We start from the raw sequence: 102,162 nt of genomic DNA, 5'->3' as shown, positions 1-102,162 counted from the left end.
CATCCCTAAGGCCAGACCGGGTTGCAAGATGGATGGTGAAAAAGGAGTGTTGGTGGTCAGCTTCTTGTTGTTGTTGCTGCTGTTGTTATGTAAGACACTCTTTTGAGGGCACATGTTTGAACACAGCACCAGCCTGCTGACACACACACACACACACACACACACACACTGTAATAGCTGGTAACACTTGACTGTGGTGCCAGTATGAAACACCAGAGTCAAGTTGAAGATGGTGCGCAGGAATCGATGGAATGTCCATTTGCCCTCTGATACCTTTTGCTGCTAACCAAGCACTGTGTGTCGGGTCGGATTCAGTCTTCTTCTGTTACTCAAACTTGCAACATTTTGCCTTTTCTACCACCTTCTGACAGGCCGGGCTTTATCTTGCAATTGCCCTTCTCCTCCCCCTCTCTCCCTCCGACTCCCTGTCTCTTCTGTCACTTCCCAGCAGCTGTGGCAGCGCTGTTATGCAACACAAAGCTTGTCTTGGCCAGGTGTGGCCTGCTGCTGTTGGAGGGATGACTGTGACTGTGACAGTGACGATCACTGTGACAGGGCTCACCTTATCACTGTTCACCTTTACACACCATTCACACCCCATGGCTTCATTAGCATAGCATGACTCACCCAAAAACAGCAAGGAGGTGACAGCTATCTGATGCCCTTTTGCTGTTTAAGCAGGTGAATTCTCAAATTATAGCTAAAACTCTGTGTACTGTCTCCTCTTTTTTACAGTCTATTATTGCTCTGTGTCATGTTGACTCTAAAAAGATAATCTCAACACTGAAGGACCTTGCATAGTGACTTACTAGGTTTCTAAAGTGGCATTTCATCGTTGCTATGTTGTCATAACATGACTGAAGGCATGACCCCAAGGATGCCTACGGTGCTCTTCTTTTACCTCTGACACTAACCAATGTCACCCTGCTGAGAAGTTACAAGACATTTAAATATTGCTGTACTTGACAGACAGGGAAAATAGCATTTACTGTAACTGTAACATTAGACATACAGGGCATGAATAGTCAGTGGAAAGGAATGGCAGTCATAGACAGCTATAGATTTAATATCATAATTTGGCACAGATTTAGCAGATTGCATATTTTTTTCATAACTACATGTGAAACTAATGAAAAACACATTTAAGATGTGTGATTGATCTCATCATTAGGATAATTTATGTTGTGTGTGTGTGATATCTGATCTCTGTTATCTGATGATATCAGTACCTGATGTGGATGAATGAGTCAGAGTCAGGGACCGGTAGTAACATCACACCAACAGACAACTGTCAGAGGTTAGTGTGTGTGTGTGTGTGTGTGTGTGTGTGTGTGTGTGTGTGTGTGTGTGTGTGTGTGTGTGTGTGTGTGTGTGTGTGTGTGCGCGTGTGTGCGTGTGTGTGTGTGTGCGTGTGTGTGTGTGTGTGTGTGTGTGTGTGTGTGTGTGTGTGTGTGTGTGTGCGCGCGCGCGCGCGCACGTGCGTGTGTTTCTTAGTCTGTAACCTGAGTTGATTATGGCTTGTGTGGCGCTCTGTCACCGGGGTAATGAATCACTGGGGATGGAGGAGCTCTCACTTGTACTGAGGCAGCGCACTGTAATGGCATTTAATGAGGGGGTTTGATGTTGTCACAAGGCACAGCTGTTGTATAAACTCCTTCTCAACTGTGTTATGATTTTAAAGTCAGCAAGCTACTCCATAAAGTTCTCTAGCTTTTCACCTTTTATCTTCAAGTGACAGATGTGTTGTGATTCTGATGCATACATATTTAACCTACTGCCTGAAATATCCTTTGTGTATGGAAAACAGCTGCATCATTGCAGTCTTTCCACATCAAACTGCTTCGTGTACATCAAGACCAAAACCTTATTAAGATTCCTAAACCTGTGTGTGTTTATATAGACTCCATGAGTGTCTCCATGATACTTTCCATTCTGACACCACGATCCCAGCTGAAGTGGAAAGTGCTGAGTGATTACAGAGAAGACTGGGCATACAATTTGAGAATCAGGGGGTTTTCAGCCCAATTACCCTTAACCCCTCCTCAGAGTTTGGACTTCCAGTTCTCAGCAACTGGGACACGGAGCACTTGGTGTCAAATGTCATTGCACACTGATTGTAGGGTGACAACATGGATCAGGAATAGCAACAGAACATCTATAAAAGTCGTGGACAGACCAGAGCCCAGACAGAGACAGCACAAAGAGAGACAGAGAGCCAGGAGATACAGCCAGCTGAAGCATCACTATCCCCTTGAACAAACAGCCTAATCACAGACACAACACCAGACCTTAAGACTGATCAACAAGACCCATTGGAGGCGATAAATTCAAGACAGATCTTCCTACAGCAGAGATGATGCCAGTCAATACCGTCCTGGAGAAGAGTAATGGTGTGGTGGTGGGAGCTGAGCTGACCTGCAGCCTATGGGAGGAGAACAAGGCTCACAGGGAGAGCTACAGCGCTGACTGGCATAGTGTCAGTCTCAAGACTCAACCTCAGGACAGGTGAGAGCTCACAGACCAACCAAAAAAACATTCTGCTGTCTCGCCTTAATGTGGTATGTGTCACCCCTGAATGAGAGGGGGAAAAGTTTCTATTTCTACTAATAATATTCTGGCTGTGATTTAAAATCTCCCTTACCATCATCAGATATGGATTGAGATCTACTTGACAATTCTTGAAGAACTGTTCTCATATTGGAGGGCAGTTATAGTCTAATTAAGTAGGTAAATCACAGTGAGTGCTCCCACAGTTTCTAACTTCAACTTTTCTCTGATGCCCGCAGGCAGACGATGAACATGAATGACGACTCTCGTAGGGAGACTCTTTCCCGGCAGTGGCAGGCCCGTCCGCTGAAACAGATCTGCCCCTCTGGTGTCTTCAGAGTGGGCACTGTGGAAAGAGGGGTGAGGGAGCACCAGCTGCTGCCAAAGAGAAAAACCCTCCCCTTGCCAATCTTCACTCCCGCAGAGTTGGGTGTCAGGCTTGGACGTGGAGCCCCACACTCCGAGGAGGACCTGTATACCTTCCCCACCCCAGACGGAGTCTGTCCCAGTAAGAGGACCGTGGACGAGATCACAAGAGACCTCCCCCCAGTCAAGCCAACCCTCATGGAGTTCTTCAAAGCACCCAGAGACCTGGGTCGCTCCATGTCTCAAGAGGCCCAGAGAGGGTGAAAAACAAAAAGAGAAAGAGGGGATGTTAGGGAGGGACAAGATGGGTGACAATTGGGAAGGAATATGCATTGAACTGTGTGTGTCAGGAAAGCGCATGACAAGATATATATAGATTTATCTCATTCATTCATGACATTCATCCAAAACTGTAAATCTTTAGCACTATCTGTGTTTCTTGACAAGCACAGCACCAATCATTGTTGGCATTTGGTGGTCAGTGGTACTAGAAATGGTTAGGTTAAGGCACTGTGATGAAGAGGCAGGGTGTGTGTTCTCAGCTGTGCCATGGGCTGATCCCTGCCTGTGCTGGCCAGCTGGCCTCACCATATCACCGATCTCTCAGTGGAATCACTGCGACCCAATTATTCCTTAACAATGCTGCATACAACTTTTTGTTTCCTTTATTTTGCATTGAAAAGTGTGAATATCCTTGTAAGGTAAATCAAAAGTGTTCTTGGAGATCAGATTAATGGATTATACTTGTAATAGGTGGTGAGGGGATTGCTTGCTCTTGGGGGAATTACTGGAATTGTTGGGTCTTTATAAATTATAGAGTGTGGTCTAGATCCACTCTATCTGTAAAGTGTCTTGAGATAACTAAATAGATAAAATTGAATTGAATTGAATAACAGAAAGTGACAGATGGAAAATGATATGCAAAAGGAAAGAGGGAGAGTCAGAGGGGAAGAGGAGGGGTGAGGGGTCTGGGTATGCAACTCCCAGGCCTCTACAGGTCCTTGACAATATCTGTGAAGAGTACAGAATGCTCCGGTGTGATCACACACTGCAGCTGTACATATGTGTGTGTGCCAGCTGACACCTCTAATTAGGAGGAAAACTAATAACACACTGTGTATTAAGTGATCTGTCTTGTTAGTTGATATGTGGACAGATACAGATTAGTTAAGAATGCCTATTTTCTGAATTAATTTGAAATGTGTGCAATCATGTTGAAATGTTTTTCCTAGATATTTATATTTTTACTAATAAAAGCTGAGCTGCTCTTCACTCATTGTGTTTTCTTTTAAATGGAAAATGAACATATTCTCATTACATTTAATGGTGAATGGAAAAGGCTTTGTAGCATGGTAAGGGTTTGGTGAATCAAATGATGCTTTAAAAGTAAAGACATAATGTAAAGCTGAGTTACCTGGTTTACAAGGATTCTGACCAGGCAGTAAGAGCTGAGCTAGGCTGTAAGGACAGTGGTATAACTCTAATAACACTATCTTGCAGCTTTAGGCAGTTTCATCACTGTATAAAGTGTAATAGATTGGATTAGACTTTATTGATACCTGGGAGAAAATGGCATACAACAAAGAAAATGGGATAAATATAATTACAGCAAAAGGGGTTATAACCTAAACAATGATATGATGTGATAATAAATCCAAACATGAATGGAAAAAAAATTATGTGAATAAGCAGTAAAACATACAAAAAAAACTATAAAAACATTGAAAGGAACAGATCAATATGGAAATGCATTTCAGGAGGCACCATGATGGCAGACATGCTGAAATAAATAGCTGGGAATCTGTCACCCATAATTTGGACACATGTATACTGTGACAGTGTCCTCCACCCTCTGAACAATCCCCACTTCACCACTTTACAGCCTTATTCATCTTTCATGTCCCACCACCTGTGTTTGTTTCCAACACAGAGCGCACTGTTCCTCTGTTGGTGTGCGGAGCTTTATTGGATGCACTGCACCACCTCAGTTCATTTACTCTCTAAATCTACAATAATATGCTCAATCCAATTATTACTTCTGCCATTTGCTGCCCTTCTCTAATCTCATTCCCCTTCTGAAAATATTTGTCTCTTTATCCCCTTCTGACTTACTGTCCCTCTCTCTCTATCATGTTACTTTCCCTTGTGTCTGTTAGGCAATGTGCGGTGGTTTGATATTAATAGCTGGGTAAACATTGGCATTACCCTGGAGACAGTGTAGAGACAGCCGTATTGGCACATCCTTCCCATTTGAGCTCTTAATCCTAGTCTTTTATCAGAGATTTGGTTGTGCTGCCTTCACCCCCTATCTTTAAAATTACCCTCCCACACTGTTGATAAAACCCTGTGCTCCCCACCCTGCACTGTCACAGTACAATCCACTTTTCAAACTCCAAATGAACCTCCGAACCCTGAAACTATTTTCAGTGGATGCCAAGAAATGTGCGAATTGAGATGCTGTGTGTTGTCACAGGCAAATCTCGTAAATTGACATTGAAAATTCTTTCCTATGCCTCAGCTGTCTCAGCTACGTGGTGCTAGTTGTATTATCCCATTTGGCAAAGTTAACTTAACTGCTACTGCAAGCAAGTTAATGCAACCCTTAATAACTGACTCACACTGTACATGAACTCAACTTTACCTGAGTTTGAACCACAAAACATAGCTGTTTTTCTTATTTAAACATGTCAAAATTATTGCATTTAATTTGATTTGATTTGATTTTCTTTCTTTTATTGTTGTCACCTGTAGGGATTGAGTAGTGCCTCCTCCTAAGTACTCATCACAGTGTATTTAAAGAAAAGGTCACATAGTGTTTCACAGCAATAGACTGTATGTGTTGTCACCAGTCTATGGTTGTCACACTCTTGCTATGTCATCCAGTTGTATGTAATGGCCTACATCAGCAATATTGCATGCAGAGTCACTGTGAATACTTGTCAATACCGGTATAAATCTTGCTTGTGGTCTATTTGCCATCCCACTTAACATCTGTTGCTGCTCCCTATTGGATAATTTGGGCAATGCAGGGTAGAAAAAGTAAAGGCATAAACATGCCATTAACATAGCACAGTATTATATTTATTTGCCTGTTTAATCCATTGTAAATGAACATAAATGCATTTAATTGTAATAAGCAAAAAAATGTGAAATGTGAAGTGTGAAATCAATCATGATCTTTGAGTGAAGATGAATACATTCAAGATTGTTTTTTCCCCATAGAACCCATACAAAAACATAATTGGTGAGTGAATAGTAATCACTCTATCTTTTTCTCTGCTTCTGCCTCCACAGCACTGTTGTTCTCTATGAAAAAATAAATAAAACATTACACACATCTAAAGCATCTGATGAACTCATCTTTCAAGCCATTCATAATCAACAGCACCATAATCATTAGCAGCATCCCAAATCAGTACCCTTCTCATCACAATTACTGTGAAGCCTGCTGTTGGCACCTCTCTTGTCACCCTGCTTCGAAGGGCCCTGTGACATCACAGGAGCAGACCGTGTTAATTGGCTATTGGCTGGGTGTTGCTGTGTGGTTGGTTATAGCTGCTGCAGGCGTAACATCGGCTCCTACCGACCAAGGAGGAGCAGACCTGATCACACAAAACACAAAAATATAAATGAATGTTAAATCTCCTGAATGTTTTATTTACCTAGTATAATGGGCAATGATAACAAGGCCAAAGCCCAATGATCAATGATATACAGTAAATAAAGTAATAGTTTTTCCTTTCATATACAGATTTGATAATGGATGGTAGATGTATTCTGGAGATTCGGGAGGGGAACAAGCTGAGAGAGAATAGAAAATTAAATTCTTCTCTCAACTTAAGATATGGCAAGACAAATAGACTATCTCTAAAAGTGGACCTTCTACCTGAAACAATCATCCTGGAAGCTCATCTGATGTAAAATGTACATAGAAATGTCATTAAAATGCTGTATATGCCTATCAGGTTTTGCTTAATCTTTGCACTTTAGGCTATTAAGATGATCAAATCTACAACATAACACACTGATTCACTTAAAGTAAGATCCTTCCACACCTGCAGTAATGAACACCCAGTGTCTTCAAAGCATGTAAGTTTGAGCCATTTCAGGAATGATTTTAATGGAAGAATACACAGGTTGAATCTACCTCACACAGTGGAGCCTCTGTAGAGAAAATGTCCCTTCTTTTTTAATCAAAACCTCATAGACTTGCTCTGTCTGTCAAAATTACATTCTGGTGCCTGCTATAAAAAAAATGTCTCAGCCTATTATTATACAGTATATGGATTTGATACAAACACATCAATAGTTTGATTTGATACAGGAATGAAATCTGATTAGTTAGGATTATCCTTTCTGTTTCAGAATGATGAATGTGCATTTGACTTTTTATTTATTCTGACATTCTATAATTCTGGATTAATGCATGACATAAACATCCTCGGTTGCTGCTGCTATGTATCTATTAATCATTATTATACAATTTAATGTCAGTGGCTGATAGTTTTTAAAATGGTGTTTATGTGCTTGGCTACATCAAAGGGCTCAACAGGCGTAACAGCATGGATGTATTAAGAGAACAACAGCTCATGTCAAGTGCCTCGAGTGTGGGAAAACAACAATGCGCATGCCCAAGTGCGGCTGATTGCCTGTTGCCCCATGCAATTTGATTGGCTATTTGCCAAGCACCGTTGTCGTCATTGGCTAGTTAATAGTTGGGTTGGGAATCGTTTCTTTTAGTAATTTAGTAACAATGTGGATTATCTTATACAGAACACATTTTAAAGTCTGCCTTTTGAATTTGTTTTAGATCAAACACCTTGGTGCCCACCAGCTGCGGGGTGAGTTATTGTTATCAACCAAATCGCTGGTGAAAATACTTGACGTGGAGTACTTCTCCAGGAAAAATGGCTAACTGCTAATATTAAGCTAGCTTGTCAGAGAAATTTTGCTTCCGGTGTGTGTAGCTCGGAGGGGATGGTACCTCGTCAAGACCAGTTTTTCGTTCAGGATCTCAACCTGTTTCTGAGAGGATTACCAACCTAGAAAGCAGCAGGACACATACTGTATAACAGAAAGTTGAGGAGAACAGGTATGTGCTCACCTATGCTAAATGTGAAATAGCCTCTTAACTTATGTCAAATGTATAAATTGTGTAATTTTCTGGTTTTGCATCTGTCCAAAATAGTTGTTGCCCAAGCATTTTTCCCACCTAAAACGCCACTGGCCATCAGTAATGAGTTGCCACATGAAATGTAATGGACATGCAGGGGTTCTGATCACCTGTCTCTGTGTGGAGGAGAAGAGGGGGGCTTGATGGGGTCTTGGTAGACCAGTGTGGCCTGAGGCAGGAACCACGCAGGGTAGGATATGCAAGGCATAGACTGGTAATAGTGGTGGTGTATCTCTGGGTCAGCCTCGTTCTCTTGAATTATAACCAGATCTCTGGGAGCCTGACATAGTGATGGAGAAAAAAGCCCAGCTTTATTTTTGAGTGAAAGACTAAGATCATTACTAAGTTGTCACTGCTTAAGTTTTAGTTCACTGACACTGTCTTTACTGTAATAAATGAAAAGAAAGAAAACCTTGTTTTGTTACTTATTTTAAAAAAACTTAAGGAATGACAACAAGGTGGATTCTAAATTCCAATTTAAAAATGTCAGCTGAAATGAAAATAGATAAAACTTTTTTACCCGACATTACACCCAGACAGCCCACAAAGTATGTGTAACTTAATGTTGATGTCTTAAAACATGATTTCACATTTGAGTTTCAAGACATCAAAGGTGCACTGGGAGGAAACTTTGGGACGCTGCATAAAATCACATATTGTTTGTACATCTGTGAGTGGAAGAATTTGATTTTGTGTTAAAGCTAAGTAGAATTCATTGAACTTGTTCCTACATTTTATTATATCAAGATAAAGGTGATATACTCAAACTCAGTTTCATATCACAAGTTATGACCGATGTTTTTTAAAAGTCAAACCCCTAAGTTTTTTTACCCTGATCCTTGTCTGGTACCCACCGCAGGGCCCGGCAGAGGGCTGGAGTATCCAAACGAGCTGAGTGCCGACATGGTCATGTTATTCATGATGACCTGGTGCATCTGGGCATTCTGGATCATCATCAGCTCTACAAGGTCTGCATATTGAAAATATTACACACACACACACACACACACACACACACACACACACACACACACACACACACACACACACACACACACACAGCACAATCAGCACTATCTGACGGTCCTCCGATTGTCTCATCTATTGTATCAGCCTGCTATCCTGTCCTCTTTCCTCGAGGCGACCAGGTCATTAATCCACAATGTGTCAAACCGAGGTGGTGAATGTGAGTTTTCTCACCTTGTCACTCAATATTTGTTTGACTTACCTCGCAAAATTATTTTACTGTTTCCCAGAAATACAAATACATTTTCTGACCAAGATTCAGAAAAGTCTGTAAGTTATCATAATTCCACTGTCACTTAAAAACTTGTTTTATATATGTGGCTGTGTAAGTTTTAAGAAATATTTGTCACCCTGATAAATTATTAAATTGTTTCCAGGCAATATGAATTTGATCTCTGGGCACCAGTCGTTTGTTAGCTCAGTGATGCAACATTCAGTAACTCGACAAACTGTGATATTTCACAGAAGAAATACACAAAATGATTTTTCTGAAGTAAAACTATTAACTATTAATAGTAAAACTAGACATACTGCACAGTACAAGTCCTGCATTCAAATGTTTACTTCAAGTTAAAAAAGAGGCAGTATCAGCACAATGTACTTCAATTTACCTAATGTCTGTTCAAGGTGGAGCATTCAACTCTAATATGATGCTAGATAGTTTCATCATAATTTAATTGTGATATTTTGTAAGTAAAATCGAAATCTGCCTTTGTCTGTCAGGTAAATGTAGTAGTATGTACTACTAGTAGTAGTAATGTTTTCCTATGAAGTAGATATACACAGTAAGCCACTAGTATACAGTTGGGTTGCATACTCTGTAAGATATTTCGGGGTACAATGGTTCTGGAGAAAGCTGCAAGCAACAATACCAGACTAGAGGTCAAGCAATAGGCCTGTTCCAAACAGGCCCGTTTTAAATGAGCACTGCAGTAGTATTAATAAATTCAGAAGGGTGGCAGCTAATTGGCAGTCAATTAATGTTAAAGGTAGAATAGTAACCATTATATCAGCCAGCAAGTGTGTTTGTAATAAAGAAGAATGTACCATCTCTAATACTTAAGACCTTGCGGATCAATACTTCACACCCAAGAGAAATTTGGTGATTGGTAAGGCCATTTTTAGTGCACACAAGTTTAAACTGAACATATAAAACCATCTCCATTCCACTTTTCCAATCACTGAAAGTTCAGGATTTAAGAGGGATATTGATGAAATCTGGTAACCGCTCATCAAAATACATGATTTTTGTGTTGGTTTTTTTTTAACAAATGTAACCGAAATGCAAAGTTGCTTCATGCAGCTATGTGCCGAACCACAAGTTTGGCTTTAAATGAATTCAGTTTATGTTATAGCACATGATTGTTTTATAACCAGAGTCAACTCAAAGTGAAACAGAAGCGGGGTTTAGGCAGCCATTATACCTGTTATAACCCAAAATCCATATTTTAACCTTTGAATCTCTAAACTAAATGCCACTGACTTACAAAACTTTATTTTAAATAGTTGAATTATCTCTTTAAAAGTTGTAAACCGGGCTGACTAACACCTGATGCAGCACTTGGATATGAATTTAACACACACTCTCACATACAAACTCACATTTTATGTAATTGTCCAAGCTCTAGAGTAGACCATAAATAATATATCTGAGTGCTTGCTATCAAGCTAGTAATGTGACAGATAGGCAAGAACAGCAGTGAGTGTGAAATCCTGAGACTTAGTTTGTGTCTGATGACAGTCTGTCGTACCCTCCTTGACGTGACCACCAGGTTTAATAGAAGGAGCAGAGCCAGGAGGCATCATGGTCGCTGGGAGCTGCTGCAAGATAGTGGTGGGCTGGTTAGGAGCCTGGGAAGGAGATATAAGACTGTAATGAGGCTCTCTGCCTGGAGGCACAGAGTCTGAGAATAAACTATATTATATATAACCTCTATACTCGGGGTGAAGCTCTACTCCACAGTAAGGAAAAAGAACAAAGGATTATCTTCCCATATGCAAACAATATTAAAAACATCACTTCTTGTAATACTAGAAACAATTGTATTATGACATAAAGCTCAGTGATTGGTTTTGTGTTTGAGCTAAACCGAGAGCAGCAGGTTAGTCGTTGCTAAGATTACAAGCTTTAGCTGACAGCCTAATGACCTCATAGAACAGAATGAGTTAAAATAATGCACACTTACAGAAAATGTATGAAAAGGATCATACGGCTCAAAGTGTGGATAAATATGTTCTGTCCACGCCATATGTGAGGGCTTCAGCTGATATTATGCTCAGTATGTAATTCTAACCTGTTTGCTGAGATGCAGAGGCACACAGTAGTGGGTTGCCAAGGTGCCAAAACACAAGCGACAGTCTGCATATGCACACACACACACACACACACACACACACACACACACACACACACACACACACACACACACTCTCTCACACTACCTCCGTCTGTGATCTACATTGACCTACAGTTTGTAGTACAGGCTGTTTAATTAATCTCATTTCTGAAGCTTAAAGCAGAGCAGCTGGTAACTCAAAGATCCAAAACTATTGTCTATAAAAGTATCCACCCACTCAGGACTTTTTTTTTTATGTTTTACTGTTTTTCAACGGTGAATCACAGTGGATGTAATTTTTTTTTTTTATACACTAATTAAACAAGAGAGAGAAAAATATCTGCAATTTAAATTAATTTAAAACTTAGGTAGGTGTTCTAGATACTAATAGTCTGAAATGAGGTAATGTATGAGTCATCAAGTAATCAACAAACAATTGAAAAGTAATAACAATTATGATGCTAATTAGAAGTTGTTTTTTTCTAATTAAGAGATTTTTGTGAGTGATTTTTAATCTGCATGCTGGCATTTTTCTAAGTATAGCCTTTGTATTTCCCCTGCACTAAAATGTAGTGTGCAACTGGGACACTGAGGCATCTTTATATTGCTTTTCATTTAGGTTAAACTTTAAAATTATATAAAGGAGACATTTTCTATCTGTCTATCTAAGTATGTGAACACAGACAGAGAGGGTGCTGAGAACATTATGGCATGTGGTTTAGTTACGTGATACAATATTTATATGCTGCGTATAATAGCTACAATATTAAAACAGGTGATAACATAGACTACATCCTTAATCAACAACCTAGAGATTAAACGGATATGTTTGGATTAGAAAAATAACATGGACATCTTAAATGAGCAACACTTAAATTGTACCCCCCTATTTACCATTTACAATTTATTATCAGGACAACAACAGTTACTACTAGATTTCTAGCACATAATTGTTGTAAGGTTTGTAAGAAGGAGATATAAGTTTATGTTGTGGTCTATATATGTGTGTTTGTATTTGTTGAAACAATTTTTCCTCCTATAGACAACCCATTACTAGTGTATAGTTAATGAATGCTTGATGACACAGCATACATACCAATAACATACACTTTGTGCTGATTCATTTGTTTTGATGAAATCCCTATACCAGGTGATGCATACATATACCTACAACGATTAGTGCATGCATATAATCAATTAATACATGTTTAATTTACACACTATCACTGTGTAACTGTAATAAGCAATTACAAGGACATCTGTCATTTTAGATATTCATACTCTACAAACAATTTCAGGGTTTTTCCTGCATAGAGAAATGTTTGGCACCCCCCCCCAAAGAGGTTTTACAAAATCACCAGCAAAAAAAAAAAAAGGTAAAAACTGAGAATAAAAATAGCAATTCAAATCCTCTCTAAATGTGTTTAAGAGTTATTTATCAAACAACAGTTGAACAAGCAGAGCATGAACTTGAATAGGAGGGTCAGGCTGTACTAACTGAGGTTTATTTACTCAGGCATAATATACATTTTTGTTTATTAAATGGGCAGAAATAACAGGTAAATGCATACATTTCTGTCAATACGGTAGGCGGACCGAAAATCTCTTACTGCCGTGCGTAGTCTCTCCCTAAAAGACCCATTCTGTGCCAGGAAAAACCCTGAATTTAAACCATTTGGCCGTTTCTTGTTTTTTTATTTTATTAAATTGTGATAGTAGACAGACCAGAAAGGGGGGAGAGAGCGAAGGGATGACAGCAAACCGAACCAGGGCTGCTGCAAAGGACTCAGCTTTAAAATAAAGGTTTACTCTAAGAGGTCTTTCACACCTGCCTTATTTAGTTTGGTTGAATCGCACTAGAGTTCGCTTTACTCTTTGGTGTGGTTCGTTTGGGCAGGTGTAAGGGCGTTTTCACAACGACAGCCTTTAGTTCGGTTGAATCGAACCAGAGTTTGTTTGCCCCGCTGGTGCGGTTCGTTTGGGCAGGTGAGAACGCGGCAATCAAACTCTGGTGCGTGCCAAAAGCGGACCAAACAAGCGTACCGAGACCTGCTTGAAGAGGTGGTCTCGGTACGCTTTCAATCGAATTCTGGAGCAGTTTGTTTGTGATGAGAACGTGATCCGTACTCGAACCGCACCAACTATATGTACTCTGCAAGTCTGAGCTAATGTCTCTGTAGTCAGGTGTGTTTAGCAATCTGCGATGCAGCAGAGCAGCAAACTGTAGCAGCTTGCAGTGTTTCTATCACAGAAATAGACTGCGGAGTTGGAGACAGACATCGTCAGAGCAGAGTGAAGTCTCGGTGACCAGAGCAAACGCTCGCAAAACCATGTCTGATTATTTAAATGAAATGAGCTGGTTTGACGGTGGAGATGAACGAAATATTCACTAGTCTAGAACACAGGACCTTCTTCCTGTATTTACTTTCTTGCTCCCACCCCAGACACATCTGACCAATAAGCAGAGTGAACGTTCTTGCGTGGTTTGTAATGACGCATCTTGGTAAGCTTGGATTTTTCCAGATGTGAAACGAAACCTAACCAAGGACATATCGCTCCAAGTTTACAAACTCATCAACTGATTTGTACCAAAGCAAACAAACTATAGGTGTGTGCCCTGATTGTAATAGTTGAGTGTGATAAAGTTGTTTTGAATTGCCCCCAGTCTTCCCACAGGTGATTTTCTGGTATTACTATTTAAAAATAACAATGATGTGGCCACTGGTGTGTGTTTAGAATGCAACCAACAATCCCCAACAAAAATAGACGGTTAGAGCCTAAGAGTTTCACTATGGCAGACGACACTAATTAGCACACAGTTTACATTCACTGTACCAATCTGCCTTCCAACTCTCCTTCCCTCCTCAACCCTCCCCACTCACTGTCAGTGGCAGGGGCCTCTACACCCCCGTCGCATCTACAGCTCTGTAATTAAAACGCTGTAATCTGGGGGGATCATCTCTATTTTTAAAAGCCCCCCTGTCATTGTGTGGGTAAAGTGACACAATGGGAAGCATCAAGCGGTGAAAGAGGAGGAGAAGGAGGAGAAGGAGGAAGGGGGGAGATAAGAACAACCGCAGCAGCAGGTGATAACAACTCTGAGAGATGAGGAAACTAATAAACTATGTTTTATTGGCAGAGTGGCCTAAAGATAATTCTCATCCTGTTATCCAGTGCAGCCCACGCCCATCAACAGATGTTTTTTTACAAGTGCTTTACAAATGCTACCACAGAAATTCAATCCACATCTTGTGAATGTTCAAGATGTTAAATTGCAAATAAAATCATCCCTGGACAAAAAAAGTAAGTAAGGCTGGGCAAAACTTCAGTATCAGAAATGATTATCTTTCACTGGGATCATATTGTGATGATATATCATATGCTGTCATTTTGTAGAATTCTGGAAATTGTTGATGTATTTAATCGATGTGATGTTGACGTGACACTAATTTTAACTACGTAATATACTGTTGGGTAGCTTAATCAATACGTTATATTAAATTGATTTTGAAATTGAATTTTATGTAAAATCCTAATCTGAAAGTTAACTTACTTACTGTAGCTACCAAATAAATGTAGTAGAGTAGAAGTATAAAATTGCATGAAATGAAAATACTAGTACAATTACCTAAAAAATGTGCTTAAGTACAGTACTTGAGTAAATGTAATGTGCTACATACCACCACTGCCATACTGCGACACATAATAATATTAATAATTATAATAACTTTATTTGTATAGCACATTTCATACATAGAATCCAGCTCAAAGTACTTCACAGTATGGCATTAAAAACAAAAAACAACAGAGAAAAGATAACATACACAAGATAAATAATTTCATAAGAATAGAATAAAAGATAAGACAATAAAATAAGGCAGAGATATAAAAGTAGTAAAAGATAAAAGTGAACTACATTAACTAAATGCCAGCCTGAATAATTAGGTCTTCAGTTATATTGATTTAAACCATACCAGCCCTGAAATGAAGTAAAGTAAGGAAGGTCATGATATAAGCTCACTCTGAATATTGAGGTTAGTATTAGTATATATCAGGAACCATATATGCATATGACATATGTCAAATATGAATGAGACCCTGCAGCTTTCTGACACTTAGACAGCCCACTTAGACTGGGCTGCTGAGGTATGATTAAATTACACTCACTCGCTCACACACACACACACACACGGAAATGGTCATCCTCAGTGTTGGTTAAAGGGTTAGCTCATTGCATTAGTGATCATTTATTCATCATACCCAAGGGGTGAAGATGGAAAGCCATGCATTAAGATGCCTAGCAGTTCTCTCCGCATCAAAACTAACCGCATTAACCATATTAGCCGGGAGTTCTGCTGAAGGCATTAAAAACAAATGGCATGGCATCACTGTTGCTTAGAACTTCTTCAAATGTTTTTTTCTATTAGAACGCTGGTGTTGGAGTTGTTGCCACTGTCAGTCGGGGGGGATGGTGACAGTAAGATGGCAGTTAAAGCTGTTATCATTAGTCCATAAGTCTGACTCACTTTCACCCCCCATGCCCCTCACCCCCTGCGGCATCAGCTCAAGAACATGGCCATTACCTTTCCCCGTTCCTATGGCAACACCACCCTGCAGCCCTTACAGTATGTGTTGGTAGAAATGTGTGTATGTGTGTTAACAATCACTTGTTTGTGTGTGTGCATGGGCATGGAGCGAGGATTGTTTAGATAGTGTCAGCGAAGAGTACAATCGATATACGTTAAAGGTTTAATGTCATCCTCTACCTCTCGCCTCGTCTGTTTCTGATAAATGTTCACTGCTCACAGCCTCAAGAAAGACACCATTCAACTGTCTTCAATTGTCTAGTGGTGATATGATGCAGTCCAGTGAATGTTTGTGGGTTTGTAATAAGTTAACAGTTGTGTTGTAATTCTTTTTAAATGATCCCTGTGGAGTGATTAATACATCTCTAAATTGGAACAACTGGACAGTTAGAAAGGCTCCATACCTTCTCATCAGGGGCCATCCAATGTCACCCCAACCCTTTTAGGAAAGCAGAAGTTTGGAGCCATCTCGGTAGCAATGACATAATGACAAACAGGAGGAGATAAAAAAAAGAGATGATATCTAGCGACGACGACAGCAAAAGAGTGACATTAGCCGAAATAGAGTGAAGGACAGGGCATAGAGCGTGGATGTTATTCTGTCTTTGGCGATCCACTGTCTGGGATGTAGGATTGAGGTAGAAAGAGAGCCAGAAAAGCACTGTGAGATAAGGCTTTGAATATACCTCCTCTCACTCTCTTCTTTTTCTCTTCTCCCTAAGGATGGAGGGCTGACTGACAGACGCTCCCCGCCACCACCTCCTCCTTCCCTGGCTGTGGGCAAGCTTTGTATAGTGCCTACCACGAACTTGAGCCAATTAACACGTCTCTATGCACACTCTGAGTTTATTAATACATAATAAACTAGTTAGAAACAGACACCAATTATCTTTAAATGTAAGTGGTTGGGGGAGGTGTGTCGTAGGCAGTGGGAAGGGTTTGTAATGATGCTGCAGAACGGTACATCAGTTTATGGTCAATGCAAGGGATTTTTAGTCAAAATCAATGGGATGAGACATCCACCATCCCCTTGAGAGGATGCAGCCCTCAAGGGGAGCCGATGTGATCGTCTCCATCTAAGGCAGCCAAGCTGGTGTCATTGTGTCTCAACTCCCTCTCTCCAGTGCTCCTCTCTGAATGCTGACTTAATCGCACACAACCTGTGCCAAGCTCCCTTTTTCTGTTTTGATCTGACATCCCCAGTGCCAAGCTGTCTCCTCGCTCTGACTGGGTCTCTGTGTGTATCCAGATGCAGCATTGACCTGGACGTGATCCCTAATTAAATACAGAAACAGAGATGAAAGATGGTTTAGTGCAACGTATGACTCGCCATTCCTCATCAGAATTAGATTTAACCTTACTGCCGAAGGCCTGCACAGACTATGAGCCTTTGTGCTATTATGCTCCATCTAAAACTTTCCTTCGTGTCAGAGGCTCATTAGATAATTCAATTTAGAATAGTGTATGATTTCCTCAATTAAATCATAAACTATCTGTAACAGTGAGTCACACACTGATGTACCGTTCTGCCTCTTTTTCTCTCAATGCAGAAAAGCTGCAGAGCAGAATCGGACTGTACTGCAAAAGATCACACCACCACTGACTTTCTCTTAGTTTTTTTAATTTTAGTGCAGTTCCTGTGACATAAACCTGTGAATACAAAGTATTTATTTGCATATTGTTTGTAATGACTCATACAAAATGGAGTACCACCTTTTTAGTGTAAAACCGCTACCTCCTTCAGATTACGGTTGTAATTAATATTATGCTTTTTAAAAAGCACACAGATACAGTAAGTGTCCACATTTGTTAAGAATTCAGTAAGAAGGAGGAAAATTAATTACTTTTAAATATAGAGCTTTTGGTGTTGTCTGTTTTCACTGGCAAATTCATTGTATGTACCAGAGCCACATTTCTACGTAATTTATTTCTAAAAACAACAAGAAGGTGACGGTGATGATACCCTAGTTATCACCATCTTGTGTTTCTTAATTATCTCTTACTTCATCCATTATTACATGGCAAACGACATGCTTGTATGAATTCAACTGCTGGTTCATAGTTCATAGAAAATATTGAGAGTACAGACAGATAAAAGGCATCAGGAGTGAAAGAGACAGAGCTGCTGGAGTGAGATCACACTGACATACTGCCAGACGAAATTCAGGACTGGGCGGGTAAAAAAGCACAGTGACAAGTCACATTACCTAAAAAACTGAACAATACCTTGGGGTTAGAGCTGACAGCACGATATTATTATGAAATCAACAACAGTCACATTGGTAAATGATGCTCACATTCACACTGAGAGCAGCATACTGTAGAAACACATTGGTGAGTGTGAAATGATGTAGGTGTATAATTTTGTCGATGGTTCGAAATGCGTTAATTGAGTAAAGTGTTTATGTGTGTGTGTGTATGTGCATATGTGTACGTTTGTTGCCAGTTTCATAGTGATGTGGGTAATGGAAAGAATGAGGCAATTTTGTTTGTTCATTTGCCTGCACATAATAGATTTATTTAAAATTTCATGAGTTTGAATGCAAGGACTGTTTGTTCCCTGCTGAATTGGATGCGGCACAATTTGCCTGGGGTGATGTGGAGAAAAGGTCTGTGTGTGTGTGTGTGTGTGTGTGTGTGTGTGTGTGTGTGTGTGTGTGTGTGTGTGTGGACGACTGTGGATTTGCAGTACTTTTAGTGTTTTTTGGAAATCTGTTTCAAGGGGCTCAAGCCAGTGAGGGTTCTCACAGCAACTATAAAAATGAAAAGAATTGCTTTAAGAAAATAATCACATTTTAGCGAACATTGTGTGTTCAAGGAAAATGAACGAAAAATACATGCTATAATTTGAGTGTAGATGCCATATGTGACTCCCTTTGAAATGATTGCCAAGTCATACCACTTTAGTGTGTGTGTGTGTGTGTGTGTGTGTGTGTGTGTGTGTGCACGCATGCGTTCGTGTCCGTGTGTACCAAAGGGAGGGAGAGAAAAGAGTGTTTACATCCACTCACCTGTGTAAGACATGAGATAAGGTTTCCGTTCCTCAACTTCATTGCATGTATTGTTATTGCTTCCTCCTTTGAATACAACACATCCCATTAGAAACATTGAATGGAGCCGAGAAAGGCCACATCATCCTTGTGGGACCTGCGTTGGCATGGAGAACAGATCTTTTGTGTATCTTGCCCTCTAATCAAAAATACTGAGGGATTTAAAAATGGCTTTCACACACAGTGTCGCCTAGTTGACAAATCTGTATCGTTGACTGATTTTCCTGGTAAAAAAGCAAAGCACAACAAGAGACCTTCACAATGATATATAAGGTATTGTCACTCAAAGACAAGCTTTTTGGAAGAGCTATCTCTATTACATTTGAGTGCTGAATGCCATTGCCGGTTTAATCACCATTATTTCTGTCATGATTTCATGGCCACTGCACGGTTCATTATTTTCTGTGCGGCTCTGTTGTAAAAGGTCAGTGATGACGCTTCGTGACAAGCAAAAGTACTTTGAAACTCACCAAACCTGCACAACTGCAGACAGTTGATTGGGGTGAAGGGTTAACATGTAAACGTGTTGTTCCTGCACTGCCACTGGAACATTATCCTATTAATATCCTCCTCTTGCACTTATTATAATTAACTACATCTCAACCTTGTCCAGCAGTCCAACTTGTGGGCCCATAACTGTATATAACATATACCATGTTTATTGCAGATCATTTCATTTGTGAAGAGAAGCACCATAGCGAGCACCATCCTTGTGTCCACAACAGATTGTGGACATGGATGGTGCTACATGCTAACTCTTTAGCATATGCTCAGTGGTAGTGGGCGACTCACATTGCCTCCGAAGTGAGAGAGAGAGAGAGAGAGAGAGAGAGAGAGAGAGAGAGCGAGAGAGAAATAACTTTTAAGTGGATCTCAGGCAAGATGGTGAGTCATTTTAACTGACATTCAGCCAAGTCAAGAGAAAAGACTTTTGTGTAAGAAAGTGACAAGACACCGAAGAATCAGTTGTCAATTGCAACATTCAGTGCTAGTGCTAATAGTTGTGTTTGTTTTGTGCAGTATTAAGTGAGGGTGTTTTACATATCAGCTTGTTAAAGACTAGATATCAAAACTAGATTTGTTTTGTATTACTGTAGTCACTGAGTATGCTGGGTGCAAGCTGCTATGTTTCTATGCTTGCAGTCTTGCTGAAATGTCAGTGAGTGATGTATCCTATTGCAGTCATTTTCAGTCGATACATACATGGTCCGTGGTATTGGCTGCTACAAGTAGTTAACACTTATCATAATTGAAGAAATATGCCAACAGTAGAGTTGTTATTTCTGTAAGTCATCTTACAAAATGTTATACAGTAGCTGTGTCCATCTCGTCCATGCTTTTTCTGGGTGTTTTCCTGTTGCTCTTTTTCTGGTTTTGGCACAGAAAAATGACGTTCCCATTCTGATATTTCGACGTTCCTGCCTACAAAGCTCTGATGGACTCACTGGGTTTTCCAACCTGGGAAACAGGCCTCAATGAGCACAACACCAGATCTATTTGAATAGGTGAAAAAGACTTTTGAGCCACCTGACAACAGCAAAACAATAAACATGTATAAACCCTGCAATGTTCCAGGACCCCAGTGGGCCCTCTGAATCATTCAGCTCGCCCAACTGTACCCCCTACTCACCCTGTGGGGGTTGCGTTAAGGCAATGCCTGACTTACTGTGCAATATGTTTTTAATCTGAGTTTCCGTGTAACAAGTTAATAACTGTATGAAGGACTGCATGCTTCTTTGTGTCCAACAAGTATTTATGGTAACAATACCAATTTTTGTTTTCTTTTTCCTGAGGATTACAGGCTTACGAAAGCAAAGGTGAGGCTTACAAAGAACTACCATAAATTGTCTTAATAGCAGTTCTGTTCACCAAAATAATTTAATTTATTGCAGTAGATAATTTAGCCTGACCCCTTAACCTCCTCTCTGTAAACAATCTGTTTATATGCAAGTGAAATCACAGGCCTACTGTTTATACAAATGCTTATAGTGTCCTTACATTGATCTTTGTAAGTGTAAAAAAATATTTTTTGCTTTCATATTAATTGCTCTCTGCCGTGCTCCGAAAACTTAAAAGCAACAATAATGCACTTAACACACAGGTTGTAGTAGTAACAAGTCCGTGCTAGGCCAAGTCCCGCCGTACCTAAGCTCACTGGTCACAATAGCCCTACCCCCACGCAACCTCCGCTCAAGCAGTTACATCTCCTTGGTCACCCCAAAAGTGCACACCTTCTTTGGCCGCCACTCCTTCCAGTTCTCAGCTGCAAACGACTGGAATGAGCTACAAAAACCCCTGAAACTCAAAACCCTTATCCCACTAACTGCCTTTAAAGCACGTCTGACCAAGCTCCTGTCCGATCACTGCATGTGCTAATTGTTCATCATTCATGTATTATTTTTATACACCCTATCCCACTGTCTCTGACAAGCCCCATTGCACATTTGCACATATCCGTTTACGCGCTTTTGCACCTTGCTCATATCTGTTTACGCGCTTCTGCACCTTGCACCTGCCCTGGCACCTTGCACCAGCCCTGGCATGCAAAACTGTATTTCTCCCCACCACTGTTGCAACACCTTGTTGTCATACTTTGCTATTCAGACCACAACCTGCACTAACTATATATTGACTCTTTACTACATCTCAGCATTTAAATATTTCTGTCTATGTATATGTATATGTATATGTATATTGTGCTACGATTGTTCAACATCACTAAGCAGTCCACACTTTGCACATACTGTACATTGACTCTCTCACATTTAATATTCATATAGACCGTCTTTTCATGTATACTGTGTTATTCGTGTTTCTACTTCACTACCTTCTACCTCACTACCTAGACAAATAACTGTATATTGACTCTTTACTACATTCAGCATTTTTGACAGACTGTCCATGTTTACTGTGTTATTACTGATCCACATCACTAACTAGATTACATATTGCACTAACTGTATATTGACTTCACTACTTCTCAGCACTCATATAGACTATCTATTTATATATACTGCGTTATAACTGATCACTGGACCCACAACACCATCTTGACCATAATTTACATAGCATCTGTATTCTGACTCTTTACTACTTCTCAGCAATGTTATAGATTGTCTATTTCATGTATATTATGTTATCACCACACCACTTTCGCATAGCTATCGACTTACTTACACCTCACTTTGTGCCGGCTAGAACTGCCTACTTAATCTGTACCCTTGTAGCCTATTGTATTCTGTTTTCTTGTTGAATGTGAAACTATATGTTGTCTTGTACGCTTCTGCTTTTTTTGGCCAGGTCGCCGTTGCAAATAAGAACCTGTTCTCAGTGGCTTACCTGGTTAAATAAAGGTTAAAAAACAAACATGTAAACATATTTAAAAAACATAGTATTTTTCATACGCATGCATGATGTGTTTTGTCTGAAATTGTTTGTAAAGTTCTCAGCTATTAAAGTCTAATTATCTAAGGAGTTTTATTAATTAATGTTGTTTTTCTGAGAAACTTGTTGTTGAGTTAGGAATTTGCTGGTCTGTTGCACATCAGTGTCCGATGTGTGCATGGTGAATAGGCACATGTGTGGATGCATGGGTGTGTTTGTAAGGATTCATCTACCCCAGCTCTCCTAACAAGTACTGAAATAATAATGAGAACTTTGGTTGCTTTTGAGTAGGGCACAAGAGACAAGGATGAGAGTATGCAGATAGAAATAGAAATAGAACCAAAATGCTGAGCTGGATACAATAGTAACCTGCAGTAATATCTAACACCTACAATGACACTTTCTGTGTAATAGAAATAGTAAAAAGTTTTTTTTTTCTTGAGAAAGAAAAGAGGTGTGTGCAATGTGTAGACACTCAGCGGCACAAAGAATAATGATATCACACCTCATGGATGTCGCTGTATGTCCTCTTTGTGTGAAATCCTTCTAATGCTGCATAACCTGCATATACTGTAGGTTCGCTCACTGCTATATTAATTCACATGTATGCTCTCTTTTGCACACTCGCTGATGGCACAAAAGAAGAACATTAGCTCTGGATGCCATACTTAAACTCTTAAGATGCAGTGGGGGTTGCTGGGAAGTTAAGTGGTCAAGGTGAGCCTGGATGTTCCTTATTTGCTGGTCACTCTTCAGAGAGATCAGATTAAATTCCATGAAGCCAATATGAGCTCGGCCTGTTGTCTACAAGATGGATAACTCAACCTGGCCTCTCATCGCCTTTCTATATGAAGCTGCAATAAATGCCACGCTCCTTCTACTTAGTATTAGGTATTAAGTGTGATGTGCCGCTTCACCTTACTGCTTCAAATGTTGTCTTTATTTTCAGCTAGAACTAGTTAAAATATCCTTTTCTGTGTAACTCCTTTAATATTAATAAATATGATCCTATTACATTTAAAAGTGCACCTACTAGTGAGTTAATGTATTCACTTAATGCTTTCATCTTGTGCCTATAATATCACATCTGATTAGATGTGAAGGGAGAGGTGGATCAGAGAACATTTCACAAGTCTGATTTGATTTGAGTTTGAAATTAAAATGTAAAATAGTACATGTTTCTTTAGAGATTGGTATGGTACTGATTCAGTTCTGAGTTGAAAGACAAGACACACTATTGGAAGAAAACAATTTCATTTCAGTGTTGACATGATATGTTTCATGAACAGATTGCAACGCTTTATATGGTAATGTCAATGTTTTAATTGCATGCTGCAAAGTTTTTATTTGGTACAAAATAATTCATGCAGCATCAGTGATTTCAAAAGTGCAAAACAGGTCCAAAAATCACTTTACAGATCAATAAGCGAGCATGCCAAACAGGACCAGAACCACTCCATAAAGCTAGGACGGAGTTTTTTGAAAAACGTGCAAGATTTCAGTATTTAGAGTGTATTTACCAAACGAGACCAAGAAAAATACTTTGTATAGAGAATACCCACATGTCCATCACGTCCATATAGCACACTGGAAGACGTGGAACTATAAGAATTCACAATCATGCTTTTTGACAGTTTTAAAACTATTCATGAACAATCATTTCAAATTTACAAAAAAAAAGAAAAACTAACTAAACAAAAAATGAGGTAACAGCTTGTAAACATGTTTGTCACTTTGTTCAGTTTGGCAACATTAAATTCACTCAAAAGATTCAACAGATCGGCCCACGTGTAAACAATTTCCCGTGTTTTACGCACAAACTTTACGCACGAACATTGGTCACTAGACTACTTTCCTGTAGTCGTTTTTTCGGAAGGAAATGTAAAGTTTTTGCATATCTTTCCTCACTAATAAACAGATGGGGCGTCTTTGAGTAGTACATGCAGATACAGATCTTGACCTGCGGCAGGAAACGCGCACCAGATCCTCACACCGGATCTCCGCTGCAGTTTTCCACAGTACCTGCTCTCCGTGCTCTACCTGAGCCCGATCATGACCGTCTCCACGTCTTTAGAGGGTCTCCGGTCCTTTACCAGGAAGTTAATCATGCTCTCCGATTTGATCATCAGGTTGCACCCGAGGAAAAATATGCCGAACACTACGGTAAGCGACAACACGCATAGCACCGCGATTTGCACCACACGCATGACGAAGAGTTTGCGCTCGTCTTGCACCAGCACCAGGGACCCTCCACCGTCGCCGGTCACCACGTTGTCGGTTCCATTGCCGGAATATGTCGCCAAAGTCCCGGCGAGGGTCTGACTGCCGTTAAACAGCGCGCCCTGGGTCACGTCGAACAAGGAGAAGTTCATGTTTCCTTGCGGGTTATCAGCAAAAAGACTCCACTAGGCAGGCACACACACAGTCTCACCACAAAACCTAGACTCCAAGTAAAACTTAGCGTCATGTGACTGTTCAGACAAAAATAAGAGGAAGAAACACAAAAATAATACGCTTGTAAAGTCCAGCTCTACAGGAAAACAACGAGTTTTGCCACAGCCTCAGTGCGTAATGACCTCATCCACATCACCGCAGTCAAACAGCGTCGCATCAGGTGCAGCCAAAAGTAAGTTTCAACTCAAAGTCTACGTTTCTCTGACTTTAAGTGAGTCTTCTTAGACAGTGCGCAAGGTGCAAAACGTATTTCCTCCGTTGTAATAAGAGACAGTCTGTTTGCGCCTGTGTTCGCCTGCGAGCGCTTCTTCTGTGCCAAGTCTGTGGTGCGTTTTAAAGTGATGATGAGTTCCCCGTTGACCAAACCACCACTCCTCACCAGGGGAGGTATTAAGAGGTCCTCCGATTATTCGCTGCTGCTCTGATGTGCAAAAAAAGAGAAAGAAAGAAAACTTTATTTGAACAAGTCTTAATCTGTAATTCAGTCTACCTTTTATTTGATCTTCCTCCTATTATCTTGTGAATAACTGCTACTGACGTAAATTATATCTATTTCTAATGCAAAATAAGAATTTAACATTAGATGCACATTTTACTCTCCCAGATTTCTTTTTATTTATTTATCTCCAGTAGTGTAGTAAGTTTTTTTGGGAATCATGTGCATTCTTGTTTCCTAAAAAATATCCTCCAACAGGTGAATGTATTTCAAACAAGTGATATATTGTGTTAGTCTCTTAATTCAAGAAAATTTGCTTTTAAAGAACAAGTTTAAACGTGGATATTTTTAAGTGTGCCCCGGTAGCACTCATTTATGCACATCAATAATGCCTGAAAGCCTCACCAAATTCAGACATACATTAACTTTGAATCAGTCAAATCAAAAAAGTGTTTGAAAATCATTTTAAAACATGAAAGCCTTCAGTTCAATTAGAATCCAAATGAGTTGCAGATTAACATCTGCTTCTTTGAGAGGTATTTATGTGGAATTTAATGTCTGTTGCTGAGGGAAATGTCACTGTTACGTAGAGAGAGATAGACCAATATAGGCACAGCCAGCTATAACTAAGAAATGAAGACATGAATTAATAATCTATGATTGAACCATGGTAAATATTTATCAGAAATATTGGCTCCTCTGCTTTCGCTGTCTCTGCTTTTTCCTTTCAGGCAGCAGCTGTAATTAAAACCATTGAGAAGCAGACGGCTCTCTGTTTTTATTGGATGTGTTATTCAAACATCACTTTGTCTTTCAGGTGTTGTGTGTAACCAGGGGCGATTCTAGGATCAGACCTTTAGGGGGGCTCAGCCCCTAATGAGAATGTGACACGGATACAGTGCCTTGCAAAAGTGTTAACCCCCCCTGCTAAATCAGTAATTTCATTAACCGATACTCTCTGAGCTGGCTACTGAACAACAACGTCAGCTAACGTTTTTAACTAAACCTGAGACTTCATAAATCACAGTAATAACGACCAATTTGACACAATGTTCTAACATTCATCAATTTTAGTTGCTTTCGTTTTACTTTGGGTTTTAATCTGCGACTTGAAATTACCAACTTCTTCTCTGGGGACTGCCAACGTTAAACTTCACAACAGCACTCCTGCTCTCCCTCTGACAGATTAGATAGAGACTCAGCCAAAGGCGGGAGTCTGGCACAACCACCTCTGATTGGCCGACACTACGTTTCTGTTAACCCTTTCCTTGACTGGGTTACAGGTGCGTAGCATCGGCGACAGCGACACAGGATATTAAACCTGTTTCAAGCCCTTTGAATCTGTACTTTTTTGTCCTTTGTCACTAACAGACAAGTTCACAAACTCTCACTTGAAGCACCAAAATTGATTTGGGGGGACTGAGATTCAATTTAGGGGGCTTGAGCCCCCCTAAAAAGGGTCTAAAATGTAAAAAACGTGTGTAACTATTGCAGCTGCCTAGGACACCATTACCAAAGTGGAGTTGAAACCCCTGCAACCTGATCTGTAAAGAAATATGAGCCTTGGGTAAGCATGTTCCAGATGCAAATATACTATACAAAAGTTTCAAATCATTATTGATCCTGATTACAATAACATTCTCTCAGAAGTATTCTCTCCCTCATCCCCCACCTCTTTCTGCATGCAGAATGTGAGGTTTTATTTTATGAGGTCTGTACTGTATTGACAGGCTGCATTTGTTATTGGTTTAACAGTCTATATTACCCAATACTATCTCTGCATTTTTCTAAATTATCAGACTAAAAAGAAATGGCAATGAGTTTGGGATGCTCAAAAAGTAGTTCTCTCTCTTTAGGTCAGCACTTAATTAATGTCCTACCTGTAATTAAAAAAGAACTCCAGTGATTGTATTACTAGATAACTTATACATGTTTGAGCTGATTTCTACCCATACATGAAACTTGTTTAAAAATTCTGACTTGTTTGCAAGATTCTCCCTTTTTCTGATGAGTATAATCTGTGTTGATACTACACATCAACACAGATTGTTACTGGATGGATGGATACTTGCCCAGTAAGTTTGAAAATAATCTGACACAGCTAGTCTGTGCTTTAAAATTTCAAACATTACAAATTTATGAAAATATCTCATCAGATTTTAATGGAAATGTAACTGCTGCAAGGGGGAAGGGCCCTAAAATCACTGAAATGAGGTACTATAACCAAGTTAGAAACTATTTAACTATCTTGGCACCAATTTTAATATGTATTATCCAATTACATCGGCAAAGGATAACAGCTGCTATATAAATAAAGTATGTAATTATATTGTACATAAACACTCTCAACTGTTCTTTAAAAGATACAGAAGAGAAACTGCATTCTCCTATTTTATCTTAATACCTCACTTTTACTTATATTGATGTGAAATTGCACTGATGAACTTCAACTTTTAACTGTATTTTTGCTTGTTTTAACTGTAAGGTGTCCTTGAGTGCTATGAAAGGCGCCAATAAATAAAATGTATTATTATTATTATTATTATTATTATTATTATTATTATTATTAACAGGTTGATAAAAAGCTGCCTCAAATATTTTGAAACGAGTCCCCAAGACTTGTCTGCAGAGCCTGTCAAATTAATCTGCTGTTTGTCTAAAAACAAAGAATATGAAATTCAATTTGGGATGCTCCTGACGTCTAGGTAAGCAGCTTTCAGCTACCAACTGACAAGCTTGTGTACAAACAATGATTAGCTCCATCCACAAATACCTTCCATAAGCCTTGAGGTGGTTTACTTACAGATCATTCATTAATGGCTGATAACAGAAGAATAAGGAGCGTTTTTTTGTGTATAATACGATCAAGTAATCTCATTAGCCTGAGGATTTGGTTGCTGCAAATTAATTGGCAGCATGTAAATCAATCCTGCACAATTTGATTCTGTTCTATTATTCATTGCAGTGTGATTATGGAAAGTAGCTTGTACTTACACTTCATCTCTCTGTCAATATACAAATCCTCTCACTACAGTTAAAACCTAACAATACCTTTAATGAAACTTTAATGAACATGCTACTCCTTTCAATTTATTACCAAATCTTTTGAAAATTTGCCACATCATTATTAAATGTATTTTTGAAGAAGTTTTTCCCCTTTTAGAAGCTTCATAAATGGAAGAACCTGTGGCTGATTTACATCTTCAGACTCTTTGGAGTATCAGGCTGAGGATTTGCTGTGAATGCGGCACATTTCATTGATACACCAGTCACAGAAAGAGATATTTAAATAACCGGTGATTATTGTTGGTATAACTGTATATGAAGATATATTCATATGAGGATGCATATAGACATGGATGTGAGTGTCTGACTTGTTCCTAAGCAACAGTAGACCTGTGAGCCCAGTGACAGATGGTTGGTGAAGTTATTTTGGTTTGGAGGAGAAGGAGAGGGAGGCAGCGATGAGGTGCCTGGATGGAGGAGGGGGGAAACGTTTCCACTTAACATGGGGGATTTGGCAGCCTAGCAACACAAACTAAGTGAAGACATCCCTAGCAACAAGGAGGTGGTGTTTGACCCCACCCACGTCCCCTCTGCTCTTTACCCCTACGTCCTTTTTGTGCGTGGTGCTGCCACAGGGCTGACATGACCAAGGACTCAAAGTGGACACACCCTTTCAAGCCCCTCCACCCCGGAGGGAGCAGACTTTCCTCACAACTTCCCTCTTTTCAATTAACAGATTCCTCCTAAGATGCCCCTTTATTAGCTGATCAAAGCACGCACAGAACTGCAAGGAAGCTGCCGTGTCCCTGTGTGTGTGTGTGTGTGTATGTGTGTGTGTGTGTGTTGGAGAGTGCGTGTGCGTGCGTGATGTTATATGCCAGGAAACACCAAGGCGAGTAAAGTGTAGGTTAACAAAAGTGCGTATATGGATGGACCAAGTATCACAAATAGCAGGGAAAGTGTTAGAAGCCATGTTTTGATCTTAAGGTGCTTGTCACCTTTGGGACTCCTAATCACACAGAGAGAAATACAGTCATTAATTACACACTGATACAGATTGCAGGGACACATTGCCACAGCAGAGTGGTGCCCCACATCAACCCCACTAAACAAGCATCATTAAAGTTATTGGAGTTGATGCTTTGATTTGTAGGGGGATATTCGACTAAGTGTGTGTGTGTGTGTGTGTGTGTGTGTGGGTGGGTGGGTGTGTGTGCACCTACTGCAGCCGTCCATTTGAATGGTGAAAGTCTTTTGTTGAGAAACAGATTACAGATTTCACCAATCTGATTGAAGAAAATCCTTTCCAGTACAGACATCTCATGCACTCCACCAGCCGCCACCCATTAACCTCATTTCCATTTAGACACATCTCAGTAATGCAGGCTATGCTGCTCTGTCCCTTCTTTCCCTTTATTTGTCACATTCTGTCTCCTTTGTTCCTTCAACTTCTTTCATTCCAGGTGTCTCGCTTATATTAAACAGCAGGCTACATTAGACTTCCCACAGTTCTGAAGTCTGGATGCACTTAAAACAACAACAGAAATATGCTCCTTCCTTCTCTCCATCCCTCATGTATCCTCAGTTATTTCTTTCTCTCTTTATTTTTACTTTCTCCAAATAAACACTGTCATCCCCTGAGAGGGAAATGTAAGCTGCAGATCCGGAGGGGCTAGAGGAGGTGAAGGCAGATTCGATAGCAAGGCATCACAACACAAATACACATTGTCCCACGTCAGCGACTCCGGGGCACATTTCATAAGCCTGCCAACCCTTCACCTGAGTGAGAAAAAAGTCATGTCCCCCCACTTGACCCTCCCACCCGCCAGTTAAATGCAGCGAAGCAGGAAAGCGTTAGCCGGTTGCGGGTAACCAAACACTGATTTTGTCTGAGAATGATTGCGTTTTAATATTGACTCTCTGAGACTCAGTGAAAAGCTTAAAGGGCACCAGATAGATCTGCAACACAGGTCAGGACCCTTCCATCCCTTTTTCCTCCTCTAGCCCACATCCTCGCTTCTTGTTCAGTCTTAATTGGCTGCCATCTGACCCAGTGTCTAGCTTTTTACTCAGGGCAACTGGCGCTATGCTCTTCCAAAAATGCCATTCATCTGTGGGGGTGATTGCCACAGAAGGCTTTGGAGCCAATAGATCCAAATCAGTCAATACTGGAGAGGGGGTTTGATTGATCCCAGTGTATTACCTGCACCATCCACCCACACTGAGAGCTTAATGCCAGCAGAACAGTTGACTATTATAGCTTTTCTACTTATTTCTCTATTTTTGTCATTTCTTCTCGTGGCAATTCTTGGACACGGGTGGCAGTAACTTAGCAACAAGCTGGTGAATAACAGCAAGGCACCGGGATAAAAATTCAATAAATGGACAAGTGCAGACATAAGAAGCATTGTCTGCTTCTGCAAGCCCCCCACACACACACACACACACACACACACACACACACACATACATACACACATACATACATACATACATACAACACCACACTTCCCAAAGTTAATTTCAGTCGGGCAATCTTAGCTTTTATCTCAGTTTTTGCCTCATTTTCTTTTTCTTTCTTGTTTTAAAAGCTGACAAATCTCCACATGCTCCATTATTTAGTGGAATGGGAAGAGGTTTCCTGTGGCGGGCTCTTATCAGTTCATAAATTTAGTGAGGAGGAGGACAGAGAGCTTGGCTTGACTGTTTCTATGGAAGGCATATTACATAGCAGTTGCTTGGGGCAATATCATTCTCTTTAGCCCCCCAAAAAAATCAAGAAAGGACTACTTGAACTATTCTTTTATATATTATTTTTCCCACTATCTTTCTACCACAGCTACACAACTTGGTGTTGGCTGTTTCAAGACGTTGTGTGGATTCATTCATTTAGATATACACGCTTATTAACTGTTATATGCTGTGCTTTTTTCAATCCAGTAGAGGGCAGGGCTTTAACAGGATATAAGTCACTTTAAACTGTGTTTTTTTAAATAATATATGTATCCTGAGAGGAGCACTGTGGTAGTGATTTCAAATAAACTGTATCTGTAATACGTAAGTACATGCAAAGCAACAAATCACTAACTGCGCTGAGTCCTGACAAACACCTCTGCACAGTATGCAGGTGTCCAAAATGCTGCTGATATGTATTGGTATATCAAATATGTCAAATGACCCTCCAGAAAACACAATGAGGATTAGCATAGCATAGCATATTAGTTTTTAGTAACTTATTTAAACCTTGTGTAGTGTTCATATTTTTTGTTACACAGCCAATGTTCCCGGGTCTGGTGGACCCACCACATTATAAGGCTTTTAAATCAATACAGCCATGACAATTTATGTAAAAATACTTAACAGATGTTTACTTTAGCTCAATTAACAATGATATATACATCATTTATGGTTCATATTTGCCATTTACCCCTGTGAGATCACATTTATGATCATATGATAATTTTCGTGTTTTGTGAGAAAACAAGGAAATTCAATTATAAAAAAGGTAAAAAAAAAAAATAGAAACAAGATTGTTATTGTTATATCATAATTGGTGCTTATTTCTTAGAACTTAATCAGAACAGATGAAAGTGTTTGAAATGTAACAATTTTGTAACTTTGTGTGGGAATAGCAGGTGCAGAAAGACAACATTCCCACACACAGACACCTAAACTCAGACACGCACACATACAGACGCACAGACACACACAGAGATGCACAGACACATAGACACACACAGAGATGCACAGACACATAGACACACACACACACACACACACACACAGCAGGCCCAGTTAGGAGGAGGACACAGTTAAGTTTCATAGCACCTACAATTATTACACAATTATTACACTCGGGTCCAGTAGACCCGAACACCTCATATGTAATAGTTATGTGTAGCGGGGGTGTACCATGTGCAGTCATTGAAAATAAGTTATTTTGTATGTTCTTCACAGAAAATGAGCCAAGGCCAATGAGTTTGAGTTAGAAGAAATAATAAATAGCATAACTTTTCTTTTAGCAAACATTGAAAACACCATAGAACACCATACAAGGGTTAAACAGTCTATGGTTCACACTTAAAATAAAACATGCCCATTAGTGTTGATGGCAACTATTTATTCCAAAATGGAAAAGGGGGGCGTTCACAGCTGTAAAAAGGTGAAAACGTATGAATGCAGGGGTGCAAATGGTCCAGTATTTAAAGAAACACTATAATTAAATAATTTATTAATTAGTTAATTTGTAGGCTATATTTTTTTTTTATTGTGACATTGTGTTCAACAGTTTTAGTTTGATTGATTTCACTTATATTTTTTCATTAAAATAAAACAAAAACTTAAATAGGCTACATGAATTTCTTGTAAACGAATGCCAAAGTAAAGGACTTCCAACCAAGTTGCCCACATACTGTACTTAAAGTGTTATTACTGAAACACACTGGTGTATGTTTTGATATTCAGAGTGATTTGTTCAAAATAATTTGTTAGTTTTTTGTCTTTGTTTTAAGGTTTTTTCGCCAAACCTACCCATCTGATTTTTTTTCTTTTCTTCTTTTTGTAGCTTTTAGGAGTTGCAGAGACATCTGTCCAGGTGTTTCTTGAGACAAGGTATAAACCCAACCATATTGGCTGTGTGTAAAGTGAATGTACTGTTACCGTATGCAAAAGTGAAGCAGGCTTTTGGTGTTATTTTCCTCCTCGAGTTATCAAATGTTAGTGAACCATTAAGAAACGAGTGTCAACATGCCGTTCCCATATAGGCTACATGTAGCCCACTGAGAGTTTGATGTATGAGGCAACGCTATGACCCAATATGCGTTGTCGAGAATGAGGAAAGGCGTTTGAGTTGCGAAGTGAACAAGCCCACAGGGAACACACACGGCTCATGTCAAGTCGGCTCCGTTACTCTCCAGCCATGGGAACTTTATCAGACCGTCCAGTGATCCTGTTTCTCCTTATGTTGTCAGCATCAAAGGTTTTCGGTAAGTTTATATTACTTGAGCTGCTTTTTAAAAAGTTCACCTGCTTAGGCGACCTGGGGGGTGTTTCCGCCCGACTTGTAGCTCATCTTTGAAGGTACCACCTACTGTTAATATTTATTTTGTTCTGATGATTTTTCAAAAAATGTTCTCAAACGGAACATAGAGTAATTCACTGTTCGCTGACTTGAATGGAGCGACGCTGTTTGTAATTTGCGCTGCTCTGTTGGAGCTTTCGCCACCTCTCCTTATAAGGGAGTGAAAATGTGTTTCCCAAAGCGAGGGGACCAGGGCTCCCCGGGCCTCCTCAGAAAAAAAGAATCAAGGATCATTTCATTATCAACAAATAATAGGGAATGTGTAGGCTGTACATTATAGGCTATATGTGTGTTTGTTTGGGGTTTTACTTTTTCTCAATTAACTCAAAAACGAAATAAATAAAATATTATGACTATGTAGACTTTATAGTATACTACACTATCAGACTTATTTGGAGCTTAAGTAGTGTAACTGAAAAACCATATCCTACTGTGTGCTTATTCTTATTCTTATTGTGTGTGTACTTTAGGGGCCCTTGACCATGCCAGGTAATTTGGGAGTTGATATGATTTCAGGCAGTTATTCAAGAGTCCAATGAAGTCCATTTATTCTTCTGTCAGATCTCAAATATAACACTTTCTACACAGGTAGATTCACCTTGGCAACTGTGCTTCTGTGTTATCTCCAGTGAGCCACACCCACATGCCATGCTAGATAACAAATAGAAAAGTGTTTGGTATTAGGCCTATCTGTTGACCTATATAGAATGAAAAGGTAGGTGTCATTAGCTAACATGGTCAAATGACCAGGACAAGGATTAGCCTCATTAACATTATGGGTAAACTGCACCGAGACTTGACCATCCAGCTCGCTCGGTACTCGAGTGACTTGTGATGGACGGTATCTGCATTTGTGGTTGAACAGAGCTGCATGTCACTGCTGATTAAAACGTGTGGTCAGTAGTTATCTATGTCACTCTGCTTCAAAAGTAAGTGAAAGGAAATGCATTTTGTGCTGTGGTGGAATTTAACTATTACTCAAGAACTGTGCCTAAAGTGGTATTTCGAGGAACTTGTACTTGAGTATTTCCATTTTTCTGCTACTTTCTTATTCTTCTTTTACTGTACTTATTTACAGATTCCGATTAATAATACAAAATATAATCAGACTAAATTATGATGTATTATGGATAAAGATACGACTTTATACCTGTGGTGTATATAGTAAAAAAAAAAAAAAATAGCCCCACCTTTACCAGCTACAACATTAAAGTAATGTACATCAACAATTTGCCTATTATCAATTATATAATAAACATTATTCTGAATTGGGTACATTCTGTATAAAGAGTACTTTTACTTTTTGTAACAATATTTCTACGTTGTGGTACTGCTACTTTTACTTTAGTAAAACATCTGACTACTTCTTCCACCACTGATTTTGTGTTACATTTCTGTTTGTGTGATTATCAAAGGTTCCAACATCTGCACATCACAAGGAGTCACCACTTGTCAACGGTGCTTGGCTGTTCACCCTACCTGTGCGTGGTGCTCTCAGGAGGTAAAAACACCAGACGCACACATACACACAGTGTCTAGTCGCTCCTCCCATTCATTGCTCAGTGCAACAAGTTGGAACAGAAACCTCATTTGCCAACAGCATTCTTCTTGTTGTCATCCTGGTTGTTCTTTAACATGCTTATTACAGTACATTGTAGCCTCTGAACTGTTACAATTAAAAATAAGAGGAACATGGGTGTTGTCCTCAGGGCTACATGGGAGATACATAAGAACTTATGGATTTTCTTTAATGCAATGGTACTTTATTCAGGAGTATGGGAAGGGGGGATCCAGCACATCCCGCTGCGACCTGAAGCAGAATCTGCTGAATGGAGGGTGCAGTAGTACGGCTGTGGAGTTTCCCTCCAGCACCCTGAGTATTCAGGAGAACAAACCGCTCAGCGACAAGGCCTTGGGTACTGCTGACGATGTCACACAGATAAAGCCTCAGAAAATCCATATGGCACTAAGGCCAGGTACTTTTACACCCAACAAGACATCACCTTTACGACTAGTTGCTAACAACCATGACCAGATATACGCATTGGACACCAGACACCAAGGAACATTATTATTATTGTTGTGCATGCACTAAAAGCCTGATGCACCAGAGCTTGCACATCTTTAACATACTGATTCTGTATTTTATTATTATCTAATATTTAATAATTTTCACTTTAAAGACAAGAAAAGATTCAGGGACCCACAATTTATCTCATGCAATCAACCCTCTGCTCTTTCCCTCTCAGGAGATACCAAGCATTTCACCGTGTCAGTGAAACAGGTGGAGGATTACCCAGTGGACCTCTACTATCTGATGGATCTTTCATTTTCAATGAAGGATGACTTGGCTCGCCTTCGCACCTTGGGCAGTGAGCTTGCAGTGGCCATGGGCCGCACCACAAGCAACCTACGCATGGGGTTTGGAGCCTTTGTGGACAAGACCACCTCCCCTTACATGTACATGTATCCTCCAGAGGCAGTCAAAAACCCTTGCTTTGGGTAAGTTATTGTTGATGCTACATTTAAGGAGGAGAAAGAGTTGAAATGGAGATTTTCAAATATTCTGAGAAAGTCTGTCCAGTTCCCCTTCACTGATTTCCTATCACCCATTCACCTATTCAATACAAATAGAATTCACGACACATGCCTGGCTCAATTTGGGTTCAAGCATGTCCTGTCACTGACAGAGAAGGTGGCTCGCTTCACCGAGGAGGTTGGGAAACAGCAGGTGTCTAGAAATAGAGATGCTCCAGAGGGTGGATTTGATGCTGTCATGCAGGCTGTGGTGTGCAAGGTATGAAAATGTCATTACATACACATGCTTGCAGATCGTGTGCATACATACATACAGTATTAGTTTTTCTTTTACTTGTCATCTTTATTTCTGATTTCATCATCATCAGGACAAGATTGGCTGGCGTCCAGATGCCTCGCACCTTTTGGTATTCACCACTGATGCCAAAACTCACACCGCCCTGGATGGACGTATAGCTGGAATTGTCCAGCCCAATGATGGACAGTGTTACCTTGATAATGACAATGTTTACAACAAATCCACTGTGCTGGTAAAGGCATAAATTAAAGTACATCAATAATTCACTTTGGTTTTTAATAGTTTGTGGAGTTGTTGGACAGAAGCTGCTTCCACTGAAGACAATTTGCTTCCTGTGTCTTTCAGGACTATCCCTCCTTGGCACTCATGACAGACAAAATGTCTGAAAACAACATAAATCTAATTTTTGCTGTGACCAGCTATGTGGTGCCGCTTTACCAGGTAACTGCACTGCTTGTGCAGCATGAATTTGTTTAAGTTATGAAAAACACAAAAACTGTGACATCATCTTGCTGTCATGCCTGTCATTCCAGGAGTACAGTCAGCTCATTCCAGGCACAACTGTGGGAACTCTGTCCGATGACTCTGGGAATGTTATTCAGCTCATTGAGAATGCTTATGCGGTAAGAATTTCCCAAATGTAGGACAATATGTATGTAACATCTGTAAAGTGATATAATTTAACTGTTTAACCTCATAAATTGGTGTTGAGCAGAAAATTCGCTCTAAAGTGGAGCTGGAACTACTGGGAGTCCCAGAAGAGTTGAATCTCTCCTTCAACGCCACTTGCCTAAATGGAGAGGTCATCCCTGGACTTAAGTCTTGCTCTGGCCTCAAGATTGGAGACACAGTACGTATCTGTTGAGATGCTATGCACATCTGATATCTACACACACAGATTGTCACAGAGACATTTCCGCCTTTTCAGGTGTCATTCAATGTGGAGGCTCAGTTGCGTGGCTGCCCCAAAGAGAAGAGCCGCACTTTTACAATCAAACCTCGAGGCTTCAAGGATTCCCTGGAAGTCACGATGGACTTTGCCTGTGGCTGCGAGTGTGAGGCGAAGGCCGAAGCCAACAGTCCCGTCTGTAGCAACGGCAACGGGACCCACGAGTGCGGTGTGTGTCAGTGTCACCAGGGTCGTCTGGGCCCACGCTGCGAGTGCTCAGTGGAGGACTACAGTCCATCTGATGATGCCAACTGCATCCCAAAGCCAGAGGGGCCAATCTGCAGTGGGAGAGGAGACTGTTTGTGCGGACAGTGCTCCTGCCATGCAAATGAGTTCGGTCAGGTGTGGGGCAAATACTGCGAATGTGACGACTTCAACTGCTTGCGCTTCAAAGGGTCGCTGTGCGCCGGTGAGTAGATACACGTCTTTCTGTTATGATCAGTGTCAGTCCTCTTTGCAGCTTTGCCAACACCAATATGACATTTTGCTAAAAAAAAAAAAAAAATGAAGGAAGCGCTTAATGGATCTGACAGTGATGTTAAACAAAACAGGTGCTCCTGATGCACGGGTAGGGAAAAAAGTGGAATGAATTTCCCAAACATTCTAAGCACTTTGCTTCATCAAGGTACAAAAGTAAAAAACATTATTTAAAACAAGACCAACACGTGTTGACCGCACGCCAATCTTCCTCATGGTCAAACAATCACACAATCACAAGTGACAAGGGAATTAAGTACAAGCTTCAATCATACATATGATAATTTTAATAGCCTCATCCAGCTCCCTCATTAGACCTGTACTCAGTACTCAATGAATATACAATATGTCATAGATAAAAGTAATGAAAACATATATACAAGTAAATTATCTTGATACCACACCATTTTGCTCTTACTCTTTGAAACATTTAGAGCAAAAGCACTGGCCTTAAAGGGTTCAATTCATACAAATTACATATATATTCTTAATTACCTCTGTGGTATCTAGCCATGCAGATAGTTTTGTGAACACGAGGGCCATGCTGGTGTTAGCATTTAGCTCAAACCACAGCAACCCTGTGAGAACCAAAAACTTAACAGCATTTCCCTTCCAATATATGAAGTGGTGTCAGAAATCTCAAAACCTGGCCACATACAACTTAAAATATCTGCATGTTTTTTTGTACTTGGGGTGAAGCAACCCTTAGCAGGAAAGATAAAGTTGCCCATCCCTTCCTTTTAACTCTTCTCTGAAGCCCAGTCTGACCTTAATGGGAATTACTCTGGTTGTTTCCAGTTGCTCTCAGTCTGTAAACACATCTTAGTCAGTTTACATAGTTTTCTGATACTTCACTTGACAAATACAAAATCCACAGTCTTTTCAAAACTAATGTTTAATTATTATTATTAGTCTTTGTTTGCTTGTAAAGGACATGTAAATAATTGTAAATTTAGTTGCCAAGCATAAACAGTAATGCTTACAAATGATCAATCCTCTGTTAGGTCTGTAAACTTGATGTGTGTACTGAGTTTGATTCATGTTGTTACCTCTAACAGCAGTGCGACATGATGTGCTTTCACTCCCTATTACAAGTTATAACAGCTCAGTGCACAGTTACTCAATCACAGTGATAAAACTTTAATAGGCTTTGTCCTTGGGTAATTTAATGTAACCGCAGTTTGGGCCTTTGATTGTAAGGAGGACGCTGAGCAATAGCAGAATAGGAAACTGCTCTTTTATCTTTATGTACATTAAGCAGAAGTCAGGATATCTCAGCCTCTGCTGTATTGATTTTGATCATTCTTTTTTAAATCTCTCTTGTGATACCACCAATGGAAGTGCAATACTTAATCGTTGAAGTGCAATTTTACCTTAAATTCACAACTTAAAAGTTCCATACAGTTCTACAGTAATGGACTCTGGTTTCCAGTGAACAGAACTGAAAGTACAACATTCAGGATATGGGTATAATTTGACATGAAAATCCCAAATGGTTAATATATACTTTACTATACCAGCCTTATTACTTCAAGGTTAAGTTTCAACATCCAAAACTAAACAAAACATACTGTGGGCCAATTGTGAGTGCACCATGACCTAAGGAGAAGATGGAGGGCCACCCATGTATATGTTGGCAAGCTGGAATTTTTCCAGAATATGATATTTATATCAACAAGGAGGAGTTTGGAGTCTTTCTCAAAGAAGGTTGTTTTTCTGAGAAACAGGTATTAAGGCATTTAGTGATGACACCCAGGGCTTGGGCGCAGACACTCACCCAAATTGCCCACAGACACACAAAGCCATGTCTGGTGTAAGACAGTCCACAAAGCTTAATTTTGGACCGCATAGTTGTTGTGTCTCAGTAGAGTCATGGCATTGTTGTCTTTAAAGAGCGAGCGTCCCTCTGCCCCAGCTCAATTGAAGCTCTATCTCTGTGATATTCCCTGTGGCTGTGTATTTCCTCCTCTGCTGAGGGGCTGTGGGACCGGTGCAGGGCCAGAGAGCAGGAGTCAGCAAGCACAGCCCCAGGCCATAAATATGAGGGAAGAGAGGACAGGAAAGTTTGCATTCCTTTGCTCGCAATTTGCCCAACCTCCTTTCTCTCCATTATGTCTCTATCCCCATTGCACTTGATTCAGTTTCCTCTCTTCTTCAAAGTGTGTAATGCTCTGTTTAACTGTTCGGTCTTTATCCCTGTTTTGTCCTTTTAGCATGTTAACATTCTCTAAAGCCCAGGCATGTGATTAATGGGCAGGATTACTGTGCAGTCTCACAGAGAGAAGGATGATGTAAACCTATAAACTCCCTTTTATGTGTGAATCAACTTTACAATTAATAAGAACAAGAAAAGTTTAAGTGCAATATGCTGCAAAAATATCCATAGTTACAATAACAATGTAGTCTTGACATAAATATCAGATTTTTCTTGTTTAAAAAGTGTTCCAACAGTTTTGAGCTGTTATCTTGTTGACAGAGTAAGAAAGATGACTCAACCATTGTTGCTAAGCGTTATGTGTGAGACTGTTAACCATTAACCAATGACCATGCCTGATCCCATCACAGCTATAACACTATCTTAAAGAGAAGCTGTAGTATTCAGGGTGGAGACTGGGGAATTGTACACTTGAGTTTACAACAGCAGATGATTTGTTTTAAATTCTGGAATTTGGGACCCTTGGACCCTCTGTGATATTTCATGACCAGTTACTCAGTTACTCCCCTAGTCTGAACCAGCAAGGCTGTGACTCACTCACTTTGCCCTTAGTCATCCAGTGCCAAAACATGTTTGGTTTCCTGCAAAGAACACTGTCGTCTCTGGGGCTCTGCCTTTGTCTCGTAATCTCTCTGTCTTCTTGTAATCCAGGGAAAAAAGCTCGCCTCCAGATTCTGTCAGCAAATGTAACACTGTAACTATGTTCCCCGAATGACCTGGCTTTGGTGCTTTCTACACTTCCGTAGAGTCTGAGGCTGTGTGTGTGTCTGTCTGTCTGTCTGTCTGTCTGTCTGCCTGAAGTTGGTCATTTGTGAAAGAGCATTTCCTGCCTTTGTCAGAAGAGGGATGATTAAGAGATATGTGTAATGGCTCTTGCTGAGTCATATTACATTTTAGAACATTAAGTTACCAAGTTATTTAGTTATTTAGCATTGGTCTAAAGTAAAGTAACAATGTAAAGACAAACAGAGCTGCACACAAAGCTTAGTAAGTAAACGTTTGCATTACCTACTTAAAATACCATCAATTTATGACTACTGCTGTCAGATGTTGATCATTGTTTTAAAATGCAAGCTAATCAATTGATTGATTGATTGATTGATTGATTGATTGATTGATTGATTGATTGATTGATTGATTGATTGATTGATTGATTGATTGATTAATAAACCTACGGTGGCCGACAGGGGCAGACGCCCTGCAGCTTAAGAAAACACACGCAAATAGACAAAACACAAGCAAATTAAGAAAACAACTTCATTAATTTGACAACAAATGTGCAGCATTCAGCAAACGCACTGCAAATACACACAACACAACCAAATACATAAACGCGCTGCAAATAAAAAACGATGCAAAAAGAAAAGCACGCAAACCCCGAAAAAAGAAGCGATGCAAAAAGAAAAACAACTTCATTAATTTTACAACACATGCAGCATTCAGCAAACGCGCTGCAAATACAACAACACAACCAGTATTCATATTGTGGAGCAATTCGCTCTTGAAATACAAAAAACAGACAGGATTTATAGTCCCTCCCTGTTTAGTAAACCAGCCAATTTACCGTGGGATTTATCAAACTGAATAAATCCCGTTCGCACATATAAACACAAAACTTGCCAACGTGTTGTAACTAAGACATCTGCTGAAAAAGTAATTGTATTCATTAGTATGATTGCCGTTCTGTTTAGTTCACAAACATCCAACACACCAAAGTACAAAGACATAGCGGACCAGACGTGAGCTTTTATTTTGAAAAGCCGAAGCACGGGGATGGCACCAGCCGGGAGGGCATGAGCATAGACTGTATATTAATAATATATTATGTTATTAATAATAATAATAATAATATGAATTTAATATCGGTTAATAACGGTCGAAAATCCAGCTGTTCCACTAGCTGCTCCCTCTAGAGGTCTAGAGAACTTAAGTTGTGTAATCTGGATGCAGCGGTTTTTTTGTTGCATTTGTTTTCTGGGTTGGTGTGCTTTTCTTTTTGCATCGTTTCATATTTGCAGCGCGTTTATGTATTTGGTTGTGTTGTGTGTATTTGCAGTGCGTTTATGTATTTGGTTGTGTTGTTGTATTTGCAGCACGTTTATGTATTTGGTTGTGTTGTGTGTATTTGCAGCGCGTTTGCTGAATGCTGCATGTGTTGTCAAATTAATGAAGTTTTTCTTTTTGCATCGCTTCTTTTTTCGGGGTTTGCGTGCTTTTCTTTTTGCATCGTTTTTTATTTGCAGTGCGTTTATGTATTTGGTTGTGTTGTGTGTATTTGCAGCGCGTTTGCTGAATGCTGCACATATGTTGTCAAATGAATGAAGTTGTTTTCTTAATTTGCTTGTGTTTTGTCTATTTGCGTGTGTTTTCTTAACTTGCAGGGCGTCTGCCCCTGTCAGCCACCGTAATAAACAGTTAATTAATGAATCAAGTTAAGATAACCATCTAATGACAAAAGAAGCAACATTCTAATTTTAAAAGTAACACATAACAGATAGTACACAACGCATCAGTAACACATTACACTTAACACTAGTGAGTACATTGTTGCAGAATCAAAATACATCCACAGGTACACTTGCCCAGGCATGCAACATGTTTTAAAAATACACAGGATAATAGGCAACAAAGGACAACCCCCCAACACACACTCACTGATTCATTTAGCAATTGTGTAATTTGTATTTCATAGTTTTGTTTGCCCAACCCCACCCATGTGATTATGGTCCTTGAAAAACATATTTCAGTTAATATGCATTGTATTATTAGATGTATTATTTTAATTGTACAAAAATGATTTTAATTGATAGAATATATTTTAAAGGACCAGTGTGTAGGATTTAGGGGGATATATTTGCAGAAATGTAATATAGTATTGATAATTATTTTTCAGTAGTGTATAATCACCTGAAACTTAGAATCGTATTTTCGTTAAAATGAGCGGGAGTGGGCCCTCTTCCATGGAGCCCTGCATGTTGCACTGACATGTTTTTACGGTAGCCCAGAATGGACAAACCGAACACCAGCTCTAGAGAGGGCCTTTCGTGTTTTTATGTTTCCTGACAGGCCACCGTAGGTTCTACTACATGCTTGGAAAGGAAGGGGTATTCAGTTGGTTGTAATCTGTAACCTCACTGCTAGATGCCACTAAATCCAACACACTGCTCCTTTAAATGACTATTATAGCATTAACCTCATCATCCTTTTTTATTTAATCAGATCATGGGAAGTGCAGCTGTGGCCTCTGCCAGTGTGACGCAGGCTGGAAAGGAGAAAACTGTAACTGCACCACACGCATAGACACCTGCATGTCCAGCATCGGCATGTTGTGCAGCGGCCGGGGTAACTGTGAGTGTGGGGTTTGTCAGTGTACTCAGCCTGGCGCCTACGGAGAGACCTGTGAGAAATGCCCTATGTGTCCTGATTCCTGCACTATAAAAAAGTAATTATATTTCTTACTTCTTACCGAAGAAGAGAGATAAAGGAATGGATAAAATAACAGAAAAAATGCATGCAAACAGACTGTTAACTGCGTAACTTTTGAAGTAACCCATACTCAATTAGATGGAGTCCCACCTCCTAGAACGTTCATGTTTTAGACAGCACAAACCTTTTAAAGTCTTAGCAGTCGCGAGGCTAAAACATTTTTTTGTTCTGTGGTTGGAACTAGAGGAAAGATCATGGGGTTTATTTCCCTGGGACCATGAATGTTCTCAGCAAATCACATGCAGTCTACCATGAAATTAGTTTTGATCTGAACATTTTGATCTGAGGGTGGCCCACGAGGAAAAATCATGGAGTGTCCAAAATGGAAATGGTTCATCCTTTGGGAACCACAAATATGTACGCCATAAGAAAGAAATCTTGTGGGTTTACTGTACAAGTGAAACTTTTGGCCTCGTCATGGCACTAAAACAATTAAAGATAGGGTCATCAAAAACAACAGGGAACCATGAATATCCGTAGATAAATGTATGCAACTTATGGAAAAAACAATTGTTGGTCAAGGAAAGTTGGTGGTAAGAGGTCACCAAATTATTAGAAGTCATCCTCTGAAGATGTATACCAAATTTCATGACAAATTGGCCGGTAGTTAATTATAATTATAATACTAATTGTATTTTTGGGCACTTTTCAGGACACCCAAGGTTGCTTACAGTGCCTTAAAAACAGTAACCATACAGGTAAAACATACAGGTAAAAACAGTGAAATATGAAAAGATACCAGCACAGACAATCACAAAACAGGAAACATAAAAAAACTTTGTGGGGCTAACTGATATATCTGGCTCTGGACCTCAGGCACTGCTGATACTAAATCTTCAGCAAGAATTTGAGGCTAACGACGTTGGCTGATAGCACTCTGCAGTGCAACATCTTTCCATCATGATATTCCCACATTCCAAGATGATAACAAACCACTCCCACTCACATTTTCTAACAAATTCAGGTGTGGTTTCATGTACAGCAGAGAAAGAAAAAACTCTTTTCGTGGCCCAACAGGCAGCAGATATCAACACTTTGCAGATGTATCTTGATGTAGCTATACTCTTAGGTGGTACTGGTAGTTTGTCCATACCTTGCATATCAAGTTGAACCATGCACTGCTATTAAAGAGCATCACAAGTTTTAACACTGTGTACTGTATAAAGGTAACCGAATGGGACTCTGCTTACAGGGAGTGTGTTGAGTGTCAGCACTTCAAGAGAGGACAGTACACCGATGACAACAGCTGCAGTAGAATCTGCAAAGATGAGATTAAAGTAGTGGATGAACTGGGTGAGAACTCTTCTCTAACCTCCTCACTACATACTGTGGTCTTAATCTGTTGTGGTAATGCCTACTCTTGATTTCCTCCTGCTGATCATATGGAAGTAGTTGGAGGCTTCATACTTGCATTGTAGTCAAAAACATAATGCACTGATAAATACTCAATGTTTTTAAAGATCTCTTATCACTTTTAATGACCCTGTTTTCTTCTTCTTTTTCTCATCTTTCCTACAGTTTTCCATGATAGACTTGCAGTGAATTGCTCATACAAAGATGAGAATGACTGTGTGGTATACTTCCAGTATTACGAAGATGAAAGTGGCAAATCCATTCTGTTCGTGGTAAAAGAGCCAGGTACTGTTAGAGTTTGTGTGCATGTATGAAAGGTTAAAATTCTTAGAGAACTGAGCATTAAAGCTTAGATCGGGCCCAAAATATCAAGCCCGACCCTACCCGAGCCCGTGCACGTTGTGTCCGAGCCCGGCCCGACACATTAACTGTAATTATGAGCCCGAGCCTGATTTAAACCTGACAATTTTTTAATATGTGGACCGTTATAACTGACGTTCTCAACTACAATTCCTTTTACCTGTGGGAAACAGATCAAGGCAGCAAGATAATCAAAGCCCTGGAACCATATAGGAGACTTTCTTGTCTCAATCACCTAATTAATACTGTCCTTCGCCACGGTCTGCATGCCGACGCACTGGCCGACAACGCGCGGGATATAGGAGAGACCATATCTGCTGCTAAAGGACTCGTGAGATATCTGAAACAATCTGGCCTGGTTGCGCAATTATCAAAGACAGTGTTACAGATGGGGAAAACACAATTTAGCGCAGTTTACCTCACACTCAAGTCAGTGCAGGACATATACCCAGAGCTACGGGAGAAGCTAGAGAGGCATAGCTTTCTCCCCACCCAATTAGGCTAATAAAGTAATGATTAAAAAACACAAAAGACTCGGGCTTGGGCAGAGAATCTAAACTCTACTGAGCATTATAATGCAGGTGCGTTGTGAGGACAGAAGAGATTTCAGCCTGTGTCTGGCAGGCTGCAGCAAAAGGGGCACAGTGTGTGCGGTATCCGGTAACTTGTCATTTTCTAAAAAAAGAGAGTCATCTGCTTCATCAGCGCGTTAACCACAGCTACACTTTGCCGCACCACAGAAACACAAACATGTTGTGATGATGTACTGAACCATTGTAAAATGGAGTGTTTGACACTGGACTGCAGTAGTTGCTCAGCTTCATGAGTAGGCTCCACTGCTTAACAAACATCATGGAAACCAGGAGGAAATGAGCTCTTTTTCTCCCTCTGCCTCCCTTCCTGTCTCTCATCTCTCAGAGTGTCCTCAGGGTCCAGACATCTTAGTGGTGCTCTTGGCAGTGGCCGGAGCCATCCTGCTACTGGGCCTTGTTGGCCTGCTCATCTGGAAGCTGCTGGTCACCATCCACGACCGCAGAGAGTTCGCCAAGTTTGAGGAGGAGAGAGCCAAAGCCAAATGGGATACGGTGAGATAATAATATAACTAAAACACTAACCGCATCCAACAACAGCTTCTCATCAATGCTGCTAATACAGTAACAGAATTTGGCTGCCTTCTAAAGGGGAAAGTCTTAACATTACTTCATAAAGTTGGATCTGTTTGGGACTGAATTAAACAGCATTTCCTCTGTTTTCATTTCCCAGGCTAACAATCCTTTGTATAAAGGAGCCACCAGCACCTTCACCAATGTAGCATACCGAGGCAAATAACGACTAAATGCTATGAGTAAAACTCAGGGGCCAGCCACAGAGATGGAATGTAGTAGCAGAGAAATGGATGGAAAGAAGGGCTACACTGTAGCTGAAAAGTAGTTAATGCTGTCAATAATGATTACAATGGTGTAATAATTGTACATATTGTAAAAAAAAATCTGTTTTCACACTATGTCACATGGTTTTCTCTAAGTACTCTACATGCAGTCAGATAGGAGTTCATTAACATAAACAACTATACTGTCCGTTTACAGTAAGGGTGTTGCACCGAAATCTGTGATGAGTCGAGATCTGTGTCCCTCCTTCTAAAATGCGTAACACCCCCTCCGTAGTTAGGGTTAGGGATAAGGGTTTGGTTCAGGTTTAGGTAGGGGAACACAGATCTTGACGGGTCAAAGCTTTCAGTGCCACAAGGGGAACTGCTGCTGAAAGTGGTCTTTTTACCAATTCTTCTACCACTTCAGGTTCTACCACTGCAATATTAGTTGTTTACATTTGTTTTAGTATGACTTTTTAGTTTGGCTCACATTTTGAAATTGAAATAGGAATAACCATTGCCTAATAGTAATAAGTAGGTATAGAAAATACATGAATGAATGGTCTTTTTGAAGCCCTCTTCAGTGTCTTTTCTATATCTCCTTAACTGCAGCCTCTAGGCTGACTTGGTTTACAGTGATGTGTGTGGTCTAGATTGTTATTGAAATGCATATCAGCAATGGTAACTTTATAAATGCTTTGACATGTTTATTTATCCCTGCACCATCACCTGTTTTTGCGTCGGTTGGGCTTTTGTATTATGGCAAAAAGAATCTTGCCATAGCTGAATTGTAAAATATTTCAATTTTCTACTGACTAGCACTGTGTTACACTGAAATGCCAAGCTCTTCTTTTGTGTATGAGCAGATTTTATTGCACATCCAATGTGATTGGCCATAATGCAGTGTAATTGCTGATAATGAACAAATTTACTCTTGCATAACCTCAATATGGGAGAAAATAGCACAATGTGAGGTGTATTTCAGTTGTCTTAGGAGATGGCTTGCACGCCTGTTGCATAGTTGTCTGTTTCTGTGCACCGTTTTTAAAGATGCATGGGGTTTCGCTGTAGTTACACAAAGGGAATGTTAAATATTAAAAAATATACCTGACTTTGACTGATTTTAGCCTTTAAGATCAGACTTACAAGCAATAAGTTGCTAAAATTTCTGAAATAGAAAAAGTTATTTAACTCTTTCTGTATTCCTCTACTCTATTCTGTATGTTGGTTGACAGTACATTTTGGTGGAACATTACAATAAATATCACTGATGGCCTGTGTGATTTCAGTGAGAAGCTGAATGTTTCATTCTGCCTCCCAGCTTTGTTCAGACACACAGCAAGCTATTTCACAAACACTCTGAGATAAACTCTGAAAATGACTAAATGAAAACATTGAAAATCATTAAATTAAGCAGAGAGAGATGTATAAATCCTAAGAGGTTTTGAATTAATGTTTTCTTTGAGTCATAAATGTCAGAAGTATATTAAAGAAAGAATGATTCGTTAGCTAGGTTTTTCCATTCAATTCAAGCAAGTTCACTGTGATGTGGGTGTTATACTAATCAAATGAATGTCAGTCGGCAGAGGCGAGAATTTCCTTTGACCACATTCCTTCACTTATCTTCTGTATCAAGCCATAACATATTTCCTGTTGCATGGCCCATGTAGTCTTTAGTTTTTAGTGTTCTTGTGCACTTCTCTGGTGTTCAATCCGATATATGTTGTCACAAACTTAGCATTTCCTTCACTACCCACAACATAACTCTGTCACGGCATCCTGTTCACACCAGCCTGATGAGTCCACTTGATGTGTGCTGCACCCAGCCATTTTTATACAGTTTGTTGTTACTTAAGTTCACCATGGAAATAAAAGGTACATTCATCACTACTGTCTAAATTAATTTTCCTATTAGCCGACATTAAGTCACAACTATGTAGAATGTGTTACTGGTACTGCTTAGGGTACAGCAAGTATGCCCATATTCTAGTATTTTCTAAATGTGTATAATTTGTTATGGATAATATCAAAGTGCATCTTGGGGAAATTACCATACACGGGAAATGCCTCCGTACAGTTACGTTAGGTTTCGCTGTTTATGTTGTAATATAACATGTTTAACCAATGGTATGTAGCATATCTGCTGTCTTATCCAGAATCCTAGTACAAATGAAGAGTGTGTCTATCTGCAGTAACAGGAGGGTGTATTTATAAATCGTATAGCTCAGTCCAGATGTTGACTACCTCCTGACTTTAAACTCAACACAACAACCAGGTCAACTAAGCATTGTCCTTAATCTAGTAAATAACCTTTTAGGGTTTTTCTTGCAGCCCATGCAAATGTTATAGTATAATAATATAAAGATATGTGCATAAAAATGTAGAAAAGTCTCATGTTCAAAGTATCACTAAATCTCTACCGCAAGCCTACAGATAGTAAGTAGTTGCTGTAGGATCTCTGTAAAAACTTCCAGAGTGCAAGAAAATGGCTAATATACAAGGGTGGAACCTGTTTATTTGGGAATCAGACAACTGATACATGTATGAGGTCACAAAAATCAATCCACAAGTGTACGATGATTTCATTTGTTTTACATCTGTGCACAAATTACGTTTGATAGGACTGGGGGAAAGTCAGGTGTATTCTCATACGTGGGGCTCAGACTGACACCAGTGGACCATAGCAATGATAATCTTGGCAAATGTCTCCCTCTAGTGTATAAACACGGCATTGCTCAAATGCTGCAGCACACCTGTGGAGGTGCAGCCTGAAAGTCTTGTGTAAATCATTTAATTGTCAAGCAGCCTGTAGTACAGTGTACAGAGCTAGATGATAGTGTGACTGTGACTTTTCAGTTGAGTTGTTATGGTCGTCCATCGACATTTGGATATGGAAGCGTGTCTCCTTCATGTGCTCCAAACAACATCGCTAATATGTAGGTCGCAACTAATTATGCCTATTGGTAGCCTATACTGTCTATGCCGATGCAGTCTGTACTTCGGCCAGTGATAATGAAATGTACCATTTTGTACTGTGGCAACGAAGGAGTATGTACATGTTCTACAAAAATTCTAGAGGTAAAGATAATGGGGAAATATGCCTTAGAGTTATACGCGACCTGTTTTACAGGTGAAAACATGTCAATAGCAAATATTTAGATCCCAAAACAACATCATAATTACAGAACCATACTCTCTACCTTTTAAAAATGCATTGCAACTTTTGTTGTCAGAAAATCTCGACATACTAAGTTGCATTTACATTACTGGTCTTTTTTGCAATATGTCCGATAATCCGTGAACGCAGCACTATTAGATGCACGGCCCCTCTTCCGTTGCGTCAGTTCGAACATGGCGGCGCCCCATGTCGTGGTCGGTGTGGATGGAGACAGCAGCGAAACAGGGCTTGTTCTGTCAGATTCAACCACCGGAGATGTGAAGAGACCTCAGTTCGGGACACGTTTCCTCACAGACCCACGGCAGGTCTTCCAGCACAACGCATGGTGGGTCATTTGTTCCAGAAACCCAAAAAGGGCAGGCAGATGTTTGGTGTGAGTCTCTGTCAGAGCAATATGGTCAGTGCCAGTGTCCTCTGGCTGAGGTGTTATCACTACTTAGCTACTTTAGTAGTACATTAGTTTTATGGATGGTGTTTTGCTGAATTGACTGTAACGTTATCTAACAATAAGCAAATGTAAAAGCTATTATTTAGTAACGTTAGCTATGGCATTCTGTTTGTTGTTTTGATAGAGGGGTTATAATTTATCCTGGGGTCATCTCCTCTGATTATATTGTCCATTAAATAAAATATATTTTAATTCCAATAATCAAATGTGGATAAAATGATGACATTACTAGTATTACTCCATTCTGTTGTCTAAGTGAACAATATAACATTACCTGAAGTTCCCTACTCTTTATCCCCATTAACTGTTTTTGGTTAATTTATTTTGTACTGTTTTTTTATTTTTTGGCAGGTTTTTCCTTTTTTCATATTGAGAGTCTAAAAATATTGGGTGTTGCATGCTATGCAGATTGTAAAGACCTTTTATAGGGCTATATAAAACCACATCACATCACCCACACTGGATAATAGTGCTCTGTTGCCTACAGGGACAATGTGGAGTGGACTGAAGAACAAGAAGCATCTGCTAAGAAGAAAGTCTCAGAAAACAATCAGCCACTACCTGCAGAGAAACAAGGTAGTGTTGCAGTTGTCGAGACTCATTGCTCATACACATGACTGGCATCAAGGATCAGTAACAGAACTATAAACGATTCTAATGTTGTATATTTATTTATTTTCATTTCATTTGAGTTTTATCTGATCAATGTGTAAAAGGATACAGAAATTGTTGTCGTTGATTTGTAATCGTAATTATGACTTACTCTTGCTCTTACTCCCCTGCCTTACCTTTTTTTTTGGCAGAGGAATACGACAGCCGGGCAAATGAGTTCTGGAATGGTTTTTACACAATCCACGAGAATCGTTTCTTCAAAGACCGTCACTGGCTCTTCACAGAGTTCCCAGAGTTGGCCCCACAGTGTAGCCTCAACCATGAGTCCCATCTCGAGGTCTCTGGCACAGATGACAGTCGGCAGGATTCTCTGGATCAAGAACAAAGAAGGGAAGTTGCAGCTTTGTCTCACACTGATGGTGACATCCCTGGCTCCTCTGCCTCATATCGCATTCTAGAGGTGAGAGATTAATTTGAAAGCAAGTTAGCTAAACTTGAACCATACAGATTTAATGACAAAGCCAAATGTCTGCTGTTATACACCTCTGTTTTCAGTTCTGTTGTCTTGTCTGTTAGTAAGTGGTCTAAAAAAGAATGGCAACAGATCTTAGTGGAAATTGGTGCAAAGAATTGCCTAAAATTGCAAAATTTCTAATTAACTACTGCACTTACTTAAATGGATAAAAAAAATATGGCACATGCCCCATGATTGTCTACCACTGTGTTTATGAATTTGATGCAAATCTAGTTCCAGATACAGATAAAACCTTTGTAGTAGAAAAGTCAGCGGCCTCACTCAATACATCATCTTTTTCTGTTTACTAAAGAGCAAAAAGTGAAATATGTTTAGCCATCCAGCTTTCATCATCTCACTGATGGGGGATGGATGGCCAAAAACATTTTATGCGAAATTTATTTTGTATTGTGCATAAGCAGCCTCCTCACATGGATCACATTGTGGTATCTCTTATTGTTATGCCAAATAAACACTTCTAAACATTTTCTATTAAAATAAATGTGTGCAGAAATGCATTTTCTAGTAACTATCAATCTTTTTGACAGTATTCATTCTCTTGAAACAAACATTGCTACTGTAGGTGTTGGTGTGTGACATTGGGTGAAATTGGAGTAAACAATTGGTGTTTATTGGACAGGTTGGCTGCGGTGTAGGCAATACAGTTTTTCCAATACTGAAGACCAACAAGTAAGTGAAGGCATTAGCATGTCGTTTCAAACCATGTTTGACAAATACTGTTCTCTGGTACTGTCTTATGATGTGCACATATAACTGCAGCTTTGCTCTTTGCAGTGACCCGGGACTCTTTGTTTACTGCTGTGATTTCTCCAGCACTGCTGTGGAGTTAGTCAAGGTGAGGTGAGATTCCTGAAAAGATGATGTGTTGATAGATGTATTCATCTCTAGGGTTGTGGGCTAACGGATGAATTAACATTGCTTTCTTGTCTTCAGACTAATCCAGAGTACGACCCTGGGCGCTGCTTCGCCTTTGTTCATGACTTGAGTGATGTGGGAGCCAATTACCCCATCCCAGATGGAACCCTTGATGTTATAGTGCTAATCTTTGTGTTATCAGCATTGCATCCCAACAAGTATGTATCTTTCTCTGTCTTTCTTCTCCTCTTCTTTTTGAAGAGTGTGTGTGTCATTGAATATAGCACTGTTTGTCTTAATGTTTCACCCTGTCTCAGGATGCAGGCGTCCATCAGTAGATTAGCACGGCTGCTGAAGCCTGGGGGAGTGATGCTGCTCAGGGACTATGGACGCTATGATATGGCACAGCTTCGCTTCAAGAAAGGTCAGTCAGGCTGAAGTCCAGCGAAGCGCCAGTCCAAATAGCTGTTCAGAACGTCCAGATCCAGAAAGCTTAATTTTTCAAGATCTATGATTAGTGGTTATCCTTGAAAATGTGTTTCACAAAATGTGTTTTTCTGGTAGCACCGTTTCAGAATTGACTGCTGCATTAAGTCACACCAAAGCAACTTTCTGCGTTTGGTCATTTTAAATGACAGTCAAAGTATGCTATGGACCACACTTAATGTAGATAGTAACAATAAGTCTGGCTGCACAAGACCTGTCTGACTTGGGGTCCATATGCAATACTTCTAATGGTACACTACAGATTAAAACAGCACTGCATTAATGAATAAGTGTTATTTAATGTTTGCAATTTGTTGTAGAATAATAGGTACTGTCTGTGCATCCCTTTTAATTCTTTTAGGAAGGTGTCTGTCCGAAAACTTTTATGTCCGAGGTGATGGAACAAGAGTGTATTTCTTTACTCAAGGTAAAATTCAAGACATATTAATACAGATTTACTGAGATTATTTTGCTGAATTGTTCTTTATTATACATATATGAAAATATTTCTGTGCTTCTTTGTATTTTAGATGAGCTCCATGGGATGTTCACTGAGGCAGGATTTGAGAAAGTGCAGAACCTCGTGGACAGAAGGCTCCAGGTGAATAGAGGCAAACAGCTCACCATGTACAGGGTGTGGATCCAGTGCAAGTACCGCAAGGCTCTAGCCACTTGAGACCCAGGGCTGAGACAGGGGAGAGAACCCGCCTGGTTTGACCTTTACCTGAACCACTGAAACTAGGAGATCAAATCAAGGCCTTTTTCTGAGGATGTATGGAATTGAGAAGCCCCATTGCATTGTGATAAAGGGATGCAACTGGATAGGTAAATGCTGTAATGGCCTTACACTATCTCAGCTGCCATAATGTTGATGGACTTGTTTTATGGCTAGAGTTCCATATGGTGCTGAAATTCTACCTACAAGAGTGATGATTTCTCATTTTGTGCTGATGAGTTCAGTAATCTGAGAAAGGACTGGTTACCCATGTTTAAGTGTTTCTATTCTGCCAGATGCAGTTTTTAATGAGCTGATGTTTTGGAATAAATTGCATGATTTTAAAAATAACTTAACGATCTTTTTGTACATGCAAAATCAATAAAAATCGAAAACTGTAAATCTTTTTTACATCTGTATTAAAGTTGCTTTCAAACGTGTTTTGTTAAAGGAATCACATACTTAATGATATTGGTCCATACTGCTTACTTTCCATCACAGTCTCTTGAATGGTTAAACACCTATGATTGAATAGCTACTTTAGGGGGAAAAACCCCAATAATCTGGCAATTCACTGATATTATATAAATTCAATGTGTGGGCGTGAACATCATGGGAATGGAAACTTTCTGATAAGTGATAAGTGATTTTGGTGGTTGCCTGGGTGGGCGTTGTAAATTGTATTGTGTACAGAGGGATTTGCCATTGGTCCAGAGAAGAGATTTGGGGCAGGCGTGGACTGAACGAAGGTGAAATACTTAAACAATCTCACGAGAAAATATGAGATTTTACTGATTATTGTTTACATTGTGAAAACATGAGAACCGAACCGAATCGATCCGGATTCAACTGAAACGCCTGCAACAGCACAACTTCCGAAACAGATTGGTTTCTTCCCTGCGGCGAGGAAGACGACTGGAGCCGAACTTTGTTTTGATCGAGCTGAAAGCCAGGACCCGAAATTGATCTCACCACCGGGAGAGAAAATATAGGGGTAACTTAAGCTAGTTTTAAAGACATAATTTATACCTGGTGAAAAACGCACAATCTCGAGGGTCGCCATTGTGTGGAAGGAGATACCCGACATAGGCACGGTATGGTCCTCGGCGAGAGGGATGTGATGGGGATCCCCGCCTAAGGAGCACAGCAAGGCGGGTTTGGGTTACCCGGAGTTGTCGAGGCCTCCGAGGGGAATCCACCGTCGTCTACCTTGAGCTACGCCGCACACTCCCGTGTCTCGATCGTTAATTGTCAGCACGCGAGAGACGCGGCTGTGGATGCGGCCTAGCCTGGGAGGGTCTGTCGAGCACCGGGGAAACAACGGGAACGTTTTCAGGGTTAATCACAGACCCTCCGAAGGACGCAGAAAATATTGAATTGCAGTAAGTATCTCGTTAGGTGGTCGTCATATATCTGGACAGGTCTCTTGTTACAGTGATTCCAGGCGTCGTGGCACCAGAAGCACCTGACAACACAGAACCGAGAGGATGCTTCTTTTTGACAGACGAGTTAACGTTAGCATGTTGGCTACCTAACGCTAGCTATCTTAGAGTGTGTTTGTAAAATAATGTAACTATTGCGGACAGTAGTTGTAATGGGTTGAGTCGTTATCTAGCTAATCAGACAAATGTAATTGGGCCAACATTAATTACAATTTGCCTTGTTTGGGTACATTAACGTTACTTTACAAAATCAAATCTAATGTCACTAGCTAGCTAACGTTAGCTCTTAGATTGTAATGCTAGCTAAGTGATGCCCAACCTCGGTATGCTTGTTAGCTCATTTATCCAATGTTAGCCAGCTACCTCGCTGATAATGTTTCAAATCGTTGTTAGCTGAGCCAGCAAACTCAATCCCGAGTTGAGTTACACACGAATAAGGACTAACGTTAGTAACGTTATGTATCCCTAGCTAAATCGACACAAGTGCTGTAACGTTAGGTTAATGTACACTATTCATTTAATGTGTGTAGCTACGTTAATGCAAGCTATAGCTATATAACAATAAAGACCTAGTTAGCAATCAGTGTTGGGCGTATGACGTTAACTTAAACGTTAACATATGCATAGGCTAGCAAGCTGGGCACTTATTGTCTATTGTTGCGATTTCCATTTCTGAGAGTATACTTGACAGTCCCTCCATTAGTGACCGTTCATAACTCCAGCGCTATCTAACTTCGGCCTAAAGTGCCAGGGTGTTATCACATGATGCTATACGTTTGCAGGCAATGGCTCTACACATCTGGCCCTAGTCTTTGATGCATATTAGGTATCCATTATTGGCTATATTTCTGTGCATTTTAGCGCTGTGAGTGTTTATGTTGCATTACTGGTGCTTGCTGTACAAACATGATAGTCATTAACATTATTGTCAGGCTTATTGATGACTCAGAACAGGAATTTTCCACATCCATATAGCTAAAAACAGCTATGACTCATCACAACTAATGCCTTTTGAAACACTGATCGTCACTCACGCTTGACTATACCAGACCCCACAATGCCTTCCTTAATCTGTGCTCTTGTCTCTGCAGCCATGATGGAAGAACTGCATAGCCTGGACCCCCGACGACAGGAGCTGTTGGAGGCTCGCTTCACTGGGGTCGGTGTGGCTAAGGTTTGTGTTACAGCAGATGTCTCTGCAGGTGGAGCATGAGATCTCTTCTCCTGTCAAAGTGCTCATAATCACAGATTTTCTTGATTACACATTTTTGTGAATCCCTTCCTTTCTTTGTCTCACTCTGCCTCAGTATCATTCTGCTGTTTGGCCTGGACAAGCTTGGCCCCACTCCTTTTCTTTGTCTGTCTCTGGAGAAGGTTGAGCTGTGTCTGTGTTTTTTTTGGCTAGTATGATATGGCATCTCTTCCTGGCTCATGATGTAGAGGCTGCATATGCAAGTTGTGATGCCTGCCAAAAAGGCCACAGACAGGACAGGGGTGGTAGGGGGAGGAGGCAGAGGAGGAATGTAGTTCTTGACCAGGTGTGAGTGGAGGCAGCATTTTAGCTTTTTACCCTCTTGCTTGCTACATGGATGGAGCCGTCTTTGTGGAAGGTGATCTTGGAACAGTTAGGTAGCGAGAGTCGGTGCCAGGAGTGGGCCCTGTGCCAGCCATAGGCAGAGCTGAGACAGAGCATGGCATGGCTGCTGCCGCAGAGAAAATGGCGGCTCTCGCTAAGGCATCATGCCACAGCCACCCTGTAGGACAAGAGATGCAATGTGTGTAGGGGGGTATTGAGAAAGAAGTGTGTCAACAAATGGCTATGAAGAAATGCGGGTTGGTGGTCTAAAAGCCCTTCAATGTCACAGAGCAGAGCCAAGTTTTTTCTTGACCTTGGAACAGCCCTGTGGCACTGCTGCGCTCTCTGTTATCACTGAGTTGGTATTAAAGAAAGGGAAATTGTTATCCTTTGAGGACAATGCACACCTTTTGGTAATGGAACAGAGATAGCCTACTAACATTTTTGGAAAGTGCCTTTCCTTTTGAACAGGTCTGATCAAACAACCAGTATATGTGGCAGGGGTGAAAACAAGCTGTCATTATTAAATCAAGCAAAGCATCTTACACTGGCTTTCTCCAGCGAGTGAGAGAGAAGAAACAAACGGTTAAGACCATGGTGAACAGCAGAAAAATGGATGACATTATCTAAAGGTGACAGACAGAGGGAGGAATACATCCCCAGCAGCATGCCTAATGTTCAGCCATTTTAGGAGGGTTCAGTGAGAGAGCTCTGGTGTGCTCTGAATGACTAAGTATCTCTCCCTGATTGGACAGTGCCTGCAGAATTTTTATGTGATTCATTTGACTGACAGGCATCACCTAGGGAACCACATTAGGGCTGATGGAGGTCTAGATTCAGTGTCAAGTTAATGGTGACAGCAGCCAAACCTCTGCATCCCTTCTTTCTGTTTAACCCATTTTACTCTGTTTTCTAACTGTGTGCACTCTCTCTCTCACAAGTTTATGCATACACAATAAGTGCATGTGCACACATTAAAAAACAAAACACTTCTACGAATGTATTCTTGCATGTTTTATGCTTCTTTGTATTTAATTGCTCCTTGTACTTTACTTGTATGTATTTTTACCTCATTTTAACAGGGCTCGGGTCAGAACCAAAATGAGTCATCTAATCAGAGTCTATGCAGTGTAGGCTCGCTCAGTGACAAAGAGCTAGAGGTTAGTCTCTGTTACAAATGAACAGGATATTTTTTATGCCAACCATCTCTCTGTGTTGCCCTATTATACATGCATTTGATTCACACTACTTTCCTGACAGACTCCTGAGAAAAAAGGGAGTGAGCAGAGAGTGAGAAAACGTAAAGCAGAACATTTTGACAGCAGCCAAGGTAAGATTGTTCCACTGCTATGATCCTCTCATTGTGTATCCCAAATATCAGCCTCTCTGTCTGAAATCCCTATGTCTCTCTTCTAGGCAAAGCAGGTGCAAGGGGACATAAAATTAGTGATTATTTTGAGGTGAGTGGCAGAAAAGTTTGAGTGTGTATGCAGCAAAGCTCATGGCCTCTAACAATGCTTCAGTATTAACTTTTCATACTTACTTTCTAACCGCTTTTTTTTTAATTCCATCTTGGTCTTTCCATTGAACTGCTTTCTTCTGTCTTTGCTTGTCTGTCAGTTTGCGGGAGGTAGCGGTCCTGGTACCAGCCCTGCCAGGGGAATTCCACCAGTGGTCCGCTCTTCCCCACAACACTCCCTCTCCAACCCCCCTGTCACGGTGAGCATGTTTGCTCTATGATCTGTCTCATTCTTTTCTTTTCTTTTAACATTTTCCTGCCATTCTCTCTTCCACGCTTGTTATTAGCATCAATAGGTCAAGTGGTTTATAGATTAGAAGAATCTGATGTGGTTTATAAACACGGTTTGGCCAATAATTACAGATTCAAACACACTTCGAATTTAACCTGTTGCACACATCTTTTGGTGTTTGTTATATTTTTTCTTATCATGACTTGCAGCTGCAGGTCTCGATGAATTCTTTTAATGTGATAAAGTTCACACATTAAGACACCCTCTGTCTGTGTAAGGTTTTTATTGGATGAATGTTTCTGCCTCCCAGGTGCAGCAGGGAAGCCCCTCCTCTGTAAACTCGGCCAACACAGAGCACTCAACGTGTTCACTGAAGCCTGCCTCTCTTCACATGCTCCACAAAGCCACACAGGTACTTGAAATGCCACTGGCTGTTTATCTAATTTAACTGTTATTATAATTCAAAAGGCCATTGTTATGTAAGTGGTACATATAAACCAATACATTTGCAACTGGAAACCAGTAAGCAACTGGAAGAGTTTGTTAAATGGGACTACTTGTATTACATTGATCCACCATTAACATAAACACTGTTTTTGTGCTCACTGTACCCTGTAGTCTGACCTTACTATAGAGAAACTAACAGCAATGGAGAACAACAAGAACTCTGACCTGGAGAAGAAGGAGGGCCGAATAGACGATTTGCTGCGGGTACTAATCTCATTACATTTCATCCCTGCTACTCTGCTTGCCATTGTCTATGGTTTTGAGAATATATGGTCTCTGTCTGGGTTTTTCACTCAAGGCATGTCAGAGCTGAAACATTCCTTCTGTCTGTACATGTATATTTTTTTTACCTGAACTTTTTCCTGCTCGTTCTGTTTCAGGCAAACTGTGATCTGAGGAGACAGATTGATGAACAGCAGAGGATGCTGGAACGATACAAGGAACGCTTAAATAAGTGTGTGACTATGTCCAAGAAGCTGCTGATTGAAAAAGTATGTTCCTCTAATAGCACCATGACTTATTTTAAACTATTAGTTTCCAATGAGTGGGTCATTGTGGGTTTTTGACGTGAGCTAGTTTTAGAAGCTCTTATTTAAAGGCAGGGTTGGTAACTATTTCCAATATACATTTTTTTATATATTGTTTGAAATGGTCTTTATACCCAAACAGCAATAAATAACTTATGGGCTCTGAAAATGGAGCAAAAAAGATCTTTCATTTGTTGCTGTAATCCTGTGAAAACGTCCACCAATCGCTGCCTCGGGGTCCGCTTTGAAAGAACCAATGAAATGCCTCCTTGCCCCGCTGCGCGTACTCTACCCCTCCAGTGTATGAGCCTAAGCTCAATACGTGTTGTCACCGCAGTGCTAACAGTTGTCAGGCTTGTTGTAAACATGCAGTATGATAATATTAGGTGTTTGCTTAGTGGTGAATGAGACATAAAGTAAAATTGCGGTCCTTTCTGCGCTCTGCTCTGAAGCAGCGGTGCTCGTGCACGTCTGCGTGTGGGTCGTAGCCTGATGGCAGGGGGAGGGGTTAGACGGAGCCCCGAGGAGATGCTACTTTCAAATCTTGCTAGCTTTTCAACATTACCAACCCTGCCTTGTATGCCACGTGGAATCAACAGTACTGGTTTGATGCCTGTATTTCTCTGCCCTTCCTCCAGTCCAAACAGGAGAAGATGGCGTGCCGGGACAAAAGCATGCAGGACAGGCTTCGACTGGGTCACTTCACCACAGTGAGGCATGGAGCGTCTTTCACTGAGCAGTGGACGGATGGATATGCCTTCCAAAACCTTATCAAGTGAGGACTTTTTTATGTTTCGTCTTTAAGATCCTCCTTTCACACTTCTCTATTATTATTTTAACTATTAAGCTGCTAGTTAGAGAGGCAAAATCACACTAACATACTTCAATAGTTGTGGTATTAGTATGAAATGAACAACCCAAGTCAGTTTTGGTATTATGTAGATATCACTGTAAGTTAAAATTGTAGTTTTTGCAACATAAACTACATCTTGTGGCATTGTATGCAGAATAATTTGCATTATACATAAAATGTTTCATGTCTGAAAACATTGTTGAAGCCGTTGTTTCAAATGATCTAATATAAGCACATCCTACATAGAAAGGGCAGTATCGTGACCAGGGCCAGAACACTTACAGTAGATCATACACAAACTGATAAATGCATAAGGTATACATGTCATTGCAATGTGTCATCTGTTTTCAGACAACAAGAAAGAATCAATTCCCAGCGAGAGGAAATTGAAAGACAGAGGAAGCTGCTGGCCAAACGCAAACCGCCCTCCATGGCCCAGACTCCACCTCCAAGTCTGGAGCAAAACAAACGCAAAAGCAAAACCAATGGAACAGAAAGTGAAGCGTACGATGCTTTTGTTTTTCATTTATCTTCTCTTTCATACCAGCTGTTTTTCCCCTGCTCGCATATTCAAAGTGGCACTGAGGTTTGTTCTGTGTCCTTGTAGGTTATCACAGGCAGAGTACCACGAGCAAGAGGAAATCTTTAAACTAAGATTAGGCCACCTTAAGAAGGTAATGCCTGATGTATTTTTGTTTTCTGTTGTTTCTTTGTTTTGTTAGCTGCACAGGTTTAGATATAAGTTTGTTGTCCTTTTGCAGGAGGAGGCAGAGATCCAGGCGGAGCTGGAGAGGTTGGAGCGGGTGCGGAACCTGCACATTCGCGAGCTGAAAAGGATCCACAATGAGGATAATTCTCAGTACGATTTCTTCTTTCCTAGTTTGTCTGTAATGATGTGTCCTATGCTCTGTTTAATTACATGACTTGGATTGCTTCTCACCCTGTGTAGATTCAAAGATCACCCTACGCTAAATGACAGATACCTGCTACTCTATTTACTTGGACGGGGAGGTTTCAGTGAAGTTTACAAGGTGAGAGAAACTTCATCTTTCCCTGTTAGGCAGAACCACTGCTTTTTGATAATAGTTTATACACTATAAATACATTCCAGTTTCTGTTATTGAATTAATGTAGTGAATACCTTTGCCAATACATCCTGTATATTAGACAGAGAAAAGGCAGTATTAGTACTCAGTATTTACAGTTCTACCAGCTTAAAAATTGGGTAATAAACACATGCACAATTCGATACAATCTTGTACAACAGCCTTGCAACAACTACCAGTGTTCTGCTGTTTAAGAGAGTGTGAGTTGACTTAAGTCTGTGGTCATCTTTGATGTCATAGACTGTGGTGTAACACTGGTGAAAACTAACTTGCTCATATATTCAAAGTGATACTTTAGAAAATATTTAAGGATGCATGTTTCATTGCTTTACACTAAAGCCTGGCTCAGACTTCAAGAGTTTTGGGCCGATTTATCCCCAATACACCCCACCCGTAAGCAGCGGAGAAATAATATTTGATATCATTAATAATTATAATATATATAATAGTTAATAATCTGGCCCAGATTACCTGGTAATGTGAGCCGTGTACAGATCCAATCTTAAACCTCCCGAACTGGTTATCTGTATGATTGGTTAAATGGTTAAACTCCCCTCCAGTTCTCGCTGAAGAGTCAAGAACAGACAACCCGTGTTGACCGCGTCTTCCCAACCACTTTTTAATCCCTGCTACAGAAAGTCGGCGCCCCGCGTCAGTCACCATTTTGTTTACGTCTGCTTCCCCGTGAGATCACGTTAGAGAGATCACTTGAGGTGGTGCCTTGCTCCCTCTGGCACGATAATCTTAATAATATCCTGTAGTATGACTACAGGATATTATTAAGATTATCATATCTCATAGATGCACCATTATTTTCAAATCTTGTAGTGTGTGTTTAAGATTGGGGAAAAGAATATCTGTGGAGATTCTCATGTGCGTGTTGCAACCGGATTTCAAAATCGGTTAGGATTTTAAAACTCCTGTAGTCTGAGCCCAGCTTAAGTTGTTGTGTCAGAATGTGAGACTTTTTCTGCCGTCATCACTGTAAAAATGATGATGCAAGAGTTTCACTGCAGTTAAAACAAGTAAAGCCAAATGTACTTCCTAACTAATATGAGACATTTATTTTCCAGGCCTTTGATTTAACGGAGCAAAGGTATGTTGCGGTCAAAATCCACCAGTTAAACAAGAACTGGAGGGATGAGAAGAAGGAAAATTATCACAAGTGAGTGCTGTTCAATTTTTAATGCAATACTGTAATATATTTTGAATGGCTATGATTTATGTTCTGTTCATCATTTATTAACACATCGGATTCACTGTGTGTAATATATCCACATTTCAAGTGATTGGTGCAAATGTTAGAAATGCTCTTTGTTTCAGACACGCGTGCAGGGAATATAGAATCCATAAAGAGCTGGACCACCCACGAATAGTTAAACTCTACGACTACTTTTCGCTTGACACTGACTCGTAAGTCATTTCCTCATAAACAAATGTGTGCCTTCCAAAATATGGACTCATGTTCATGCAGATTGTGTTCAGTTTGAGCCAATAAGTAGAGCCTTAACTGTGTTTTGTTTGGACTATCCTGCTGAGGTGGATAAATGCTTTTCCCTTATTTTGGAGCAGGTTCTGCACAGTCCTGGAGTACTGCGAAGGCAATGATTTGGACTTCTACCTGAAGCAGCACAAACTTATGTCAGAGAAAGAGGGCCGCTCCATCATCATGCAGATTGTTAACGCCCTGAAGTACCTCAATGAGATCAGACCGCCCATTATCCACTACGACCTCAAACCTGGTGGGTCTCCACACCATAGTGGCTCTTAAACGCTAAGAGCTTGCATGGTCTAGTTTCAGTTTTCTTTGCACAGTTCTACTTCAAATTAAACATTCAGTTAAATGAACCACTTAAACCACTGCAGCTTCAGTAGTGATGATAGGGAGACATTGTCCAGCATTGGGAATTTACAAGCGTCTTAATAGGCGGACACACAATACAATTGTTAGGCAGATTATAGTTGTGATTTGTCTTGATAGGTGATTTGGCCTTCAATCCAGTTGCTGGCCATTATTCCATTAAGATTGATTTGATAATTTTTTTTTTAAATTTGAAATCATTCAGTGTGTTTACATGCACAGGGTATGGTCTTACCCCAGTTAAGTGAGTTTAAAGGTCTAAAGCTTGTGTTGTTGTTGTTTTTGGCTTCTACTGCTCTCTTTCTGGGTCAAAAGGGGCATTTATAACCTATGGAGCATGAGCAGATGCATAACCTGAACTACCCCTGTTAAGGTGTATACGTGCAAGAATACCCCGGTTACTAAAGGAGTTAGCTAGGTCTGTTAACCGGCGTATGAGAACTCCGATTTCAGCCAGGGTAAGGTGTTTACATGGCGTTTGAGAAACCAGGCCATTGCCTTAACCCAATACAACCAGGTTTTAAACTGGATGTTAACGCACTTATTGTGCATTCAACAGAACTGAATCATCCAGAGTATAGTTTTTATTTTCATCTCAAAATGTGAATATAAATCCGAACTATGTAGGCTTTTTCTTTCATGGCTGTAAATCATCTCCTCACCTTGCTCAGGTAACATCCTCCTGGTGAACGGCACTGCCTGCGGAGAGATCAAGATCACAGACTTTGGCCTGTCGAAGATCATGGACGATGACAGCTACAACTCAGTGGATGGGATGGAGCTGACGTCACAGGGAGCAGGGACATACTGGTGAGATTTACACTGGAAGAAGATGCCACTCTGCCGCGGGGGGGGGGCCACCATCTGTGATATAATAAATTGTGTTGTGTACTACGGAGCGTTAGTCCTCAAGGGTCAACTTTATGTTCGGTTGTCAGGGCTGAAATATTTCTCAATGCCTGACTGCTTTCCCACAGCACAGTGCGTTAGTCATAATTTTGCTGTGTGAAGGCATTTTATGCTGTAGAAGGAAACAACAAAATGGCGGAATCTAAAGTGTGCAGTATGAGTGTTTTTAGATGCAAAATCAGAGTTGGAAGCTTGCTACAACATTTGTAGAAGAATCATACAAAGAAATATGACAGGGTGTGCTTGAGCAATAAACATTGTTAGGAGCAATAAAGACGTGTGAGAAAATCCATCCAGAATACAGGGCAGCAGAGGTTATAATGCCTTTTAATCCCAGTAGTTGTAATGTTACTGAGGTGTATCTTGGTATATGGATGTACAAAGCTCCAGCGTCTATTTAGTTGAATGCTTGTTTTCATTTTTATCATGCTGCCAGAGGCCTGCACTACGAAGCAAGATCAACAAGCCCTGGATTTCTTTGTTACCTGGCTTCACTAACCCTAACAACTGCGGTCCCGCCTAAGCTGTGTCACGATGGTGGTTAACAACTAGTTCAATCAACCCAGGGTTTTCCAATCTAGAGACGCGCACGTTCACATCAAAGAGGCGGTGTTTGCACAGGAAGGAAAGCTGGCAACAAAATAGCCGACGCTGTTATGCTTTATGCTTATCAATATCACTTTCCCATCAGTCAGGCACAAGATCTGGCCATAATTACACTTGTGCTTTCCATAAACTGCCGTTGCTTTAGCCTATTATTTAATTTGCAACCCTGGCAGTGGTAAGCGATCGTGAGAGCGAATAAAAAATATAAAAATATAATTCAAACCGTTGTGCGCATTGGCAACACACGGCTCAAGAAGCCGACAAAGATACGTAATTCCCTCCGCTGAAAATCTATATATTTCATAAAGATACCCATCAGAGAATGTTAACGGGGTTGTCGGTCTCTAAATGTTTTTAACTTTTCTGAGCGCACCTCTCTCTCTCCGGTGACGCCGTTATCAGTCGAGTATTGATTGGTCAGCAGACGGTGCTTTTACTCCGGTTGATCTCTAATCTCCAACATAACCTGCTCCAGAGCAGGTTAGGTGTCAGCATAAGTTACCACAGCGATTTAACCCGGTAACAAGTGATCCACCGTCGTGATACACAAAACCCTGGGTTGAACCTGAAGTTTCCTCGTTAACGGCAAATCCTGCTTCGTAGTACAGGCCTCTGGTGTACGAATGCTCACACAAAGGTCACTTAAGCAAGATGCCCACCACACGAACAAATCCACTCACAGAGCCTGGTTCTCATTAGGATCACCCTGTGCACATTGTTTGTTGTTGATGTTACTACTACATATGTGGGGACAGAGAGCTGAGATCATGTTGAAAAAAGATTCTTAGTCTTTTGTCATGACTACAAAATGATATTTGAAACTGGACAGTTAAATTGTATCTGTTGAAAATGATTAATATGAACATAGCTCCCCTTTTCTCTTTTTTAGGTACCTTCCCCCAGAATGCTTTGTGGTTGGGAAGGAACCACCCAAAATCTCCAACAAGGTGGATGTGTGGTCTGTGGGAGTCATTTTCTACCAGTGTTTGTATGGCCGCAAGGTAGGAGACACGCTGAAGAAAATACGTTGCAACAAGACATCTAAGCTATTAAGTCAGTTATAAAGTCGGATAAAAATGTCCCTTGGTTACATGAATTTAATGTTTTATTGTATGTAAAAAGATTTTTAGACAAAAGCAGATTAAGTAACATTTTATTATGGGCAGTGTACTGAACATCAACACACTTAAATGATTCCTATTCACTTGATTTTAGTTCATGTTTTGGTTTGTTTCAATAACACTTGGTTCATTCTCTTTGCTCTTTAGCCCTTCGGCCACAACCAGTCCCAGCAGGACATCCTGCAGGAGAACACCATACTGAAGGCAACAGATGTGCAGTTTCCACCTAAACCAGTAGTCACACCTGAAGCTAAGGTACTGTTTCTGCTCTCTCAACTCACTGCTTTTGTTTTCTCTATTTAGTGTTTGCATCATGTCTTTGCACTTCAACCCCCCACAATACCCTCCTCGTATTCTCTCTTTATACCATAACTCACGTTCACATACATAGTTTTAGTTTTTTTTTTTTTTTTGGTGTATATAATTGGGAAATTCTTATGTTTTTACCAAAACATTGCAAAGGCTGATATCTGCGCTCAAGAGTTTTTATTTTTCTCAGTCATTCCAATGTCACTTTGTCTTTCTCCAGGCCTTTATAAGACGCTGTCTAGTCTACCGTAAGGAGGACCGCATCGATGTGCACCAGCTGGCCAGTGACCCCTTCCTCATGCCCCACATCCGCAAGTCGGTGGCCTCCTCGGGCACCTCGGGCATGGCCGTGGCCTCCACATCCAGCTCCTCCAACAGCAGCGCGTCAAACTGAGCCCACACCCCTTGACTGATTGACTGACAGAACCATTTGAGTGGGGTGGGGTGGGGACGACGCCTTATTGTGTCCTCCCACCCGACAGCATCCCACCTTGCCATGACGAGAAAGAGAAACGGGTCAGATGAGGGCAAGGGGTGGGTGAGAAGTCATGGACGGGTTGGGAAGGGAGACCAACGTCCAATCGTCCATCTCATGTCCACCCATCCCAGCCTAGCTATCCTCCTTTCTCCAAAGGTTGGCATTGTTCTGGGGGTCAAAGCCCTGGACGACTCCCGCAGTAAGGGGCGTGGTTTGGCACTGTGTTGGTGAAAAGTGGGGTTCAGTGATTGGGATTTTTCTTTTCTGCTTAAAAAAGAGAAATTAAAAAGAAGGATAGAACTGCTTCAGCTTGGCCAGATGGAAAAGACTGTGGAAGGCCTCATACCCATACGCACTCACACACACCCATGCATGAGCCATTCTGGTCCGAGGTAGTCTGAACTCCCCAAGCTCAAACATTTTGTTTGTTCTCATCTCCCTGAACTTAACTGAAAGAACCAGTCTGGCCTGTTATTGTATTGAACCCTAAATATCTATGGCACTATGTCACCAAACCCGCTGTTCTGGGATCCCCTGCCCCGCTTAAATTCCAGACCAGATAGTTTGTGACGAGGAGGCACAGAAGCTACTAGGCCCTTACCCTCTCCCATCTCCTCGTCAAACTCCTGTGACCAAAGCTTATAACTTCCAGCTGGTGGCAGTGTTCCACCTCTGTTTTTATAATGAATGGTTTTAGAGTTGTGTTATATGGAGTGGAAGCTGTTGAGAAACAACCCATTTTACATTTTTTTAAAGACTTTTCAATTTAACCAGTTTTATGACGAAAACTGTTGTTTTTCAAGTTGCCTTTTAATTAGAACTGTTATTGCTTTCATTGACCCCCTACCATAAACACATATTTATTTAGGTATGTTTGAATTTATTTTTGGCCAATGAAATGCAAGGGGCTGGTTTGCCTAATAGTACTGTTGGGGGTGATTGGGCCTTAGCAGAGAGTTGCATAAACCATTAAATACTATTGGTTAAAATGTGTTTGTTGTTCTGGGCTTCTGTTTGACTGCCGTAACCATCACCGCTTTCTTTGAAGGAAAAACTTCTATTAACAACACAGCTGACGCTGTAGTCATGAGTATTATCTCTGTTCTTGGGTTTTGTGTTGTGCTTTTCTAAGTAAAATTGGCTTTACAGAATATAATTCAAATATGTTTAGATAATACTTACATCCAGCCTCACCTAGCTAGTGTTGGGTCATATTCTTCGTATTCAGTTATAATTAATTAAGTTATATTTTCTGATTAGTGAGTAAATGGAACAAATAACTCATCAATTGCCAGAAAACGGACTGTAAACTTGGACCGTAATCCCACATTGACAATGTTGATTTAGTATGAGCTGACTTTATGGTTTAATACAAATGTTAGTGTAGTGCAGCAGTCAAATTAGTAGAGTATGATAAATGCTGTCTCATTCATAAATCCAGTACTGGTCTGGAGGCACTGTGCTTCTGTCAGAAGGTGAAGGACAACATTAATACAAACACCATTTTAAAAGCCAATATTCAGTGGGTTCTCATTTGTCATCTGTCTCTGTGGTGGCATGTTGAATGATAATAGACACAATAAGACATTCTGCACAAATGTGCATGCATGTGAAACTCCATAAGTAGCTCTCTCTCAACACATACTGTACATGTTTATGGATTGGGATACATCAGCTTTGGGCAGTCCAACCATCCATTTATCCTTCCATTTTCTCCACTTATCTTGGGCTGGGTTGCTGTGGCAGTAGGCTAAGCAAGGCAGATGACCCTCTCCCCAGCAACCTTTTCCAGCTTCTCCTGGGGGATCCTGAGGTGTTCCCAGGCCACATGAGATATTTAATATCTCTAGCATGTTCTGGGTCTCCCCAGGGTCTACTACCAAAGGAAGGCGACCAGAAGGCATCCTGATCAGACGCCCGAACCACCTCAACTTACACATGAGCACATCTACTACGAGCTCCCTCCGGACGTCTGAGCTCCTTAACCTATCTCTAAGGCTGAGCCCAGCCACCCTACGGAGGAAACTAATTTCAGCTGTTTGCAATCTAATTTATAAGTCACTACCCAAAGCTCACGACCATAGATGATGGTTGGAACATACGTAGATCGACTACTAGATTGAAAGCTTTGCCTTCCGGCTCAGCTCCCTCTTCACCACAATGGTCCGGTACGGTGCCTGTATCACTGCTGATGCCGCACCAATCTGCCTGTTGACAGCTCCAAGCTCTCAAGCTCCATTTTACCCTCACCTGTGAACAAGACCCCCAGGATACTTGAACTTCTTCACTTGGGGCAGCAACTCACTCCAAACTAAAAGTAAGCAATCCACTGTTTTCCAGCAGAATCATGGCCCCATACTTGGAGGAACTGACTATCACCCCAATCTCAACTAATTAAACCAAACCACCCCAGTGCGTTTTGAATGTTACGGCCTGATGAAGCTAACAGAGCCACATCATCTGCAAAGAGCAGAGAAGCAATTCCATGTTCCCCAAACAGTACACTCTCCTTCCCCAGATGGCTTTAAGATCCTGTCAATGAAAATCGCAAACAGAATCAGTGACAAGGGACAACCATGGTGGAGCCCAGCATCCACTGAAAATGTGTTTAACTTCCTGCCGAGAATATAGACAGAGCTCTCATTACAGTTACATGAGGAACCGTTGGCCGTTACCCTTCCACTACACCAGTGCGTAGTACCCCCCCCCCCCCCCCGAATCTGAGGTCAGATTGTCGGACTTCAGATTCAGCACCCTGTCATAAGCTTGACCAACTGCCACTTTGCTTGTTTGCAAGCCATGATGTCGCTCTCTTTCTCATGGGTGGGCCAAATTCTCTGGGTGGGCAAAGCAGAGAAAGGGGAGGTAACCTTCCTCCTTATGACCTCATAAGGAGGAGATTCCAGATCAGCCCATCTGAATCAAAACCTCAAAGTGAAATTTTCATGCCATGGGACCTTTTAACTAGTAAATCCTATATAGTGTTTTGTGCAAAAGAGCCAAAACTGTAAAAGTAAATAAAACAAATAATGATGTAAAGGAGGGATATAGGAATTTCTCAAATAATTAAATATTTTCTAAAAAATGTATATTTCATTTTAGCACCATTATCATCATTTATTTTACTTTTTCCTCACAGCTACGATTAATAAATAGCTTTTAAAATGTTAATTTCAGAACTTTTATGAGATGAAATTGTTTTTTATTTACTGTCACCAGTTCTTTGTACTTGGTTGCTATTGGGGATCCCCTCACAGGCGCCTGGAGGTCCCCGGACCTCATGTTGGGAACCGCACACACACGTTGTTGACGCTGCTCCATTCATTTCACTGTGATCTGACTGAGAGGCAGACGGAGCTCTAGCGGTCAAACTCGCCACCAACTCTGCATCATCCGTAGGCTACTCAAAGTAAAACACTGGGGCAGTTGCTGCTCCTGCTTCGCTTTTTTCTGCTGTGTGTTTTTCGCAGCGTGTGTGTTGTAGTTGTGAGCATGCAAAGCAACGGCCATCACCGAAACAAGGAATCAAGGAAAACATGGACAAATCGGCAACTTACATTTTACAAATGCACTTTATATTTATTCATCTTTAGTCTGGAACTGAAGAGGAGCGTTACGGGTGAGAAAATATCAACTTTCGCTTAATTTCATTGATGTAAAAGTCGAGAAAACGGGCCGACGTTTAACCTAGTGTGCATGCTTTTGTTTTGACAACGACTTCCAGTTCGAAAAGGCATTAGAAAGGAGATACTGAGAGATCATTTCTGCGTATTCAGGATTCGGTGCCTCGGTATGCCACGAACCAAAAGTCCGAGCAGTGAGTGGAACCAGATGTGGAGAAAAACAGGGGGAGGAGGGGGGGTGCTGCCTTAGTGTCTCTATTGTGATGTCTATTTGTGTATTACGTTTATTTAAAGCTGCAAAGCAACGCACTTTTTAACTGTGGTGTTCTATTTTTGTGCCGGATTGGGTTTTTTAGGCTACATTGTAAAACTGACGTGGGGTGACGCTTCATTTGGCACCCTGCGGGCAGATGTGACCTTTACATCCTGTTACAGGCTGCAATTAACACATTCAGTCCAGGCCTGCACAGCTATTAGACCTTAACATGTTATGGGATGCTGTGAAGGCTAAACCCACCTAAACAATGTATTCCAGTAAATATTAAATTAGAAGTTTATAGAATGTTTTATTGTTTTTTTGACCACATAATTGTTTTTCCAGAGTTTTTGCTTGTCAACTGGAAATAAGAGTTAGGCAGCTACCATAAAGAAAATGATTAACCACACATGTACCACTTTTAGTTTGATCTTAAAGTTAGTTTAAGATTGTGAGATTGTGTAGGTTTACATTCCCACTCTTATCCCTAAGAATATACTGCACAATCTAAATAATCTGGAGCTCTTTTGATGAGTAATTTTTTGGGCATTTTTGCCTTTATTGGATAGGAAGGCTGAGATATGAAAGGAGAGAGAGTGAAAGACATGCAGGAAAACCTGCAAGATTGGATTTGAACCCTAGACCTTCTGCGTCAAGGAATAAACCTCTGCATATGTGCGCCTGCTCTACCAACTGAGCTAACCGGCAACTAGTTTCTTTATTTTAAAATGACTTGCACCCATCTGCCATCAAATTGCCTTGTTGCCAAACTATAGAATCCCTTTTAAATGTTTTTTTGGACCAAATTAATTAGCTGCAAACTGATCTAAGTTTAAATATAATGATTGTTGATTTGTTTAATGAAATTATGTCTCTTTGGATTTGTTATGTGCTCAGCATGTTGTCATGAACTTTCATGCACTATGTAACGTCATGAGAAATGAGAGTTTAGTGCTGTACGGTACCATGTATTGTCACCACAACACAACAGGAAAGAAAAAGGAAGGGAAGTGATACTAGATGATTTATAGGAAATTAGGATTTGTGTCCCCTGATTCATGACTGGCAGAACTGCAATACAACAGAGTTTATTTGGGCATGAAAAGTTCAGACCAATATGGTGTGGGATTTCAAAGTAAGTTTCCCATGATTTATCATATGTGGAGACTCAGCTCCAGCTCTCTGGTGGTCTCTGGTGCCAAGCTTTAGAGCGAAGATCTTCATGATCTCACACAAAATACCCATCAACGTTCATCTTAACACTGTTCCCCTTTAACTATTATTGTATATAACTCTTATCAAACTATAATTTAGCAGTTAAACCTAAACTGTGACAAGTTGTTATCCCCCTTATACCGTGCAGAAGTGTGAGGACTGATGAAAAGTTTCAACAGTTTGCATGTATTCACACTGGTTTATAAATTTGATAAACACTTTCCAGTTAGCTCTGTTTCTGAGTGTGGCTGAGAGATGCCCCCCCCCCTTTCTCCTCTCCCCTGTCCCATGCTTCTTGGATGAGGTTAAACCTATCCACAGTTTGGGTTGCTTCAGAGGCCAGACCACCATAAAACACCAAAGAAACAAACACAGCAGGCTGGAATTTCCTGCCTATTTGTTGGTTGCCATTTTATCACACTGGCCAGTAAAGGCCTGTTCTTCTAATCTCAGACATCTGTCAAAATACGGAAAGGTTTATACGGGAAAAGCCTTCTGCTCGAACATCAATCTAAATCTTTAGATTAGACATAAGTATGTAAAATAAATGAATGGTAAAAGTAGGCCACTTAGTTTAAATTATTTTGCAACCGCAATGAGTCACACAATGGAGAAGTTTGTTGAAATTATCTCTCAAGCCGAGACTCGCTGTTGATTCGTCACCCAGGTTTGCAAGTACTGTCCTCAAACCTAGTCCAACAGATGACCATAGTGCGGAGGTGGAGGTTCTGGGAATATCTGCCTCTCTTGGCGAGTGTCCTTGGCCGTGAGTTTCAGCTTCTCTTCAGCAGGAAACTGTCTCCAGCATTGAAAAAAAAGGAGTGACAAGGCAAAGAAGAGGATGAGATCACAGCAGGAGAGCTGTTGTGGCTTAGCTTTCACAGGGCTCAATGGCTTAAAGTTAATCTGGAATTCTGCACTCTCTCTGATTGCCCAGGAGTTTTCTCACATCAAACATCCAGTTGTGTCGCCTCCAGACTGGAATTAAAACTTCTTTTGAATTTGCTTCTTTCTGTCTGGAACTTCAGCTTCAGGTTGTCTAGTGGTTCAAAAGCTTTTGCCAGGAACTTCTCATGCAGTCATCATATTAATCCTGATCTTATATTCACATACTGAAGTGAATTCAACACTCACTGTAATGCTGATTTTTACTGGGCTGGTTCCAGTGTGAAAATCTTCTTACAGGCTCCATTGGAGGTGGCACTGTGGTCCATTATAAAACATGGCTTTAATCCCCATTTTGAAAATGGCATAAGACTGAGTTATTTGCATATATGCCTCGTCTCATTAAGAAGTCAGCATTGTGTAACTCCAGCTATTCAAGTCTTCATAAGGGTTTTACTTGCAAAGAGAAGTGTAACTAAATCCTGAGCTAAGATTATAGATCAACATGTTATTGTGTGTTGTGGTAGACACCCCACTGTAATTGCAGAGCAGAGTTGAATTACAGCAGAGATCGGAGGACATGTCTGTCAGAGAGATAGATAGATGTGAACTATCCTGAGGGTTTAATGCAAAATATGATTTTTAGAGCTGTAACAATTGGTCAGTGGACAGAAAATTAATCAAACTATTTTGTTAATCGATTCATTGTTTAAGTCATTTTTTAAGCAAAGAAATATCAACAGTTCTATCTTCACAAATGTGAATATTTACAGTACAGTTTTACTTTTTCCTTCTATGATATTAAACTAAGTATCTAACTATGTATCTTTTTTGGATTGTTGAATGGACAAAACAATTTAAATACGATTACGAATACGAAAAACGATTAATCAATTCATCAACAAAATAATCAGCAGAAAAGGATCAGACAGATGTCGCTGATGTTTTTGCCTTTTAACACTTCCACTTTCAATGGAGATTGCCGTTATTTTCCACAGCTCTTTGCTGTCTGTTTTTTTTTTTTTTTACATTTGATCCTGCTCTGGATTATGTTACATTAATAGAAGTGACGAGAATAACAGCCTCATGGAAAGATAATCTTGCACCAAAAGCAACTGAGTGTTTGGATACAATAGAAGTTCTGAGAAGATTTAAGTTTTTTTTGTGTCCCTGTCAGGGAACACTTGCTCTGATTTGAATCTTTCATGATTAAAACCATGAACGGCAGTACACAAACCTAGCAGCTGGGTGTTACTGTAAGAGGGATAGCTTTATAAAAAGAACAGGGTGGTGATTATATCTGATTACACTGTACAGAGCACTTTCAAACTTAAGCTGAACCACTGTGCCTCTACTGCGCTCCATTACTGTGTTTGCTACCGACCAAATGAGCTAACACTGCTTCTGAGAAACTCAACCACAGAGGCTGAGAGCAAAAAGAGGGTGTGTCTTTCGTCTACCCCAGATTACAGGGAGTTTTATGGGGCTCTTGATGAGACTCCATTGTCTCTGTGTCTATAAAAGCAGCACAGGAGATTTGGAGGGTTTTAGCTTTTAGGTAGGAAACGAGAAATTGCCGCTCATTGAGCGGAGTGAAGTATCCACATAGGAAAGTTGTGTTTTTTAAACCAAATGCCCAGTGATCTTTTCCCACCTTCCCCACTTCTTGGCCTCTCACAGGAGCCTGCCGAGTAGGAATGCTGAGGGTCTCACTTTTTTTCTCCAAATCTCAGATCTGAGAAAAGAGATTTATGTGTATTTTGTGGATATTTTCTTTCAAATCATTTTAGCAGGACCGTAATTTAGAATCACTCCTACACTCCAGAGTTGTTGTTTTTTTCTACCACCTTCACACGGACTCACAACCACACACCATTCTGTTCACAATCCTGGCTTCTAGGTTACCAATCCCTAAATCCTTCAAGAAAAAAAAAAGAATGACGGAAAACCACATATATTTTTGAGAAAGGGTGTTGGGTTTTTGTCCTGAAATTCCAGTCACTGAGGCTGGCATCCAGCCACTGCTCTGAATATGTTAAGTTCAACATTTTTTTTCCCCCAGTTACAGATAGGGTTAGGATCAGTTTTCTGCTTACATTTTTATTTATTTTTGATACTTTTGTACAAGTGTATATGAGAATACTGCAAAGCTCTGTTTGTTAACACCTTGCAGGCGGCTATTAGCTCCTCAAAGAATCACACTGAGGTGATGCCAATAAAGGCATCAGTGTACAGCCGTGAGCTGTCTGCTGAATGAAAACAGCTACCCATTTCACTCCTGAGTATCATTACAGTTTCATCAATTTAATCAAATTCAGACCTGTGAAAACATTCAGTTATTTGGGTCGAATGTATCAGTCACCCGCCAGATTCTCACGATAAAGACCTTTTCCCCCAAAACCACCAAATGCTGCTTTCTCCATAGTCAGACCCAACATAAATAGACACCAAGTGAACAAAGTGAGAGGCAATTTCAGGTCAAGCCTTAGGAATGGGGTGATTTCTAGACACCTGGTGGGTGCATGTTAAAATACTTCCTAACCTTGCATTAAAAATGTGCACAACCATTTTATTACAGTTTATTGCATTACATTTCTGCAATTACGTCCTGCTGAGAGCTCTTTCATATAATTTGTTCACAGGATTTTAAGGTTATTACAGGGTTAATATTATTATTACTATTAATACCACTGAAGTGTATTACGCAGGACATCAGAGGCCACAACTCAAACTAGTTCTCACCCAGCACTGCATCCATTAATGGAGATATTGATCCAGCTGCTGACCCGTTCTTTTGCCACATTAGCTGCTAACATGGAATCCTGTTTTCATCAGCATTATCGACTGATGCAATTGTTTTCCTCTGTTTGGACAGCGCCGCTGGACTCTGACGAGTTTGCTTTCTTCCATGAGGGCGCCCAGGGGTGCCTGGGGGTGCGGGATCACTCCCTCGTCTTGTCAACCTCCTGTGAGGAAGACAACCAGCGCTGGAAGTGGGTGACCCGGGGTCGCCTGTTCAACCTGGGCTCGTCGCTGTGCCTGGGCGTAACCACTGGTAACGTCACCTCTAGACGGGACGGGTCTCCTCTGGGTGTGTACACCTGTGACCGCGAGCCACCCAGAATACGCTGGACCTGGAACTGTGGCCAGGTGTTGGACAACCTCAACAACTACCTTCCCTCACCCTCGTTTTGGAACTCCTCCTCAACCTCCCCTCCTTCAAAGCTCAAATGGACACTGCATGGTGGTGTGCAGGACCTGTGCTCTAAAACGTATCGTGGTAAGCATGCTTTTAATCAAACCAGATCAGATTTGCATCGCAAGGAGTCTTCAGATTGGTGGTCAGTCTTTACCTGTGTGTTTGACCCAAAAGGTTTTACTAATTATAATAAGAATTTATTGATCCCCAGGGGGGAAATTAAATTTGTTTCACTCTGTTGTTAGAACACACTACACACAGGCCTGAAATACACACACTTGCTCAGGACTTATACATGCACCGAGCAGTTGGGGGTTCGTTCGATGCCTTGCTCAAGAACACCTTGGCAGTGCCCAGGACAAAGCTACTGCCACCCTACTAACTAACTACACTTCCAGATTCCCTTTAAAATACTTTCATTTTAAAAAAAATCATAGAAACATAGAATACTATATAGACAATAGAATAGACACTTTACACAACCTGCTTAGCTAATTAAGTCTGTATGTTATTTAATGTGATAATTACTTATTTAAATTTGAAAAAAATAATAATATAGGAACAACATTAAGTTAAGTAAGGAACAATAAAAATAAATAAGATGAAAAATAAAAAAAATAAAAGTAATGATAATAACAATAGATAAAGTAATTCATCAGATCCATTAAATATAAGAAATGAGATCCCAAATATTGACACAGTGACCCAGTGAGCTGCTCCTTTGCTGCATGTTGTGCGGCCTCAGTGCGGAAGATAGACTTACTGTTGTGAATGCCACATCTGTATCTGATCAAATGGATATAACAAAATGTTGCTTTTAGGGCATCTTTGAGGACAAGTGGCTGATACCAAGGAAAACATTGCTAGTGTTTGTAAACTCCAGTAAACACACAGAGTTTTCCTTGCCCTCAAGTATATTTATGTATAGTTTTCAGTTCAGATTAAATCTAACCATGGTGGTTGACAGATAAGCCTCATTTCCGCTGTCAATGCCATTCTTACCAATATCAAATGTCACGGTTGTTCATTGACAAACTATACTGTGAGGCTCAGTCAGCCGTACAAGTCTACAGTTAACAGGCTCTGCTTGACTGCAATAAAAACCAGATCTGCCATAAACGCAAGATCAGAAAATCTCCCTTTACTTCCTCCTTTATCCCTCCTCTTTCAGTCTCTTTAGCTTTTTTGTGGCAAGGGAATTGGGCGCGTGGACATTTTCAACTTTTAAGTGCCGAGCTTTAAAAGTTTCTTTGTGAAGTCAACTCACTGCTGGAGAGAAATGCCTCTGACATTAGTAAGCGATGGAGAGACTCCGCTGCAGCCAACCTACCAGCCAGCTGGCCAGCGGTGGAGCAGGGAGGGAAGTCAGAGAGGGAGCTTCAGAAATCATTCCTTCCTCGTTTAACATGTCTGCCCTACTTTCCATTGGCCTAACTTGTTCTGGTAACACTGCAGATCCAGCCTCTCCCTCTCTCTGTTGCCCTTTTCCTCACACCATACTTTACTTCTAGAGAGCAGAACGGCAACCTCAGAGTATTTTGTCGAACTGTGAAACTATAAATACAGATACAGTTTATAAGGGAAACTAGCCTGGTTCACAAATTGCGTGTGCACTTTTAAAGATCTTGCTTTGAGGCATAAATATTTGATGAAATGACATGAAAATGAAAACTGTTTATTCTGTTTTTAAATATAGTTCATAATATCGCTTTTCCTGTTTGTTTGCTCTTCCTTCTGCTGACCACTATTTGACTTCACTGTTTTAACTGTAACATCACCCTCTGTTTTTCACAATGTGTTTGATTATACAAGTCACTGGGAAAACAGATGAGGTATTTCAGTTCAGCACCGTTCCCAGCCATAACTTCAGGCAACACAAGCATGGCCCGGTTCTCCTGCCGCATGCAGGGATTCAAAGACTCTCCTCTCTTTGCTCCTCAGAGATCTACACAATCCAGGGGAACTCTCATGGCCGCCCCTGCTATCTGCCCTTCCAGTATGACAACCAGTGGTTCCACAACTGCACCAGTATCGGGCGTGAGGACGGTCACCTCTGGTGTGCCACCACCTTTGACTACGGCAAAGACGAACGTTGGGGCTTCTGTCCTGTAAAGAGTGAGTTATCACTTTGCACAAATGATTAATTGCAGAAGCTCAGCAAACTTTACCACAATTTCCTCTCACCCAACTGTTTACTTTACTGTTATTTCCTCCTGTCTAACTAACGTCTTATCTCCCTTCCTTCACTGTCAGCCAGTGGCTGTGAAACATTCTGGGATACTGACCCGCTGACAGAGAGCTGTTACCAGTTTAACTTCCAGGCTACGCTGTCATGGAGCGAGGCTCGGATCAGTTGCCAGCAGCAGGGAGCAGATTTGCTAAGCATCACCAAGCTACATGAACAGACATACATCAATGGTAAATACTTTTATGTTCAAAGACATCCACTCATGTTATAGCTACTTGTTTGAAATATACATTGATATTGTTTAGGGTAGACACAAAGCTACTATATTGGAAATACAATACACAATACACCATCAAATAAAACCTCAGAAATATGCAGCAACCACACATTAATCAACACAGTTAGACAATGAATCATTGATTTACGTCCTGGCATACAAAAAAATAAGCGAACGTCTAATTACAGTCTAAGATAATTTGGAATTTAAGGATTTCTGGGTTTTTTTATCTGTAGGGGTGCAATTCCACCGTTTGCACCCCTGATCAAATCAGCAGTGAGGAAAATAATCTTGATTTCTTAATACATTTCTAATTTCTAATATGAGCAATCACCATATTACTTTTTAAAAGGAGACTGTGTTATCATGTCTGCTGATCAAGCCTTTCTTTCTTAGTTTGCCTGTGAAAAACATTTAAAAAAAGCATAATATTTACTCATATTTTCTGTGCACGTTCACTCTCCCAACAGGAATAATTGATTTTTGGGATGTTATGACCCTGTTGCCAATATTAGTCAATTATTAGATAATAATTCTGTCATCTGCCCAATACAGTGTTGACATTTAAAACCAGGGCCGCTCACACGGGGGGAACACCGGGTCAGTTGGGCCCTCTAACCTTTAAATAATCTGCAGGTGGGGCCTTTGGACATCATCTTGTCCTGGGCATGAGCAAGACACACAGCAGCCCTGGTTAAAATCATGGCTAACTTTTATTGTGTCTTCTTTCCCAAAAGTACACAGAGAAAACACAGGGTTTTTTGTCATATTTCATAACATTTGAGAAAGGTATTTTTCCGCTGTTTTAGGTTTACTGACAGGCTACAGTGCTGCTCTGTGGATTGGCCTCAATGACCTGGACATTAATGGAGGCTGGCAATGGGCCGACTCGTCACCGCTCAAATATCTCAACTGGGAGTCAGGTTAGACTGTAAAAACAACTCACCCTTTTCTTGTTTTTTTTTTTTAAGCTTGAAGTATCTGTGGTCTTTTTTTAAACATCCATTTCCCACAGAAGGCTGAATGAGCATGCTTGCTCATTTTGAGCACACACTGCTCTGAGTGTAAATACACTCTTTGTGGCCTTCCAGTGCATTTGCAGTCTTTTGCTGTCGAGTATTTTGGGGTTAAGTGGTGAATAAAGGTACCTTGGCATTAGTGATGTTTTAAAGTGAGTTTCTTTTTTTTAACTCTCGTCCTCCAGAGCAGCCAAACCATGCTGAGGAGGAGAACTGCGCTGTGATCAGAACATCGGGTCGTTGGGAAAACCGAGATTGTTCTGTTGCTCTGCCGTATGTCTGTAAGAAGAGGCCCAATGCCACCCTGGACCCCTTCACTACTGGTCAGTGTACAGACATCTGAATTAGTACATTGAAGTGAAATATAGTAGAAACAGTCCTGCCACAGTGCCAAAGTCCAGCATTTGATGGGTTTTTATATTTTTTTCTCCCACAGACTCGTGGGCAGATGATGAGAAATATGAGTGTGATGTGGGCTGGCAGGCCTTCCAGGCTGGCTGCTACAAGCTAACTTCAGATAAGATTGACTGGGATACAGCTCAGAAAACCTGTCAGAGGATGGAGGCCAACCTGGTCAGCATCCACACCCTACCTGAGCTCGAGTTCATCATACGCAACCTGAAGAAAGGTGTTTTGTCCTTTTTTTTATTGTACTGCACCTTTTCCTCTAAACTGTATTGCTGTTGGAAGCCAGAAATTAAATGGAATTATCTTAAATCAGAGTTCAATCTCTATACCACAGGATACCCACTAGTAGTACACTTTAAGGAATATAATAAACACAAAAATAACCTGTTCCAGACAGAGGAAGTGAGGGAATTTGCTATTTTTCTGTATAACTATAGAAGAATAAAAAACATCACGCTCAATCAAGGAAAAAAGAAAGAACAGGATTACACTGTGTGTAACTAATGAGGAAGTCCAAAAGGTTCACAGAGTTCACACACTCAAGTCTATCAAAATGCTCTGTACATTTTTTTTTTTTTTCAATTTCTATTTTAAGCACAGTGGAGCAAAATGTCTCAGCTATGCCTTCTTCAGTATGCTTTCTGGTGGATTTGGATATATATTTCTGTGTAAAAAAAATAAAAGAAAAGCAATAGCAAATATTTCAGTTAAGATAAGTAAAATATCGACGATCAATGATATTTTCCAGCTGTTTATCCTACATCGTATGCCCATATCTCCAGAGCAAGCTCAAATGTAGTGGAAACCAGGCAGCTCACTCCTTTTCCTGAGCTGAAAAACAGGCATGAAGTGAGGAATCAAATTTTTAGGTCATGGAATTGCTCCAGTGTAGTTAATGAACCTCATGGAAAAGTTTATCAGTTTTATAATATGGTCATAGTTGGAACCCTAATCCTATTTTGAACCCTGTTTCTGTGTTTCCTAATTGTCTTCCTAACCTTAATGTCTGTCTGTGTCCTCTGTCCAGTGGTGGATTGTAACTAAGTACATTTACTCAAGTACTGTACTTAAGTACAATTTTGAGGTACTTGTACTTTACTTGACTATTTCCATTTTATGCTACTTTATACTTTATACTCCACTACATTTCTGAGTGAAATATTACTATTATTAATAGTACCTTTTAGTCCTTTTAGTCATGCTTCAATGCTAATGCTAATATTTTTTTACTTTTAGTAACATCTTGCATGACTTTTACTTACTTACTTACAGAGTATTTTAACACAACATATTGTTGCTACTTTAACTTAAGTAAGAGATCTGAATACTTCTTCCACTACTTCCTCCGTCAGAGATTGACCAGCTATGGATCGGGCTCCATGACACTGATATGCAAATGGACTTCCAATGGACTGACCACACACCCGTCATCTTCACTTACTGGCACCCCTTTGAACCCAACAACTTCCGCAACACCCAAGAAGATTGCGTCTCCATTTGGGGAGCTGTAAGTGACCCCCTTCACCCTCACACTGACCCCCAAATGTCTGGGGCCTTAATCACCTCAAAGTAATGGACTCTCACTGTCAGCGAGTCTCCTCTGTTTGTATATATTTAACAGCTGTTTTCTCTCTTTCTGTTTGTGTCTTGCTTACATGTGCAGGAGGGCCGCTGGGATGACAGCCCTTGTAATCTGACTCTGACCTCCATCTGTAAGAAACCGGGAACAAAGAGTGATGGGAAGCCACAGCACCAAGACTGCAAACAAGTATTACTCATTTTCTCGCTTTGCTTTCAGTGCTAGATACTTCATTTTCTCATTGACGCGTCTGTTTGTGCTTTAGATTTTGCTTTAGATTTTTTTCCCAGTTCTGGAGTAGATACAATTTAGTTTTTGTTTTTTTTTCTTCCTTATATCTTTCAGTTTTACACCACAACGATTTTATTCAGATCCCCTGCAGCATTTCTGTGCTCTTATTCCAGCTGCTGACAGTATGTAGTGAGCATAATTATTATTCTAAGTATTTCAGCTGTTCCTTTACCTTTGACCCCTTTTCCCAGAACTCTCCTTCATCTCTCACCCTTTCACTGGTCCACTGATCCCCTAGTCCACACCCAGTCTGTAACTGTAATATAAATCACTCCCCTAAGACAACCCACACCCCAGACAAAGGGAACGCTGGACACTTGGCTTAACACATACTGTACTTTTCCATGGCCCAATAAAACAAAACAAAATACATTATATTTTTATGGTATTCAAATTAGGAAATGTTGTTTGTGTCTTCATTTAACAAGTGTGTTCAGTACATACAACAGAAATGCACTATCACGCCCACTACTTGTATCTACATGGTGAACCAAACCCCATCTGGAGGATCCATCTACATCTGTCTCTGATTTCCCAGTCCATAATTCTCTCCAGACTTTAGGCCTCTCATACCTTTCTTCTCTCTACCTGACCACTGCTGCTGATGGTCACTGTCTAAGTGGACAGTATAGTTTATTCAATCCATGTTTGACATACGGGATAATCTTAGTGAGAAAATTAATCTTAGTGTGCGTTTGTGTGTCTTTGTGCCCTTCAGCAATGTTACGTTTTTGCTAAGCGTTGATTTATGATGTAAATGATCTGACGTTGAGAGTCGTGCTGTTTCTCAGCTGTTACATTCAACAAAGATCTTTGTATGGATTGTTTGGTGTAATGAATCTTTACCCTTCTCCCTGGGGCATCGAGGCAGCGAGGCATCATGGGTGGTAATGTGACAGGGGTCATTTGGCATGGCACACGCTGCAGGGCCCTGTGGCGGTTCAGTTCGTCTCAGGCAGATGAGCCACTTCACACATGTGAAACAACAATGACAGACCGCTTCAGCAACATTACACCACATGATCCCCGAACCAATACCCCATCCAGCGCTTGGCTCATTACTCAAATAATGTAATGGATTGCTCATCACTGTAATGCCGTCATTGTACTTACTCACTGAAGTATCGCTTTTCTGCTTTATACTTCCAAAGATAGTGATTTTATTACCAGGATAACTCAGTTGCTTCATGTGTGAATAAACAGAGAGATGAGACAACACTGATCTCTAATGTCAGAGGTGGCCTGGGGCGTAAGCAGCTGCTTAGGGCCCCTCAGTCACCATGGGACCTCTGCAATAATTGAAAATTGGAATAAAAAATAGGGAGTGCTGCACTGGGTCAAAAAAAAAAAAAAAACATGCCGTTGGTGATGTTGAAGTAAAAAACCAGGTGCTCTTCACGGATAGGGCAAGTAATAGAGTAAGAATAAAAAAAAACAAGGACCAGATTACTTTAAAGGAAGTCCATGGTATTTGTTGTCAGTTTTAAAAAGTATCCGAGGCACAACCAATGTGTTTTGCCTCAAAGGATCTTCATCAGGGAAAAAGTTAGAAATGAGCTCTTTCGTTTGTGTTCATTTTTGTGTGATTATTTAACCATTTAAAGCCACAGTACGAATTTTGCCTAATAACACCCCAGATGTCTTCCAGGATTGGAATTATAGCTAATAACACATTCTAGAGGAACAACAGCAACAAAATCAGCAAGTGTATACAGTGACTAATCGATATTTGTTATAATGACAAAATATTAAATGACAATGTAAAAAACAATGTGAAAGAGGATGCTTGTAGTGATAAACCTATAGAAAATGATCACCTGAATCTGCAGCTCCCCTCGGCTTTACAGAGCTTTATAGTGAGTTTCAGCTTTGTTTATCTGTCTAGGTTTTGGGTCACTCTCACCGTTCTCATAGCGTCAATTTCGGCCACAGGTGGCAGCTGAAAAAGCTCGAAAAACCCAACAAGATTAGCTGGTGAACATAGTGGAGCATTTAGCAGCTAAAGAATCAGATATTTCCCTCAGGAGTTGGTAGAGACCTACAACAGAGCTAGAGAGAATATTGGACGTTTATCTGCTGCTCAGAAACATAACTCCAAATGAATGATAATGTTGCTAGGTAACTACTGAATGTAAATAGTTTGCTAACAGGCTGCCATGTCGTTGTTGTTGTTGTTGTTGTTGTTGTTGTTGTTGTTGTTGTTGTTTGGGAGGGATGATTGTGTGTGATAATGGAAATATGGGTGAAATCAGGTGTGGTGTTTCATAACATAACTACATAACAGTCTATTCTGGTTGAAATACGTCCCAATACTGTTACATGGTATTCAGAAGATGCAATAAGTCAACACTGATCTTGTGACTGTAAGACAGGGAAAGGAAGGATAGGAATGAGTGTTTAAGAGACGTGAGTTTGAACAGATCAAACCTCCAGCAGCTGTCATCTTTGAGGTTTTTGTCTTTATAACAACGTGGTTGTGCAAAAAGCCCGAGGTTTGGCTTAGTTCCACAACTGTATACGAATTGTCTCTCTCTATTATTCTGCAAAACCTCACCCCTTGTGACCTTCTGCGTGTTGGCTGCGCTCTGCATCTGTACACGTCCACAACTACAGTAGGCCTACATGAACTGTCAGGAGGGATTGAGGCCAGGGAAAAGTTATTTCTGCATGCCTAGACATGTTTTTAATCTGCATTTGGGATACTGGAATAAGTGGACTCACTTTTGTTTTAACTGTTAAGAAAAAAATATTTTCTGAGAGACACCATTTATGTGTTTTACCTCTGCAAAGGAGGGGATGTTTTAGGTGTTGTTTGCTTGTCTGTCTGTGAGTTTTTTCCTTGCTTCCTTGGTCAAACACGTTTCTTTCACATATCCAAACAACACCTCAAACAAGTTCAATGTTATTTGATTCTCTATTTTTCTTTAACTGTTCCAATTTGTCGTTGGCCTATAAATTGCCAAAACCTCGACTAGTCAGGTGGTGCTACTGAAATATGAGCTATTTAAATGCCTGACTCACTTGAATTATAACTTTCCATTTACAAAGCACCAGTATTGCTGGGATTTAGACAGTATCCAAAAAAGCTGTATGGTTATATGCCTCCATGTGTATTTTGATGCACATCCAGGTTTTAAATGATTGAATTAGCCAATCTAAAGTGTTGCACAGGCATTGTAGACATTAGTACTATTTGAATGGTTAATGTTTATTTTTGAGTTTCGTTATGGTTATGTTTTTCACTTTCTCCTTGTTTCTTCTCTTAGGGCTGGAAGTGGCACAGTCCAGCTTGTTACTGGGTGGGAGAAGATCTGTTTACCTTTGATGAGGCCAGGAAGTCCTGCGAGGACAATGGAGCCGCCCTTGTTACCATTACCAATAGGTGCGACAGCAACACAAACTGTACATACCCTGACACACACACACACACACACACACACACACACACACACACGCACACACACACACACACACACATGCACAGCGACATCACAGTGTGTTCTGTTAGCTCTGCCTTTCTAAAATTCCTTGTAAATCTTTAAAGGTTCGAGCAGGCCTTCGCCAACAGCCTGGTGTTTGGTCGCTCTGGTGATTCCTTCTGGATCGGCCTCCATGACCAGGCCAGCCCCGGCTCTTTCCACTGGCTCAGCAAGGATGAAGTGTCCTACACCAACTGGAATCGCGACCAGCCGGGTAGGTCATATATGCCATGTTTGAATGAGCAGAATGAACTGCAAATATGATCTGATAATGTATTACAGGAAATAGAATGACCAGATTGGGGTTGTTACAGAATCTTCTCCACCCACTGCCTATTTATTACTTTATTCCTGTTGCTGTGAGTTCACTTCTATAGCTGGAGATTTATTTAACATGAGGTCCATTCTGAACCAGAGCCAATTTTGGATTGCATCTACAAAGAAGAAACTGGATTTCTTCCAGGTGTTTTTTTCTTTGGCTAAAATACAAACTCAAAATTATACTCTGATATCCTGATTTGGCTGTAAAGCATTGTGATTAGCTGACAATCTGCGAAAATTATCAGCAGCTGTCAAAACCAGCCAGCATGGGTATGTTCTGATTTAAATTGAATGTATCAAAATTGGACCAGCTTGTTGAGGAAATCGTAAACTGTGTTTTGTCTTCCAGCAAATAGTCATTAGAGCTCCACAGGAATGAGGCAGCAAACGGGAGAATACTCCTTGTGAAATTCCGGCTAGCATGGATTTTAGATTCACCATAATTTCTAAACCATACGTGGAGACGCAAAAACCAGTTGTGGGCGAGTCCTCTGGCTTTAGAGTCACTGATAGATCCAAAGATATGAACTGGTTGACCTCTGCATAGATTATAGCTGCACTTTGTTGGTCTTGTAGACTTGGCTTATTAAAAGACCTCATTTAATTTCTAGTATAAACACTTATATAGTTACTTATATTCTGATGATATTCATAACCCCTGAAATGTAACAGCTGAGCTTGCACCTGAGGCCTAGTAGTACCAGAAGAATTTACTACAGTTTAACCCCAACACCTCTATTTGTTCTCTTCAAAGCTCCTAAGCCTATGATTGTATCATTACGTTTTAGGAGAAAAGCCCACTACTTCTATGTGATACAGAGACAATCACATAGAAAAATATACAGACAGATATCTTCATAATGAAATTTTAAAAAATCATTACGTCGAAGACCACTATTTTCTTTTAAATATGGTCCATAACAGAGATCCATAAGGGTGATTAGAGAAATAGAGCCCAAACAGGGTTTACAGGAAATGTTGCCCTTGTTTTGAGAAAAGTTGAATGTAGCATCCAACACTCATAATTGTCTCTTAAGAAATGTGTAATTACATTTTCCACACTTTTTTTCATTCCTCTATTTCCACACATTTCATCATTGTAGCCTATTTTTCTCTCCACTCACTTACATTTCACCCTGGTATCTATTTCAGTGAAAGTCCAGGGCGGCTGCGTTTCCATGGCGACGGGCTTCGCAACAGGTCTGTGGGAGGTGAGGGAGTGTGCGTCATCGAAGGCTAAATTCATCTGCCGTCAGAACCAGGACACGTCTCTGAGCCCCGAGCCCCCTGTCCCCCAGCCCACCCCGAGCCTCAGCGGCTCCTGTCCCAGCGGCTGGAAGAGCAACAACAACCTGCGCTACTGTTACAAGGTTCACCCCAGCAAAGTTTCACTGTTTCACACCATCAGTACTCATTTCAGTCACACTTTAGTTTTCATTAATTCACTATAATAAAAAAAACAACATATCTGTACAATGCATCAGTGATTAGTGTTGTTTGAACTGAACAAACTTAAGAATAAATGTATATAAATAAAATATAGTGTAGAATTAAAATTATCCTTTAAATCTGTAAAGTCTAACAAAAAATAAGTTAACAGCACCGAGTTCTTCACAGTTTTTACTGTCAAATGGCGGACAAAGGAGTGGAAGTAATACTATTGCTAATACTAATTGTTTTACACCAGTATTGCATTTTAATTGGACTGCAATTACACTTTTATCACTTGTGTGCAGGTGTTCCATTCCTCCCAGCTGGAGAAGAAGCTGAGCTGGCTGCAGGCTCACCTGTCCTGCCGGAGACACGGAGCCAACCTGCTGAGTATCAGCAGCCCTGAGGAGGAGCAATTTGTTCTGCAGGTCCTCCATGAGGCCTTTGGGTGGGTGTGCACCTCTGACCAGATGACGTGTGATGTCATATGATGATAATGATGTTGTTGCTGATGATGATGATGATGGGGCCCACAGGGAGTCAGAGGACCATGAACAGCACTGGTTTTGGATCGGACTGAACCGCAGAAACCCAATGGACAATGGCAGCTGGAAGTGGAGTGATGGACTGGCTGTGAGTAAAGACAAGATGCAGCCTCACTGTGTAGTTAAAAATGCTTGAAGCACAATCTGTTTACTCTTTGCTTGTGTCTCAGTTCACATACCAGAACTTTGGCCGCTACTACTACAACGTCCGGCAATGTGCTGCAGCAGACTTGGGCACTATGACCTGGCTGGCCATGCACTGTGACTCTGAGTTAGACTGGATCTGCAAGATCCCCAGAGGTACAACAACACTGGACCACTTATTTGGGCTTATTTAGACAGTCCTACAGTACACTGTATTGGTGCGGTCAAAATACAGTTATATAGTTCTATACATTTTTTTGAAATACCCTTTTCCACCTATATCATCACTCTCTGATTTGAGTCTCTCAATATGTCTTCCCTCTTGTTATTCATTGCATTTTGGTTCTCTCACACTTTGTTATTTTTTATTTATCTTATTTATCTGTTTTTTTTAGGTAGTGTTGAGAAGGAACCAGATGTCTCTGAAGGTCAGTCTTATTTTCTTAGCTTTGGGTTAGGGTTACTTAACTTCTCTCAGCGTACTAAACTGATTTTCTCAGGGCTTATTTAAAAACCATCCATTTCTGTCTCATGGCTATCTTTCTTATCTCATCCCTCATCTGTCAGGCACAACTTCACCGGAGTGGATTGGCTTCCAGGAAGCTGAGTATAAATTTTTTGACCACCGCACCACTTGGGACCAGGCCCAGAGGATTTGCTCCTGGTTTGATTCCTCGCTGGCCTCGGTCCACTCAGCTGAGGAGGAAGCTTTCCTGGCCAACACTTTACGCAAGGCACTGCACACTTTATCAAAAAGTTCATCATTGTTTGTATGAGTTGATATAATCAAGGGCAAAACCCTCTGAAATACCTAACAAGCACCAACCTGTGTGTGATCTCTGTAATTATTGTGTCTATATTCCGCATGGCAGCCTTCTGCAGGCTTTAAAAGTCTGTGAGGCCTCGACATGCCTTTTTACCGTTCCTCTCTCACTTTCAGATGGTGAAGGTGGAGGGTGACAACTGGTGGCTGGGGCTTCACACCTACGAAAACGATGGCCGTTTCCGCTGGTCTGACCACTCTGTGCTCAATTATGTGTCCTGGGCCCTTGGGAGGCCGCATCCAGTCAGCCGTGATCGCAAATGTGTCCACATGTCCGCCAGCACAGGTGAGAACAGCCGGAATAAGAGACCTCAAGAGAGTAAATCAAATGCAGTACCCATACATGAGCTTGTATTTTTCACTCTTAAAACAGCGGACTGGGCTGATCAGAAGTGCCAGTCTGACCTGCCCTACATCTGTAAGAGAGTGAATGTCACAGGCACCATTCCTCCAACTCCGTCATCACCCCACCTACCTTCAGGCTGTCCTGATGGATGGTCTTCCTATCAACATAAGGTAGAGCTGCAACACACCAGGAGTTCAGCATAATGCAGCTATTATGTTAAGTTGTATAAAGGATGCTGGGTGTCTAGAATGTATCAAATATGTTATCACATAGGCAGTGAAACTTAGCAAGTAAGTACCTATTGTTTTATTTCATGCACCTGCTCCTGTCCTAACTCAACCTGAGCAATCTTGATTGCAATGACATCTGGTGTTTCTGTAGTGTTTCAGAGTATTTGATCAGTCATACCGAGTGACATGGTCTGCAGCCAAGTTGAAATGTGAAACGCAGGGAGGTGTACTGGCAGTGGTGTCCAATCATCTGGAGCAAGGTAATTACAGCAGAATACATCCGACATAAAGTTAGAAGCAGGAAGGTGGTGCTGGACTTAGCTGAAGTTAATGAACTTACCTCTCTACTTCAATATAACTTACTTTTTTTTAATTTATTTATAAGGTAAATGTGTATGATCTGCCATTGTCAGCAGCATCAAATGGATGTAGAATGTTATGAGAATTAAAAGAAACAGTCATTTTATTTTAATAGGTTGATTTTACGTGATTGCCTGTTAATTCACTCATCAGTGTGTGATTTAGATATTCATGTTTGTTTTTACCTATGCCTATATTCAACACTGATTATGAGTGTCTCATAAGAGTCTCACCACATACATGCATACTGATGCAATCGATTCTCCTCCTCACAGCCTTTGTCACTACCCTGCTTCAAAATGCCAGTGTTGACCTTTGGGTGGGTCTGACCGCAGACTCTAAAGGTCATTTCCACTGGGCCAAGGCTGGCCTGCTCAGCTACACCAACTGGGCTGCTGGAGAGCCACTCGACAACAGCGGGCCACACCACAACAAGACCCCGGTACCCCTAACACTTACCTGTCAGCGCACGCGTCATGTTTTTGTCCTCAATCTGTTCCTGTTCTGATGATTTCACTGTAACCTCTCAGGGAAACTGTGTGGTGATGATTCACGGGAACCCACAGAAGAACACTGGCATGTGGGCCTCACGAGCCTGTGAGATGGAAAGTAATGGCTTCATCTGTCAAAGGCAACAAGGTGGGATATTGAATAATAACCACAACAATGTCTGCTTCAAAATTGCAGAATATTTGCACCACAAACAGAATTCTACTTACTGTAAATCATCTTGTGCGACTTTGTCGTTTCTTCAAGGCAAGGCAAGGCTTTTATTTATATAGCACATTTAAACAACAAGGCAATTCAAAGTGCTTTACATAAAAGATTAAAAGGTATTTTAAATACAATTAAAAACAACCAAATTAATAGAAACATGAATAAATTGAATAAGATGGGTATAAAACACAAGAATAAAAGTTACAGTGCAGTGTAAGAGATTAATAATTATTTGATTTAATAAAAGGCAACGGCAAACAGAAAAGTCTGTAGTCTTGATTTAAAGGAACTGTGAGTTGCAGCGGACCTGCAGTTTTCTGGGAGTTTGTTCCAGATATATGTTAAATGCATAAAAACTGAACCCTGCTTCTCCATGTTCCAGACTCAGGTCTTTCTCCGGCCCCGGCACTTATCCCTGCCTCCCTGTCAAAGCCTGTGGAGCTGGGTGGAGTGACATACCGGGTTGTGGAAAAGCGTCTGGATTGGACTGGCGCCCTGCACCTCTGTGAATCTCTGAATGGGACCCTGGCCACTGTGAAGAATCCCTACCAGCAAGCTTACCTCACACTGCTGATCAACAGCTTGCGTCAGCCTGCCTGGATCGGTCTCTACAATTATGGAGTGAGCCTATTAACTTACAGTATATCTTATTATAATATTAATAGAGTTACACACGTGCAACAGTGTTTTCCTTGCAGAGGGAAACTGCAATGACTTGCAACTTTAATAAAAAATAATAATAATAATAATGTTTTCAGGGACGAAGCTTCACCTGGCTGGGTGAAGAAGAAGTTTGGTATTCAAACTGGAGAGATGGGGAGCCCCATCAGACAGCTGGATGCGGACGCATGACCACTACTGGCCAGTGGACTATGACTCCCTGTGATGCTAAATTGGAGGCTGCTATCTGTCAGATTAGTGGTATGTGCAAAATAACATGTCAGTAATCAATTACTGTTAATTTAATGTATTAATCTCTGTTGTTTTTCTTCTTGCCAGATGAGCCTGTGCTTCACGAGTGGATCTACCCTGGCCAGTGCCCCCACTCTGTGGGGGAGTGGCCGTGGGTGCCTTTCAGAAACTACTGTTACGCCTTTAACCTGCAAACTGTTAGACTGCAGCAGGATGCACGTACATACTGTAAACAAGGTAGGGAAGAGTTTCAGAAGATCCCTCACACATCCATCCTCCTGCTGTGCTGCCCGCACAGCTCATGATACTGAATTGAAAGCCAATTTAGTGCAACACTTCTGACCTTCTCCACTGCAAACATAATTGACAAAAGGCATCAATATGTCTAAATTTAGAAATGCTCATCATTGAGCCGGCTGCACCATTGTTAAATCTACTTACATGATCAATTCCCATTTATCATTTGTTCCATCTCTGTGTATTCCCTTTCTTTTTGTCTCTTCTAGTGGGAGCTGAACTTCTCTCTATCTTGGATGAGACAGAGAATGGATTTGTATGGGAACACATCCAGAGTTATGCAGCACAGGCGCATGGAGCTTGGCTGGGCATCAGCGTGAAAGGTCCAGCAACATTGCATCAGACAGTCTGTCCCATCTCTCTCTACAGCAGCAAAAAAAAAAAAAAAAACCCAACTTTTTTTTAAATCCAAGCTTATTCATTTTTGGCTGCTTGTAGTGAAATTGTCTTACTCTGCTTGCAGATAATTCCCCTAATTTAATAAGTTTTACCTGATTGATTATTATTTCTTTTTAGAATAATCATGAGACAATTAATTATGGAGAGGAAACCTAATTAACTTTAGGTTTAGACTGTTTCTCTTGTGTCAAATAAATGTGATTAAGAAAGGTGCATTATCTCGGAAAAATTAATTCATTTAAACTGCATTATTATCTCTTGAGTGAAATGCCCTGAAATATGCTTGGTAAGCTAATGGTAACAACTGAATCCAATATTGGAAACCTCTATGAATAAACAGAGATGTCAGGCAAAACATGATATGACGAATTATCTCTCCTTAAGATAAAACTAAAGAAACAGTTCTGGCTTCAGTGTGTTTGAAGTTCCTCTGAGTGTGTGTGCATGTGTTCCTGCTGCAGGTAGAAGCCTAGTATGGAGCGAGGACACAGAGATGTCGTACACCAACTGGGAGGCGCATGATGTCGCCTTCTCTGTTCTGTCTCCAAACTCCTGCTTCTGGATCCAGAGCAACAGTGGCCTGTGGAAGCCGGGCTCATGCAGAAATCGCACACATGGAGTCATCTGCAAACGGCCTCGCAGTAAGCACACACAAGACCACTTTAGCCAAGGGGAGGTTATTCTCAGAACCAGTCTATTTGAGTTTGTCAAGTTTGAGATCACACTATGTCAACAATGAGACCAGAGTAAATCAAATCATTTTCAAGGTTTCACAAATGCTGAAGACGTTCTAAAGCATGATGATCCATGTGCAGGAGCTGACACAGTGTCCTTTAACATCAAACCAATCAATACATCAAATATTGGCTAATCGATTAAAAGAGGTTCACATAATACTATACAAAACTTTAAACCCTTAAATTGATTATAGTGTTGAGAGAAAATAAATTAACAATGAAGCAGCCACAGAAAAACAGACAGTGGAGATCAAATGCAATTCAAATGAATGCCAAATACTAAAGCGATCAATTTTTACTAACTGTCCCTTCTTCCATTTGCAGCTGCTGAAACCTCAGCTGTAAAATGTAAGTGTGATTATCTGCTGCCATGGTATTCTGTTCACTTGAATAAATGATTTAACCAGAAAGTGAATTATGTATACTAATCCTGACATCCATCTTCTACCTAGTGGATAGCGACCACCTGCCCACTCTGATTGTTGTCATGGTGACGGGCCTGGTGCTGGTGGTGCTGATTGTTGGCGTGATCTACTTGTACCGTCGGCGAACTGTTGGGTCACAGGGGTCCTATGAAGGGGCCCGCTACAGCCGCACCAACGCGAGCCTCGCAGAGCAGTTGGAGAAGAACATCCTGGTGTCTGACATGGAGCTGAACGAGCAGGCAGAGTAGCGGAGCCGCCCCGGACCAAACGACCAACCCAGGACTGGACCCTACCTGACACAGAAAAGGCTGATTTTTAACGTGCTGACTCAGATACACATTGTGGCATTTATGCTTGTGTTGTCTCTTTTGACACCAAAAAAAAAAAAATATTTTGAAGGGCTGTGTAGAGCGCAGCAGATGTAAAGTTTAAATTGAATCCCTGCCTTCTCAACCCTCTTCTGCCAAGACTTAACAGTTCAGGCAAGTTCTCTCCAGACAAATCAGATCCTTCCATATGTAGCCTACAGCTTATCCCCAAAAGCGTTCATGAAGGCCATGAGTGGATCTACTGGGAGTTTAGTTTTATTGCAGCTGGAAAAGTTCAACATAAATCGGTTTACTGAAATGACTCCTCGCTGTCTTCCCTGGTGCCAATGTAAATTTTTGCTCGGTGTATATTTCCTTTGTTGTTCCCATTTTGATTGAAAGATTTATAAAAAAAAAAAAGTCCTAGATCCACAGATCGACTCTTAACTAAAACTATTTGTCTCTGTCCTCTAAATACACAATCACAGTCTTCTTCAGGACCAAATTCACCTTTTCTAAATTTTCTTTTTTTTCTGTTTTGCCATTTACATGAACTTGAGGTGTGTTTTTGTTGTTTTATTGCATTCATGTCATTCCCATTGATTTGTCATTATCTGTACAGCTGTAGAGAGCTGTTACTGATGATGCATGTGTGTTTTTTGTGAGTCTGCCTCTCCTCCTTTCTGATCTGACACGTCAGCACCAGCTGTCAGGCAAACAGAGGAGGAAGTCCAAATGTGAATGTGTGGAGGGTGACAGGGACCATTATTAGTGGTGACCGTCTGAGGGCAGTACACTAGAATTGTGCACATTACTAATACTAAGTTCTGTACTTAGTATTGAAAGCTGGTCTGTAAGTAGACTGCATGATCAGTCTTTCAGCTTCCAGCTCCTTGTACATTTTGGCACTTTCTGCTATTTTCTTGAGCTAATTCAATCATCCACTTGCCTTTAGTCATTTTCCTTGAGACACTGTTGTTGTCCTGTGATTCTTAACTTTAGTTTGCTTTGGCTCTCCATGCCACCATCTGTTGCTGTTTCAGCAATTTTTAAGAGCAGTAATTCTCTTTGTATGCATCATGAAAAAGGGTTTGCAATTTGATATTTGTCTGATTCATCTTTTTATGGACCGCATTTCACTTCTCTGTATGTTTTATCTCTTGGATATTTTTGTCTTTTTAATGATGCAGGTTTTATTATGTGCTTTGACTTAAAAATTACTGGTAAAGACATTTGAAAACTCCTACTTTTATGGGATACTCGTCAACACTTCCTCTCATTGCCCCACAAAAGAAAACATCCCTCAAGTGAATGACACTATTGTATATACAGTATGAGAGCCAAGGAATGTTTTAAAGTGAAAATTTTGTACAAGAAAACCTCTTTTTCCACGTCATTTTAAGATTTCACATTTGCACAGCGTAATAACTACATTTACCAGAGCTCATTTGCCTCCTCGAACATTTTTCCTTTTCCCTCAGCTCTTGCCTCTGAGTGCATTTGTGTCTTTCTGCTTGCAGGAATGCTTTGGAGCCGTTTCAGTCTGAGGCTTTTGGTGTCTCACAGAGCTGCTGTGAAAAAAAAAACACAGCTTTTTTTGCTCCATGAGTTGGACTAAGACAGAGGGGGAAGGGAGGAGGACGGAGTAAGAAGTGTGTGTGTGTGTGTGTGTGTGGGTGAGAGAGAGCGTGTGCAGTCTCCAGCTGTGGAATGTTGAGTCGGCAAGAAGAGCTCAGTGGCACGTCTGGAACCAATCAGAGAAGGAGGGCTCAGGGACATGAAGGGTCAGGAAGAAGAAGAAGATTGGAAAAAGGAAAGCTAGATGAAGGAGAAAAGGGGGGAAAGGAGGAGTGTGAGGAGGAGTCAGGGATGTAGGAAGAGAGGAAGGCAGGATAGGAGTGTAAAGGGTGCAGTGGTTTGTCCCGGCTTACCATGGCCTCTGCTGGTAGTTTTGCTGTACAGGTTTGTCTTTATATACAGTAAAATATGAACAGATTGAGGTGAAGGTGTGACGGCCCTCTGTGTGTTCCCCAATGAGATCATGTCTGTGAGGCAGGCCGGCTCTTGTCCCTGTGAAGATTAGCTGAAGCACCTGTTCAACTTTTTTTTGAAAGTTTTTGTGTCTTTTTTTTATATGAAATGAATAAAGTCTATGTTCTCAAAGCTTCTGCTTTCACAGTTATTTGTGGATTATTATTCATTGTGGAGCAAGTTCTCATGTGAAATTGTTTCCTGTTTACTGTCACAAACAGAGAGAAACAGTATACTCTCCATTTGTTTGTGACTTAGTGATACGTTTTCACTGTTGTGAGTTTTACTTACAAGTCAGTGAGCTGGGAAATGAATTAAGGAATTGATGTGTAAAATGTGGACTGCGATGTTGATGTTTTTCCACAAGAGGGCACGCCTCGCCCTATGTATGGGACACGTCCTCCTGCTCATGGTGTCATTTGATTCACTTGACTATTTGTCTCTCAAGGCCCAGGTCACTGTGTGTTTTATTTCTCTACGAAGGTACACAACTTACATACAACTACCAGTTTTGCGTTGTGCCCAACTGCAGAATTTCCATTTCTGTGTGATTGCAATCATGTTAAAGCGTTTTATGCAAACAATATGATTATGCCTGATAAGATGCTGCTAGTAAGGCAACTACAAGCCATACTCCACCTCCTGGCTGGACTATGTTCAAACAGGCAGACCAACACAAAGACAAGTGGGTGTTTTAAACCCAACACCTTGTAGCTTCCATTACACCAGGTGTTGCCTGAGACCTGCACCTCTGCAGCATTACATCCCAGTAAATTGCTTGTTATTCAAATCAAACTGGCTCTCAGTAATCCATCTCACTTAGGATGGATGTCACAATTCATTCAACTGCATGCTGCAGGCACTCAGTTTAAAGCATCCAGGGGTTATGCACTGCAGCAGTTGTTTATAAGTTTCACAGCACTGCCGCCTGTCGTTTTTAATGTGTCTGGTGTATGGAAACCATCCTCTGGGAACTTTTACTCTTTAAACACTAAATTTTTTTCTGTCTGTTGCATTTCAGATTCTAGCTGTGTTAAACAGCCTATAGTCTTTGTTATGTTGTATTTATCTTTGGCTGCATTGTACCCTAATGTTTTAGTACTATGTTGTCCTTAATGGATATCAAAAAGCTTGCTAGACACCTGAATATTTCAGATGCACTCAAAAGTATCACAGCAGCTGATTTAATTGAAATGTTTCCCTGGCAACATCTGAAGGAAATTTTAAGTGTTGTATACAATTTGATCATGTGTCTGTTTGCTAAAATGTTGCCATCATCTTTGTAATAAGAAGACCTGACCTGTTCACCAAGGTTTCTTTGAAGCTGTTTGACTGTCTACTTATCATTTTAATGATTAATGATCATTAGGATTTTTAACAAGCAGCAGTTGCTCTGCTTTTCCCTTATTTCCTCATTTGATGATGCAGTAATGGCTCAATGAAAGGTCACATGTAAAAGTGTCAGTGTGAGGTGAAAAGAGTCAAAGTCATGAGGCTTCTTTTTGCACATGTACAGCAGCCATAGCTAAAGCAGCCATCTTGCCTAAGGCATCTTGAATTCACCTGTCTGGGGTTTTGGAGTTTGAAGACAGGCAGCGGTGGCAGAGGTCTCTGCTCAGGGAGTAACAGAACAATATCACTGCTTCAATCGTCCTCGCCTCCTCTGAAATACTCGAGTGAAACCCTTCATGATTAATTAAAAAGAAAGGAGAATGAAACACACTTCAAATATCTCAACTCCTGCCTAATCAATATCCTCTTAATTTGAAGGGTTGAAGGTCAGATCAGGCTCTTGTGTTTGTCACAAACTGCTGCTGCTGTTTATTCCCCCTCCTCCCTCCAAGTTTTCTTCCTATCTGGTTGGTTGGCACTGCAGGTTGAGATTGGAGAACCAGAGAGAAAGCAGCGTTAACAAGTGAAATTAAAAACCCATTCACTCTCCTCAGTCATCCATTTGGAGGCTGGCCAAAGGAGAAGCAGCTGTTAGGCTGGCAATGGAGGAGGGAGACAGAGAGCGAGACACAGAGAGCGAGAGAAAGAGAGAGACACAGACAAAGAGAGAGAGAGAGAGGAGGAGAGGAAAAAAGTAAATTCAGAAAAAAAGAGCGAGTTTTGAAAGGAATAGAATCATGCACTCTTCCTCCTGAACACCAGCAATGGAATGGGCTCTTCTGAAAAGAAGCTGCTGAATAAAAAACTTGGCTCACATCTAGAATTGCTGATGTCTTATATAATCAATGTATTTTAATGCTTCTTGTCCAAAATGGGATCTATGAGACTGACTATGCAGCTTATCAGCAAACCTCTCGCTACTAATTAAGGTCCAAAGTGCAACAAAATGCAGTTCAGTAACAGTAGGCTAATAGAGGTGGATGCAATCTTTGCCACCAGGTATTGGTTTTCAGGTACTTGTCACTCTGTATTATTTGTCTTGCTCGCTGCTTTTGTTGTAATTTAGTCCAAGCACTTGACACAATGCCTGACCATGTTGAGTCTTATTTATTTTTACTCAAAAAGAAGAAACAAGTTATTCTCCATTCCTCTTTGTTCTTATTGCTGTTTTTAAAGGATCAGTTCACCTAAATCACACACCTCTGGTGGTATCTATAGCCATTCAGATAGTTTTGGTGTTACCTGCATGTTCCAAAGTTTTGAGGTATAGCCTATTTGCCTAGGAAACTTGTGCTACGACCCCATACTAGGGGTTGGCGATAGGATTGGCTATCAGTGTAGCCTGTGGAAGTAATACATCACATTTACTCAGGTGCGTAGCACAAAATTCTGGGCCCTGTAGAAAGTAATTCTCTATGGGCCCCACCCCACACCCACAGCTATTCATTCTAGCATATTTTTGGGCCCTCATCACATAAGGGCCCTGGGTACTCAGTCCCCTTTACACCCGCAGTCCGACACCCCTGCAGGTACTCAGTCCCCTTTACACCCGCAGTCCGACACCCCTGCATTTACTCTCATTACTTTAACAAAGGCGTTTTGTGTGTACTTGTACTTGTGTAATGTTAAATCAGTCATTTTACTTTACTTTACCTATTTTTGTTATATCTGTAGTACAATTTGCTACATTTCAAGTAGCATCTATTACAGAGTTAAAACAACAGTTAAAAAAGGTCATGATAAAATGTGTGAGAATCAGCAGCTGCAGCAATGCATGGACCATGCACCTTTAAACTGGCCGCCAACCCCTAAAATACTAAAGAAGAAGCTACTGCTGGTGTGTCTCATGGATGTATTAAGAGAACGGTGTGTCTGTGGCCGCAGTAGGCTAGCACATGAAGACACCTGTTCTAAATGTAAATGTTCTCTTGCAGAGTGTCAGAGGGTGTGGGTGGTACAATCGCAACATGGCTAACGTTAGGCCCAGCAGTTTGGAAAAAGTACAACAATGCAGTATAATGGAGAATTGCGTCATTATGGGAACCTATAAGGTTAGCATTGTTGTTAGCATAGTAAAAAAGAAAAAGGCTAGCACCACAGACGCTGCGTCAACAGGTGCATGCTGAGTGTGGCTAGCTGGCATGCTAAAATGTTCACGGTGGATCCTCCAGCGCTGAGTTTTTGCTTTCGGGTGTGCGAGGCCTTTCTGCTTGTTGTGACGATAATCCCTGATGTGACTCCAGGGCCTCTTTCTGCTCAGCGCAGTGGACTGGTTTATGGTTTATTCTGCGAAAAACGAGCACATACTTTGAACCTGGAGCAGATTGTGGAGGACTTCGCGGTGCTCGATTGACAGATCACGTTCAGACAGGTGAGTAGTCCTACAACACACTCAACGTGCGTGCGTGCGCACTACACTTTGTATAAAAACTGTGCAGCTCTCTTTTTGCTTTAATGTGTGTTTGTGGCTGCAGCTGCTGTGGAGTATATTGTTTATACATGCCCTTGTTGTCTGCCTGTGTGATGTTTTATTCTGCTGAATTCTGTAAGTGTCAAACTATGCATATGCTGCAAAGTGCGTCTATAGAAAAAGGCTCTGTGGTGTGTATACTTTGACATGTTAACGCAATATATTTTGTAGCCTAAATATGTTCTTTACTTACTTTCTTAGTAATGTATTATATATATCATATCATCAGTGGAATGCAGTAAATCTACTTTAAATTACCTACTTTTTTCATATGAAACTTGATAGCAACACTTCATTATTGCCCAGTCTTACCCAATACAGTATTATGGAGGTGAATGGAATTTGGCTTCTGTTGCTCAAAGCATTGCAAACTGACATTTGAAAAAACTCAAAAGCAATATTTCCCTCTAGAAAATGTTTCCTTGTTGCCTTCACTGGAGCTACTTTCTACCAAACAAATACTGTAGTCTTAGTGACCGATGGTCAAAACCTCATCATATAAAACACAAACAATCTGCATGGCTAGATAAGGGCAAGTGAGAAAACTTTTTTTTTTGTTGTGGGTTGGGTGGACTGCACCACTAATCTCTGATCACTGAGACTCTTCTACAAGGAGAGCATTTCTAATATTCTGCTTTTTAAGTGGTCACAGCGTACTCGCGCTGTCCTGCTTCATTTTATATCAAGGCACCACAGGGATGATGATGTCCCCATCTCTGTTATCTGCAGTGGTAAGAGCTCTTGGCTGAGATTGCTTCTGGTGTGTCATCATGCAGTATGACGGCTCTCTATCCACCTGTTGTTACTGCTAGATGCTTGTCATTGCCGAACCCCTCTGAACTGTGAGCGTGGAGTCAATATAATAATCTCCTTGGCCAGTTTCCTGATAAACACTTTGCAGACACACTGACATACGCAGAGATGATGCACTTCACTTCCAGCAAAGAAGGCCCCATCTGGAATCAGCCATTGATTTTTAGTCAAAGTGATTTTTTTATGGTCATGAAAACAACCCCTATGTGCCAGCTTCTTTTAAATGGGGATCAAATTCCCTAATCTTTATCCAAATCAAAGGCTGCACACTTCAAAGTGACTGGATCAGCAGAGATACAGACAGAACAGCAATGCCAGAGCAGTGGAAAGGAAAGAAAAAAAAGCTTTGCTCTCACTTTGCTTTTCAAACTAATTTCAACTCCAGTCTTTCTTCTCCCTTTTCATTTTTTCAGTGAGTTTGCAATGGCGTTGTGTTTTAGTTTGAGTGTGTGTGTGTGTGCTGCGATGTACAGTCGTAAGAGAAAAAACTTGGACCCCCAGGAGAATGGATGGTTGGTGGTGGCGGAGGGGGGAGCGTGGAGGCCTGGATGCTGGGTGTGGTGCAGTTATCTCCACTGTGCAGATGAGAACATGTCTTTGCCTGCGGGATGCTGTTCTTTCTCAGGCCAAGGACAGCATCCGTGTGGTGAAAGGGATTATGGGCACACTGTTCCCAGTCTCTGTCTTTGGGGAAGCCGCAATCTGCACTTGGTTGTCTTGTTTGTTGGCCATTTTTCAGGTATGTAATTAGCATCCTTAATGGGTGTAATTAGGGCCTGCACAGCTTGCGCTAATTTCAAAAGCAAACCCTTTTTATGTACAGATGACAAATCGATAAGGGAGCTGAGATTTAACCACAAAAAAACCATTACTGCTCAGTCAGAATAGCAACCCTTATTTTGAACCAAGCATTTAAGATAGTTGATTTCTCTTTTTTTATTACCATTTTCTGTCCCTGAGACACAATTTATTGACCTATTTTGGTGCTTCAAAAAGAGCATTTGTGTGCTATAGCCAACAGCCTCAAAATGAAGTAAAGTGAAATAGCAGTGACAGGATCACATGCCCACTCCTCCACCTGCCTAATGATAATGCCTTACTGTAAACAACTAAAGGTACCATTATCACCCCTAACCAGGAACGGGATTAGACCTTATTTGTATGGTTTCCCACCCGAAAATAATAGTAAGGAGGCACAAATAAGAAGAAATAGAGACAAATGGTGAAGGTAATTTATGGAAAGCTCAGCTACTTCGATGCTCACTGCTTTGATGCTTAATCCGTTATTAAACCCCACAACATTGGGTAGACACTCATGAACATGCATGTGCGCACACACTTTCTAATGCACACATACCTTGACGAGCTGAGGATTCCTGATTCAGGGAAACCAGGTACTGAAGCCAATATTACCCCTCTGGGAAATAAAGATAGGCTGAGGGTGCACAAGGATTGATATGACGCTACTATGAAGACACACTGAAGAGTAACAACCCAATTCCACTTGTGTTTACTCTCGCTGGTTTCCAGGGCAATGGCAGGAGGCTTTGCCTTTCCTGTAGAGGCAAACCTACTTAGAGGAGAAAATTTCAGCCTTGAAAATAAAATGTTTTGTGGGGAAAATGGTCCATTAATGGGAGCTTTTTCTCTTTGCAGATTTCTCAGAATGTAAAAATATAGACTGTTTGTTTGAGTTTTACCAACAAGGTTTTCTCAGTAACCATTGGTAGATTTCTACTAATAATTGTGTGTGTGCGTGTGCGTGTGCGTGCGTGTGTGTCCGTCCCTCTCTCTCTCCCTCCCTCCCTCCCTCCCTTTCTGGCTTGCTGCTGAGTGTTCCTCTGTGAAGCAGTCAGGATATGCAGAGATGAGCTCCATTGTTGGCATAAATTGCTTGGCCCAGGCATGCTGCCTCTCCACTGGGCATCTCCCCCCTCATACTGATCGATCTAATCCTTAGCTATAATGAGTTTCTCTGTCTGAGAGCGAGGGCCAGGCCATGAAATGGAGAGGAGAGTGAGCAGGATGAGGTGGAGAAATGAGGGGTACTGGCGGCAACAAGTCCTCCAAACCATACGATGATATGGGTTGTTTATTCCTACCCTCTAATACGACCCACAGGAGCGTTTCAGAAATTAGCGCCCCCAGCAGTGGCAGGAAATACAACCCACAGGAGCGTTTTTCCATCCTCGTACTGTATATAAGAGAACGTAATGGTCGCTGTTTTAAAGACGCTGTTACTGTTGAAACATTCAAAGTTTGGTTAGGTTAAGGCACAAAAAATAATTAGTTACATTTAGAAAACGATAGGGTAGTCTCACTGGTGGTGTTGGTAGATATTTACAGAGGTACAAAGTTATCAAGTTATGATCTGACAGCAGATTATACCTTCATGAGTTGATGTTCTTAATGAGGAGACGTGTCTAAGAGAATCTCACACAGGATATTGCATTGCATAATGGAGTAGGCTGCCTCAGTATGTACGGAGTAACATGACCCGTCTAGATCCATCTCTAACAGTTACTGTAACTGTTTTCATTATTGATGAACTTACCATGCACTTTCATTCAATTACTAAACAAGACATTAAGTTTATTAAACTAAACTAAAATTAAAATTAATAAATCAATTAACATTGCTATTCCACATCACCCAAATAGGTGTAACCACGCAACAAG

General features: G+C 40.7%; 7 protein-coding genes and 2 long non-coding RNA genes across 12 annotated transcripts; 6 read left to right on the top strand and 3 right to left on the bottom strand.

The window, feature by feature from the left end:
- The first annotated feature begins 2,172 nt into the window (after nt 1-2,172).
- LOC116064023 (titin-cap (telethonin)) lies at nt 2,173-4,185 on the top strand. Its single transcript, XM_031319084.2, has 2 exons — nt 2,173-2,505; nt 2,787-4,185. The coding sequence occupies exons 1-2, from the start codon at nt 2,354-2,356 to the stop codon at nt 3,175-3,177; spliced, it is 543 nt and encodes a 180-aa protein (XP_031174944.1). The 5' UTR covers nt 2,173-2,353; the 3' UTR covers nt 3,178-4,185.
- A 3,443-nt stretch (nt 4,186-7,628) lies between these two features.
- On the top strand, nt 7,629-11,265 carry LOC116064025. Its single transcript, XR_004896128.1, has 3 exons — nt 7,629-8,005; nt 8,946-9,054; nt 10,885-11,265. It is a non-coding gene; the product is annotated as an uncharacterized LOC116064025 (long non-coding RNA).
- On the bottom strand, nt 8,193-19,087 carry LOC116064024 (uncharacterized protein C21orf58-like). The gene is made up of 4 exons (XM_031319085.1): nt 19,046-19,087; nt 10,864-10,963; nt 8,941-9,056; nt 8,193-8,366 (listed from the first exon to the last, which is right to left on the bottom strand). The coding sequence occupies exons 1-4, from the start codon at nt 19,085-19,087 to the stop codon at nt 8,193-8,195; spliced, it is 432 nt and encodes a 143-aa protein (XP_031174945.1).
- A 4,677-nt stretch (nt 19,088-23,764) lies between these two features.
- On the bottom strand, nt 23,765-25,291 carry rprml (reprimo-like). The gene has a single exon (XM_031319086.2). It carries the CDS (start codon nt 24,838-24,840, stop codon nt 24,505-24,507), a length of 336 nt encoding a protein of 111 aa, XP_031174946.1. The 5' UTR covers nt 24,841-25,291; the 3' UTR covers nt 23,765-24,504.
- A 7,767-nt stretch (nt 25,292-33,058) lies between these two features.
- Nucleotides 33,059-48,377, top strand: itgb3a (integrin beta 3a). Its single transcript, XM_031318926.2, has 15 exons — nt 33,059-33,349; nt 34,860-34,945; nt 35,216-35,420; nt 35,694-35,946; nt 36,079-36,241; nt 36,351-36,512; nt 36,626-36,721; nt 36,814-36,903; nt 36,996-37,130; nt 37,209-37,638; nt 43,141-43,363; nt 44,600-44,700; nt 44,926-45,045; nt 46,039-46,205; nt 46,384-48,377. Exons 1-15 carry the CDS (start codon nt 33,253-33,255, stop codon nt 46,447-46,449), a joined length of 2,394 nt encoding a protein of 797 aa, XP_031174786.1. The 5' UTR covers nt 33,059-33,252; the 3' UTR covers nt 46,450-48,377.
- A 919-nt stretch (nt 48,378-49,296) lies between these two features.
- On the top strand, nt 49,297-53,715 carry mettl2a (methyltransferase like 2A). The gene is made up of 11 exons (XM_031319054.2): nt 49,297-49,425; nt 49,457-49,567; nt 49,809-49,992; nt 50,603-50,691; nt 50,919-51,187; nt 51,882-51,931; nt 52,037-52,097; nt 52,196-52,335; nt 52,435-52,541; nt 52,965-53,030; nt 53,134-53,715. The coding sequence occupies exons 1-11, from the start codon at nt 49,356-49,358 to the stop codon at nt 53,277-53,279; spliced, it is 1,293 nt and encodes a 430-aa protein (XP_031174914.2). The 5' UTR covers nt 49,297-49,355; the 3' UTR covers nt 53,280-53,715.
- A 358-nt stretch (nt 53,716-54,073) lies between these two features.
- On the top strand, nt 54,074-67,357 carry tlk2 (tousled-like kinase 2). Of its 4 annotated transcripts, none has more exons than XM_031318920.2 (21): nt 54,074-54,312; nt 55,852-55,934; nt 57,419-57,496; nt 57,597-57,666; nt 57,753-57,796; nt 57,957-58,055; nt 58,398-58,499; nt 58,706-58,798; nt 58,975-59,085; nt 59,760-59,896; nt 60,326-60,478; nt 60,582-60,648; nt 60,736-60,833; nt 60,924-61,005; nt 62,154-62,245; nt 62,404-62,493; nt 62,653-62,822; nt 63,613-63,751; nt 65,346-65,457; nt 65,725-65,832; nt 66,107-67,357. In XM_031318920.2, exons 2-21 carry the CDS (start codon nt 55,854-55,856, stop codon nt 66,278-66,280), a joined length of 2,100 nt encoding a protein of 699 aa, XP_031174780.1. In that variant the 5' UTR covers nt 54,074-54,312; nt 55,852-55,853; the 3' UTR covers nt 66,281-67,357. The 4 variants fall into 4 exon arrangements, with proteins under 4 accessions (XP_031174780.1, XP_031174779.1, XP_035852641.1 ...); XM_031318919.2 differs by having other exon boundaries at nt 54,074-54,700; XM_035996748.1 differs by lacking the exon at nt 54,074-54,312 and adding an exon at nt 54,851-54,869.
- Nucleotides 67,358-69,689: 2,332 nt separating this feature from the next.
- Nucleotides 69,690-94,941, top strand: mrc2 (mannose receptor, C type 2). The gene is made up of 29 exons (XM_031318908.2): nt 69,690-69,983; nt 75,219-75,623; nt 77,484-77,657; nt 77,796-77,960; nt 78,817-78,930; nt 79,212-79,349; nt 79,463-79,654; nt 80,787-80,941; nt 81,098-81,202; nt 84,571-84,686; nt 84,849-84,997; nt 86,257-86,474; nt 86,841-86,983; nt 87,072-87,168; nt 87,251-87,380; nt 87,620-87,652; nt 87,792-87,958; nt 88,165-88,333; nt 88,421-88,563; nt 88,775-88,883; nt 89,259-89,425; nt 89,514-89,622; nt 90,083-90,321; nt 90,459-90,621; nt 90,700-90,849; nt 91,119-91,232; nt 91,770-91,949; nt 92,370-92,393; nt 92,498-94,941. Exons 1-29 carry the CDS (start codon nt 69,857-69,859, stop codon nt 92,716-92,718), a joined length of 4,416 nt encoding a protein of 1,471 aa, XP_031174768.1. The 5' UTR covers nt 69,690-69,856; the 3' UTR covers nt 92,719-94,941.
- LOC116063910 lies at nt 70,807-81,608 on the bottom strand. The gene is made up of 3 exons (XR_004108397.1): nt 81,597-81,608; nt 70,983-70,986; nt 70,807-70,941 (listed from the first exon to the last, which is right to left on the bottom strand). It is a non-coding gene; the product is annotated as an uncharacterized LOC116063910 (long non-coding RNA).
- Nucleotides 94,942-102,162: the final 7,221 nt, after the last annotated feature.

Source organism: Sander lucioperca, chromosome 21 (assembly GCF_008315115.2).
Source record: "Sander lucioperca isolate FBNREF2018 chromosome 21, SLUC_FBN_1.2, whole genome shotgun sequence".
In the NCBI taxonomy this organism is placed as follows: Eukaryota; Metazoa; Chordata; class Actinopteri; order Perciformes; family Percidae; genus Sander; species Sander lucioperca.
Note: the sequence above shows the minus strand (reverse complement) of the source record. Positions and strands in the feature narration are given on the sequence as shown.

Coding starts and splice junctions, on each gene's coding strand:
- LOC116064024 (XM_031319085.1), bottom strand. CDS start 19,087: ATGAAGTTGAGGAACGGAAACCTTATCTCATGTCTTACACAG. Junction 10,964..19,045: donor TTATCTCATGTCTTACACAG/GTGAGTGGATGT, acceptor TCTCCTTCCCAG/GCTCCTAACCAGCCCACCAC. Junction 9,057..10,863: donor TGGTGGTCACGTCAAGGAGG/GTACGACAGACT, acceptor TTCAATATGCAG/ACCTTGTAGAGCTGATGATG.
- rprml (XM_031319086.2), bottom strand. CDS start 24,840: ATGAACTTCTCCTTGTTCGACGTGACCCAGGGCGCGCTGTTTAACGGC.
- mettl2a (XM_031319054.2), top strand. CDS start 49,356: ATGGTCGTCCATCGACATTTGGATATGGAAGCGTGTCTCCTTCATGTG. Junction 51,932..52,036: donor CCAATACTGAAGACCAACAA/GTAAGTGAAGGC, acceptor TGCTCTTTGCAG/TGACCCGGGACTCTTTGTTT. Junction 52,542..52,964: donor ACAGCTTCGCTTCAAGAAAG/GTCAGTCAGGCT, acceptor TAATTCTTTTAG/GAAGGTGTCTGTCCGAAAAC.
- itgb3a (XM_031318926.2), top strand. CDS start 33,253: ATGTCAAGTCGGCTCCGTTACTCTCCAGCCATGGGAACTTTATCAGAC. Junction 43,364..44,599: donor GATTCCTGCACTATAAAAAA/GTAATTATATTT, acceptor CTCTGCTTACAG/GGAGTGTGTTGAGTGTCAGC. Junction 45,046..46,038: donor GTTCGTGGTAAAAGAGCCAG/GTACTGTTAGAG, acceptor CTCATCTCTCAG/AGTGTCCTCAGGGTCCAGAC.
- LOC116064023 (XM_031319084.2), top strand. CDS start 2,354: ATGATGCCAGTCAATACCGTCCTGGAGAAGAGTAATGGTGTGGTGGTG. Junction 2,506..2,786: donor AAGACTCAACCTCAGGACAG/GTGAGAGCTCAC, acceptor TGATGCCCGCAG/GCAGACGATGAACATGAATG.
- tlk2 (XM_031318920.2), top strand. CDS start 55,854: ATGATGGAAGAACTGCATAGCCTGGACCCCCGACGACAGGAGCTGTTG. Junction 58,056..58,397: donor TCTCCAACCCCCCTGTCACG/GTGAGCATGTTT, acceptor TCTGCCTCCCAG/GTGCAGCAGGGAAGCCCCTC. Junction 63,752..65,345: donor CAGGGAGCAGGGACATACTG/GTGAGATTTACA, acceptor TCTCTTTTTTAG/GTACCTTCCCCCAGAATGCT.
- mrc2 (XM_031318908.2), top strand. CDS start 69,857: ATGCAAAGCAACGGCCATCACCGAAACAAGGAATCAAGGAAAACATGG. Junction 79,655..80,786: donor CATACGCAACCTGAAGAAAG/GTGTTTTGTCCT, acceptor TTCCTCCGTCAG/AGATTGACCAGCTATGGATC. Junction 89,623..90,082: donor CATCTGTCAAAGGCAACAAG/GTGGGATATTGA, acceptor TCCATGTTCCAG/ACTCAGGTCTTTCTCCGGCC.